General features: G+C 45.5%; 6 protein-coding genes and 1 non-coding gene across 8 annotated transcripts; 5 read left to right on the forward strand and 2 right to left on the reverse strand.

Annotated features, from left to right (window-relative positions):
- The first annotated feature begins 23,498 nt into the window (after window positions 1-23,498).
- fam20cb (FAM20C golgi associated secretory pathway kinase b) lies at window positions 23,499-75,750 on the forward strand. The gene is made up of 11 exons (XM_076034669.1): window positions 23,499-24,966; window positions 25,555-25,730; window positions 29,556-29,634; window positions 65,160-65,252; window positions 70,008-70,123; window positions 70,592-70,772; window positions 71,455-71,564; window positions 72,089-72,170; window positions 72,272-72,331; window positions 72,479-72,629; window positions 73,877-75,750. The coding sequence occupies exons 1-11, from the start codon at window positions 24,398-24,400 to the stop codon at window positions 73,991-73,993; spliced, it is 1,734 nt and encodes a 577-aa protein (XP_075890784.1). The 5' UTR covers window positions 23,499-24,397; the 3' UTR covers window positions 73,994-75,750.
- trnar-ccu (transfer RNA arginine (anticodon CCU)) lies at window positions 69,073-69,145 on the forward strand. The gene has a single exon. It is a non-coding gene; the product is annotated as a tRNA-Arg (tRNA).
- Window positions 75,751-80,019: 4,269 nt separating the features above from the next.
- On the forward strand, window positions 80,020-82,020 carry foxl3 (forkhead box L3). The gene is made up of 3 exons (XM_076034670.1): window positions 80,020-80,280; window positions 81,091-81,259; window positions 81,398-82,020. Exons 1-3 carry the CDS (start codon window positions 80,174-80,176, stop codon window positions 81,845-81,847), a joined length of 726 nt encoding a protein of 241 aa, XP_075890785.1. The 5' UTR covers window positions 80,020-80,173; the 3' UTR covers window positions 81,848-82,020.
- A 6,073-nt stretch (window positions 82,021-88,093) lies between these two features.
- tom1l2b (target of myb1 like 2 membrane trafficking protein b) lies at window positions 88,094-101,928 on the reverse strand. 2 transcript variants are annotated; one of them, XM_076034671.1, is made up of 15 exons: window positions 101,783-101,928; window positions 101,262-101,346; window positions 100,603-100,681; window positions 100,296-100,445; window positions 99,235-99,369; window positions 98,653-98,802; window positions 98,100-98,216; window positions 97,854-97,987; window positions 97,643-97,694; window positions 94,744-94,870; window positions 93,975-94,098; window positions 93,323-93,398; window positions 91,980-92,039; window positions 91,150-91,186; window positions 88,094-91,030 (listed from the first exon to the last, which is right to left on the reverse strand). In XM_076034671.1, exons 1-15 carry the CDS (start codon window positions 101,832-101,834, stop codon window positions 90,897-90,899), a joined length of 1,512 nt encoding a protein of 503 aa, XP_075890786.1. In that variant the 5' UTR covers window positions 101,835-101,928; the 3' UTR covers window positions 88,094-90,896. The 2 variants fall into 2 exon arrangements, with proteins under 2 accessions (XP_075890786.1, XP_075890788.1); XM_076034673.1 differs by lacking the exon at window positions 91,980-92,039.
- A 1,468-nt stretch (window positions 101,929-103,396) lies between these two features.
- Window positions 103,397-106,961, reverse strand: atpaf2 (ATP synthase mitochondrial F1 complex assembly factor 2). The gene is made up of 8 exons (XM_076034675.1): window positions 106,475-106,961; window positions 106,334-106,378; window positions 106,006-106,154; window positions 105,681-105,778; window positions 105,333-105,413; window positions 105,020-105,132; window positions 104,641-104,756; window positions 103,397-104,119 (listed from the first exon to the last, which is right to left on the reverse strand). Exons 1-8 carry the CDS (start codon window positions 106,590-106,592, stop codon window positions 103,982-103,984), a joined length of 858 nt encoding a protein of 285 aa, XP_075890790.1. The 5' UTR covers window positions 106,593-106,961; the 3' UTR covers window positions 103,397-103,981.
- A 109-nt stretch (window positions 106,962-107,070) lies between these two features.
- LOC142893785 (glucose-induced degradation protein 4 homolog) lies at window positions 107,071-112,457 on the forward strand. Its single transcript, XM_076034676.1, has 6 exons — window positions 107,071-107,436; window positions 107,878-107,937; window positions 108,435-108,542; window positions 108,630-108,731; window positions 108,825-108,955; window positions 110,853-112,457. Exons 1-6 carry the CDS (start codon window positions 107,245-107,247, stop codon window positions 110,914-110,916), a joined length of 657 nt encoding a protein of 218 aa, XP_075890791.1. The 5' UTR covers window positions 107,071-107,244; the 3' UTR covers window positions 110,917-112,457.
- A 12,111-nt stretch (window positions 112,458-124,568) lies between these two features.
- Window positions 124,569-127,967, forward strand: noxo1b (NADPH oxidase organizer 1b). The gene is made up of 8 exons (XM_076034674.1): window positions 124,569-124,777; window positions 124,898-124,978; window positions 125,087-125,159; window positions 125,264-125,441; window positions 125,546-125,754; window positions 125,840-125,947; window positions 126,284-126,401; window positions 126,546-127,967. The coding sequence occupies exons 1-8, from the start codon at window positions 124,703-124,705 to the stop codon at window positions 127,180-127,182; spliced, it is 1,479 nt and encodes a 492-aa protein (XP_075890789.1). The 5' UTR covers window positions 124,569-124,702; the 3' UTR covers window positions 127,183-127,967.
- The last annotated feature ends 8,030 nt before the right edge of the window (window positions 127,968-135,997 follow it).

The raw sequence follows: 135,997 nt of genomic DNA on the forward strand, positions 1-135,997 counted from the left end.
AGTCAAATTAAAAAAAAATGCCTCCTTTAAGAAAAAAAAACAAAACAACAGACTTTAATTCATAACGTGGCACTTGGTGCAGTGCTAATCTGGGCCCAGTGGTCCTCAGTCTGACAGCCAATGAAATCAAGCCTGGCACCCACAGCCCAACGTTATTAGCCAACGCTGGAGAAAACGTTGCCTTTTGCCTGCCGGGTGTGTGTGTCTCCTCTTTCATCTTTCTCTCACTCAACACACCTACGCCACGATTGGCCCTGACAGGTCTCCACGACCAGTGTGAGAGTGTGAGAGGGTGTGTGTGGGCACGCACGTGTGTGCACGTGAGATGGAGGAGGAAGGTCTAGGTGTCATCGGAGTCGTGAGAATCGCAGCGGCTCTTTGGCTAATTGCGGCTATTAGGCTTCGACCGGCTGTTTCAGAGTCTATCGCGGCTAATGAGGAGAGCACGCGGCCTGCGAGACACTGTGTGCGATACGTGCTGGAACAATAATGGAGTGATGGTATAGATGCAGTGGGAAGGCAACGTCGACATGTGCAGTTACTTTTCATTGGGCGCTAATTTCAGTGATTAGTGTTATATGCAGAGTTCCCTTACGTATTTGACAATGAAATGGTTGGTCCCGATTTGAATGTGTACGGGATGGTTAATTCCTTTGTGAAAGTCGTCCCTCCTGCACTTTAGTGAAAAAATACATTATGTTGAATTAAAAGATTTCAATACAATTTAAACATTCAGCTTATTTCTAATGTCTATTGGAAACAAAGCAGTTCAAACTAGGTGAACCATATATTTTTTTGATTTGAATACTTTATTTCGATGAGGTAAATTCGAAAAAAAAAAAAAAAGAAAACACACACCACTGCCTCCAACAAGCCCTTCCTCCGGGTGCTGTACAGGACACGCACTGCTGTTTTTGCTAGGGCAAATATATTTTACTCTGAGTAGGACTTACAGGTGTTTATCTGTGCTGTTGTTGTTTTTGTTTTTTTTGTTGTTATTGCTGCTGCTGCTGCTGCTGCTGCAGCTGTCTTTGTGATGCAGGACATTACAAATGAATGTGCCAGTTTCCTCGTGGCTTCACCACATACTGACTGCAATGTGCTCAGAGTCCATTTATAGAAATGCAGGGAAAAGCTATAGCAACAAGCTGTCAACAGGGTGCTTTTAGCACCTAAGTGTCAAATCAAGTACTTCAACGGCCTCTTTTTGTATTTTCCTGTCATTTCCAGTAATTTTTTTGTGAGTTTTCAGGTTGTTTGACAGGTTTGTGTGTGTGTGTGTGTGTGTGTGTGTGTGTGTGTGTGTGTGTGTGTGTGTGTGTAGATTTGCACAACTCTGGCTCTTTCTCTTTGCGGCCTGTTTTGTGGTTTTGGTTGTCTTGTATCTTTTGTGTGAGCATCTATTTTGGTGATTGGTGTGTATTTGCAGCGTCTGTGTCTATAAACCTGTACAGTTACTATTTATGGAGTGTTTACACATGTTGTTGCTCTTTGGTTCTACTTGCAATGGATTATTGTGGGGGGTTTAATTTGTTGTGCTGTGAAAGTGCTGTCTCCTTGATTTGCACTGTGTATTCTCAATTTGCATCCAGTGTCTCAGCATTATAGTTATCAGTCTGTACACGAGAACATATAAGCATTATTCCATTTTTTTTTAACTTATTTTCAATATCTTGAAAAATATCAATGATTATGGTGTTATTATTACTAATATTAAATATCCATATTTATTTATTTAGAAATATTTTATTTTGTCCAAATAAGAACAAAAACTAAGTTTGAATGATATAGTTGTGATGGTAAAGCTCACATTACTGAAAACCCATAATTGTGTCGTTTTAAGCAAAACCAACTTTCCTCACAACTCAGATATCAGCTTGTTAAGAGTATACATTCTTTCCCCACAGTAAATGATTGAATTAATGACACTGTTGATAGTGACTATGGAACTTTTTTAGTCCCTCTAGAAGTTTTTCTGCTCTTGTCAGGATGAAACCCTGACCGTGGCCCCCGACTCTGTTCTGTTCTCCAATTGGTCCTGAATCAGAAGACTTTTGAGGAGATAGGCAACCTTCAGTCTTTACACAGTGAATCCCCGCTTCCTTCCTGGCTTTAGAGCTGTTTGTTGTTTTATTGACAACAAATAAAGGCAAAGCCACTCAATCCTAACAACTGCATACCCTGCTAAAATCACCCAAGTTGCAATTTACAGGACAGTGAAACAGCACAGAGGAAATGCATTTGACTTGCAGCACTATGTTACTTCATCACTTGATGCTGAAACAAAACTGTGATGGCCGCGTCGTGTGTGTTGTTTCAGTGGAGGTTCAGCGCTTGCTACAGCTAAAAACCATGACACGAAGCATGTAGGGTCTATAGGTATAGACCCTATAGGTTGTGAGGTTTTGTGTTGTGTTGTGTTGTGTACAGGTGCTGAGTGTGTAGCTACAGTAGGTGTGGACAACCAGGGCTGTGATACAGGTCGACAGAATTCACAGTTGAGCCCTCAGGATCGACCTGGTTTCTAAATACAGCAGCTGCAGCCTGCAGAGAGACAGAGTACACCGTCATCTGCTTGACAACTTGGCAAATGTTGCCTGAATGAATGCCTTAATTCTAAAATGAAATTCCATAAATGTCCACTTTACGATGCAGGCTCGCCGCACTGCAAATGTCTCGGTGCTGTTTGGCCTGTTTCATTTGCAATGCAGGTTAAAAAAAAAAATGCTTTGCTAGCCAGCAGAGCGGGCTGGCGGGTGTCCGCCTGTAGTTGATTGTTAAGCTGGAATGTTTCAGAGCAGAGCACTGGGATTTATTCAGGGCGGAGCCAGACCAGGCAACAGTAGGGGCGCTGCCACCTGTAGAGGGCGCTGCAAAGAAAAGGAGAAAAAAAAAATCAAACATATCTTTTCCCTCCTCTTTTTTTTTAAACTTTTATAACTACTCTTATTTTGAAATATCAAATGAACAAAAACCAAGAACACTCCATAGCTCTGTTGATAGAGATAATTGTTTTCGATGTAAAAGGAAAGATGATGCTATCAACAAATCTATTTCGTTTTTGAGTATGAAATTTGGTCTTGAAATGGACGGCGGTACAAAGGGAGCGAAACTCTTCTTTACTTTGGCTCCAAATTGTTCAGGGAAAGCACTGGATTTATTTCACATGTGCATCTGGCACTGTGCTAATGGACAACAAACAAAGAAATTAACGCAAAGGCCCTTTAAAAAAAAATAGAGAGAGAGAGAAAAGAAAACTCTTGGAAGAGGGCGGAACTTTTTATCACGTTCAAAGATGTCGAATTTCTCCTCCGCCAGTAGAACAATAATGACGTGGTGCTTCCTGCTGGAGTGCGAGACAACACTCCTGTTAATCCAACGCCAGTGCTGACGGCCCACGGCGCTCAACTCAACTCCTGCCAAGGCTGTCAAGGGAAAAGCCTCTGGTGCCGCTCTTTGCTCTTCTTTCAACGAGCTCCAGCTCAGATAAAAGTGACCACGCTGCAGCATCAACACTGCGGCCACCGGTGCCGACAAACCTGCAGTTGCTTCCTGTTCTCGTCACGATCCAAACCCTCAACACAACTCCTGCCTTGTTTCTGCCTGAAAAAGATCTGATCGGTCTTGACATATTTTGACCAGCTGAAAGTCATTTGAGTGAGGGCCTCCCGACTTGGGCTTGCAAGAAACATTGACTTGCAATTTTAAGTAAATCTTGATAAGGAAGGTAATCCACCAGGCATTAAACCGGGCCTGCATTCTTCAGAATTTATTTCATCTAGTAGTTGTCCGATTCAGTTTTTGTTGTTTGTTTAGTTGCGATAGCCATTTCAGATCTCTAGTCTGCGATGCCAAGACCAGCTGGTCTCACGCTGAACTGGACGTGTATATGTCCTGTGATTGGACGAGCACTGAGAGCCTGAAAGACTGAACTCAACCCGGAGATCCAGTTGCCAGCACGAAAAAACCCACGAGGGTGAAGGTAAAGATTTTGTTGCCAAATCACCTGCAATTTATGATGTAAATAATATGGCACTTTGGTGCCAACATGCTCTGTTGATTTGCTGTTGCATTTTCTGAAACACTTCTTGTTGGTCTCTTATCCAAAACAGCTGCAATGCCATGTTCATTGGACAAACTTATGGAGGACTTCTTAAAACTTTCTTGACAAACGTCTTAAAGTTGCCTTTCAATTGTAAGTCTTGACAACATCCACGATCTTAGTTTCCTGCTCTGAAGTGTGAATGTGAACTTATTAACCTTAAATGCTCTGAAGTGTTGCTCAACCGGCCTATATTAAGGTGATGTCATTCTGTATGGATCCTCGAGTCGTGCTGTCATATTGCTGCTATTATGAGGTGTATTGATTTCAGGTGGACTAAGCATTGAAGTCACCGAAGGCCTCGGTGTGAAATGCACGTCCCGCCACTGGTTATTAGATAAAGTCACGAGAACTAACCGACTGTTGTTTTTCCGTTTGCTAATATGAAGTATTAAAGAGCAACATCTGCAGTTGCTCAGAATGTTGGTCTGCTCTGGGTTTTGGCGATTTTAGCCTGATCATTACAGCTGGTGTAAGAATGATGTCAGATGAAGTGGGACATCTGTGTATGGCTGAAGCTAAAATAGCTACAATTGATAAATAAGCAGGGAGTAATGTGTTTGCAGTGCACTGTCATTCCTCAAAGTTGTTCCACTGAATATCCCAGGGTAATGTATCACTCTATATTGACTCTTTACATCATCCACCCGCTTAGTGTGTAAATGCGTTGTGTATGTTACACTGCCACGCCGTTCTTTACGTTGCCACCACAACCACTGCCAGCAGAGACGCAACAGAAAACACACAAAAGGCTCCTGACTATTTTCGGAAACAACCTGTTAAATTAAAGATTACGACGGCGCAGTGTGAATGTATATGCGAGAGTGGAGGTGCTCGCTCATGTTAATGCAGACTGACGGACGTATAGAAGCACTTGGCTGGCTTCGCTCCATGTGTGTGCGTGTATGTGTTGGAGAGGAGGGCTTTGCCATGACAAATTAGTGTCGGGGGACCAATTTGCAATCAGCTCTCATATTAGCGCTGCTCTCTGGGCGCTTTTTTTCAGGGCCGATGATTGCCACACACTGAGACACGGCGGAATCCATTCATCCCCGCCTCTATTGTCAGTCATAATGAAGTTTTACTCCTCGCTGCCACGGCGGAGACCGAGAAACATCAAAGATGTGGCTTTGCTCTCGTCTCCAGATGAAGTCATTCATCCTCCGCTGCTTCAATCTGACGCTTTTCTGTCTAAATTTCCACTTGTGCTGCGTCCCAGATGTCTTTGCCGTCCCTCACCGCTTGACATTTTGGTTTCCTTGAACAAATGCGTCGCTTTCATCCAAGACTTTTTCCCCCTCCTCCCGTCTCCTTCAAGAGTTGATCGATACCTGGACGCAGCAGGTGGTGATGGACCAATCGCCGGCAGCGACAGACCTCGGCGCCTGTGCCTCCTAATTCAACTAAGAGGTCATCAGACTGGAGGCTTGATTTTTTTCCCCCTCTTCACTCCCTCCCGCATCGTGTGGACAAACAAGCTGATCAGTTTAAAGGCTAGCTTGACGGACAGGGCTGCCGCTGATCAAAAAGGCCTCATTAACATTTCAGTCTGTCACCGGACAGATAAGACAACGGCGGGCGTTTCGAGCGGGGATCCATCTGTCAGGCGTGGCGGCTGGCTTGTAATGACGGCGATATTTCACGTATGTTATCCCCATCTCCACCAGTCTATCTTTGAAAAAGCAGATGTCACGGGCCTGATGTTTTTACTTGCCGCTTTAATGAAAATGAGGGATGCCGGTGCTTCTTGTGACTCGCCGACAGACTCCGGGAGATAAACAGAGGAAAGGCTTCCTTTGAAGTCGCCGTCGAAATGCAGCCAGTTCAGCAGCTGTGTGCCAAACCTTGCACTCTGGTTAGTGTGGCTCATCGCTGTACGTTTCACGTTTGTCCACTCATTTCTAGATGGCTATTGTTCCAAAAAAAAAAAATACTAAACTTATTAGAAGTCAGTGTTTTTCTTCTTCTCCCTCTTTTTATTCTTCTGCTGCTGCTGCTTCCTTTGAAATTGCGAGACACACAGTAAAGACAGCATAAACAAAAAAAGCAAAACATTTTTTCTGACCCAAACGAAACACAGGCCGCGTCATTAACTGAATTAAAGGTGGTGCTATTGCTAGGCTAGCCGTAGCAGATTAGCTAGGTGTGATGTGAGTTGTGTTTGTGTGTAAGAGCGAGCCTTTACCAACCAGGATGCGCCGCATCACATTGCTTCCGACAAACCTGACTTTGGACACAACAGGCATTTAATATCTTAGAAAACCTGCTGCATTGCAACCATGGAAACTATATTGCTTCACTTAGATTTCTAGATACAAATGTGACATCCATCTGAATGTGTAACCAATAAAAAGCGTAATATATATATGAGTGAATGTAGTCCTTGAAACTTGCTGGAATTTTTTGGAAGTTTGATCTGACTTTCAGTTTGCTGAGCTGAACTCACAATTGTGGTGTGAACAAGTGATTTAGCTGTTTGGAACAGACTGGTGATTCTTTTACTTCACAGGTGCCCTAATTGTAGACTGACAATGTTAACATTATTGTGCCACTTTGGCCAGCATCACCAACACACTAATAATTGCTTAATATAAAGTGACCGCTGTTCCACACTCAAAATGATCACTGGACAGCTCACTGCTCATTGTGTGACTGTGCTTTGCACATTTATCTGACCAAGATACACATTTCATCAATTTAGAAAGCTATGTTTGTTTCAGATGTGTGCAATTTGGATAGCAACAGTCGTGTTTTGTTGGTTGACTCTTTAGATTTGTGGCAGTCCTATGGTTTGTGTGTTAGGCTTGAACCGTCTGCCTGGTCATTTCCCCCCAGCTCACTCTTATTCAGGCCTGTCGATCAGACATTCAGAGGGTGCCGAGAGGCGTCGCTTCGGCTGCCAGAGGGGAGGAAACGTTTTGCCAGACAGATCAAATGAGTTATTGAGTTTCTTCAAACGGCGTATGAAAAGCCATAAATTGAGTGGATGCGGAGGAGGCGTGTCATAAATAGCAAGCAGAAAGAGAAGGCGGGAGGTGGAGGAGAGATGAGAGGGAGACAAGACAGAGGCAATTCAGGGAGAGAATTGTTGTTGATGGAGTTTAGAGGGACTGTGCCCGTGTGTGTGCGCGTCTGATCAGTTGGCTCTGCGAGTGCGAAGTCAGGGCAAACTCTGCCTGACGGGAAGCAACATGCTGAAGTTGTCCACTTACTTACTGCCGCCTTCCTGCTGCAACCAAAAACCGAAATGACTGTTGTATGACTGTCAGCATCTTGAACGCCTGTTTAGGAGGGTCAAGGGGTCGACGGCGGTGACTCACACGCTGGGTTTTAATGACACGTTTGCACAAAAGCTTCAGCTTTTTTGTCTCCCACAAATGTTGACAAAAAACAATTGTCAACTGACTGCATTTGAGTCATGTTAATGGAACTGAAAAAGAAAAAGATTTCTCCTCTCGCTGAGTCATTCAAAGATGCTTGGTGCAGATTTTGGGAGTTTGTTAGTGTTCATGTTTGTTTGAGTGATTTTTTTTTTTTGAGTCACCCGAAATACCTATATTTGTTTGTTTTGTGAATAGGGCAGCACTGCTGTGAGCACCTGAATGATTTGTTCGTTCTCAGCTCAGCCTCACTGCAGGCACAGAAAGAGGGAGTTCAGTTGAAACCAGGAACCAGAGCTGCTGCTTTTCCCTGCAGGGCTCCTACAGCCATTAACTCAATGTATTTATGAATGTCGGTACAATAGCAGTTGCACAATAGTGACATGTTGACTCGTGTCTCTTCTTTGCAGTTAGCTAGCTAGCTAGCGGTAGCGGGGACGAGTGAGTGTCAATAGAGACAAGAGTCGTGACTCACGAGTCAGTAGAATGATTCAAGTTTTGATCGATCCGTTCGGGACTCGCACATCACGAACGCCTCTTGATGTAAACCTGTGCCGGCCTTTGGCTTCCGTGCTCTAGTTAATAAATGAAATCCAGCGGGGAACAAAGTTCAGAGGCGACTGCGTCTTTGAGAAGCTTGATGGTGATTGGATGCATCAGCCTAATCAGCTGCTGTCCGTCCCATTTTCCTAATCAATCCAACTTTGGCGAGCGTGGCAGCTCTCCAGATATTCCTCCTGGCAGAGGATCGATAGTAGGATGCAATGATTGAAGACAACTAATCCAATTTCCTTTTTTTTTTTTTTTGCCCCTCTTTGACCACAACCCTTCAGAGGCCCTGAATTATTTCCCCCCTGCTCCGCCCTAATTTAAAGTGGGCTAAATGACAGATAGAGACAGAGGATATTAGTGTCTCGCGGCTTGATTGTGATCGCTGGCAGAAAGCACTTCCACGCTTGGTTAGCATTTGTCATTTTGCACAGACTCTGCCAGTGAGATCCATTAAGGTGAGTGCTGTTACGAATCCACCCCCCTCACCCCCTCCCCCTCTCCCTTTTGTAGCTGCGCGCAGCCTCCGTTTCTTCGAGATTCGCCGGGTGCTTTAGCACTTCCTTTGAATTCCCTTTGAAAGCCCTTGACACGGAACACAGCAGTGGCTCTGACTCAATTATGTCCAACGAGCGGGCGGCAAATATGAGCGCAGCCCAGAACCATTGTAACATCATCTCCATTGAGCTCGACTGTGAGAACCATATCGGCGCCTCGTGAGGACACGGAGCGCCGTGACAACCATCGTGTGCCGCCATTGATATGTAGATGGAGACACAATAAACCAAAGAACATTGGGGTGGGTGATTTTTTTTTTTTTATTATTTCTTTTTGCTGTAGGAACTATGAATAGTCCCCAGAACTATTTCAGAAACAACCCATATTTTTATCCAGAGCAAAGAACCAGGAATCTCTTCCAGTACAACACCCCGAGGATCCTTTTAGCTTCCACTTTGAAGTCGGCGCCGTAAACCATGTGACATGCGTGCATGTTGAGCAGCCACGTTAGTCATGTCACTTACAAAGAGCTTCAGAGTATTGCTTGTGTTTAAATCCCGCTTTTAACAACACCGGAACTGAATAAAACAACATTTTGCTTCCAGGCTCCTGCTCTTTCAACTCTCACGTCTTGCTTTGCGCAGCGTCTCGTGAAACACACAGCGCACACTCTTCTAATTTAGTTTTACGATTGATCACAATCTTCCTGTAGCAGTAACAGTGAAGTCGACTGTCATGCGTCGGCTGAGAGTTCCCACAGGACCCCCTGAAACGTGTGCGGCTTGTGTTTGGTTGTTTGCGTAGTTCCTGCTATAAATAACGATATTCCTTTTACGACCAACGAAAAAAGCTGCCGGAGCACTGCAACGGGGGTTAACTGCGTCCGTCCTGGTGCTCCTACTCCATCTCTGACTCACAGTGGCCCATGTGAGCCACCTTTATGTCAACCTCCACTTCCCCGCTGCTGCGGTCAGTCGCAGGAAATGAGTTTCAGTTGGAGGCTCGAGTCGAAAGCCCTTTTACCAGTCTCTGATCGTCCGCAGGTATTAAGCTGCTCCCTGGGCCTGGCCAAGCTCCGGCAAAAAGGCCGGGCCGGCAGGTGGGAGCTCACGCAACAGGAAACCAGATTGTGGAAAATGGTTGACGCGCTGAAAGCTGGCGAACGCACAACTGGAGGCACAAATTGTTGTTTTCTTTGGGTTTCTGCAGGGAGAAAAATGAATACAAGATGATTTGCTGCTGGACTAAAGGATTTGGAGTTTGGAGGATTTGGAGTTAGTCAACATGCTTTGCTCTCGCTCTAAGAACCCTCAGTCTGGTCTTCCTGCACCTGAATTCCCTATTCAAATTCCTGCGCTATCAATGTTTTTTTCCCCCCATTGAAGAAACCACTGGCGAGCAGGAGAAGCAGAGAAGCAGCTCCCTCCCCTCTACTTCTCCTCCGGCGTTTCGACTTCCTCATCAGTCCAAAGCAATCAAGGCCAACCACCTGACGCCCTCCATCTGCTGCAAAGCGCCGTCTTTTTTACAACAGAGCTTTTGTCTGGACGCACAAAGACACGGAGCTTCTGTTTAAAGCAGCGGAAGGTGGAGGAACAAACCGTGGGTGGGACGGCGCTGCGGCAGAAACTGATTCTGAGAATGAAATTCATGGCTTCTGTGTTGAGAAAAAATTCACGTTTTCAGTGCGAGAAATGTTTGGATTTTTTTTTTTAGTTATTGAACGAGCTTCATATGCCGTTACTCCAAGAAGAAAACAGAATCTGGGTGAAGATTTTCTCGGTGCGTGTGCTCCACCTGACGGATCGTCCTGTGGGTTAATGGGATGAGGCCAAAGGTGTGTGAGTGTGTGTGTGTTGATCTATTAAGGGTAACGGCTCAATATCTACAACATGAGCAAAAAAAAGAAAGAAAGAAAGAAAGAAGGGAGGGGAGGCATTAGTCTTGGCCGTCAGGAGGGAAATAAGACGGGAATGGTTTCGTGTAAAGCTAAATCAATAAGTCCTTTGAATGGCGGGCGTGCGGACGGCAGAGGTCTTGCATGCGCCGGCCGTTTTAATAGCGCCGGCGGCGAGCGTCTGATGTAGGCCTGCATTTTTTATGAAGCAATTACACCTCAAGGTTCGGCTTATTCCAGCTGATCACCTCCGCCGCCGCCTGTGTTACAACGGAAGTCGTAAAGTGAACGAGTGCGAAGCGCAGCGGGAAAAAAAATCGGTGGGGGGAAAAAAAACCCAATAAAATTACGGATGCACAAAAAAGTGGGTGTTTCACGGCTCGTCTGAGCCGCCATGAGGGGGAATTCTTAAAACGCTCGCCGTAGCTAATGCATTTTCTTCGCGGGATTATTTTAGCCCAGGATGGACTGGGGGGTTTTGTGAGGGGGTCGGTTGCCAAGGTTGAGAAAACGATATGGGTCAGACTTTATCGCCATTTTCCCGAAACCCCGATAAGAAAAGTTGACGCCCTTCGTCCCTCTTTCACTCCCCTGTTCAATAAAACGCCCGTCGAGGAAGAGCGGGGAGGAAAAAACAGCAGGCCCGTCTTTTCTTTTTACCCTGGGGGGAAAGTACCTGACATTGAGGCTATCACCGAAAAGGTCACGTCTCTCTGAATCTCGTGGAAACTCCATTCAGGGTAAACACCGCTACTGCTGCTGCTGCCACACCGAGCCGCCCCGTCCAGTCCTCATCTCCGTCGCAGTAACATTTCCATGACTGGGTGGGAGGGCTGCGGCGGGCGTACGAGCCCTGGAGGTGTAGAGAATGTCGGAACAACGCTCTGACCTTTTGACTGCCGCCAACGTAGACGGGCATGCGCTGCTACGCTGATGACAAAAAGGCAACCTGTGTCTTTTTCCATCTGCATCGACATCTGCGGCGCCCTTTTGTCGAGTCGCTCCGCAGACACGCGCAGGTCTGCTCCAGCGAGGAATTATACAGCAGTTATTTTGTGATTTGGACGAGAGGCTTTCCATTAGTGCTGATGGACTCATCAGCCGTTGCATTAACCACTCCGGGACAGTTAGCCTAACGGACTGTTTGATGAAGCTGGAAAACCTGAAGAGGAGCTCCGCAGACACTGAGGGAACGTCCACATTACGCACAGACAGCCGCAGAATCGAACCCTCAACCTTGTTGTTGTGAGGGAACAAGGTAGGTGGAGGTGGAGATGGGCGGAGTCATCGCGCAATTGGTTGATTTCCGTTTGGTTTGGAAAGGGGAAGATTCCATACTTGGATGTGTGGGCGTACCGGAGGTGAGCAATGATTGGAGAGTGAGTGCACCTACAACTACAGTTGGCTACTAATAGCCACCACCACAACTAAATTAGACCAAATTAGACAAAATGGACATCAGTTCCTATTTCCTGATGATTATTTTTTTTGCAAGCAATTTCATCCAGCCAAAAAAACTGAACCAATGTGTAATGGTTTGTAATTATGGAATAAAATATCAACTTTAAACGACCAACTTTGTTCCACTTTTTGATACCCAAATTGAGACAATCCTCCATTTTTTATTTATCTTTTAAATGTTCTTGTTTTGCGGTTTTATGGTTTTAGTAGTTTAGTCGATATTTTCGTAAGGATTTTTATAGGTTGTCCTTTTTCCGGCACGTTTGCTCAAGACACAAACAACATCCTGAAGCGTCAATGTCAAATTGTACTTTATCCATTGAAGCCGCGGCTGGCTTTGTGGTTTCATGCTGAAGGTTGTTTTTGAAGGACACTCACTTTGTGTGTAAATGCAAGTTATGCAGTGTGTGTGTGTGTGTGTGGTTAAGTAGAGTGTCCCTAAAGGCCTTGTGTTAATGCAAACATGTTGTGATGGGGTTTGCTGGACAAACCAAAGTAAACGGATGTTTGAAGAAACTCAGGCATGAGCTACAGAGAGCTGTGTGTGTTTGTGTGTGTTTGTGTGTGTGTGTGTGTGTGTGTGTGTGTCCACTATGAGTAAAGATCCCAGATGGAATAGGTTCATATATCATCCCGTTAATCGTGTTGGCCCTCAGTCAAATCTCCGAGATTTCTCGTTTCTTTTCTTTCTCATTATCACTTAACGACTTTGGGATCCGTCTCCATTTAGAACTGTTTTAGCCTGGCTGTCATAACTGAGATTTACTGCGGAGTGACTTCTTCCACTCCCACTGCATTTAGCAAGCTAAACATGTCTCCGCCAAGCAGACAGCTGGATTAATAGTGAGATTTCTGTGTTTCCAAGCCGTCGGGGTGTTAATAGCCTTCTCAGGTCCCAACGTGGGAGTTTTACTCTGGCGGCACATCCTCCTGTCTGCTGAAGGCTGCCTGCACCCATCCCACAAAATGCTCCAATATAAATGCTGATTACTGAGAGATGATATCTGGTGGGCATGTTAAACAGAGGGTGTAGATACACCCTTTTGTTCGGCAAAAGGCAGGGTGTCTATGATTGCTTTTACTAAAGCAATAACGGCTTCAAATACGTGCATGATACGGGTAGTAAAGAACATAAATGAATAGTGTTTAGCGAGTTATTTTTAATAACATTTTAAAATTACAATTTATGCCTATTTTTAAAATGTGATATTTCTCAGCAAAACATGCATTCATGAAAAAATGACACGCAGTACAAAAACATGTTTTTGAGAGCAGTTTTAAATTGGTTTTCCCATTACAGTTATTTTGGTCAAATTAAGTTGCACATTGATGGATTAAATAATGACTTAAGAGCACATTAAATAAAAAAGAGTGAAGGAAAATGGCATTTTCTGTTGGAAAAAAAATTGAAATAACTGGTCGGAAAATATGAGAAACCTTTCCAAGAAATGCCTCGACCTATTAAGATGATAATAATAAAAAAGCAACTCAATTTTAACTTAACTTTTCTTGATCAATTTAAGTGTCTCCATGTAAAACAATTTGGCTCCTTTTAGCATTTCAGGGTCAAAGAGCTTCTCCAATTCAATTACACATTTGCTTTTTATGAAGTGATGTAGGAAAAATCAATAGTGCTCCTTTCCTCTCCATTAAATATGGAGGTGCAGCCAGGAGATGTTTGACCTCATCCAGCATAACTGGCTGCCAGAATATGCAGTTCATGCCTTCGGGGGGTTAAGCAGGGACAAGTGATGATGTGAAAAACACAGAAAAGACATTTGAAACAGAGACATTTATTTGCTTTCCCGACAAATATGCCCGAGCCGTTTGAAGCTCTAGCCAGGGGCATGTGGACTGTAAACAAACTGCCCCAAGGCAAATAAAATAACCACTGGGCACCCTTTAAAACGCTCTCCTTTACATCCAACGTCTTGTTTGTTTAATCTGGTCAAACTGGAAAAAACTTCAGGGAGTGGCCGGTGCTAGTGCGAAGCCTTGTCCGACGCATAACCTCCAGCAAAAACGGCCCCTTTCTCACTCACAAAAAACAAACAAACCTCAACTGACACAGTGGAGCGCTTCAGAACGTCTGCTTGCAAAAGAGCAAAAGAGTGGCTGATAACTGGACCCACTGGACTCTTCGTCCACGGCGCCGTAAAAAGGTTTTTCCTATGGGGAAAGAGAGTTGGTGGTGGGGGGGGGAAGTCGCAAAACAAAATCGAATAAACACAATAAAAAAAACTACGTTGCGGTTATTTGCAGAGGATCTGGGATCTTGTCGACGGGCCGCCGCTATATGTGGAAGCCGCTGAGAGAGCGGCGCGCTCTGGGAGGCACCGGCTAAAATAAACACACGAGCCGCACAGAAACACTCATCTAGCCAAGGCAGCCTTCATTAAAGTGGTCCAGCGTCCAACCTCTAATTATAGGATTGTGGGGCAACCACAAGGACAAACACAGCAAGGGCTTCTAGGTGGGTGCGGCTCCCCCCACCAACCCCTCCCCCACCAAAAAAAAAAAAAGAAAATTGGATAAACAAAACACTGATCACTGCACCTAGTGACCCAGGTATCTGCAAACACACGCGTGCGCACACACACACACACACACACACACACACACACACACACACACACACACGCTGCATAAACCCCAAACACTCATTTGCAGAGTTCTCAATTCTGTCTCTCGGCACGCTGTTGCTGCATTTGAACAAACACGACACTTGGGGGCACACGGGTGACTGCAGTGCCGACTGTGTGCCTCCCCGTACTGACTTAAATATAACCCCGAGGTGCAGCATCAAGGAGCGCTGCCGCTGATAGCAGAGGGAAGGCAGAGCGGGCCGGGAGAACTCGTCTCAATAGTATCTTATTATGGACACAGACAGTCTGGGCTTTTAAGATGCAGCGAGCGATGACCCAGGAGAGGCAGCGTCGCTGCCTGAAGAGACCGACGGAGGGAGAGGGTGCAGCCATCTTCTGGTTGCCTTAGAACCACATGAGCGTCAGTGAACTGTTTCTGAAGACTGGGTGTCGGGTTTGAAGGGACAGATCACCTGCAGTCGTTGTTCGCTGAAGGATCTTCTGATCAACGTGGCTGCTCTGGGTTTTTACACATGGTAATGATATGGTAATAACATGGTTCAAGGTCACCTCATTAAGTAATATTCTCCATTTTTTGTTATTACCAAAAAAACATGATGGCTTGCTCTGAGTTCGGAATGAGGAGGAAAGAGGATTGACGTGACTCCGGAGGTGTTGAAGATGGTTGTTGGTGGTCTGAGTGTTTCTCAGGCTGCTGCTGATCGACTGGGATTCTCCAGGGTTCCCAGAGGATGGTCCCAGGAAGAGAAAATATCCAGCGAGTGGCCAGTTGTGTGGAGGAAAATGCATTGTCGTGTTTGGGGTCAAAGGTCAGAATGAGCAATGAGTGGTTGGAGACCACAGAAAGGCAACAGGAACCCAAATAACCAACTTAGAATAGCATCTCTGAAGACACAACACCTCCGACCTTGAAGCTCCTGTCGTGACCTCCAAGTGTCCAGAAGATGCAACGGTCCAGTTGGACTCTAAAACGGGTTACGTTAACACCATGTTTTTGGCCAAATTATCACGTGGCCATACCTCGCTCCCTCATTTCCTTAATTTTTAATTATGTCCTACAATGTATGAAATTACGCTGGAGGTCACATAATTTTATCTTTCAGTCTCCTTCTGTCTGATTCTGACTGGGTGGCCCACCCAGGAACACCCAGGCCCACCCACAGATCCGCCCCTGTTCCAGTGACAGAGTACGGTCCAGTCCTGGATCGTCTTCTTTGGCGCTTCCTCAGTATTTAATGGTTGCTGTTCCATGAGTGAGCTGACAAAGCCTCCTGCCCCGAGGCAGCTCCCCTCATGCACCTCAGACTAACTTCCCTTGCCGTGACACCGATCGGCAGATCCAAAATTACAGCACCTGAGCTGCATTCCTTCCCCCTGACAAACGACATTGCGCCAATTTGCTCGACGCAGATGTGAAACACGACAAACACCCTAAGTGGCTCATCATTGGCATGTTTACATTGCCTGTTTTCGTCCCCTGAAGCGCCGCTTACGCACAATTATAGCTCAGACACGCAACACAATGACTGCGTTGCGGTTTTCTTCCCCCTTTTTTCTATAGCGCTCTTGTTGTTGTTGTCGTGTGTATCCATAAAACACTGCCACCAGCTACAGGTACTCATTAACCCACTGATGGTTGGCTAATGAGAACAGATCAGCCCTCTTTAATTGACTGTTTGTAAATGATTATTCATGATGGAATATGTTGTGCACTTTGTTAATGAACTAACACTGATGTAGAGCCGCTGATCTGTGGAGAGCTGCCAAGATGTGTAGCTTTAAACCCTCCGGCGTCATCCCACAACACAATTAATCCTCTATGAATATCACATTTCGCTTAACTGAGACGCCGATTATTCCCGTCGACGGCTTCCGTCCTTCCGCCGGCGAGGCCACCATCGCAGCTGGAGTGCCATTCTCTCACGTGCGCCTCCTTAATGTGCAATTAAGCCCGAAGTCAACTTTGCTTTGTCGCCGGCGCCCGCCAGCGTCGAGTGTGTAAACACACACGCACACATACACACACAAAAAAAACGTCATTTATTCACATTTTACAGATGGGGGACTGACAAGAATGGGTGACAAAGGGATAAAAACCCTCAAGCACAGTCTCTAAGAAAAAAAGAAACAAAAAAAACAAAGCAAGAGCTGCTTAGGCGGAGAGTGTTTCTTCTCAAGTCCTGATTGGGATCCAAAGTCATTATCACGTCGGTTTAAAAATGCACCCCCACATCTGTCTCCCGAGCTGATAAAAGCGCTTTATAAAAATGTGCGAGGAGGAGCTGATGGAGGAGGAGGGCCGAGGAGACGAGGCGGGAGCAGACGGCTTATTGGGGCCAATAGAGGGCATTGTTATCTGTAATATCCATTCAAATGTGCCGTATCAGATGTAGGCAGTGTGGCGCGGCTGGCGGAGGGAAATTAGTCTTGTTCCCCACTCGGCCCTGGTCACGCCAAGGGCAAACGCAGACAAATGAATTTACTCAGACAATGCATATGGAACAATGCGGAGGGACGCACAAAAGGCCGGAGTGGCGCGGAGGAACACGGCTCGCCGCACTTCCAACCTGCCGCCTCCCGCTGCCGCCGCCATAATAAGCGCCTGCCAGCGGCGGGGGCTCACGTGGCTCCGGGGTGAAATTTCCTGATTGATTCAAACTTGTTCTCGCGGAGAGCCTGTCACAACGCGCCCGCCGGACAAAGATGGGAAGATCGCACGGCACCGTCGCCAGTGTGATAACCAGAGTGGCTGACTCCTGCTGTCTCAGAACTGTTGTCGTGTTTGGTTCCTGTCTACAGAAACTTTTTTTTTTTTCATCTGCAAGATACATTTTTATTTATGGAGTTTGACACTGGACAATGGTAGCATTTTTTTTTTTTTTTTTTTCAATGCAGCCGCCTCACTGCCAATCACTTTTAAAGTCTCCAAGCATCATTTGCTTCTGGTACCGTCACCCTCAACCCACACACACATGCGCTGTTCCATCCAGGTCACAACTGGAGGTTTCAGCAAGAGTTTGTGATAATATTTGTGATTGTGTGAAACTCTTCAATTCAACACTTGTCCATGATACTGTCAATATAAAAAGCACTAATAAAACTTTTAAAAAGAACCTTGAATTGTGTAATAATAATAGGACGTAACCACAGAAACCTTTGAACTCATTAAACCTGCACTACGAGAGTGCTACAACACTTCCGGTCCAGTGGTTTTTACATGCACTGTTTCACATATTGTGGATGTTTTTCTCTAAAATCAATGCATTCTCCCTCACTCTCCTCCAGCACTCATGGACAATCAGACCTCTTGTTTATTGTGAATGAAGGACAGACACGTCATGCCAGAAACCATGACTGACATGAAACGTGAAGGTGACGTGCACTTCTTACACATAGCAAAAATTCAAAGCTTGAAAAAACAGTGCCACAAATTGCATTCATTCAGTCCATAAAAAAGAGACATCACTATGCAAAACACCACTTGCAGGAAACGGGCCTTTAATAGATCAGATTAATTCCCTCAGACGTTGAACTGGAAAACTTTTCCTCCCCTAAACTTTGCAGGTGTATTAGTGTGGGCATGGTGATCCCAAAGAAAGCCTCAGTTGCCCGTCTCAAGAAAAACGCACTGCGAGAATTCTAAGTGGACATTAAAAAAAACAAAACAGCAATAAAATAAAGAAATAAATCACTGCTGAGGGACTGAGCCTCCTGCTGGTATTAATAAGCTGTTCTTTCTAACTGCAGACAACAATGTAAACAGTGTTTTGTCGTTAACCCTGTCAGACACCGTGCTTAATTAGTCAACAGCGAGCAGTATGGTGCATAATTAATGCACATTGACCAGGATGCTTCTAATCAGTCTTGCAACATGCAGAGTAAAAGCACAGTAAATGTATAAATACAGTCTGCAAACAATTAGAGACACGTACCGCGAGAGTGACAAAGACAAAGATACAGCGGAATAGTGTCGTTCTCCAGTTGGTTAATTGTGAATGTTCACTTACCATGTGGTATTTACTGTAGATTCAACGGATCCCCATTTAAGTCGGCGGATCATTTTATGCCGCCTGAACTGCTGGCAGGCATCTGCTTTAAGCCTGCGTTTGCTTATGATCAAATTTTAAAAAATAACGTGGCGATAAAACCAATCTGTCTTGATGTTCAATTAAAGAGAGAAATACGACTTGCAGTCTGCTTGAACGCTTTCTTGAATAACAATGTGGCAGGCTGGGCCTCCATAGAACTGCTCCCAAACCATGCAACTGACAACAATGACCTCAAGACACAGAACTGCTCAGGTACATGCTTGCAAGGTCTGCAGTGCACAGGAAAGTTTGGCGTCCTGCAGTAACCCGAGAGCACAGGACTAATCTAAAGGGGAACCGTGGCTGCACCATTCTGCTTTGTCATCCCGGGAGAGCGTGCCAGACCCCCGTGAAAAAGGTTTTATAATTAGTTGAGTCAGGGAAAACTTTATCAACTTTGCAAAACACTTTGGACTACAAATTCTAATTCACTTATTTGGGCAGCTGAAAAGAGAGGACAGTCTGTTGTCGGAAGGTTAGCAAGGAATCATATCCCAATTTGAAGGTAAATATGGTCACAAAGTTCATTGATGCACCAATACCATGTGTTTCAAACCTGCCAATGAGTTGTCACCTTCTAAATGACCAACAAAGCTTCAGAAAGCAAAAGTGGCCATTTCTACAGAATGGCTTTCAACAGAGGGCTAAACATGATGTTTTCTGGAGATCTAGTCCATACTGCCCATTACTTGTGGATTACTGCCAAGAATGAAGTGAAGTGACAACAGCCACATCATGTCCAGATCATGTGCAACATGGTGGCCACTTATTTCTTTACTCTGAGCAACGTGATTGCTCATCGAAGCGCTTTGGCGTTATCTGCGTCAATCAGAATCTACCGCTGTCACCCCGAGTCGATGACATAATGCTCCCATGTGTCAGTGGAGTATTGATTGCCGTGCTATGATCTATTCATAGGACGCAGACCTCATGATGAAGTGGCCAGTGGCACTGGCAACACTGGCAACAAACACTCTTTGCAGTCCTGACTGAGGCAACGGGAGTGGATGAAATGAGTGATGTAATGTTGTCTGTCTAATGAAGGTGTGGATCTAATCTACACAGTATCGATATCAGTTCAATGGCAAAATTTAACTCATAGCTTTACTCTTTATTTACAACTTTATTCTTGTTCTTTTTTTCTGAATGCGTTTTTTAAAATGCTTTTTTTTAATTATAATATCCAAATACTTGATGTTCCTTGCCTAAGGGTAAAAAAAAGTTAATGGGTTGATTCATCGTGGACTCTGTCTATACAATTCTAAAGTGATGCAAGTGGACGTCAAAGAACTCTTGGGACAAATCTTACTTTAAAATGAAGCGCACGGTTTAATTGGTGTCCATTTTGGGTTTCCTAATGTGAAGGTGGACTGAGATAGTTTCCTGACACACAGTTCTGAAGTACAGTCCCATTATCAGTCCCTTGGAGTCCCCACTGGTCAGTCTGGAGGATTGAGGAGGCGAGAAGTCAGTCATCAATGGCGGGGGGGGGGGGAATAATACAAAATAAGACATGAGGCTAATGGTTCCAGTTGTGTGAGCGATTAACTGTGAAAGTACAAACACAAGGACACAAGCAGGCACATGCGCAGGCCCTCAGGGCTCGGACCCGGCAGTGGTAAAGGCAGGAAAAGAATGAAAGATTGCGATTTTGATATAGAAGTGCAAAGACACAACGGCCTGACTTGTGTTTTCCTCTCTGAACACACTGAAGTTACTGCACATTGTTGAATAACAGCAGAGCCAGGAGGGTGTGCGTGGGGAGGAGGGGGTGGGTGGTAAATGTCATTTCTCACACAACTTCAATCACCTCGACCCTAAATCTTAGCGGCAGACTTTGCTTCATGGCAAACCTCTCCCTTTCACCCCCGATAGCACAGATAGAGACAGCAAGACAGCAAGCGCTATCTTGCTTTCCCCGCCCTTTTGCTATCTCACTTAGAGACACTCTGAGGTGTACAGAGCATAAATCGTGTGTGTATTTACGACCTGTGCTGCAGTCAGCTATCTGTCAGGATGCCCTACCTTCCTCCTCCTCCTGATCCCGTCTGGCAAGGTCTGACGGCCTTTAAATACTGATGTCACACACGAGGTATCAGAGGATGGCGTTCCCCCAATCAGCACGAGAGATTACCATCAGGTGGAGGCGGGATTATGAAAGCTCGGTAACAGAAAATATGAGCACCGCAGACAAAAGGGCGAAACGTGAAGCGATCCAGATGGCATTCCTTTTGTGTCTTGGACTTGTTGTTTTCGCTGCGCCATGGTTTGAGTTTCACCCCCGAGTAATAGACTGAGATTATTAATTTGCAGTTGCAAATTGTCATCTCACGACGGTCCGCTCCTATTACCAGATCTGGAGTGCTAATGCCGTCTGACAGCCAGTAAAATGGGAGTTTAAATAAGGATCGTGTGGATCGTGGATCAACAGAACAGCAAAGGCGGAGAATTAAGGATTGTGCTTTGCACGGCAGCTGGAATGCTAAAGATTTTTAGTTCTCTTACACGTCCATCTTGTTAGTCTCAAATAGAAAGTGTTTTTTCAGTCGACGTTGAGAATTTGATAACAAGAGTTGTCCACTCAAAGGCCAAAACAGAAGGCAAAGGAGAAGAAGAAGTACAGGAAGTAACAGCAAGCCTAGCTAGTGCCAAAGGAATTAGCATGGACGACGCTGCAGTGATGGCATCGCTGTTGAACATACCTGCTCGTGACTCGTGCAAAAAGGCTCGGCTATGATCGAACTTGACGTGCCTTGTTTGGGAACCACTGACCCATCAGCCGCTGTGATCCACGGCTGACTGACGGCCGACAGCGGCCGGCGTTCAGCTCATAAAAGCGTTGCTTAGCGCACTCTTAGCACACTCTAAGCACACTCTAAGCACACTCTTGGCGGTATCAGTGACATCAAATGCCGCCGGTGATGATCTGACAGATCTCATTGCTTCGCTGGGAGATAGTCGCTGTTTAAAAGCCCCCAAAATGTCCCCAGTTGGTAAACTCCTAATTAAACAGAGAGGATGGACAATCTCCCTCTGTCATTAGCGCACGACGTGAAGCGCCCCTTCGGTTCATTGTTAGTCACCAGACACCTGCTGCTGACTGTCCCTACACGCATGCTGGCTGCGCCTTTCTGATTAGCGAGCCGTCTCGGCGCTGCTGTTTCAATTTTACCTCCACATCAGCTTCATCAACATTCGCAGCTGATGCTTTGTTCCTCCGGGTAAATCCCTCCTTTGAGTCTATCTTAAGCCATCTCCTCTCCTCTCCTCTCCCATGAATCTTTGTTGTGTTACCCGCGCGCCTTCTTGCCGCTCCTCCACTCTGCGCTGCTTTTCCTTTCCCTTTTTTTTTTTAATTACAAACTAATCTAGGGAGGTAATCGCGCCATGATTAGTTACTCGTGCACGCATGGCATTCTATAGAATGCAAGCATTTTATTATCCCATCTCCTCAAGTCTATTTACAGCCACTCCAAGCGTAGATGCGGCCGTAATGCATGCCAATTGGAGATGTTAAAAAGACAAATATGAATGCGTGGGCAGGATGGGAGAGATTAAAGCGTGCGCAAAGAGGTCAGAAGAGTTTTTAGTCCTCTGCCGCTTGAGTCAGATCTAGCGCTGCTTTGTGGGTTTTCCTGTCAGATTGGTAGCGGTGCCCCATGAGGCGTGGACAGGGGCAGGTTTAGCAAAAAATGCGAGAAATGTTTAAGTGACTGTATGTAACGTTGCCAGTGGCTGTGAACATCATTGCATCTCTGGGTTTTGTTTAAAAAGCACATTTTGTCTGATTTACAAAGATATTCAGCGATCTAGTTTTTAAAGGAAAACAAGATTGGCATTGTCTGCAGGTTAATGGTCCACAGGGAGAGCCTTGGCGTGTTTGAAGTTATTCATGCCAGTTACTGTGAGAGTGCTGATGAGTTGACAGGCACTGAAGAAACGCTTGTGTGCTGTCATTCATTTTTCCCCCCCTTGTCACTATTTTTGTCTACAAGTCCGGCCTCTTAGTTCCTCACTATTTAGCAGCTTAAATTATATATGTGTATATATATATATATATATATATATATATATATATATATATATATATATATATATATATATATATATACATATATATATATATATATAAACAGACTGAAGAGGACTGTTGTGGCGCTTAACATGTAACACACATCAGTCAACAAACGCATTACTGTGTGTGTAACCCCAGCCGTCTGAAGGTGAAGGCGGAGTTTCACCTTGGACCAATTGCCGGTTCACTGCAGGTCCAACGCAGAGAGACAAACAACAATTTGGAGTTGCCTTTTAGCCCTAATGTGTGTTCTGTGTTCTGCTGGTGGGAGGAAGCCGGAGCACCTGGAGCGAAGCCACAGAAGAACATGGAGAACACACATAAACTCCACACGGGACAGGAAATTCCCCCAAATCAGCACCTTCCACCTTCTTGCGGCAAGTTTTTATTTTTTTCTCCATTTTTGGGTGCCACCCTACAATTTTCAGAGCCCACCTCCAAGGAGAAACTCCTGGAAAACAAGGCCGCTGCCTTTTAGAAAACATGGCTGAAGATGTGATCGGGGCAGCAGTGCGATCCAATGTCTAATAAGCGTGGATGCATCTCCTGCTGTCTCGGAGGGTTTTACATTTCTGACTGATTTCAACAGATGCAGATGGTTGGCTTGAAAAAAATAGGCCCGATTTGCTGCTGCTGCTGCTGCTGCTGCTGCTGCTGCACTCTTGTCCTGTGGAGAGACGCCCCCTTCTTGCTGTGCCGGGATGTGCAGGGAGGATTTATTTCGAGCAGAATACACACGGGCAGTTATATTATGCTCCGCATGCACACGCTCTCTCTCTCTCTCTCTCTCTCTCTCTCTCTCTCTCTCTCTCTCCCTCTCCCCTTCGCCCAGCCAATCTGCGCGCAGTGACGCCGCGTTAAAGGCTGGCTCTAGCCGCGGTCTTCTTCTTCATCATCATATTTAACGCACACACCCAGATCCACACATGCCACAAGCGGTGCGATCTGTCTGCCGCTGCCGCTGTCGCCGCCCGGTCCTGCGGGGATGATTTCCGGCTCCTCTCGCCGCCGCTCGTCGCTCTCCTCGGGACTCGACGTGACAGAGTTGCGCGCCGCGGCGCCGCTGATGTGGATGGACGTTCGCGCGTCGGCCAGCCTACTTTTCAGGGACTTTCCATAAGGAAGACAACCTCTTTTTTTTTTTCTTCTTCTTCTTCTACAGCTGCGCTTCTCTCCCTTTCTCCCCCTCCTCAGCCCTGTATCTCCCGGTCTTCTCGGACCGGGGTCCCCATCTGATTCTCCCACTCCGCACAGACTCGGAACCAGCACGCGCTCTGGACCTTCCTGGCTGGACTCGCTCGACTCGAGCCACTCCGTCGCTTTAGCTCATTCCCCGCTCCTGACCGCCTCTGATCTATTTCGTGGCGATTGCGTAAAAATGTGGTTTGCGCAAATGTACGGCTGGTCTTCGCCGACTCGACCTCTGTACCTGGACGCTTGATTTCTGTGTTGTTGCCTTTTCGAGTCCTCGCCAGGCGAGTAAAAAAGAAAGAAAGAAGAAGAAATTATAATCTTATAAATACATGATAAAATAGCAACTCCGATGCCGAGGAGAAACACGCAAGGCTGAACACTGAATCCCTTCCTCAAAACGGCAAGCGAAGATGGCACCTACGTGTTCAATGTATATTTCATCCGGTTGGCGTCCAGTTTAGTCAACATCATCAGCGATGTAGTCAGCCTCTTCATCTGCGTGCTCATCATTTGCAGTAAGTACTCGACTCTGCTCAAGCGGGAGACCATGAAGATGATCCTGCTGCGCAAATTCCGCTTCCTGATCCTCATGGTGTTCCTCATCGCCTGCTCCATGCACATCATGATCGACCTGCTGCCCAAGCTGGAGAGGCACCCCGACGGCGGCGGAGGCGGCTGCTCCTGCTCCCACACGCCGAGCGAGGAGCCCCAGAGCTGGGCCAAGCACACGCTGCGGATCCTGCAGGACTTCAGCAACGAGCCCAGCTCCAACGTGTCTTCACACTCGCTGGAGAGGCTCCAGGGCGGCAGAGACAAGACGCAGGGGGCCCGGAGGACGGACGGGCACCAGGGGCAGAACCAGAACCAGCAGAAGCTGCAGCAGCAGAACCAGCAGCAGCAGCAGCAGCAGCAGCAGCAGCGCGGCGACAGGAAGCGGCAGTTCATCCATGAAGGCTCCGTGGGCAAGAACGGGCCGGTCAGGGGTTCAAGGTTAGCGGCTCTGTACGAGCACCCGCTGTACAAGAGAGCCGTGCCGCCGCTGACGGACGAAGACACGCTGTTCAACGTCAACACTGACATCAGGTTCGACCCCAAAGCTGCGGAAGACCAAGCATGGTAAATTATCTGATGGTCATTTTAGAATCTTTCATCTGTTCCCAAAAAACCAGTAAAATGTCTCATCACATTACATGAATGTGTTCATTTCGTTTTTATTTTTTTATGTTATTCAATATGATGTTATTCAGCGACAATATTCATATTTTTTTGTAGATCTTCATAGTTAGCCCGCTGTTTACAGCCTCCCTCAATAAACATTCTGCTGTTAGGTTTCCATCAAAAGCAACAACTTTGTTGGACCTTCCACAAAAACAAGGTCACAGCGAGTCAGTTTGACAGAGAACACCTCAGAGAACAGTATTATCAGTGAGGTGTCAGCACCCCTTGTGACATCACTGAGGGCAGATTTCCAGATCTGTGAGTTTTCACACACATTTGATGAAACGTGGGGCCGTCAACAGGAGAAAAGGACGGACTTTTGCCAATACGCTCATTAGCAGGGCGGAAGCACATGCTACTGCCAGAACACAGTTCTCATGATATGTGATCTTCAAATGTCATTGGCTACCTGGCAGCATCTTCACCTCAAACCTGTCAGTCTCCATCCCCCGCTGTCTTCACGACGTCCTCTCCGCCTCCCCTCAGGAGCATCGACGGCAATGTGGACGAGTCGGGCCCGACGGGGGAGCTGACAGCCGAGTCCTACCCCAACTGGCTCCGCTTCCACATTGGGATTAATCGCCACGAACTCTACTCCAGGCACAACCCCGTCATCGACGCTCTCCTGAAGGACCTGGTCACCCAGAGGATCACCAGCGTGGGTGAGTCACACAGAGCTGCAAATCACAGGGGGAGGCAGGGGGAGGTGGAGGTGTGGGGGGGGGCGACGGGAGGCCTCCAGTGGCAGAGTCGGGAAGGCGGAGAGTCGGGAGAGTAACGAGCTGGTATCACACAGAGCGTCGAGGGTCCGTCTCTGCACTGGCTGTGATTAACGTCTCTGGCTGCGTGTTGAAGGTGTAAGAGTCCAGGCGAGGGGGAGGAGAGGACGATCCACATTGTTAATGCCACTCACACACACACACACACACACACACACAGACGGGCACAGATCCTCGACTATCAGCAGGTAGAGGACGAGGAAACAATAAATCCTGATAAAAATGTGTTGAAGTTGATAGCGGGACACCAGTGTGTTGGCTTTACAGCAGAGGAGTGACTGTGAGTTTGTCGGAATCGTACGTTGCTAATCTGTGAGGGTAAAGCTGTAAAGGAAATGGGAAATAATAATGATATTAACAGGAAATAGGACAGGCGGCCGATGTCAGCCTGGTACATCAGGGTTTGCTGATGTCTGCCGGCCAATCAGAGAAGTGTTGACGCCCCCGCACAGTGCCACGCAGAGCGGGACCCATTTTCACTCCTGCCACTGGAGTTTCGTGCCCGAGTCCGGCCCACTGTGCTCCGCGACTTATTATATTATAGTAATGTAATTACAGGCTTACGCAAGTCCGCGGTGGCGCGCTGCTTCCATTTGCAATTGGGCTCGTTTTTCGGAAATATAATTCGGCCGTTCTGCGCGAATAGAGGCGGCTTCACGTTACAGCGTCATCGACTTGATTCCTAAACTTGGGCAGTATTTTACAGGCAACATCCTTTTGTTGTTGTTGTTGTTGTTGCTGTTGTTGTTTTTTACACCCACTAGCCTCTCGCCTTTATCCGCCTCATCTGGCTAGTTTACAAAAGCCTTGGCAGCTTTGGCTGCGTCGGTTCGTAGAGCTTCCTTTTTTTTTCAATACACTATTTATTTTCAATATATATATCCTGGCCTGAGCAGCAACCGCCCCTGTGCCTTTGCTCTGTCTAAAATCCATTCTGTAGCTTACTCTCCCCAACACCACTGACTTAAGTGCACAACTGGGCGAAGTGGTGCTGTCGGCCGGAGCCAGAATGTAATTACATCATCAAGCAGCTGCACACAGTGAGAGGGCTGCTGGCTGGTCGTGGGGGGTGGGAGGAGGTGGTGCTGGTGGTGGTGGTGGTGTGGGGGGCGTTGGGCAGGAACCTTGATAAATTTCAGCCCAGAGACACGACCCACGGCGCAGCAGGGCTTCTACCAGTGCGCCTGATTACCTGAAAGAGAGGGGAGTCCAACCTGGAGAGCGAAGCCGGTCTCCACTGCACAACCAACAGCAGCGCAGGTTCATGTTAACCAACAGCGAGTTGTTCTGCCGGTGTTTGTCTCTGCTCAAGCCTCCCCGTGAAGTGCAACAGCAGGATCCAGCGAGAGCTGCACCACATTCACATCAGATTCATTTTTTAAAAAATTCTTTTTCAAATATAATTGACAAGCCTGCAGCAACTCTGGCTCTCTAGGAAAAAAAAGTTTAAAATCTACAAAGGCTTCCCTGCAAGTGCAAGCGGATACCTGACACACTGGGACACCTTTGTAGGTTATTTCCCTGCCTTTTTTTTTTTGGCGGGTTGTCTTTCTTCCTCGCTTGGTCCGGGTTCCGCATTCCAGTAGAGCTAGTCGACGCAAGGTCTGTGCACACTGCGAGCAAAAAAATAAAAAAAATAAATAAAAAAAAGATCGCAGATTCCAGGTTGCTCTGCCAATGACAACACTGTAACAAGCCCACAGCGAAGATTAAATACTTATCTGCCAGTCGGATTAGCCGCCTATAAAACTGGCATCCCTGCACGGCCACTAAAAGAAGAATTTGGTCTTTTCTGTTTCTGTCTCTCTCCTCCAGATGTCGATTTTTGCCTTTTATTTTCTCCCTCCTCCCAGTTTTGTGTCGCTCAGCCTGGGTGGATGGAGAAAAGCGCCCTCAGCGTCTCCAGCGAGCTAAATACACGGTGGCTCGGTAATTACAGAGCCGTAACACAGGCCCCGGGGCAGAGTACCGATAGAGGCCAATAGCAGTCGCTTATTATCTAAACTTAAAGATAGGACTGCTTGGATGTATTATATATTTGACTTGTCTGAGAGGTATTCATCAATGAAGACAAGGCAGGCAAGAGTTGAAAACATGATTAAGGATAATGAGAGTTTGTGACTGCGACGGCTGCTGTGCACAGCTCGCATGTAGGCCAAGGTTAACATTTTCACAACACCAAGTCTGCAGCCCTGCTTCTCAGCTCTCATTGGGGTGTGTCGAAACAGGTTAAATGGCTCATGGGTGCATTTCCTTGTCTGTTTCCTTTATTGTAGCTGCCAGATTACACGGCTTGCGTTGTCGCGGGATGACGTGGGTCAGGGTGAACGACACAGCTGTCCTTCTGTCGCCAGCTGTGGGATTTTTATCGGCTAAAACCCGGAGTGTCGGTCGGGAGCCGATCGTGCAGAGAGAGAACAGTCAACTTTCAGTTGGAATATTCAGGTCGCTGAGCCAGAGCTGCATTGATTCTTTCCTCGGTAGAAGTGCGTGTTTCTGTAATTCCCGTATGTGAAGCATAAATGAGAGCATTGATTGAGTAGGTTGTTTCTTTTCCCAAAAAAAAGCAGAAAGCAAAAAAATAACAAAAGAAAAAAACCTAGCTACAGCTCAGGGCTGATCAATAGAACAACAAAAGTGCACAGGCAGACACACACACTTGCACACACACGTCGAGTGGCTGTTTTGGCTCTTTTGTCGGGGCTGAATATTGTTTGTGTGCTGTTCCCTCGTAGAGCGGCACCGAGTCCTGTCCCCCAAGGTTCTTTCGGCTGTATTGTCATGTACAAAAGCACAGAAACATGAAGGATATGAGGGTGAATGGAAGCGCGGAGATGCCGAGAGGGCGGAGGCGCTGCAGGGGAGACGGAGCATCCGGAGAGGGCCGACAGAGTAAACAGCCTAGCGGCACGCTGTCCTTCAGCGCCCCTCACTCCGCCTCCCTATCAGACAAACCCTGTGACATCAGCAGCACTCACACACACACACACACACACACACACACACACACACACACACACACACACACACACCGAGCAACACAAGTGTGCCCTTCCCTTAGATAACTCTGCAGTGAGTGAATGAATCATCGGCTCTCGTAACCAACTGATTGGCAGATAAGCAGCTTGTAGCGCCGTTGACAACCAGCGTCTGAACCTTCACCAGGACACCAAAGTGTTTGTCACTGGTCAATATGGAGCTTTCTTTTTTAAGCCGTGCAAACTAGCAAACCCCTCACCCTCAGTCAGGTGTGGGAGGGGGGCAAGTCCGGCCCGTCAGGTCAATTACCCCCCCGAGACTCTTGCCCAAACAGTCATTAGTGTTTAGTTGGTCAGTTAGTCATTAGTGTTTACTTGGTCATTAGTTTACACCTGGAACATCTGAGAGAGTCTATTTTTAGAATGGAGTTTTATTACCCACAACTTCATGCGCAATTTGCGCAATTTATGTATTGGTCATAGTGCGCACCTTTCAAAAAAATCTGCTCATACCAATAAAAACACCAACGCTCAAAGTGGTCCAGCAGCTCTTTGTGAATTTCTCTTCTCCTTATTAAGACTTCAGGTTCTGTTCACGTCCCATAATTCTTGTGCAGGCCTCAGGTGCCGGCCGCTCCAGCTGTTTGCCAGATGTTGGTTTTTCTCTGCCAATCTGACGCTGTCTGACGCTTTTTTTTTTTTGTTGTTGTTGTCTGTTTTGCCTCGACAGCGATGAAGTCTGGAGGAACTCAGCTGAAGCTCATCATGACCTTCCAGAACTACGGCCAGGCTCTCTTCAAGCCCATGAAGTAAGTGGCCTCGCCGGCTCCTCTCCGTTCCGCTCCGAAAAAAAAAGGTTTTCCGCGTCAGGCTGAGGCCGCGTCAGACTGAGGCAACAAAACAAAACTGCGGGACGTCTCTTTGTGTTTTACCTGGAGCGACTTCCTCTTGGCGTCGTCCTGCCTACTCATTCTCCTCACGCCGTCAAGTCGCATCTCCTCGCACGCCTCCGCCAGCTGCGTCAATTACTCTCTGCACAACCTCGATATTCTTCTTGAAGGCCGCAGTAATTCTGCCTCGTAAGCCCGCCGCCGCATCCATTAACGACGGTCGGCGGCTGATTCACCTCAGCTGTTCGGCCTGTCTGGTCGTCATGTTAAACTGTTTGGTCAAAACGCGGCTCTCACCCCTGTTTTACACCAGAAGCATCTGCAGAGCGTCAGCAGAGCGTCCGCGTCGACGCAGTGAAACGCGGCCACTAAAGTCAATGAGCAGGTTCACGCCAGGCGCACAGCGGCCGCGTCCCAGAAGCGTCCCAGAAGCAGTAAAACGCGAGCCGCTGGAAAAGAACGCCAGAATTTATTCTTTGACGCTTGCCGCGTCCCTCCTGCGTCAATCGCAGCAGGTGGGATCGTTCCGACAGGAAGTCAATGGTGTAAAAACACGGTGGATCCGGTTGATTTTCATCATAACGCACAATGTGCTGGATTTTGTATTTATATGTGCTGTACTTTACTGTGAAACATCAGCGTGACACATCGGCTTCAACGCTGTTCAGGTCGGCCGTCAAACAAAAACAGATTTCACTTTGAATCTCAAACTATGATGAACAAAATGCATCTATACTTTAAATACCTGCATTTTGCATGATGCCAGCAGTTCGCTTTATTATTATTTTTCTTTTTTACACGCATCGATACTTCGAGACACTGTCCCAACAGTGTCTCGAAGTATCGATGTTTTGTTTCATTGTTGTTTTCTTTAAAAACACGCAAAACTACCCGGGTTGTCGCGCGATCTTGCGATCTTCGCGTGAACCGATCGAGCTGCTGCGTGAGACGCTCTGCTCGTAAAACGCGTCCTTTGTGGGAGGCTGCTGGAGCGTGAGCAGAGCGTCAACGCGGTCGCTCTGCTGACGCTCTGCAGACGCTCTGCTGACGCTTCTGGTGTAAAACAGGGGTCAGCGTACAACTACTGCAGGAGCTTGGCCTAAAGAATGCACTTTTGGATCTAAATCTTCTGATGAGGATGCAACAGGACATTGATTTTGTGCTTTTGCAGTTTCGTACGAACAAGAGTGTGTCAGTGCGTTTGCACTGATGTTGGTTTTGTCATGTTTATATTTTCCACTTCTGCACAACAACTTACAACTTACTTACCTTGAAACAGCCTAAAAATGCACCTCAGTGTTAATTACAATGTTTCTTTTCATTGAAATTGTCAGTTTAACGAGGGCAAACTGTGCTCTTTTTGCAGTTAGAATTCGTGGAGTTTTCAGTTCAGAACTTTTTGAACCATGTTTTTTTTTTAACTCATCTGTGCGCAGACAGATAATTGCCGCAAAACATTCCGAGCCGGGTGCATGTCTAGAGGAATACGTCAGACTTGTTTAGCGCCTTGTTGTCGCTGCAGGGAACGGCCTCTCGCCGACGCCTTGTGCCGACCCCACGGGCAACGTTTTTTTTTAGATATATACATGTATTTTTTTTTCTTTCCGCTTGCCGTGGCTCCTCCTCCTCTGGTGTTCTGTATCAGTGCCAGACATAATTGCAGGGAAAGTTGAAATCCAAGCGCCGAGCCTCTGTTCCTCACCTCGGGTCCTTTGAATCCCATCCCACTGCTGATATGAAAAAGGAGCCCACCGGTGAACTGCAGCGTATCATTAACGACTCACATTAAAAAAAGAAAAAAAAAAAGAAAATGAAAATGGGCAAAAAAAAAGAGTGAAAGCTAAGCTTCCCTTTTTTCTTTTTTAAACCCGAACATGGTGCACCTTGTTATACACTTTGACTTGACTAAAGGAGAAGATAAGTGCACTTGTAACTGCTACGCTGGCAGATACTGCGCAGTATTAAATTAAGCCACATTTCTTTCACTCCCACTGCCATATTTAGACGATAAGGCGTCGCAGGGGAGGGACTCCTAATCCCCCTCAGACGGGATTTTAACGTCACCGAGTCTTTGTTATTCCGTGTGGACTTTCGTTGTTTGTTGCCCTGTTCGCGCGAGTCAGCGTGGAAAGCCGGTGTTCAGCCAGTGTGTGAGAGGTAGAGAGCTTTGCAGCGAGAATCGGAATTACCGCTGCGTTCGCGAGACACTTCGGATTCCGGAAGTAACAGGCCTGAAAATGGGGTTCCGCAGGTTGAGGAAGAAGAGGAAGAGATGAGGGTGAAGCGGGGGATGGGGTGAGAAGCTGGAGTGGCGAGGCCAAGAGCCAGAGGCGGCAGGGAGGCAAGTAGGAGCGACAGGCGAGAGCAAGAGGACGAGGAGTCAGAAACCTCACAGATTATCTTGTTGCACTGCTCGGAATTTTATTTAATTATTTATTTATTTTTTGACCCAGACGGGAGGAATGTGAATGTGAAACGGCGATTTTTCTCAGAAAATTCACAGAGCAATGCGGCGGAATGTAAATCTGCCGTCTGACGGCGGTGTTTGCCGGAGCCGCCTTGATGTTCGATAGCCGTGATGAAGAGCGAAGCGGGAGTTTCAGCTTTTCCACTCCTGCACGGCTCAAGTTGACTTTGAAATATAGGGCACCGGTTCGTTTGTGTGTGTGTGTGTGTGTGTGTATGTGTGTGTGTGTGTGTGTGTGTGTGTGTGAGAGAGAATTTTGCAAAAAATCAAGCTGTCAGTGTCGTCATCTCCTGGTTCCTGAGATTCCGCCCTGTTGTTTCCACAGCGTTTTAGAAGCCTCACCTGCTGCTTCTCCCAGCACCTCCACCTTCCTGGTACTGAGAACTTAATAGTGTGGCCAGTGAGTGAGGAAACATAGGACGTAGACGTCAACATATGACAGCATAGACTACTCTAAGGTTGGAGGTGACGTGCGATCAGAGACCCCAGTGGTTATTTACGTTCCTGTTGCCTTTCCGTGGTGTCCAACCAGTTTGACCTCTGACCTCTGACATCACAAGGTCGTAGCTTTACGTTAGTTTTTCAGCAAACCCGCCTTCACCCTTTTGTACTGAGCCCATATTGGAGATGCAGGTGATATTTGGTGGTGGTACATCAAGTCGGAAGTCCCGCCCACTGCCGTCAGGGGATTCCTCCCGTCCAATCAGAACGCTTGCTGGACTAGAACAAACCGTTCCGGGACATCTCATCCTCGTCCTCCCCCTTTGTTCAGTGCCAGTGTGTCTCTGCGTGTAAACAGAGTTTTTCAGTTTATACAACTTGTTTTGAAGGCCGGGTGCAATCCCCGCCCACTATGACGTCACACGGATGATGATTCAGCCCACGGAGCCGCAGTCTGCGGTGCACTTTTCCAGACGTGGGATAAACCTGCTCTTAACTAGTCTAATCTAACCCCAGACTTATTTTGCAACTTTTGCTTAGACTGCAGGTCCCGCCGGATAAAGTGGGCTTTGGTGGAACGCAACAACACCATAGTTACATGCGTTGCCCAACCCTAATAAAGCTGCGGTTGGTGACCACACCCAATTATCCTCTTCGTCACCTGGGGACTTCTGTTGAGCCTGGACTAAATTCACTCCTGCTTGTTTTGTGGCTTTTGCACAATTTATGCTTTTGTCTCCATTTAAAACATAAACACTTTTTGCGCAAACTGGAACCAGCTGCCAAACGCGACGGAGAAAAACAGGTATTGCACAAAAAAACTCCACTCTTTTCACCCCTTTGTTGGCGAGAAATGCGGCTGTATTCCACATCATCGCCGATCATTTCAGTGAGGGAAAGAATCCATTGCAATGCCAATACAGCAGAAACCGATGTTGACTTTACTCTCAAATGTATTAAATGGCATAAAAAATATAGCGTGTCTCCACACTGTTTGCGTGGCATCTCCTAAGTGTCCTGAAGACTCCGCAGTTCAACTCAACTCTAACTGTATATAACTGACGTCATCGCCTTGTTTTTAGCCAGAATGTCTCTGCTGTAGCCCCACTGGTTGAGAACAAACTCAGCATATTCACCTGAAACACATGGACGCTGCTCCAGCGAGGTGGCTGTAGTGGAGATTTTGGTTACATTGGAGTGTCTTACAGTTTGATTATCCATCTGCCTGTTTATTTCTTTACATTTACGTACATCAAATGTAAAGAAATGTTTGGGTTGAATGTCTTCCAGTTCTGTCTCCAGAAATCCAAGAGTGTCTTTCTTTCAGAAGTGGAGGCTCTTTTAATAAGAGTGTAGTGAAACCATAATATTACCATAGAATTAAAAGACCTTTAAAAAAACAAAACTATGATGGTCTTCTTCCATACATTTACGTCAGCAGTTGGAGATCTTATCGCTCGCAGATACAGGAAGTGTTGTCTCATGGGCGTCAGGTGGAGAGTCGACAGTGAAAGAGGAGGAGAAAGGCTGGGCTTGAAAGGGAGCCGTCTCTCTGGGAGGATTTCTCAGCTGATGGAACATTTGGCACCTGCACAAATGCATTTTAGTGTTTTTTAGCAACAGGATTATGCATGACTGCACGCTAAAAACCCCAAGGACCCCTGGGATATTTGTTGCAGGCACTTAAGCCTGAATGGGACCCGCTGATGTTTTTTGTTTTTTTTTTTCTAACGTCCCAGATGCAGCAGCGTGCACGCGACGCAGGACTTTGTACCGCGGTGTTTAGACCGTGTCTTTCTTTTTTTTTTTTTGGTCATTTCGTGACCTTCCCGTCATCACCTGACCTTTGGGAGATTCACCGGCGCCGTCGTCTTGGACCGGGCCGAGCTCGCCGGGTCATGAGCGGAACGGATGGACAAAAAACGCGGAGAACCGGGAGAGGAGCGCGTGACTGATGTAATGACGCTCCTCCTTTCCTTCTCACTTCCGCTTAATTGTGCCACCTGTCAATCAGGCCGCCGCCGTCTCTGCGGTGCGCATCAGTCCCAGAGCTCCGTGGAAGAGACGTCTCCTCCTTTTTCTCCCCGCCGACGAGCGATCTATATCTGCGCCGAGTCCGATCCCTGAGTCACTTTTGATTGACGCATCGGAGGAGACGGGGAGACGGAAGCCACATAATGTCACCGCCGCCGGTGCCAGGAACATATTGACGGCGGCCCCAAACTGCCCTCCAGGTTGGTGGGGGAAGGGAGGAGGGGAAGGTTGTCCGATATAATATAAATTGAGACATTTAGCGGAGGAGCAGCTGCAGCCGTGGGAGGGAACACGGACGCAGCGAGCCGACGTCTTTGTTTTAGCCGCTTTTGTTTGTTTCCTGCACATCGGCTCTGTCGGGACGTGGGCTTTATTATTGTTCGCAGTAAACACGAGGTCCTCGGCGCCTCTCTCTGACTTTGAGTCGGGGTAACAAAAGGACAGACGAGCCTCAGGACAAGTGGTTGAGGCCGCCGCGGATGACCTGAGGAAGCCACGTGCACAGCGCCTGGCCACCCCCCCCGCCCCAATTCCCCCCCAACTCCCAGCCCACCATGTCCAGGTAGCAATAAAACTTAATGTGCTCGCAGCCATTACATGGTTTTTAATTTGAGTGTGTTTTGTCTGCGTGTCGGAACTCTGCGCTGTGTGCAGGCTCACATGCCTGGAACATAATGAAAATGAATCCTTGTGTCTCCCAGCTATCACATTAAGATTCTTCATCATCACAGTGCGGGTCCGTTGGGGGTTGCATACGCTCCGCAATTTAAATGGTGCATCAGGGGCTGGCGCTGTTGTGATCGCTGGCACGACCCGCAGGCCGACCTCAGGCCTCGTCTCCACTCTGCGACCGCAGCCGGAGGAAACATCCATCCATCCATCCATCCGTCCATCCATCCATCCGTCCATCCATCCATCCATCCATCCATCCATCTATCCGTCCATCTATCCGTCCATCCATCCATCTATCCGTCCATCCATCCATCCATCCATCCATCCATCCATCTATCCGTCCATCCATCCATCCGTCCATCTATCCGTCCATCCATCCATCCATCCATCCATCCATCCGTCCATCCATCCGTCCATCCATCCATCCATCCATCCATCCATCCGTCCATCCATCCATCCATCCATCCATCCATCCATCTATCCGTCCATCCATCCATCCATCCATCTATCCGTCCATCCATCCATCCATCCATCCATCCATCCATCCATCTATCCGTCCATCCATCCATCCATCCATCTATCCGTCCATCCATCCATCCATCCATCCATCCATCCATCCATCCATCCATCCATCCATTTTCAGTTGCTGCTTCTTCCTTAACTCAGGGTCTCAGGGGTCTGCTGGAACATGCAAAGGTCCCAGGCCTGGAATCGAACCCACAACCTTCTTGTTGTGAGGCGACAGTGGAGGAAACAGTGGCCTGATAATGAATCCAGTCTAGTTTGGCTCCTCGCGCTGCAGGATGCCGGCTGTTGCTCTGGAATAACCATCGGGCGATGCTGTGAGGGACAGTTTTGTCCGGGCACTCGGGTGAAACAGAACACAAACGCCTCGTGAAACATCCCGAGCGCTGCAAATAAAATGTACAGTGTGGCTGTTTTTTTGTTTTGTTTTGTTTTTTGTTTTTCCCAGGGTGCAGCAGAACAGCGTGCGATGGAACGGGGCCTTCGGGGTCCTCGCTGATTTGCCTGACGCTCTCGCAGCGCAGACTGTGAACGCGCTCTGCTGCTCTGTGCGATGGCACTGTGTGCGTCCACGACCTGCCAGAGTGACTCTGCCAGCACTTCCTGACAGTGACGCGTGTTTCCGTTCCAACACTGAACTCGCTAAGAGAGAGAAAAGCCCGACTTTTATCCATGTCGGGGCTTTGCCAAGTGTGTTGTTCTGGAAAAGAGCCCCTTGTGACATCATAAAGGGCACACATAACCCTTCCCTGGATTGGGACAGCCAACACTGCATCAGCTTCAGCAGGAAGCTGAAATGGAGTCATTTATTTTGCAGGAGGCTGTAAACGGAGGGCTAAGACGGCTATTTCCAGGGGATTTTTTGACTCCCTTTTGAAATCCAGACTTTTTTGGGAGGGGCTTAAATTATGCAGCGCTACTTGTCTTGGGTCCGGGATGAGAAATAAATGGCTAAAAATACTCAGAGTGTGGAAAATTTATGGAAATGCGGGAAAGAAGAAACATCCACTCTGCTCGGCTGATCTGTACACTTTGTGCTAATGGCTCGATGAATAACACATTGTTGCTAGGTTGGCGTGAAGAAGGAAGTCTCTGCTAGGAGAACAGCACTCGACCAAAAAAGACTTCTTAGCCCAGAATCAGCAGCGGCTAAACATGACAAAATGAAACACTGTGTGTGTGTGTGTGTGTGTGTGTGTGTGTGCGCGCGCACCGAGCCAGGCATTCCAGTGAAGTCACTGGATGATACCCTAAGGATGGCACCACCTGGTGGCCCCTCGGTGGAGGAAACACTGCTGCTGGTGCAGCTGATGTGCGGCTGCTGGGCTGCGACGCTCCACAGTCACACAACACACACAACACACACAACTAGCTGCTGTAATAATCTGCTAACGTGCCGCCGGTGCTCCTGCACCCGCACGGTGGTGGCGGCGGCGGCCGTCTATGATTTATGGAGATGGCGGCGATTATTAAGTCAGCCAAGGTTTTTTTTCCCCCTCTGTAATTTGCTCCAACACACGCTGCCAGTTTTAATAACAGCGGTGGATCAGCGCAATCCTTGATTTTATGACAAGCCAGTTAGATGCTCCACTGTTTTCCCCTCTCCCACCACTGAAAATTTCCGCCTCGTGGTCGGCTGCAGTGATTGAGATCCTGGCACGTGTGTGTGTGTGTGTGTGTGTGTGTGTGTGTGTGTGTGGGTGTGTGTGTGTGTGTGTAAATGAAAAGCTAGTGTCGCCCTTCACGCTTCTTCACGTCGTCGCAGCTCGTTTTTTCTCTCTATCATTGTGCCAACCTGCTTTTGCACGTGAGGGCGACTGTATCATCATCGCAGGGCCCTTCCTACCTTCCCTCCTTCCTTCCCTTCCTCCCTCCCTCTTTCCTTCCCTCCCTCCCTCCTTCCTTCCTTCCTTCCCTTCCATCCCTCCTTCCTTCCTTCCTTCCCTCCCTCCTTCCTTCCTTCCCTTCCATCCCTCCCTCCTTCCTTCCCTTTCTCCCTCCCTCCTTCCTTCCCTCCCTCCCTCCTTCCTTCCTTCCTTCCCTTCCATCCCTCCTTCCTTCCTTCCTTCCCTCCCTCATTCCTTCCTTCCTTCCCTCCATCCCTCCTTCTTTCCTTCCTTCCCTCCCTCATTCCTTCCTTCCTTCCTTCCCTTCCATCCCTCCTTCCTTCCTTCCTTCCTTCCCTCCCTCATTCCTTCCTTCCTTCCCTCCATCCCTCCTTCTTTCCTTCCATCCCTCCCTCATTCCTTCCTTCCTTCCCTCCCTCACTCCTTCCTTCCTTCCCTTCCATCCCTCCTTCCTTCCTTCCTTCCTTCCTTCCTTCCCAGCCACAGCAGGAGTGTCTCCGTGATGCTATCGGTGGGGCCGGCCCCCCTTCAGGTGAACGTTATCAGTGCTAATGTGGCGCTGAGGGAAAGATAAACGTCGCGCTGCAGCCAGCGGCAAAGACGAGCCAGCGTTCAATCTGCACATCAAAGGCTTTGCTCAAATTCCTCCGACGTCGGCGTGCGTGAGCCGCGCCCCTTGTGGACGCTCACCCCAGCGTTCCGAGCTCCTCTCGTCACTCACTCATTGTTTCTTGGAAAAAAGAATGATGAATAATAATTAAAAACAAGCAGGGGAAGAGGGGAAGAGGCTCAGTTTAACATTCCGGGTGAAAGTGCCTCCGCTGGGAGTTTCGGCAGTGACGGCGTCCGTCACGGTGTCTCTCGGCCTTGAAGGAGGCGTCAGTCAGCGGTGGAGCTGGGCTCTCTGTCTGGCCGCTGCACCTCCAGAGCTGATTTGACAGTCATGGCAGACGCTCCTCCAGCGCCGCAGCACTTAGTGGGCAGCGGAATGCTGCGAGCAGAGGCACGGCTGGAGCTTCGTGATGAGGAAAAAGGAGCCTTTTAATGTGCGTGACTCCTGGAGCGCCGGCTGGTCGGCCCGCTGGCTGGACGTCCCCCCGTTCGAAGTGGCGTTTGTGTGTTTTTAGCTTTCAAATGTAACATTCACCAGGTTATAAAAAGAAACCCGATGCTTGTTTGCTCTTTGGCAGCTTTCACAGTGCGATGGCGCTAAAAGCTGCAGCCCTGCGAGGCCGTTCCGGGCCAAATCGGCTGCATTTCGTATACAGCGTATCTTAATTTTTCATCTTCTCCTTCATCTGGTTTATTTAGTCTCCGGGCTGCGTGATCGCACCAGAGCCAGAGCCCATAAACAAAAGTCAGGCTGACTCACACGGAGCTTGTTGACTGGACAGAGTTTTTGGAAAAGCTGTCATGTCCTGAAGTTCTGGCCGCGTTTCAAAGGCTTCCACTCGAGCCAACAAGTCGTTTTACTTTCCGCGCGGTGCCGAGCGAACGTCGCTCCCCCGATGCTCCTCGCAAACTCCCCCTTTTTCCAACAAAGCGTGTTTTTTTTTTTCTTCCTTTGGTTGGCGTCCCTGCGATTTGGCTCGAGCACGTCCACTCGCTATCCAGAGAGCTGCGCAGCTTCACATTTTTCTTGGAGCGAGCGTCTCCACCTGTCTCTCGCTGGTTATTTGAGACGGAACGTTCCGGCCAAGAGAAACTTGTCAGCGCTCCGACATTGGGATGAAGCCGCTCCAGAATGTGTTGTCGGCTGGAAACGCAATTAGTCCCATAAATGAAGTGAGAGGGAGTCGTGCTTTGATTCAGATGGAGATGTTACGAAACAAGGGGGGGTAGGAATATAGCCAGAGATCAGGGTTGATTTTTTTTTTCTTTCTTCTCATTTTTGCACCTCTTTGGTGTGAGTGCCTGAAGAGCCTCCAGTGAAACAGCCTCCATCTGATCTGCTGCCACGGGGAGAGACAGCTGCAGGTTTTTCTCTTTTTTTACTGGAGTTTGAAGATTTTTTATGGCGTAACAAAGCTTTATTACGAAGTCTCTCTCGCTCTCTCGCTCTCTCTCTCTCCCCCTCTCTCTCTCCTATCTGCGATGTTCCTTCCGTGCTTTCCGGCCCTCACCTCTGCTCGTCATTAAAAGCTTTCCACCTCTGTCCCGCCGGCGGTAAGTGATCCCTTTTATAAGCCGTGGTTAGTGTCAGGGAAAACACCTCGGGGGGGATCATTAGACTGCCGTAATGAAGCAGCAGGACAAACAGTGCGCTGGCTCCTCGCTCCCTGTCGGCCCTGATTGTCAGGGATAAATTACCGACCTGCGAGGGTCTTTTCTTTTTGTCGTTTTTCTTTTCGTTTTTACATTTATCTCACTTCCCTACGGAAGCGTATTTCTGCCAGACTAAAAAAAAAAGGGGGGGGCTCGGTATCACGTAATTGGGTTAAAGTTTCACGTCTTTACGTGGAACTATGACGCTATTTTGTGAAAGTTATTTCGTGAAAGTTTCACTTTTTCGCGTGATGGTATTCACCTTATTTCATAACGTATCGAAACTAATAATGTGAAATAACGTGATCGTTTCATGTCAAATGGGAGGGTGGGGTTGTCTGGGAATGGCAGCTGTCCACTCTCTGGTACCGACCCGAATGAAACATCTGTGTGCTTCGCTGGCCCGGTGCCTCCTCCCCTCCCTGTGAGCTCCGGAGCTTGAGGGGGAGGAGGAGGAAGTTGAGGAGGATGAAGAGGAAGGGGGAGGTCGCCTCAGTCAAAACAAAGTGATGCAACCTGCCTGATCGGTGGACAGATAATAAAAAATAAATTAAAAAAAAAGCCCCCATAACATCCAAGTTGCAGCATGAACGGCTGCCTCACATTGAAAACAAGCGCTGGTGGAAGGTTGCTGCTCCTCTCTCTCTCTCTCTCTCTCTCTCTCTCTCCCTCAGTCAAATTTCAAGCAGGCTTGTTTGCAGCCGAGGATAATTTGCAACGGCGGCGCCATGGTGTAATTTGTCTCGTTCGATAATGTCTTCTTCTTACCCCCATGTTTTAATATTAACTGCGTTTTCATCTTCACTGACTCAACAATCAGACGTCGTTACAGTTTATAGGTGATCCGTCTGCACGAGACGCAACGGAACAGCTGCAGGAAACGTCCTCACCGCTCGGCATCGTCTTCTCAGCAGGAAGAGAGAAAATAGAGACAGAGAATATGAGTCCATGTTATTTCTCACCTTGAATCTCATCCAATACTCTCCAATCTCGTTGCACACTGCTCAATGATAAGAAAGGCTTTTCAATTCCATTCCGTTCTATTCTTTTCATCTCGTTCTTCTCTGTACCACAATCAATTTCAGAAATTTCAGAAAGCAGTGCGTTCAAGGCTTCTAAAACGGCGGTTCCGTGTGTGATGAAACGCCGCAATAACACAATAATAACACAACTTTGTGCGCGGACGGCCTGCGGGCCTCGTCTCAGTGAGCCAACCTGCAATATTGACCAGTGCTCTGTGGGCAAACAGCCGGCAGCCAGTCAGTGGGAGCCCCGCTGTCAGAGTGCTCAGGGCTGTTGGAGAAGCTTAAACAACAAACCATCGACCGTTTCCAGCCCGAGCCACAACATCCCAGAGTCGACGTCGTTAGCAAACAGTCGCTTGTTTGCATGTACGGAGGAGACAGAACATCCGCTCCGCTCCTCTTTCCTTCGAGTTCATCGCTACACGTGTTTCCTGTTAACACCGCACAGCGCATCGCTTTCCCTTCGACCGAGCCAGTCGGTGGCGGCGCGACATGACGGGCCTGCGTCGAATCGGGACTGCAGTTATTTTCGCTCCGCCGTGCTGAATTTCCGCCAGACTTGGTGACAGAAGCAGCTTCGTTAGCGCCGTCACCTCTGGCACCTCAGCGCATTCTAATTCAAATGACTGTTTTTTCGCGTCGGGAAGGAAGCACAGAAAAAACGGCTGCAGCCTTCGTTTTGTTTCGCGCTTTTCTTTTTCGATGCATTTTTTGGGCGCCGCCGCCGCTGTACAGATTATTAATGTCAGCCGAGTCGGGATAAAGGAAGGATAAAGAAAAGACCATATGGTCGGACTCACCAAAGGATTATGATTTGTTGTTATTTGCGAAATAAAAAAAGGAGGGGGGTGGGGAGGGGGGGTGAGGGAGGAAAAGAAGTGACTTGGGCTTTGTCAGTCGGCGGAGAGCAGAAAGCAGCTCGGCGAACTGGCGGGGATTAGCGGGGCTGGGGGGGGGGGCAGCCATCCCGCCAACTCTAATGCCGTGTTTCCAGTCAACTCAGCACAGCGCCAGGGTGGGGGGAGACGGGGGGGGGGGGGGATGTGTAGGCGGGTGGGTGTTTATGGTGTTTGTCCAGCGCTTATTCAAATATGAGCTTTGGAGTCTCACTTCATGCTCGAGCACGAGCCAAAGGGAGGGAGGGAGAGGGGGCGGGGCTTCTGTCAGTGGGAGGGGCTCCACTCGGGGTGTCTGTGTGCCTGGCTGCTAACCCACTTTGCAACTGTTGGCTGATATTAAGGTTTCGTGCGAGACTGAAGAGCAGCGGGAGTCACGTGACTCAACAAAAGTCCACAGCTGCATCTGGACGAGCGCAGTGAAGAGCCTGGTCTCTTTTATTAGACACATCTTCATTCATTTCTTTCATCCTGGACACCAGCGAAGCGCCCGTTCATAGATAAACCCAACACTCTACATATCCAATGCCAAAGACAACTTGTTTTAGGTTATAAAACTGTTTGTATCTTATTGTCAATATTTGTCTTTCAAACCTCTGATGACGTGTTGTTGTTGTCGACCTCCTGGCCAGGTCGCCCTGACAAAATGAGATGTTGATCTCAATGGGTGTTTTTCCTGGTTAAATAACGTATGAATGAATGAATTAAGGAGTGAATGAATCACTTTATGAAAGAATTGAACTTTAGCCTCCGTAGCCACCCTTCACGCGTTTAGAGGGTGACAGTAAACAAAGCTGGAGACACGTCAGCAAGGTCTCGGTGCCCTCTGTGACATCACAACTGGCTGAATCGCGAACGTGATTTTTGCACAATAAGCGCCCTTTAAGAAGACAAAAGACAGAAAGCGCTTCTGCAAATGTGTGAGAGCAATTATTCATCAGTTAGTCCAGTGTGTGTGTGTGTGTGTGTGTGTGTGTGTGTGTGTGTGTCTGGCTCGCTGCATTAAAAGCTGTGTGTTTGAGCTCTCAGCCAATATTGGCTGCCGTGTTCCGCAGCGTCGCCATGGAAAAGGCGCCGTTAAGTGCGACGGACAAGATAAGGCTCCGACTTTAATATGCAAATGCACTTCTTCTTCTTCTTCTTCTTCTTCTTCTTCTTCTCCCTTTTATTTATTATGCACTCCATCCCAAAGTGAATGTGCATGTATCTGGCCCCCTCGCCCCCTCTACCTGGCGGGAGGCTTGTTCTTAATGCAGCAGAAGACCTGGCTGGGCTTTTTGTCACGCCGGTCGGGGGGGAAAATGCTCTCAAAGAGAACAAAGCAGCAGTTTTTCTGTCTCAGTTGCTGCTTTTTTCCCCACTGATGTCGGAGATCCAGGGTCGGGCTGCAGCACCGGGGCCACTTTCACAATTTCCTTCCGCCGTGTTAGTGTGTTTTCTTCAGAGGCAGAGCCGACCCGACTGATGTTTGGGGAATGCGAGAGGCGTTGCGGTTCCGTGTAACGCTGTTACAAACCAGCTCCCTTCAAAGTCCTTCTTTCTTTCTTTTTATCTCATCTTTGGTCTCATTTTTTCATTTTCTTTTTTCCTCCCCCACCTGTTTACCTCCTCATTCACGTCCTCTTTTTTTCTAATCCTCTCAGGGTCATTTGTTATTTTCTGTCATCTTCATTTTTTTCCCCCTCCCTGCCACTCCGGCTTACCGTCCTCTCAGCCTCAGCCTCCAACAACCTCTCTTCTCATTTTCCCCTCCATATCATGTGAGCCATCCTTTTTTCCTCCCCCCAACTGCTCCTCCCTTGCGAGTCCCGCTCTTCATCTCCGCTCGCACGGCCCATCGTCGCCTGCAAAAAAAAAAGAAAAAAGAAAAATCTAAATCTGCCGTTTATTGCTCCTCCTCTGGCGAGAACTTGTTTTCCACTGCTCGTAAAGCCTCCCAGGCGCTCCGTATAAATGCTTAACAAGGTCATTTTTGAATTGTACTTTTTCTCAGCGGCGCCCATCCTTTTTGTTTTCCCTCGTGTTTGCCGGGTTATTACGGGGGCGATAAACACGAGGCAAGTTTCCCCGGGTTCCAAGGAGCAGGGCGGCCTCGCCTCCCTGCCTTCACTGCTGTTACGTAACACAAGAAGTGACTCACGGCGTTAGTACCCCCCCCCCCCCCCCCCCCACACACCCCCTTGCGTTCGCCTCGTCATTGAGTCTCCAGGACACTTTGCTCACTCTGGGGGATTTGCATGCTGTTTGCGTTCACACTGTCCTTCTTCCTTTTTATACCCACCTGAGGAATGCACACTATTTCAAAGAACATCTCCTTCTGTGCCACAATAAAAGGCTGTTTGCTCCTTGCAGGAGGCGGTGCTTGGGGGAATTTGAAACACAGCCCTGAAAATACTTCACGTTCATTGACAATTAGTCACATGGCATGTTGGTATGGCAGAATGGAAATGTAATTCTATCTCTTATTGTGTCATATTTGCAATGTGATCGTGTGACCTTTATCTTACCAACTTGAATACAAATGAATATATTAGTAATATGTTCTTTACAGCTAAATTGTGTTAGAATGTGTGTATCAAATTTGGCACTGCAGGTAAACAAGGTGCTTTTCCCCTGAATGGTCATGCAACATTTTGTGTGATCTCCATCATGCCTGCTGCAGTACAACACACACTTTCTGGTGACTAAGTTAAACAAATTAATGACATTATTTAGATTTTTATGGACATACTATTTTCTGTGTCTAAAACTTATATTTTGAGCAAAGACTTACAAAATACCAAATGTGCAAAAATGCAAAAAAAATATAAAAAATGGCAGAGAAGTTGCACATAATGTTGCATATCATATATTGTTGCATATATTGTTGTATATCAAGAAATCCAAGCAGAAATGAGAGTTTTCCAGAGGCAATCAATCAATCAATCAATCAATCAATAATTCTTTCATTCTTTCATTATATTTTGTTTACTGTATAAAGTGCTAAATCCCATGCATAGGAGAACTGATCCTTGATAAACATGATGCTCAGTATAATGGAAAAACTTTTAGACAGACACATCTGAGAAGTGATGCCAGTTTAATGGCCGCAAGCAAATAAAACTGGTGCCACATCCAGAATCCAATGAAAAAAAAATCTTTTTAGCAGCATCACATTCATGTATTCAAACTCAAACTAAATTTTTGCAATTTTGGGTCGTGTTTCAAGGACGTTTCCAAATCAATAATTAAGCTCTGTAACCTGTAATAGGAATCTGGCAGCGCTGACTTCCTCCCTCAACACCCTCACCAGCGCCGGTCCCGGTGGCTCCAGAGTTTTCCTCTGTGTATTTATAGGTGCTGGGCCCTGTTTTCTATCTGCTTATCAGCAACCACCGCCTACCCCACCCACCAATTTACTAGACACCACAGAGCCTGGCTGCTCTCACCGACGGCTAACCAGACCTTCAGGCCTCTCCTGTGCTTCTATCATTTGTGTCTTTTTACTCAGCAATTCCCAAATCCCAAGATTCCTGCCCCCCTTTTTTAGGCTCAACCACCCATTTTTTTTTCATTTGTCCACTATTTTCTTAAATTCTATTTTTCATGGCTAACCCACTTTCCCTTTCTGATCTCCGCTAAGATTCCTCCAATCAGCAACACCAGCTTAGAGGCGCCTCCACTCTGTTTCACATTTTGTGCGTGTTACTCTGAGGCATGGACTGTGATCCGCCGAGATTTGCGTCCCATAAATCCCTCGCCTGCCACAGCACATTGCCGAAATCACATCAGCGCACGTTCTCCTCCCTTTGCCACACCTCAGTGTTGGTGCTTTTAGCAATAACAAGTCAGCCGACAAGTTTCTTCCTGCTCTATCCTGCACGTTGCTGCTGCCGCCGCTGCTGCTGGCCAGCAAAGAGTATAATAAGATGAATTGTCCCGGCAATAAATTTTCAATCCCAACATGAAAGAATTTTGGAAGTCTGAGCTCCTAATTACTCGCATAGTTTGCGAGCCACGTTCAGAAGCGCCGGGACGAGACAAATCAGAGGGCAGCAGAGGTGGATGCTGGGTAATTTTGAAGCCCGGCTTGATTAAAGCTTATCCGACAGGTCAAGGCGCAGTTTAAATAGGAAATTGCATGGCAACCCACAAAGAAAAATAAAGTGAAGCTGCGTGAATTGGATTAGAGGTGTGCAGAAGGCCGGACACCATGTGGGAGGCTGCCCCAACTGGTTTTAACGGGACAGCGCAAGTATTTATCATCTTGCGTCTAAATGAGCTATGCTCCATCCCCGCTGTCAGTCATTTCTCGAATGAAGTGAAGCACTGCAGGCAAATACAGGGAGGGAGGGAGGGAGGGAGGGAGGGGGAGGGAGTGTCCTTTCATCCCGTCCAAATGATGTTGCAGGCTAAATCTAGTATGAAACGTTAGACTTCAAACCCTCAGGTTAGAGACATTCTTTTGGGTTTGAAGTGCTGCGGTTGGAAAATTTATTTCGTAGCACCGGAGCTTCATTTTAATCACATCAGTCATTGGGTATACCAATATTTGCGTCATATAAATGTAGATTACTTTGCAAAATTACATTTGTGTGGGTTCTCTTCCCCTGAGCCTGACTGTTTGAATCTGACCCAGTGACGTGGAACGTGGCCTCAAGACAGCGATGGCGTGACAGAAACGGACTTGCCGTCTCTGTGATTCAGCGCGTTGTCTTTGGCTGCCGTTCTGAAGCTTGCGTGGCCTGAAATATATCATGATGAAGGTTGAAAAACAACACTAAGTTACATGTGAAAATGCAAAATTGATCGTAGAGGTAGAGTGTGAGCCACCAGAAGTTTTTTGCCTTTTATGAAAAGAAGGAACTGACGATATACTCAAACACATTAAAATAAGGGAAAACAATAGAGTGTCTTCATAAATGCAATGTTAATATTTCCTTGTTTTGAGCATAATTCATGAAAATGTAGCCCAAGGAGGTTTGGCAGTTGCGTGTAACACTTTAGGCTGAATTTTATTGGGATTAAAAGAAAGGCTACCTGGTCTCTAATTTATCACTTTTAACAAATCGCCAGTCTCTCCCATCGTGGCTGCATCTTTCAAATCCAAAATGCCTCAACAGAAACAGAGAAGGATCCATTAGCAGGGGCTCGTTTCAGCCACCTCTGCCAAGATGCACGCACACGCGGGGGGAAAAAACCCATACACACACACGCACACGCACAGTTCTTCGATAACTCGGGAGTGCAGTCCTGCCCCGCGGGCCTTCGCGACAAAGGCAGTGGAAATGGCGAGACATTACTGGCAGCTTTGATTACTCTCCTGTCACTAATGTAGCCCCACATGAAAGACAAGATGAGGAGCAGCGATGACTTCAGACCCAATCAGGGGCCAATCTGATGACATCGTCACTCACCCGGGGCCATTTGTAGCCCACTGGAAGTGTGTTTGGGAGGTTGGGGGAGGGAGGTGGGTTGGGGGGGCGGGGGGGGGGGGGGGGGGGCGTGTACATTACCGCACACACTGTCCTCTGGAAATGTAGGCGACGATTTCCTCGAACCCTCTGCAGGCACTGGGTGTGGCAGAACCACAGTGTGAGGTGACAGAATTGGCAGTGCAAAAAAAAATTGTTAAATGAAAAGAAGTCGCGTGCATCCCTGTTCAGTAGCAACCCCTCATTTTTAACCTCCTGTTTCAATGTGTTTTAATGCTTTATTGTGTCATTGTCTCTTTCTGCCTGTTTCATCATTAGAGGGTGTGTGAAACATGGGGTCTTCCATGTTGTTGTTTTTTTCATGGACTTCAGACTGCAGGTGGTCTTTGCACGTATCGAGAGGTTTTTGGTAAGCTTCCTGTTGTCAGATTTTTCTGACATCAAAGCTGTTGCAAAATTGCTCGGTTCTCTAATTTCAGCTAAGTAATGAGTTTTTCTCTTGGTGACTTTGACGGCTGCTTGGCTGGCCGCTTGATATGCTCGAGTTGTCACATTTGATGCGCAGCGGTGGTCCCGCCAATTTGTGACCATCCGGTGAAGTCGTCCCCAAACCAAAATTCTCTAATTTCTTTCCATAAAACTGGATTTCAGCCAAATTACTGTCTTGGTATTTGGTGTTTGACAACAGATTCTAGTTTCACTCAAAGTCTGCTTGACGGCGTGACGGCTGAACGATGTTGCAGCACTGAGCAGCGACTCTGTTTCATAAGTTCTCTCCTCCGCCAGTCTGTCGCTTGTTCTTTTCAAATGTCTTTGTTCAAGAGAGAGAAATAAAGCACTAGCAGGGAGCCACCAATACCAGTAAAATGGACTGCACTTATATAGCGCTTTTCCAGCACCTTCACAGTCCCCCAAAGTGCTTTACAAAGGCCTCTCATTCACCCATTCACACACATTCGTACACCAATGGGCAATGACAGTGACCACCTGCCTGTCGCGTCACAAAGACGATTCAAGTCAATATATTTTTAAAGGTCTAGTGTGTAAAATCCATCCCTATTTATGATGTTTATGTTGGTAAAAGCTTAATATACTGCCTGTAAATATGGTAATAAACGTGTGCACTCCTAGTACAATAGAAGTAATTTGGTTCTTATTTATATATAAGAATATATGTAGAATATACATAGCAATATGGGTCTTAGCTACCATCTCGCACCACCATTTTTCTAAGGAAGCCTGGTGTGGACAATTCAGCTGCGTTTCTTAATGATTGTGAATGCTTGCGTCCAACGAAACCAACGAAAAAGAAGGTGGACGAGGATCCAGGTTTGCAGGCCACTGTACTTCACTGGCAAGCTTGGGAGAGGGAGGGTGGGCAAATGAATAAAGTCTGACCACTGGATGGCAGAATTTTACACACTGTACCTTTAACTCATACCTTTAAATACATCAATCCCTTTTCTACTGCCGCCTCTGCAGCTGGGTCAGGTGATGATCATCTTCCAAAGTCCACTCGTCAGGTGACGCACTGTTTTGCAAACTGTGTAAAGGAAACACCACACGTGGTCTGAGAACTTGGGAAAAACAACTGGCAATAATAAAAAACAAAGAAAGAGAGAGTGGGGGTGGGGGAGGGGGGGCGTGGGAAAAAAAATCAAGCAGACTTCATTGGGTCCAACCCTTGAGCATCATTAAGCCCTATTGTGTTGCACTGTAGAGCTCACTGACCCTGTGTCTGTGTCTGGTTCTCTGGCTTGTTTCGGTTGCTTGGCCCCATCCAGCTGTTTCCACATTGTCAGGCTGCTCTGGCCTCCGTCCCTCTCCCAGGGAAACACACACACACACACAGACGCACACACGCTTGCCAAGCATGTGTGCGTCTGTGTGTGTGTGTGTGTGTGTGTGTGTGTGTGTGTATCCCTGCATGGATTTCCACTCTTCCAGCCCTGCAAGCCTCCTCGGCCTCGGCAGATGTGTCGAGGTCTCTCACAGCTGCGCCTGCGAGTTCGTTTAGCGTCAGCGGCGGCCGCGTCCTGGCCGCTGGGACCCATGGGCACAATGGCAACAACACGTGTCTGCAAGAACAAGCGAGACCGAGAGAGAGAGAGAGAGAGAGAGAGAGCGAGGGGGCAGAAACGTCGTCGCCTTTCTCATCCCCTCTCTTCATAATTCTATTAGCGCGTCCCATTCAGGGACGGCCCCGATAAGTCGGCGCCACAATGAGCGCCGCGATGGAGGGCTTCTTCTGGGGGTTTCTGCGCTGCGCCGGCCCCCGTGTGGTGTACCGGAGCGCCGCCGTCTTTGTTCTCGGCAGTGTGGCCTCTCGCAGTGGCAGCGGCGGCAGCTGCTGTGGTAAGCCGCCGCCTATCAGCGGCGAGAGGAGCCCGATAAGACGAGCAAAGGCCCGTCCTCACTGGCCACTTTCATTCTCCTCTCCAGACAACCGCAGACGGCACGATGGAGCATCTTAAGTGCTCACACGTATCTGTGTGTGTGTGTGTGTGCGCGTGTGTGTGTGTGTGTGTGTGTGTGAGAAAGACAGAGAGAGAGAGAGAGAGTGAGGGAGAGAGAGAGAGAGAGAGAGATATGCAGAGTGTCTCCCTGTCAGAGGAAGGAAGATTAATACTGCCGGTGTCCCGCTGCAGTGTGTTTGTGCCTTTTTAACCGTGTCGAACATGGAGGCCTAATCTGGATTGAACAGTCTGTGACATGGAGATAATCTGACTGGGTCATCATTAATTCTGGTTATTTTTACAATAGTCAGTGCTGCCAGGGGGGCGTGAATCCTGAAAGTGTGTTATCGTGTGTGTGTGCGCGTGTGTGTGCAGGCTTCTTTTGAGGTCGATGATGGCGATGATGATGATGATGATGAAGATGATGACGATGACGATGATGATGATAGTGACAGAGATGGTGATGGTGATGACGATGATGACGATGGTGACAGAGATGGTGATGGTGATGATGACGATGGTGGTGATGATGATGATGATGATAGTGATGGTGATGGTGATGATGATGATGATGATGATGGTGATGGTGACAGAGATGGTGATGATGACGATGATAGTGACGATGATGATGATAGTGATGATGATGATAGTGATGATGATGATAGCGATGATGATGATGATGATGATGATGATGATGATGATGATGATGATGATGACGGTGACGGTGACAAAGATGGTGATGATGATGATGATGATGATGGTGATGATGATGATGATGATGATGATGATGATGATAGTGATGGTGATGATGATGATGATGATGATGGTGATGGTGACAGAGATGGTGATGATGATGATGACGATGATAGTGATGATGGTGGTGATGATGATGATGATAGTGATGGTGATGATGATGATGATGATGATGATGATGGTGATGGTGACAGAGATGGTGATGATGATGATGACGATGATAGTGACGATGATGATGATAGTGATGGTGATGGTGACAGAGATGGTGATGATGATGATGATAGGGATGATGGTGGTGATGATGATGACGATGATAGTGACGATGGTGGTGATGATGATGATAGTGATGATGGTGGTGGTGGTGATGATGATGATGATAGTGATGGTGATGATGATGATGATGATGATGATGGTGACAGAGATGGTGATGATGATGATGACGATGATAGTGACGATGATGATGATAGTGATGGTGATGGTGATGGTGATGATGATGATCTGACAGATACAAGGATTGGCCAATTGCCAAATTCCAGTCCCAAAGTTACTAGAGTCTGCATAAATACAATTAGAATTATTAATTTCTGTCATTTCACAATATTTTTTTAAAATAAATGTGGCCGTGTGGCATTTCTTCCAACCCCAAGCCATCCACCGCCACGTCGCCACAACAGACAATACAAATCATTTCCCAGCCGCTCGCAACACAGTTTTTCCAGTGAGGGGTGTGTGTGAGGTCGGGATGTTTGGGTTTGAATTCTCAATGTGCGTCTCGCTCCTCGCGAGGCGGCGAGAGCGGAGTTTTAATTCATCAATTGTTGTTCGGCCGGCGCTGACAAACCCTCCCGCTAATAGCTTCTCATAACTCCGCTGCACAGCAGCGCAGGCGTCAGGGCGAGAGGGAGGGTGGAAGATCGTGCGGGAGTAATGAAAAGTGCCTCGCGACGTCCCCCCCCCCCGAGCCCTCGTGGGACACGGAGCCGCAGAGCTGAAGGCGGCCGGAGCGAGATAGGAGCGGAGAAGTATGGCGGCAGGGGTGAGCAGATGGATACGCGCTACGTGCTGCGAGTGCTGAGAGGGGAGGGGGAGAGAGAGTGTGTGTGTGTGTGGAAGGGGGGGGGGGGGCAGGGCAGCTGATAATTAGCGGTGAATGTCGGTCAGGGAGCGGGAAAAACAGCCACCGCTTCCGGGTTTCATCACTGGCCGTTTGCTGGAATGTGTGTTGACGTGATGCTTCTCTTCAGTGCCGGATGTAAAAAAAAAACAAATGACTTCTTTTATGTCTAACAGCAGCCCGTCACAAAGCTGCTAATATAGTGTCAAACTAGACCGCAGAATAACTCCTGGCTGCACTGAGCGACCGTGAACAACGCTGCCGATGGTGGCCACTCTTTGAGCATTTCATTTCAAATTCTCTCTGCAGCTGCAGTACGTCACAGCAAATTAAGCACAAGTAGCATAAAAATGTGTTAGAAAATGTCCTAATATTTAATTTCCTTGGTCAAATTGGGTCAATACTGTGGAGGTCCTGCTGAAAAAGGCCCTAAATGATTCCCCGTATTTAGAGTCACAATCAGAATGGCCTTAATTGTCGGTGCACCCCCTCCAGCGAAGAAGGGTCCAGGAGAGCCCTCTGTTTACAACCTCCTGCTAAATGGCTCTAGTCTGGCGTTGTTGGACCTGCCGTGTCTTTGAAAGGGTACCAAAATGGGGACGTCTGAGGGAGAGGAACCAACACCTGTCACTGACCAAGGAAAGCAGTGCCCTTTGTGACATCACAGAGGGCTAGCCTCTAGAACTGCCTTTTTTGTTGTTGTTGTTACTAAACACCTTCTGAAAAGGTGGAGCAAGGATTGAGGTTCATCATCGGCAGGCTGGAGAGGCAAATTACACGGATGGCTTGTTACATAAATACAATCCTCAGAATGTGATTGGCTAGAGAGAGAGAGGGAGAGAAAGAGAGGGAGAGAGAGAGCTGTCTCTCTGTTTTCAATATTTGTTTGGCTTTTCTAGATTTTAATGACACGGTTCTTCCCTTTCCTATTCTACGGCTTTGCGTCATAAAAGAAAACCACGGCAGTGAGCAGCAACATCCTCGGGCAGGCAAAGTCCATCCAGTCTGTCAGTCAAACTGCCTCGCAGTGAACTTTGACACTTTTTCTCCCCTGCAAAGGCGGTGATTACCTGAAGATGTGAGCGCCTCTGCAGGTCAGGAGCAGTGGTAGAAATCCTCTTAAATCACATCCTGTCACACTCAAACCGTCCCAGTGCAATAAAGACTGCGCCCTCCCGAGCACACGTGCACGGTGAATACCGCCAACGTAAAAACAAGCTCCCTCCTCTCCTTTCGCTCAGCCGCCTGCCCTGCAGCGGGAGGAGCAGGAGCAGGAGGAGGGGGAGGAGCAGGAGTGCCGCATGTGCCACTCACACAGTCGGACCGGTTGCTGCTCGCTGGAGGAAATTCACCCACATTTGAATTGACGGATTCAAGCTCCTGTCCTGTCCTTTTCAAACACACACGGTATATGAGGAGAGAATCAAATAGACGTGTGAAACTCTGCTGCCAGGTTCCTCCCCTTCTTCTTCTTCTTCTTCTTCTTCTTCTTCTTCTTCTTCTTCTTCTTCTTCTCATTATGTAATTTTATGCATATTACAATTGATATATTTTTTTTCTGAAAACACAGTTACGTGAGCTTTTCCCTGCCGCAAAACCGTTGCCGCTTTTCTCTTTTCTTCTTCTTTTCAATACGCGCCGCAATGCCTCCCCGCAGATAACCTTTGACCCCGAGGCATCAGCCGCATCTCGTTACGGCCGACAGCAGTAATTGTTTCCCCGGCGCTCGCTTGCAAGTTACATGGATGAGCTGCTCAATTCCAATTACACTGCTGTGATTGCAACACTCTCCAAGAGCTCACAGAGGCCGCTGCTGGATGGCGCGCAGATGTTCGCGCTCGCGCACGTAGCATCCCCCCCACCTTTCCTACACCATCACCACCACCACCACTGCCAGTACACACACACACACACACACACACACACACACACACAGGAGCGCACACCTATTGTCAAGGCAGGGAGATCTCAGAGCGGCTACATCAATCTTGTCATCAAAAATCAACATGCTTGTTAGTGTGTGCGCATCTGTGTGTGTGTGTGTGTGTGTGTGTGTGTGTGTGTGCGCCTGCGTGTGTGTGCACGTGTTTAGAAATGAGATTCACCTTTTGGTCAGAGCTGAGGTTTTACTGGAGCGTGGGTCGATAGATCAATGTTGAGTGGAAGACACACACTCAGCAGAGGCAGAATAGCTCCGGAAAGGCCACAGCAATCAGTCTTGGCCGGCCCCGTCTCCCAGCCATCCAGCAGACATTCTCCGTCTGAATGGAGGCCGTTACCACAAACCTACACTTGAGCCTCTTCCAATTCAGTTCCGACACGCAGCGAACTGCGCGTACGGATGATTCTTTTTTTCTATTTTTTCTTCTTTTTTTTTCTCGCTGCGTCGCCGCCGCTGGAGGCTGCTTACGGCTTGAAGGTTGACATATTTTCTCGAGGCTTCAAGTGCGGCAGTACGTTCATTTGATTAAAGTCAGCGGTCAGTGACATTAGAAGCAGCCGCCGTGCTTGAGTCGATCCTAAACTGGCAGAGTTTGGCCGCTGGCCGGCAAGCCGAAATGGTAAATAAATGAAAACCAAAAAAAAAAAAAAAAAGCTGCTTAGCAGGAGCTATGTCAGATTTTAGCTATGTCACAAGGTTTTATAACGTTACATTTGCCCTAAATCGCATTTCTCTGGACTAAACGCTGAATTTTTGAGAGGTTTGTGAAACGCGAAAGCACTAAACACAGAATCAAGCAGGGGGGTGGGACTTTGGATGCACTCCACACACTGAATGAACGCCCCACTGGTGCAAGGAGTAAAAGTGCCGAGCCATTAGCATGCTAGCCAAATGTTGGTGTTTGCTAGCTTTCGCTAACTAGCTCCTAGCTATAAAACTTTGGTTAACAAGCTATTATTTTCTAATGGCAGCTGTTAAAATACTAATTATTTTTTCGTATAATGTATATTATGTAATGTTAAAAATAAGACAGTAGATTATGTCCATGATTAAACGATTCCTTTCTCCCATTTAGCAATTCTGAGCGTGAGAGCAGAAAAAAAAACAACACAAAACTGGTAAATTTAAATGTCACACCAGGTTTAATTTTAAACCCTTGTTAAGTGCACAATTTCTAAGCCGCTTCAGGAGACTAATCACACCTACTTAATCCCTAAATTCCTTCTAGCGTTGTAAAATTTATGTTGCATTCAACAGAAAATAAATAGAATGATTTGATAAATTCATCCAAGATCAACGGTAATTTTAAAATGCTATGCCCGCAGCGTTGACCCCGTTGACCTGCCCTACAAAATTGAAATCACAGAGGCAATGTGATAAAGCGGAGCAAATCACAAGTGCTCTATTTTCGTCCTGCCGCACCCGTGTATCACAATACGCATATTAAAGGCGGCAAGGCTTTACATTTATAGCCCTTGGCATTGTGTAGCATAATATGATTATTTGGTCAACATGCAGCTGAACGGCTGTGCGCGAGCCGACCCGCGGTGCCACCGCTTCATTGATGTCGCCTGTGTGAAAACTGAATGAAGGCTGCAGATTAAGGAGCATCTTTTATGCCATACGGAGGGGGAGAGTAAAAAAAAATCATCATCTTCCCTTCCCACTCACACATGTGTAATCTAGCTCCCCTTTAGAAATGGAGATTAGAGAACCATTTCTGATTTTATTCTTTTTACAGCTTATGCGGGAATTCGAGGCTTCATGAGTGCGGGAAAAGAATGTAAAAAAGATAAAAATGCACGCATGCATCATGAAAGATTCCTCCGCAGCTTTTGTGTGTCGTTGTTGTTGTCGGGTTTTTTCTCTCTCTTCATGCCTTCCATCCATCCATCCATCCATCCATCCATCCATCCATCCATCCATCCCCGTGCCTACCCCAGCGCTGCAGCCCTCAGTGGGGAAAGAAATGGCATCAGGCATTTCACCGTAATTGCATTCCCACACTGAATTTTTAATCCAAAGCAATTTAATTAATTTGGAAGCCCATTCTCCCTCCCTCGCCCCTCCCTCCCCTCCATCTTTCCTCCCTTCCCTTTTCTGTTCTTTCCAGCTTTAAGGCATTTGAAACGAGACGCAAACTGAATATTGGATGTTTCCTGGAATATTGGATACGTCCCTGGGATTTCCCGCGCTCGCTCAGTCAGATCACATCTCCCAAAAAGAAAGAGGAGGGCACCAGCGATTCTATTTTCCTCTAAGTGGTCGATCCAGATGGCGGGGAGCGCAGAGCCGGCGGTCGGAAGCAGCGGGGAAAAGACAGAGGGTGCGGTGCGGCGGCGTGATGAGATGAGAGCCGGCGCTGCATCGGGCCGGGAGGACGCATCCCGCTGTCAGTACACGGCCGTATATCTGCCGCAGATTATGTCGAAATAATGTCTTCATCTTTATGGCCTGTTTATCTGTTTGGGATATTTACGGGCTGACGTGATAAGAGCTCCGCGGAGCAGCGGCGGAGGAAGAGGAGGGAGAGGAGGAAGAGGAGGCAGAGCCAGCGCTGTGCCGCAACGTTTCAACATCTTTATGTTTGGCTTTGAGCGGTGGATTAATACACAAGCAGCATTTTACATTCAGGCCTTGTCCTAGAATATACCTTCTGTTATAACCATCTGGCCTATGCAGGAAACCCTCCAAGTGGGGAAACCCCTCTTTGCATAGTGAAGCACTTTTCCTGCTTTGTCCCTTTGACTCGCCATCATTGTTTTGTTTTTTTCACAATCGTATCTCCGAAGGTAGACTTGGGCAAAGCGGCGCCGGTTTTAACCTTGCTGGCTGGACTTGAATACTTGATGTTAGATTCTTTTGAGATTCTGCTCCGCTACACTGAAGGCAAGAGGCCTCCCGCAACTTTGATTTGTTTGATTTTTGTTTGGTTATTTGATTTTTCTTTGCATTTGTTGTCAACTTTATATTCTAATGTAACGTTCGTCAAACCAGTTCACTCTCACGTTCAGTGCGGTCACATGGACCGTAAGAAATCAGATGAAATGCAGATCATCAAAGTCATTTTCTCTTCTTGTTTTAATTCTTCCATTCCAAAACAAACCACCAAAGAGAAGCGTGTCTCCGTCCCTGCGTCTCTTTGCCTCATCCTACCTCCCAATGAGATTCAATCTGAGCGTCCGTCTTCACCCTCGTCCTCTCTAGCTGTGTTCACGGTGCTTGGCTGCTCATCAGAGCCGTTTCCTCCAAACCAAGACCTCTTTAAAGAGGCCACACATCCAGCGGTAAATAAATAAAGAGAGCTGTTTTGTTTCGCAGAAGATGATGGGAATCGATTGCATGCCGTCAGCTCCGGAGCGCCCAGAGGTTAAAGCGGGAACAGGATGGAGTCCCTCCTCGTTAAGGAAACCATTATCCATGAGTCACACGCATCAGGCTGCGTGTGAATCATGTTTGTTTATGAGTTGGTCTCAGGTGGAGGAAGTGCACGACGAGAGAGCCGCTCCCCCCGGTGGATGACGGCTCGTTTCTGGAGGCGCTCACCATTTTCATTTATTAAACTGTTTCAGCGAGATGCAGGCAAGTTGTTAATATGCGCTCTGTACCTTCGTCTCTCGCCTGTGCGTGTGTGTACGTGTGTGTCCTTCTCTGCAAGGCAACATACGTGCCCGTGTGCGGTTCCCTTCTGCTCCCTCTGTCGGTCCTAATTTGCCTTTTTTAAATGAAATAAAGTGTCCGTGTGAGTAGGTTTGCATGTGTGTGTCTGCGTGTGCGCGTCCGTGCGCACGTACCTGCGTGGGTCAGAGGAGAATAGAGAGAGAGAGAGAGAGAGAGAGAGAGAGAGAGAGAGCGTAGCTGGAAGGAAACAGCTGTCTCTCTGTGTGTGTCGAGCCAGGATCTGAGGGGAGTGGAGGAGTGAAGGAGGAGGGAGAGGAGTGCAGCGCCTGCGGAGTGATGCCAGCCATCACACACCTAGAAGAGGGTGACACACACACAGAGCTCAGGAAGCATTCAAACGCGCACACACACACACACACACACACACACACACACACACACACACACACACGCGCGTACCGAGGATCACAGTCTGAATGTCGTTTTTAGAGCGTTTAGGAGTTGGTGTTGAAAAAAGAAAAAGGAGTTTTCGAGTGAGAACTTCAGGCCTTTGCGCTTTGTCATTTTCAGTATTTAGGCTTTTCTCTTTCATTTCTTCTTCTTTTATTCTCCTTCTGTTTCAAAGGAAACTGAGCCGATATAATTATTTCAAGAAATCAGATAAAAACCCTTCGATTGAAAATACAGAAGAAGAGAAATGAAAGCTGGCTGAAACAAAACAGGCTTTTCCTGTTTCTGTCTCTGTTTTTTGGGGTTTTTTGTTTTTTTTACAACACAGCCTTCCAGAGTCGACGTTTTCTAAGTCGTTTTGATTTATTGCACGTAGCAGCCCGGTTAAGATGCCACAGAGAGTGTTAGCAAACTTTGAAGGTGACTGAATAGCCCCTCTACCTGTTTGTCACCGTGAAGTAGAACCAGTCAGTCAGACTTCAGCGAAACCTTGTGGCTGCAACTCAACAAGCGTTTGTGGAACAAGGCAAAAAAAGAAAATTCATCCACCTTTAGATGCAGTTGGTTCTTCGTTCATGCCCTGCTGCTACTCTTAGCTAGTTTTAGCAGCTACAGCTACAACTCGAGCCCCCACAAATGTTATCAGCGCTACTTTTAGCGCCACTGCTGTGTGGCTAGTATTGCTAGTCAAGTGCTACAAGTCAATTTATGTTGCAGTCAGTCAGGGGAAAAAAATTAAGCAAAACTGTCCAAGCTTTCCATGGTGTTCTTTGTTTTGAAAGAAATTATTTGTTAGCGAATTTGTTACCGTATCTCTGCCGTCTATCACAAGTTGCCAAGATGGATGGGCCAGATTTCAGAGTTGAAAGGCAGCTGATTTTTGCTCCCCCCTCTTTTTGTCTTCCTTCCGCCGAGCACTCGGCCGTGAAAACTATTTTCCGCGGCCTCTCGTGTGAGCCCCGCTCACTGTGCGTCCCTGACACGCTCGTGGCAGTGAGTCCTAGTAAACAGTAGCGCGCATCGCCGCCGCACTTGATGCTACAGGTGCGGCGGTCTCATTTGCCGGAGAAAAACCTCTTTCCTCGATTTATCGAATGCGATCGCTGGAAAGGTCAACCTTCGCAGGCGCCACGCCGGAGGTAAAACAACGTTCCGCCTCCTCTCGTCTCCGCCGTCTCTCAGGCGGCTGGAGCGGCTTTTTTTCCCTCTGCCTCCCCTCCTCGCTGTCTTACCTTCTGATCCGTTTAAAACTCACCTGTCTCCACGCAGCTCTGCAACCCCCCTCCTGAGGTTTGAACAAGCTCTTTATTTAAATGTGCACGGCTGTACAGCCGGATTTGAGTTGTGGTGTGTGTGTGTGTGTGTGTGTGTGTGTGTGTGTGTGTGTGTGCTGCAGCCGGTGCGTCTGACGGATGATTTGTGACAAGAGTGTGGAGTCAGCCCTTTGGTGCGGGACCGCTGGGGCTCTACGATGCCCTTGTTCTTTGCTTTATTTTTTTATTTTTTTCACAGCAAAATCTTTCCGCCCGCCTCCTCCTCGCTGTGGCCCGCAACCATCGCCGCGGGCTCCCGCTGATCGATTGCCTGCCTCGACTTTGAAAGAATTCAAAACGTCCTCTCCTGACACGCTCCGATGCTTTGTGACACGGGGATATTTTGAGCGCGATACATCACCTTGTGGGCTAATATTTACTGTCCTTTTAAAGCCAAAGAAACCGCCTCGACACTCAGACACCAATCGGATTTTGAGAGAAAATATAGTAGTTTGCTGTAGTACGCTGCCGCACAGACTTTAGACTTTTCAAAATAAGTCGGTTGGAGCCTGCAGGAGCCGACATACAAACTGTGGAATGTGAACAGGAGTTTTGGAAGTATTTTTTTCTTAATGTAAATTAGGTATATAACATTTTGTGATGTTTCATTTAATATTTTGTACATAGCTTGGTCGTAGCCTATACTATACTATACTATACTATACTATACTATACTATATGCATATATATGCATACTATAGATTGCTAGCATTCTTTGTAGCAGCCCATGAAGCAGGGTTTGCGTGACGTCACACAGGTTTTGAGATTATTATGTATTTTCAAGAACTTTTATTTTGAAATCGCACTGATTCACTGAGGTACTTTAGGGCTCTTCGGCGTACTTGCCGTTGTAAAGTAGAGGCAGAATTGCAGCTGGGCCAACAAGGTTGTTTAATGAGAGCATTTTTCTGACTTGATGTCAACAGCAGGACAAGATGAAATGTCTCCTGTTCCATTTCCCTCCCTCCCTCCCTCCTGCCTCTCCCCTGCTGCTGTTGAGCTCTGCTTGTCTCGCGCAGGTGGATTTTTCCAGATGCAGCTCTCTCCGTTTCTCATTTTCATTCTCACGCTGATGTGTGGTTTGTTTTGGTTTTTTTTGTTGTTTTTTGTACTGCTGAACCTGGACTGACCCACTGGCTGCTCCAAGCCCCCTTCCTGAGTGCGGAGTGCAGCCAAAAAGCTGTCTGACCACCCAGTGTGGACCCTGTGTTTACAGCGAGGCTCGGGGTCACTGGACGCACTCGGCTCAGCGCCGCCTCACCTGTCGCCGATGATAAATATTCTCTGGCGGCGCCACAGAAGGGAGGAACCTCTGAATGCTGCTCCTGTTGCATTTAAAGGACCAGTGTGTCAAGTTTAAGGGCATCTACTGGTTTTGTAATAAACATCTGATCTAAAATGGGACCATATTGTGCCATCTTGTTGCTCCAGTAGGTCAGAGCATGGATCTGATTGAGTTGCTGCTGATTTTACTCTGGCCTTACAACTGTAAGTTGAGTGAGTAAGGACTCATCAAAAAAAAACACAATTAACGTCGTTTGCGAGCTGCTGTCCGACCACCGGATGGGGCTAAATCTTCCACAGTGGGCCTTTTCCAAGAGCTTTTTCCAAGATCGCCGCCGCGTTGCCTGGTAACTTTTCATCATTCCGCATAAACGCACTTAGTTCCCTGAATATTTCAAAAGTTTTGCTCAACCAGGCGAGTCCTAAGCGAGAGCGACCAGCAGCGCGGGAGCGAGCGACCTGTCTGCCCTCCGCTGCCTCCTATCTGAGCCTGGTGCATACTGTGCTCTCAAACATTTATGGGCCTCATGCATTTATGCATGCCTCGTCTGCCCTCGCCTGCGCCGCGACACGCCCCTAATGCTCTCCTTGATCAGTAAACTCGCAGATTTGCCCGAACACAGGTGCTGCTGTTCAAGGCTTCCCGTGCCGTGTTACGCAACCAGCGCGCAAACAGCTGCTGCGTTTGTTTCCGTCAAAGAGACGTCTTGTTTGTCCGCCCGCGCATTGTTCCTCCCCCCCCCCACCTTCTCATTAATCTCCTCTTGATCTCTTCCCTTTTCACTTCCCCACTCATCTGTCCTCTCTGCCGGGCCAGCGGGGAGGCCAGCAGTGCCATGCTCTAAATAACTTTATTGACATTTGAATTGGATGTGGATCACGGTAATTATCCAGCCTTCCTGCTTCCTGTGGCTGGCAGTCGGTCTGAGGAGAGCGCCTGTGCAGCCTGTGCGTCTCCCGCTGAGGCCACAGGCAGAGGAACGGCTCTCCGATTCGGAGGGCGGGTGGAGAAAAATAAAACCATGTCGGGATATTTGCATGCTTGTCACTCGTACGTTGCGTTCACGTATGCGTAGAAAAGCGCCGACCTGTTAGACGCGCGCCCCCTCCAGAGCGCTGAGATCTCTATAAGTAAAGCAGCCGGCGGTGGCGTCTGACCCTATGGAGACGGAAATGTGGCAGGTCGGCGTGAAAAATGCTTGTGGATTTCTATAAGGGCGTCAGTCGCTGCGCCCCTCTGTTTGCTCAAGCAAGGAATTCTCAAGGACTGCTGAGCGGTCTGCACAGACATTAAACACCTAGACATCTCCACCGTTACACACAGTCATTTGTGGCGCTTAAACACAACAGTGAGTTATTAATCGAGCGAACAGACCGGCTGTTTGTTTCGTACATGCGTGTTTTCTCTGTACATGTTTTTGTCCCAGTGAAAATGAGGAAAGGAAATCAATGCATCATTTTCAGTAAATAGTTTTTTGTGGGGTCATAATTAATTATTGTTTCAATCTGTTCAAAGACTCGCAGAGAAACTGGATGGCTCAGTTTTCAACTCTGAAATCTAAAAAAAAATCTGAATAAACATGTCTCATATTTTACAATCAAAATTTGAATTAGCCTAAAATCTCAATTGGATTCCACAATCAGTCAGCGTCCTTTACAGATGAAGACACAGGAGGTGGAAGAAGTGACTGCGTTGAAAGACTGAGGAGTACCAGGAACAGGAAGCTATCGCTAATTGTAAAAGATAGCCACTGTTGCTGTAGGAACCTTTAAAAAAGAACATAAGCATTGCTCTGAAGGCTAAGAACCTCGCGGCTAGCTGCGGTGCCCAGTGATGCACAGCGACTGTTGCAGGGCATCAAATCTCATCAATCCATCAAAATCACGATCTAATTTCCGTCTGTTTGCCAACAGTTCCTATTGGATCTTTGCCAGCTGGGTACGTTAAAGTGATTTAGCAAACCTTCAACCCCCCACCACCAGCCACTTTATTAGGAACACTTGGCTTGTAGCAGTTACCTAATAAAGTGGCAGGAAGTGCCCCGGATGTTTTCTCTTGCTGGGATCCAACTCGTCGTGATCAGGTGGTGAAACCCTCAGACCGCCAACAACCACGTTCACCATGTTCGGAGTCACTTTAGTGACTCCCATCATGAAGTTTGCTGGGAACAAGAGTCTGGGTCTTTGCCACCTGATTGGCTGACTAGCTAGTTGTTTTAAAAAGCAATTGAACTTTGTACTTGATAAAGTGGTCGGTGAGGTGTGCCAGGTTTGTTAAAAAAAAAAAAAAAAAAAAAACTCAAGTGATGGCTAATTATGGGCCGATGCCACAGGCCGCTTTCCCGTACAGAATGATGCAAAAGTGAGCACAGGCTCCTCACTTGGGAGACAAAAACAAGGCCGCCGCCGCTCTAACTAACTTCATTGATCCACTGTCGCGACCTCCTGGAGTCGCTGTCGTCAAGGTGGCTGGAGGCACAAGAGTCGCTGCGCTCGGCACAGCAACAGTCTGAAAGCACGCCCCCCTCTCTCCCTCCTCCCCACACACACAACACTAGTAAATCTGGAGCTCCACTAAATACGTGCTGCGCTAATGCTTTAGTCACCTGCTCGACCAGTTAAATTAGCCCTGTGTCAGTGGGGCACTCGCTTTGACAAAAAAAAAACATCCGCTTTAAAGTTGAAATTGAATTAAAAGAGGAAAACAAAACAGAAGAGAACACTGGTTAATCTTGCAGTCTGGTCGTAAAAAGCTCAGACTTCCTGGTGTTTCGGGGATTGAAGGGGAGAAATAAATCTGCGGCCCGACTTGGCACAAGTGTCCCCATCGATAAAACAGCTGTAGTCGGGTCGGACCATCCCGATTGAGTGATACTGCCGCGTCGCAGAAACCCAGCTGCCCTGAAGTAAATAGACGGTGCTTTCCACTTTTTTTCTTCTCTACATCACAATGGGTTTTTTTTTCTCCCCTCGGCAAAGAGCGAGAGCCGTGTCCCTGAGACCGAGACTGCGTTGCAAAAGAAGAAGAAGATGAAGAAGTGAGGCATGAGGAAGAGCGAGGTGGAGAGAGAGGAAGGACGGCGTGTATATTTTAATACATCACACTAGACTGCTGCAGTCTGATTTTGAATCAGACGGGATAAAAAGGAAAAACCAGTGTGTTTCTTTTGCTTCTTTTGCCCCTCTGTGGCGGGTTTTTGCTGCAAGCTCGTATTTCGGGGTGCAACGCTCCACGGCAAGAAGCAGGATGCGGAGAGACGACAAAGACAGAATGAGATCAAGGAGGGAAGGAGGGAGGAGGGAACAGGAGAAAAAATGAGGCGTTTTCAGTGGATGAGTGAGTTCCTGGGCTGCACGTCGGGTGAGTTAATGACTGGTGCGTATGTCAGAGACACGCAGCTGCAGAGTCACAACCAGCCAGCGGAGGAGGGATAAAAAAAAGTGTTAAGCCAGGGAAGAGACGGAGGGTGGGGGAGAGGTGAGGCGGAGGAGGAAATGGAGATCCTACCTCCCTCCTCTTCCTCGTCCTCCTTCGGCCTGCAGAAGCGGCAGCGGCGCCCGCCACAGTCCAAATCATTGCGCTCTCATCCCGTTGTGGAAAGTCTCCGCTGATGTTAGAGACAGAGAAAAAAAGGAGAAAAAAAGAAGAAGGTGACGCGTGTACAAAGAGGGATGGGGGGGCAGACAGCATTCTGATAGCACTCACCTCCTTTTCTGAAAATCTTTCCTCTGGCTAACGCCCCTCTTTCACTTCCTGTCACCCTTTTTTTCAGTTTTTTTCTTCTTCTTTTTTTCTTAACCCCGGGCCATACGGTCCGTCCTGCCCCGTCCTGGCCTCGTATTCCATCAGCTCTGGGGATTTAAGCCTCTTTTCCCTCCAATAAGAGCTTTAAGGCAGAATGTGTGTGGAAAGCAGTTTTTTTGGGGCGGAGGACCAGAGGGATGAGCGCCGGACAGAAGTAGGTAGCGGAGCAGGAGAGGCTGCTTCAGGAGGAAGTCTTTGACCTTCACTCGTCCCGCCAGCTTTCTCTGTGTTGTAGCAGTTGTTGTTGTTGTTGTTGCTGCCCAACAAAAGGCCCAAAGTCTTTTGGCGCTAACAAGGGCCTCCTTTTACTTTGAACTGCGAGTCAGTCGGTGAGGAACACAGGTGGAATGGCTAAGCGGGCCGTGCCTTTGGAAGCTGTTGTCCTGTTGATTCCCAATTCAAATCCTTCTTGAAAAGCTTCCATCCCTGCATCGTTTTGAGCCGCCGGACAAAAGCAGCGTCTTTCAAGGTGAACGAAGCGGCGGCAAAGTAACAAAAACAGGAAGTTTCGATAAAAACAACAAAAAAAACAATGAAAAAAACAACTTTTGCAGAGAATCTTCACACAAATAACAGTAAACAACTCTATCTATCTATCCATCACCAGAATGTGTAAAATAAAGTGTATTTTAAAAGTCAAAAGTCTATCTATCTATCTATCTATCTATCTATCCAAACACTGTCTGTGCTGGGTTCATTCCCAGATGGCTGTGTGACATAAATCTCATGGATTTGTGAAACATTCCATCTGGTGTAGCAGGTTACAAACTTGGCCGAGCAGTGCGGCGGCCGTCATCAATGTGTTGCGTTGTTTAAGCATTTGAGCCACATGCCAAACTGGTGTGTGTTCAGGAGGAAACAGCCCTCCAGTATTCACATTTCTCGGTTGGTAACGACTAAACATAAAGGTTTAGCAGGGACTCTGGCTACGTGTGTGTGCGAGCTTGTATTGAAAAGGCTGCTTTTGGTTTTGTGTGTGTAAAAAAGGCCATTAGTGCAATAATCTTGCAGCAGCTTAATGGGTTTTATTCCTGCTCGTTGGGGTGTCGGGACTTCCAGCTCTCCCCGCGGCCGAGCCAAAACACGCTGTCTGACCTCTGTGTCTGCTTTTCCTCCGCAGGCAGACCCGGGAGCAGGAGACCCCACCGGACTTCTTCTATTTCTCGGACTTCGAGCGACACAACGCAGAGATCGCTGCCTTTCATCTGGACAGGTGAGCCAAGATGAGCCCGTGTGTGTGTGTGTGTGTGTGTGTGTGTGTGTGTGTGTGTGTGTGTTTATGCTTCTTTGAATTAATTTGACTGCACAGTAGAACCAATGAAACTTGAGCCAAGGGATATAGTGGCAAACTTTAGGTTTTTCTAACTGATGACATGCGGTTGCTTTGAATGAATGATTGTGTTGTCATTTGTGACGTCACCCATTGGTTTTCAAACACCCATTCTGAAGCGTAGAGATTGCTTTCATAGTCAGTGTCATCTTGTGCTTCTGGTCCATTTTGAAACTGGAAGATTCCATATTCGGTTGTGGGGGTGGCACCAGAGGTGAGCAATGATTGGAGTGTGAATTCAGCCTGTGCCCTGCCCACAACTTTATGGCCATTTTTACCCACACTTGCACCAAATTGGACAACATGGACACCAGGGCCTATTTAACTATGTGTTTTGCCATTTGCCACTTTGAACCAGTTTGTAAGAGAATAGATTTAATGCTCCTTTCCGTCAGCCATGTTTAGCTTTTTGCAACCATTTTTGGCGACCTCTGCTGGCCAAAGAATAGAATGCAGGATTTTGGCTCTTCCTCAATTGCTTCCTTGTGGATACCAGAAGCTCCGTCCATCTCTGTATACTTAATACCCAAAATAACTTTACAATGTAAAACCATGATGGGATTAACTTTCCCAACGCAGTCCACATGGGTTCAGCCTGCTGAGTCTGCACTCGCTGTCCAGCCTCGACGGCTACATAATAAGTAGTCAGTCAGCCCGGGTTTCCCACAGCACATGCATGTTTCAGATGGGCTCAAGCATGAAGAGTGGCGTAACCGCTGGTCCCACAGGTGTTGCGCATGCAAACTTTAAGCTGCACTCGCGCAGGACCAGGCTGATGACACAGCAACAACAAGCTGGTTCATCACAAGTGCACAAGAGGAAGCTGAAAGGTCATTTTATCTGTTTGTCCTTTGATAGGCAAGAATAGTTTCTGTTGCTCCTCCTTGCGTCTCCGTTCAGTGAAGGCACCAGTGAATCCGTCGGAGGGATGAATGGAGGCACGTTCTGCCTTTCCCCCCCGCACTTATCTGTGAGCTTTACAGTACAAACAGTAATTGCCGTGCCACTCAAACGCCGCGGGCAGCAGAATTCTCAGGTAGACTGTCCTTGTTGTGGGTCGCTCAGCATGTTGACGCTACGCATACCTCACATGTCGACTCTGACAGCTGATTTGCTTTCACTAGCTCGCTTTACGTAGTCTTGAATTAGTCAACAAAGGGATCAGGTGTATTCACACACTGGTGTAGGCGTGCAGGTCATGACACTACACCTTTCCTTGAGGACACCATAATAGTAACAAGTGGACTGTGGTATATTGTAGAAGTAAAAAAAGAATCCTTTCTTCATGAATGAAATGACCGGGATGGCACTGGATGCTGCTGTGGACCTGCAGGGCACCGGTTTGGTTTTGATGAACGTGCAGGGCAAAACTACGACATCAAAAAAATTGCATCTCAGTTAATGATGCGCCGCTGGAAAGTGCAAAAAAGAGAGGATATGAAAAGAAGAGCACTTAGCTCAGTACCAGCAGTATGTTGCAAAACTGGACAGGCCAACCTAGAACCAGCTCTTCCTGTAGCTGCTTTCTTGGCTGAAACACACCTACCGTGTCAACTCACTCGTCACCTGGGGGTTAAAAAACTCAGCTGAACACCATTCTTGAATAACTCCAATAGACTTTTCCTCTTATTTTCGACAACAAAGCTTAGAGACACACCCTCCTGGTCAGAGAAGGCCATTCTTGCACGTTCCTTCCTTGTTCTCCTTCCTAAAGCGTCTCAATCCCTCGGAAGCTTTCACATCACCTCCCTCTCAGCGAGCGCTGTTAGCCGAGCCCTTGCCTCAGAGGCTCAGAGAGGCCGTGAGTCACACACAACGAATGCCGTGCTCCTGCAGCCAGCGTCCGGCTGAGCGCTCGCCGGCTCCACCGCCTTGACAAGGTTAACGCTTTACAGTCGGCCCGGCTGGAGACGCTGCGGTGGCGAATGGACACCTCGAGTGGCCACAGAGCCGCCGCTGTTCAGCGTCCTTGTTGTCGTGACCGTGGCCGATTGTCACTGCGAGCGGAGGGATTACGCTCTCTGCGGATACGCAACGAGACAGAGGTCGCACGCACACACAATAGGGGCCGTGGCAGCCGAGTGCGCAGCCGTGTCTGTTTCCCCTCGCCGTGCGGTGACGCAGCGGAGCGGCGGTTGTGCACGAGCAGCAGCTTTGCTCTCCAGTCTGCTGCACATCTGGTTCGCTTTTCGTCATGACGCTCTCGCACCCACCCACTCCTGGCATATGTGCGGGTTCGAGGCGAAAGGAGGAAACCAAAGGCAAGGAAAGGCCCTGTGTCTGTTCTAAATAAAACTCGGGCAGGGTGTGCCAAAAAGCAGACGCATTTATTTTCTTCCACTTATTTTATCTGTTCTAAATTAACAACCAGCTGTAAAGCAACTGCTGCTGCTGCTGCGTCTGCTGCTAATTCTGCTGCTGCTGCCGCTGCTGCCGCAGAGACTCTATTCTTCCTCCCAGGGGGTCCACAGACACACGCAGGCTTTTTTTTTATTTAAGGCACTCACAAAAGCATGCACACACGCACTCACTCTAGCGCGGCCACACTAGTCTTTTCTTAGATAGCGACTCCGCTGCTGCAAGCGTCGTTAGTCATTTGAACGGATGCGCGCCGCAAAGGAGCTCGACGTGGCTCCATTAGTCGAAGCAAAAAGAAAGGAGAGCGAGCCATGAGCTAGCAGGTACCGGGAGCCGCTAAAACACCGAGGCGGCCTTGAAAAATACTAAACCGCGCGGCTTAAATTCGCAGCCCCTCCACCCCCCCATGGCGTCTTCCGTTTTCCACCGGGGCACTCGGTGAAATGATGATTCCCGCTCTGTTGTTGGGGAGCAGCTCCAGCCGGCCTCTTAATCCCATCCTGGAAATAACACAAAATGAAAATGGCCACTAAGGGAATAAGGTTTATCCCCAACCCCACCCCCTTTAAAGAGAAAAAAAGAAAGGCAAAAAAAGAGAGGGATGAGCAATGAACAGTGCTGGAGTCAGCTCTCGCCGCTGCCCTTCAATACGGCCAGCCGGCCCAGCTTGGCTCTGCTCGGCCCGTCCCGGCCTGGAGGCCAGGCAACGCTTCATCCCGTGACGGAGGACGGAGACGTGACTGTGCACGTCAAGCTCCCGCCATGGTGTGTGTGTGTGTGTGTGTGTGTGACGAGCACGCGGTCAACCACCTCCGCTCAGCGCTGCGTTTCCTCTGCTCCTCCAGTGCTTCTCTGCCCTCGGGCTCCTGGCCATTAGGTGTTGTCAGGGGTATCAATTTTTAAACAGTCGGCGCTGATGTTGCAGCCGAGGTGAGGGTTTTTGTTTTTTTTTCCTTTTTTGCCAACGGTGGCCTCCACATGCAGAAAATGGGAGCGAGCGTGGCACGCCATCTTCAAAGGAGCCGGCCTCTCTCCTCACCTGACACGGAGGCCGGTGAGATGGCCGGGGTGGGGGTGGGGGTGGGGAGGTGTTGGTGGTGGGGGATGTCGATGATGGCCTCCCGTAGTGGGCTGTCTGCGTGCAGAATCACTTGAAGGATTTTAGGTTATGCTTTAATAGCCTCAACCCTGTGGAGGTTAAAGATGTTTGGATGGCAAATTACTGCCTTTAAAAACCTGAAATTGTTAAACCCCGTGTGGCCGTTAATCATACATGATGTCACAGTGCCCCCTGCTGGACTGAAGTATGGGTGAAAAAATACTTTTCCGGCCAGGGAGAACCACAGCCCCAGTGGCCTAATGGATAAGGCACTGGCCTCCTAAGCCAGGGATTGTGGGTTCGAGTCCCATCTGGGGTGGAAACCTTTTGACTGTAACAATAATAATGATTTCATGGGCTGTTGTCTAAATTAACAACAGAAAGACCTTCATATAAATCGACTAAAATAGGAAGTAGAAAACAAGTGCATATGTTGAAATGTGTTTTCTGATCTCTCTTGTACCAGCTGTGTGTCAGGGTGAAATCCCAAACCTGGAACAGATGGTCGAGCGACTGTGGACACATGGTGGCGCAATATGGTGGCCTCCTTACGTACGGATCCACCCTTTAAGTGATGTCTGCTGTAGTGTTGGAGTGCTCAAGATTGGTCTTGGTCTCCAAACCACTTTTAAGGGTCTCAGCCTCGTCTGGGACTCTGAGGCATTTTCACTGGGTCTTGTCTCGGTCTCACAGACCAGAATCAGCCAACGCTACAATGACAGATGATAACTGGAAAGAATCCAGCTGCTACTGTTATACGCTGCGTTTGTGACACCCAGAGTGACCTCTTCATGTATTTATCTCTTTATTTGGTGGTGATGCTTTTCAAGATCTGTTTGGAGCCATTGCCAACCTGCAGTGCATTTCTTTTGCATAAATACATCCTCACATTTGTCCCTTTGTTTTTTGTTCTTTTGTTTTGGATGACACACTTTCAGTTTCTCTTGCTGTCCAGGATGTTGTTCAAGATTTTGTGTGATTTATTTTTTTTTTCAACAAACTGTCATCAGTTTATCCGCAAAAAGCAAACATCTTGTCTCCTGCCTCGGCAGCTGTGGATTACATTGTTCGCAGTAACTGTGCACACGCATCTGTCCCATTTATGTCATGTTTTGATTCACATCCGTGCTGCGTTCTGAAGGCAGAATTCTAACCGTTCTGCTTGTGTCTCCATCTCTAAGGATCCTGGACTTTCGCCGCGTCCCCCCCGTGGCTGGCAGGCTTGTCAACATGACGAAGGAGATCCGAGACGTCACCCGAGATAAAAAGCTCTGGAGGACCTTCTTCATTTCGCCAGGTAGAGACGCTGTGAAGAAGCAGAGGTATTGATTGTCTGTAGGGAGGCTAGAAAATTAGCGAGATATTAAGAGATTGATTTTGCTGCATCCCCACAATTCATAAAAGTGATTTGAGTTAAAGTTCTCTTCAGTTGCCGCTGTGCCAAAAAACTGTCCGAGCAGCATATTTTGCAGCCATCAGTCAAGCTTATGCGGTCATCTCGACCTTCATTCTTGCAGGGGGGAAAAAAGACAAAAATTGAGGTCCGGGAAAACTGAAGTTTCATTCGCCCTAATGTGAGGCAAAGCTGAATTAGTGGGCCGTTGACTGGCATGAGCTCAGCATTATCGCAGCACTTTAGTTTGTGACACGACCGGAGTTGGTAATGCAGCCTTTAAACTTCCTGGGTGATTTACAGCGAGCCGCGCTCACACTCACACTCAGGCAGAGCACTCTGATCACACGCCGTCTTTTGCCCCACTCTCAGCCAACAACGTGTGCTTCTACGGCGAGTGCTCGTACTACTGCTCCACCGAGCACGCTCTGTGCGGCAAACCGGACCAGATCGAGGGATCCCTGGCCGCCTTCCTCCCGGACCTGGCCCTGGCCAAGCGCAAGACCTGGAGGAACCCGTGGAGACGCTCCTATCACAAGCGCAAGAAGGCAGAGTGAGTGGAGCCAGCAAATAAACAAGCCAAACCAAAAAAAAAAATCTTGTTATGATTTGTTAAAAAGTCGTGATGTCCGATATTGACTTTTTTACCGATATCAGATATCCCGATTGTCCAACTCCTAATTTCCGATGCTGATATCAACAGATACCGATATATGCAGTCGTGGAATTAACACGTTATGGCTAATTTGTAATGTGATGTCCCGCTGGATGCAGACATAATGATAAAAGTAACAACTTCAAGGTTTTCCAAGTAAAAATAAACATTCCGGTCAAAATAATAATCGTTATTTACAAACAAGCTATTTTGTCAGCAGCCAGTCACCACTGAAACCACTCTGATGAAACACGTGCGTCGCTTGCTGTTTTGCTTCGTGCGGTTTGATGATGTCATCAAACGTAGTAGAAGGGAGTGAAGTAAAGAATTGTTATTTTCTATTTAGTGATACCAGGAAATTTGACAAATTCATTCTTTGGCATGACTACTGAATTCGGGAGAAATTTTAAAAGAGTCATATTTTTATAATATTTTTTCCCGATGCCAATATTTTCTGATATTCATTTTTTTGTCTTCATTGGCCGTTAATATCGGGAGGCCGATAATGTCGGACTTCCCTATTAAAACGTTTTCTCAGGAGATTAGGAGAACATTTTTAAGAGTGTCTGAAACTCCTCAGGTGGGAGGTGGATCCCGACTACTGCGAGGAAGTCAAGCAGACTCCGCCCTATGACAGCGGAACGCGACTGCTGGACATTATGGACATGACCATCTTTGACTTCCTCATGGGTGAGCTGGATCAACACGAACAACAACAGCAGCTTCCAGAATTCAGAAGCCGCAGTCGTGCCAACGCTTATTTGTTGCCCATCCAACCACACTGTGTATAGTAGCCGGCTGAAGTTGAAGGTCCAATGTGATGTGAAGCCTCATTTTACGGTATACTGTATTCGTCCCAGCTTCTAGTGGAGCAGTATTACATGATCTCATTATCAAAAAAAATATTTTTTTTTTTGAGAAAGCAGTTTAGTTAGCCCTCTGTTTACAGCCTCCAGCAATAACACTTTCTCTATAAACTGGGGGTGGGGTTCTTGGGTTACTGAGGCCCTTGGAGACAGTGGTTTTCAGAAGTGACTTTCTTCCAAGTCAAGCAGGCAAAATAACTAAACAATGGACCAACCTGACAGAGATACATTAATGTTGGAACAGACTGCTCAGGTGCTTTAGGACCTTTAAAAATGATGTATTGGGATCAGCATCTGACTTTTTAATCGGCTCTCCTGACTCGGCTGTTTATTTCTGTTCCAATCCAGGGAATATGGATCGCCACCATTATGAGACCTTTGAGAAGTTTGGAAACGAGACTTTCATCATCCACCTCGACAACGGCAGAGGGTGGGTGTCATCTCTCATGTTTTTGTTTTTTTAAGGAAACACAGTGTCAACCACACAAGTGAATTGAGTGTTTTCTTTCCTTTTTTTTTTATCCTGTGTAGTTTTGGAAAGCATTCCCATGATGAGCTGTCCATCCTGGTTCCACTCACCCAGTGCTGCAGGTCAGAGCTGTTTTCTAGCTTCGAGGGACGACTGTAAAATTTCTAATCGGCCCCATTTTTAAAAATGTGCAGGTTGTAAAATATCAAGAGTTCCTCAGATACAGGAGCAAATTTTCACTTTTCCCCCCCGGCCCTCTCCTCCTGCAGGGTGAGAAGGTCGACCCACTTACGTTTGATGCTGCTGGCGAAGGAGGAGTACAAGCTGTCTGTGCTCATGGCTGAATCCCTGGTGAGGGACCGCCTCAGTCCCATCCTCATCCAGCCTCACCTGGAGGCCATGGACAGACGACTGCGCCAGGTTGGTGCCTCCAGCTGTGCTGCAAGCATTTTACAGACCCACATCCACAGGGAGGCAGTGGTAGCTCCGCAAAGTGCAACAGAAACCTCATCGTGTTTCTTTGTAGAGTTTAACCAGTGGGATACTTAGAGAGGCTGTGTCCAGATTTAATACATTCATTTTGGTGTTCTACTTCCGACAATACACAAGGCTTGTTTGCTTTAAAAAATCCTAGTTTGAGCTGTATAGGCCTCTGAAGATCAGTGTTATGGCCAATTCCAATTCCTCCCTTAACTCCTCAATCTCAACCCTCGCCCTTAACCCTCAATCTTTGGCCCTCAATCTTGGCCCTCAAAAATAAGTGTAAGGGCTTAGAAATGGGACACCCCTTAAGTGCAGTTACGTCTTCAGACTGTGGGGGGCTGCCTTACGCCAAAGCTAAGTCCAGTCTGTCAAGAAGACGACAACGACGAAGAAGAAGGAGAAAAAGAAAAAGACGGCGAAAAAGGAAGAAGTCCTCCTTCGCTACACAACGAGGTATACAAGTAATGTGAAGCCGGGACCGCCGGTCCGGTTGACAAACCTCGTAAAGTAAAAAAAAAAATGTTACGAAACAACGGTGTCAATAATCCATAAAAAAGTCTTAAACTAAGACAATACAATGGTTTCGTAATATTTATATCTTTATTAACTAAGAAAATACTTCCATTTGTAGCTCGCTTTAGCTCATCACCATCTTTTTCGAAGATGTCTTGGCGAAAATACGCAATGTCTTCTGGGTAGCCCTTACTGCCAAGGGTGGTGCCGGAGAATCTCAATATTGAGGGCGATACAGCCCTTAAACTCGTCCCTCAACTTGACGTTCTTAGAATCGGGACTGCACTTGCACCTCGCGGGAGCGCGCATTTTTGAGATTGAGGGTTGAGATTGAGGGTTAAGGGAGGAATTGGAATTCACCCGTTCTCTTACTCAGCCTGAAGAGGCTGTTTTGTCTCTCTCCACTACCTGCTCCATCTGTGGCAGCACCTTGGAGCAGTTCACTGCCCTGTGATTGGCCAGCGGTTCACTGCTAGCACGAGCTAATGATTGGTCCACCTGACTGTGACAGACAGATGGTTCCAAGTTATAGTTTTCTCCCTTTTCCCGACACACTTCCTTTTGACTCTCTTTAGACCAAATGGATCAACTCATGAAACGACCCAGCAGCAGGTGGAGGAGACTTTAACCAATGACAAGATGTTCTCTTCCCCCGTGGTGTTTGTCGCCAGGTGCTGAACGCTCTGTCGGAGTGCATCGAGAAGGAGGGCTACAGCTACGTGGTGGAGGACGACCTCCATGGCCAGCAGGGTGCCGACCACGTCCACACCAGCCCGCGCAGGAGGTAGCTCCCTGGAGGCTGCTGCAGCTGAAGCCCCAGGGACGTTGAGACCGCAGCCCTTTGGCCCCTCTGTCGCCCTGCGACAACAGACAGCAGAGCTGCGTCTCGGCAGAACTTCTCAGAGGGGTCGGTGTCTGTTCAGCGAACTCACAAAGACCTCCCTGACCGACCGAGGGTTACGGAAGCGGCGCATGCGATCCAGACGGGACTGGACTCAAAGGTGCAACGGCTCCTCCGGTGGCCGTTTGGCGTCGCTGTGGGACGGACTGAAGCGAAACCCGCCTCCACGTCACTCGGAGTCACTCTCACAGAGGGAGCCGTTCCCTGGAAGAGCACACACACACACACACACACACAATATCACACACACACACAATCACACACACAATCTCACACACACACACACGCACACACACACAGCAGCAGCAGCAGCACCAAAACCACGGAAGTCTTGCTGGAGGGGCCTTCTCTCCGTCTCCGTCAGGACCCTCCTTTTTGAATTCAATGAATTCTGAGGGACTCGCTTGTGAAGAGCTTCCTGGTCACAAGTCCAGTCGTGTGTTTATACGTATTGTTTGTATCGCAAGTGTTTCAGCGGAGGAGGAGGAGGAGAACGACGAGGAGGGGAACTTTCACTGAAAAGATGTTTTATTGATTAGGAAAAAATGTTTTATTTGCATTTTGTGTCTTTTGTTTGTTTGTTTGTTTTGCAAAATAATTGGGGCTGTGTTGTTCAGCCTATGTTGTCGCTATCAGAGTAAAGAGACATGTGATTGGAGTGCAGGTTTACTCCTGGCTTTGTCAATTCATGTTGCCCATCAATCTTACTTGCACTTGAGAGTATTTATTGAAGAAAAAAAACATATTTATTGTTTTTCGACCAAATCTAAACAATGGCATTGACTTTCTGTTTTGTTTTTTTGTTTTTTAATGAACGTTGAAGCGCCACCAGCAGTGGTGTAATATCTTATTTGTCCAATAGAGGGCGGGCTGGGCTTGTGTCAAAGCTCGGGTAAAAAAAAGAAAAAAAGAAAAAAACGTCCCTTGTATTTGAAACTGTTCTGAAGTCGAGGCTTTGCTTTAAAATCGGTCAATGGCTCCTGAGTCAAGAACAATTCATGCCCGTGTTTTTTTCATCTAATCCGACTACTGTTTTTTTTTTTTTTTTTTTTTTTTTATTAATTTCAGTGTGACACACACAAGGTTAGAGTTGAGGTACCTAAAGCCAAAATGTGACACGAAAGAATTTTCTATTTTTTTCTATGTATTTGGTGTCCAGATGTTGCTGTTGTGGAGGGTTTTTTTTTTCCAGGATGTATATTTTCTTCATAACCAACGGCTTATATTTCAACGTGCTGGTGTCAGCCTCTCAGTCACCAGCTGAAAGTTAATATATACTGTAGGAAAATCTAGTGCCTGTGCAATGATAGAAAATACTTGAATGTCTGGTCAAATAGGAGAAAGGGTTTTTTTTTTTTTCTGAACTCCTGGATTCGAACTATAGATTCAGAGGTCTACTGCATATGTTTGTGAGCAAGAGAGAGAGAGAGTGCTGAACATCCATCTGCTCCTTAAAAGGTTCTTGTTTCAGTTCCAAGTTCCCCTGGTCCTATGTTACAGAGCGTGTGGGTGGATGTGGGAGAACCTTACGGTGACGTGTTTAACAAGTGAAAAGCTTATTTTTTTCTAATTCGACTCATCGTGTCTGTGACTTTTTTTTTGCATCATGGTAAAAGTGCAATAAAAGAAAAAAAGCGGAATATACAGCAATTGTGTTTTCTTCACATTAATCACAGAGTTTTCATGTTATTTGTAATGGAAAAACAGCTTTTTTTATGTACCCGGCTTAATTTTCTAAATTAGTATGAAGGAAATTGATTAGTCATGAATATAAATTCTCCATATTTAAAGGGTTGGAGAGAGTTTGACACCCTGTGTAATGGAAGTAATTGCGAGATTAAATGAAACACACGTGAGAACAAGCGTCGTGAGAACAAGCGTCGTGTGAACGGCTGCATAGTTTTAACAAATGAAACCTTGAATTAATTAACGTGAATTAATCAGAAATATTGCGTAAACTGATTTTACATGCAAGCAACGGTTTCCTTTGCATTCAATGGGGAATGGATGACAAAAAATACGAGTCAGCAGAAGGAAACAAAATCATTCACAAAGTGAGTTTAAACGTTGTTTCTGATTTCTTTTTGTGTAATATTCTCTAGCTATTTTTTTTCCGTCCAATTTTATGAAACTTAAATCAAATGTCAATTTCGAGAAACAGAATTCAAATATGATGTCAGAACAATGACTTGAAATTATGTTTCGAAGTTTGTTTAAATTTTCAAAAGGTTCAACCTTGGCATTGTGGCCTGGACCACATTTAGATGATTAGCGTTTCAATAATTACAGTTTTTGATTTTTCTTTTCTCGAAATCTAAATAAATAAAATCCTTAACTAACAGATAAAGATGGGACTTGTTGCTGCCACATAGTGAACATGTCAGGGGGAACGGCTTCTCCTCTCTGGACCTCTTATCTGTGGCTGCTGTGATTTGCTGGAGGTTGCTGGCTGTGAGGACGAGTGCACAACAGCGCAGGGCGAAAGCAAAATGGCCCTCAGCCGCAGCTCCCGTTTGTGTGCATGTTTACAGTTCCCACTGCGCTGTTGTGTTTTGATAACCTTTCCTCGCAGAACAGCCGCCGGAAAAGCTACTTGGCTGGTTTACATAAATGCATGGACACACGCGCACACACACACACACACACACACACACACACACACACACACACACACACACACACACACACACACACACACACACACACACACACACACACACACACACACACACACACGGGCAGACAGAGCGATGGATGGATGGAGGAAGTCCCAGACAACCATCAGAGGGGCTGAGAGCGGCCAGAGAAGAACTGAGGGCTGTAATGGCTGCGGCCCTCCGCAGACAGGACACCAAAGGAAGCCTCGTCATGGGAGTGAACCACGAGCTGCTTATCAGATCTGACCTCAGACCAGCCTGAGACGCTGGCCTCCCCCTCTCTCTCTCCCTGGGCCCAGCGCCAGCTCTCTATGAATTAATCCATCTTTTAGATGGACTGAGGCGGAGCCAGATGGGTGTCTGAGGTGGCACTGGTTACCACTGGAATCTGATTGGACACCACAAGTGCCAAACCTAAAATTGAATTTGCTTACGGCGATAGTTTGATTGATGACAGATTGATTTCAGCTTTTTCTAAATCTGATTTTGTTGCAAAAGGTACATTGGTAAAGTTAGGCAGCTATCACAATTTGGTCAAAAAATGACTTAAGCAATTATGCTATTAGGCTAACGATTTGCATTATGCTCTGACCTTTGACCTTTGACAAACCTGAGGTGAGCAACATTCACATGTCCAAAAAAAAATCCAACCAAAAATCAACCCCTTTTTAAAACAGCAAAAGTCAAAAACTGTGGGTGTTACACGCACACACACACACACACACACATATATATATATATATATATATATATATATATATATATATATATATATATATATATATATATATATATATATATATATACATATATACATATACATATATATATATATACATATATATATACATATATACATATACATATACATATATATATATACATATATATATATATATACACATATATATACATATACATATATATATATATATACATATATATATGTGTATATATGTATATATATATATATATACATATATATATATATACATATATATACACATACATATATATACATATATATACATACATATATATATACACATATATATATATGTATATAACTAGTTCTTCTACTTCTTTTCACTGCTTTAAGCCACATACATTGCTCTGGTGCCCCCTATCTGCTGAGTCAAGTCAAAGCGTGATAAAAATAAAACCTCACACCATGTTATGTTAAAAACTGCCACCTATGTTTTGTTTTTTTTTAAATAGAATCAGTTAAATGCCTGCACAGCTAAATAATGACAGTTTGGGTTTACTTGCAAAGTTTGGAATTAATAATCTGAAAATGAGTCATTAATTGTAGTAAATCCATCGGCCACAGCTAAAACAACCAATTTTTGTTGTCGGAAAGTGTGTTTTTTTTTTTGTTTTTTTTCTCCCAACAGAGGGAGAAATGAATTGCGGGGACCGAGGCCAGCGTGTTCTCTTCGAGATTTTTACATAGTCTGAAAATGATAATGGGCCACAGCTTGGAGCTTTTTCCTGCTTCATTAGCCCGTCAGATAGGAGCAGAAAAGGCTTTCATGTCTCTGAGGCATCTGATAGGGTGGCTGCAGGCCTCTGCTGCACCAGCAGGGCCACACACAGAGGCCTGGCAGACCCCGGGCTGTTTTACCGGCCTCCGCTGCCCCACGGGAGACCCCCAATTGGCCCGTTAAGAACCCTTCAAAATACACATCCCCCTGTTTTATAGACGCGGAAACAATTTATGGCCATTACAGAGCATTATAGATAGCATCTATAATACTTCCCGTTGTTGGCTAAATGTCTGCCAGAATAGACACATGCACACACACAGACACACATGCACGCACGCACACACACACACACACACAAGCATACGCAAACACACAAGTTACTGGAGAGAAAAAGAAAACAAAGATGCAAAGGATCTTGTTTGTTGATTTGGGGTGAGCTGTTTAAAGTACACTCAGGGTGATTAGGCTATAAAAAGAGGCAAAATAAAACAAGGGGGCGGTGCCAGAGTTTTGGCGGACCACCCAGAATTTGTCCAGCGCTGACGCTGAGGGTTCAGCTGACTGGACTGCTACTGTGGGGCGAAGACAGGGCGATAAATGCACTGAGTGTCACATGTTGAAGAGAAGAGAGGTCGCTAAAAAAAAAGTTTCAAAATCATCGAACTAAAGAGAGGGAGAGGAAAAGGAGCAGCTTAGCTGATCAGCTGACACCTGAACAACACCATCTCATTGCAGCCCTGGCTGTTCCCTGTGTGTTGCGGGCAGCGCGGGAGGCTCATTTGATAAGCAAATTGCAGGAAATGGGAGAAAAACACAACAGCTGCACAAAGTATCAACTTTTGCCACAATACTGTCTTACAACTGCTGCAATATTTCCAGCAAAATCGCTTGAGCCCCATTCTTATCATAAATTTGAAACCTTTGTTTCCACCTGAATGTTGTCTAATTTACTTCTCTGCATCACAATATGCTTGGTGTAGATGCAATCCCCACAAAATAAAAGCAAAAGCTGGCAGCAGGTGATTTCATAGAGAATTCACAATCACAATTGTTAAAAGGTTCATTTTGCTGGACCATCATTGAAAATCCAAATGTGTTTTCTAATTTTGCAAGTCCTTGTTGAGGAGAGTACAGCTCTTAATCTAAGCATCACCAATGCCATCTTCAGGAGCCAGTAAGTTGCTAAATTGTTGAAATTTCCAAGTTGAACCCTTTAAAAATAGTTCATACACTGTTGCCTGTAAATACAAAATATGAAATGTTTTTCAGTCTCATTTTTGTCACTTTTCAAACTCATTTAACCTGGGGAATTCAGGCACATGCTGTAGTCATTGCATCTGGTCAAAAATAAATACTGAGGTACTTAAGAATAAACAGCGGATCTGGGTCTGAAAACAAAACTACATCATTCCAAGATTATGGGCAACAGTGGATTTTCAGCAGACGTGCTGTAAATTAAATGAAATGTAATGGAAAAAATAAAATAAAGATAAATGCTCTGTGGAGCCTGTCAGATCTACAAAATAAACAGGACAAGGCGGAAGTTCATTTTCAGTGCCTTTCAAACAGTAGAACTGAGGCCCTCCGCCAAAAACCTATGTTGTAGGTAAAACAAAATATGCATAAAAAAAGTCATAATTGAGGAGCACTGAGCATTCCTGCGACCTGCAGCAGGGTCCTGGATGGCAGCTGGGACTGTGTGGGGGAGACGGAGGGGGTGTTGGCGGGGGAGGTGGGGGTGTTGCCGCCAGAGTGTGTGTGTGTGTGTGTGTGTGTGTGTGTGTGTGTGTGTGTGTGTCAGTCAGTCAGTCAGCTGGCTGAGCAGAGCTCGGCGGCGGAGCACGGCAGCAGGACGGGCTGTTGCTGCTGGGCTTGGTCCAGGGTCACACGGCTGGATCCCCTCTCGTCGGTCCAGGCGCAGACATGTTCGACAACGGCAACTACCCCTTCAACTGCTTCAACTACGATGGCGACGGATACCCTTCCTCCAGCACGGACGAGGAGAAGAAGATGTGTCGCCCCGCGTACAGGTAGGGACCCTTTTCTAGATGTGCAGATGATTCATATATTTATATATAAATGTAGATTGTTTTATTTTCTTTCCCAAATACTTTTATTTTACTTTCACAATGTTTAGAATGAAATTAGAATTTAGTTTGGGTTTTTTTGTTGTTGTAAAAAAATAATTCTTTAATTCAAGTTTTTAAGATTTTAAGAGTCACAAAAATATTATTTTTTTTAAAGATTGAGATTATACAAACAAGCAAAACTACGGACAAACTACCCAACAATATTTAATCAGTTTGATAGTTGTTAATGTTTCCTTGATCATCCAGAATTTCTCAAGATCCCGTGAGACGATATATCCTCTCCAAGATGTGGTGGTCTTACTATTTTTGATTGGACTGTTGGACTAACATCTAAAAAAAAAAAAAAAAAAAAAAAAAACTTAATACAAGTCCTAGTCCAAGTCAGTCTATATACTAAGATTTTTCCTGAAGTTTTTGTTGATATATATACTGAAGTGCATCTATAACTCAATGAGAGAAAAAATATATATCATCATATCTAAACTGATCAACGACAGTCATTAATTATGCTGTGACTCAAAGCCTTTGCTGTGATTTGAGTTACTGATGAAAAAAGTTGAATTTTATTGTCCTTGGTGTCAGAAAGATCGTGTTATGTTTACAAATCGTTTGATTTTTTATTTTTTTTCTTGAATTCCAAAAGTCCAGTCACAAGTTTTTTTTTTCTCTCTCCGTGTTTTTCGGAAATAAATAAATGGTCAGACGATGTAGCTTGACTGAACTGTGTGTGTGTACGTGTGTGTCCGTCAGCTACATCGCTCTGATAGCCATGGCCATCCAGCAGAGCCCCGAGCAGCGGGTCACCCTGTCGGGCATCTACGAGTTCATCATGAAGAGGTTCCCCTACTACCGCTCCAACCAGAGAGCCTGGCAGAACTCCATCAGACACAACCTGTCACTCAACAGCTGCTTCATCAAGGTGCAGCCACACACACAACTCCGCTATAGTTGTCCGACGCAACACTTAAAAAAAAAAAAAAAAAATCGATGAAGTAAATAAACGAATCAAAATCACGTTCTTCTACTCACTGCAGAGGACGTGTTCTCCCTCCTGCAGGTCCCTCGGACGGAGGGCAACGAGAAGGGGAAGGGGAACTTCTGGACTTTCGCCACCGGCTGCGAGTCCATGCTCGACCTGTTCGAAAACGGCAACTTCCGCCGCCGCCGCCGCAGGAGGAATATGAAAATCGGCTTCCGGGACGCCGGCGAGACGTCCTTCCAGCCGCCGGAGGTCGAGCAGCGCCGGCCCGACTGCGACTCCGCCCTCTGCCCCCTGAACCCCGACAGGCCGAGCCCCCGGCGCGGTCACCCCGCGGCCCCCGAGCCCAGCCCGCAGGGCAAACCAGAGTCCGAGATCAAGTTCAGCATCGACTACATCCTCTCCACGCCGGACCCGCCCCTTCCTGGGACCAGGTCCGCCCACACCAGCGTCCACATTGGCCCCACGGCTCCTCCCATACACGTCCTGGAACCGCAGCACCTGAACCTGCACTTCTGGACTCTGTAGAGAGGAGAGCAGGGCGCCATAGATGTGAATAAACAAACCAACACAAACCACTAGGGAGTGTGCGGATGACGACAGGCAGCAGAAAAAAAGCTCAGGCGGTGGAATTTCAGTGACTTGAAAGTGTAAATAAGGATAGAAGACTGGAGGTACAGTATCACTTGATGGGTGGTATGGCAATGGTGTAAATCATGCCAGAGGAAGCTGATGAAAAAACAGGGGGAAGAGAAAATGTTCAAAATCTATTATACTGTATGTACGTATTTGTGGAGTGTGAGGGCAGAGGAAGAGTTTGAAATCAGATTAAAACAACCTGATTTATTTCTGCGATCAACTGATGGGAAGTTGAGTTGTCTCTTTAAACATTTCTATTTCAGAGCTTTTGCTGATGATTCCTGATGTGCCAGCCTGACAGTACAGGCTGTGCAATTCAGTATTGAATTATTTAAATTAGCACATAATCCTGGTTATTGGGAGAAATCACCGTGTACAATATCCTGCCTCGCAGTTGCAGTCTGAACAAACTGAGACATTATTAAAGACCATGTTGACTGATTGCATTTAGTCTCAGCGGTCTAATCATGAACGGAAGCCTGATTTTTCTTGATCTATTTGCATTTCAGCTCTCTAAGTAAAGTGTTTAAGCATAATTAGATTCAGAACCGCTGTCTCCACATGTTTCTGTGCTGTAAATTAACTCAAGTCAGTGAACTCATGAGATTATTTAAGTGCTTCATTTTGCAAGCACATCCTTTCGCACATCCAAACAAATAAAAAAACATTTACTTTGGTTATTGCAGACAAGCTTTAGGTTTTACCCTTAAAGGCAAAAAGAATGATCAACGTCAACACTTCTTTAAAATACCTACAAAATAAGAGTTTTTGTCAAAGCTGCCAGTGGTGAATTTTTGTTGAGGAAATACAAAAAGGAATGATTTCAACATTCTAATTCAGTAAAGCTTGAAATTGCACAAAGGTGCTGTCACTGACAAAATCAACCGTTACTTGATCAATTCTTTATTGCATTGGGTGAGTCGCTCTGACTCTGCAGTGTATATATTTAAAGGCCCATCATGTAGCATTTAAAGAGCGTCGGTATACAAACAGACAATTTAAATGTATGTTTTCAGCGTGTCAGAGGGCTTTCTTACCCGTCAGTGCTACTAAATGTTACACACTGGACCTTTACTAGTTGAGCGTTAATATCCCACATCCAAGCCACATGCATTCTTGGAGTTATAGGAACATCACAGTCACAGTCACACACAGTTTTGTGGTCTAGAATTTTATGCTGGTAATTTGTATCCTGTTTTAAATTTTTCCACGTTGCACTGAACAGAACATTGCTAAAACAAGTCAAACTAAAGAAAGGGACCTCTAAAGATGTCAGTTTGTCACAATGTAAGCTTGTTAACCTTGTGACTTTATGTATCTTTTGGGTGTCATACCTTCTGTTCTGACGTTTGAAAATATTTCAAAACAAATTCATTATCATTTTCCTTGTTGCATGTCCTTGGTCCATGGCAATTTGAGCAGAAGAAGCGTAATTGTCTGTTTTTATTCCACACAGAAGGAATTTAATCAAGTATTTCTTCAGCTAAATTTCTCCCTTTTTTTTTTAAAGTCTTTTTTTAAATTGATCGGCCAATGCTTGAATTCAACTCCAGTCCCTCCTCGTTAGAAACGGCAGTGTTGGCCCGCTGGAAAGAGGCTCAGTCAAACAGGGGTCTGGCCAACCTTCCTTGTCTGTACACGAGAGATCAATCACGCCACGCCGCCGCGGCGTTGGAGGGACATTTTTCAATTTAACCTTTATATTATGTCTTGACTACATCAGAGGAGGCTTTCAACACACTTAACATGAGTGGCATTTAATATAGCATAACACTTGCAAGGTGAGGCCTGAGATGTGACCCTATTTAAATACAAAAGGTGGGGTGGGGGGGTTGCGTGTGCGACGGCGGCTGCCGGCGCCCGAGCAGCGGCGCCTCCCCCGAACAAACATGCACGTAAACAGTGATGCAATTATAATTAAACACACCTTCACGCCTCCTTTTGCAAATGCCCCTCATCGATTGCCGCCTTTCCCCGGCGCTCAGATGTGAACTGCCCCCCAGCAAACGTCTGCAGCGGCACCTGCGTTTATGGATCAGCAAGTTTCCATTAACAAAGTTGTTGATGTTGGGCGGCGGGGGCTGCCGCCGCGATGGCCGTGGATATATTTGGGTAAATTAACTTAGCATAAAGTGCTGCGAGGCTACTTGCGTCTTCCTAGGCAGCTAAAGAGAAAGCAAGGCAGCAGTCAGGCCCAAAAAGTCAGTGCACACATGACGTCGTCACGCGACCAGGCGACTGCTGCTGCTGCTGCTGGAAAGGCGTCTTTTCCTGCCGCTGCCCGCTCATGCCGCTCACATCTCGAGTTGCTTGTTCATAATTACCCGGGACATTTTTTTTTTTTTTTTTCGTCATCATCTAATTTTTCAGAGAGTGTGTACATTTGTCTGAGAGTTCATTATGCGCAGGCCGAGCTGCTTAGGGGCAAAGGAGCGGCAGGATTGTTGGTTTTTGAGAAATTGGCAAAGCACTGATGTGTAACGTTCATAGAAAATAAATCATAAACACAAAGAGGTCATTTAATGTAAAGTGCATGTTTGGCTCTTTGGATTCTCGCCGGGGATTGTAGAGTTCTTGGTAAATGTGGGTGTGTTGTTTTCTCCCTACATAAGCACATTATTTTAACGCACAGGATAAAATCATTTACATCCTTCAGCTGTGGTTGATCCACAGAAAGACACTGATGTGAGCAGGAGCCACCAGCTAATATGGATCAGTGAAACAGCCTCAAGGCGTGCGCGCGCGCACACACACACACACGCATAAAAAACACACACTGATCGCTGACCTTTGCCATTGCATATATAAAACATCAGGTACTTTAAGGCCACATTATTCGTTTATTAGGGTTCAACGCTCCAAATGGCAGAACTCCTTAAAAGCGTGCACTCATTTTCTTGAGGTAGTGTGACGATGATCAAGATCAGGGGTGAGCACATTTTCTGACTCGTGGGCCACAATGGGTTCTAAAATGTGACAGAGGGGCCGGAGCAGGAGCAGATGGATGGAGTGTTTTGGTGACCCATCTCATTGGAGAGAAAAATATATCATGGCATATGTAGAAAACATGTGCTTTAATGTCTATTGAAAATGAACAAAGGTTGAAATCCATCTATTTTATTACTTACTTACTATTAATATAGTAGCTTCAAGTTCGGTAGGCCGGATAAAAAAGCTTAACGGGCCGCATATGGCCCCCAGGCCATAGTTTGTCCAGGCCAGATCTAGAGTGTGACACAAATTGCAAAAACAATAGCACACAAATATGTTAAGTCTAAAACATGTACTAGTAGATATTAAGTGCATTCTCAAATGTTACATAAAATTTTGCGTGGTGCAAAATAAAACAGTAAACAGCAAGAGTAGCTCGCACCACATGAGGATCTAGGAAAAACAAACACACAAGCAAGCAAACAAATAAACGTCTGTGACAGTGAAAGTAGTGCAATCCTGTCAGCACGCCAGCTAAGGTTATTAGCCGATAGCTTGTTGGGTCCACTCCAAGCTACCGCAGCCTGTTTTAGTGAGGTGTGTTTTTGGTTTGTGCATGAACAAATGATTAACATCTGGTTACTAGCTGTTCCTGTTAAAAATGTGACTTAAAAAAAAGTAGAAAAGTGAAAAATAGAATGATCTAGAGAGTACAAATAGCACAGTGTTTAACTTTGGACAACACTGTCAATGCCAAAGTTAGAGCCAACAGAGGCTGGACGTTACAGACACTGCTCCTCATAAAACTTGACCTCCAGGACACTTGGCTGATGGCAGAGCTTGGCAGGAAAAACCCCACAACCCACTGACTCTGTGTTCAACTGAGATGTTGCCTAATCTGTGTTTGAATTTGATATGTGCAACATATTTTTAGCTTGACTGACGGACAGAAGCCAAAAATTCTTCATCTCAATAACGGCTGAACTGCATGAGACTTGGCTGTGTGAGGTGCGGCATCATAAATGCACCAAAATCCAAACTGGTGTGTCCGATCATGTTGTTATTGAACTGCAGAACTTTTTCACAAACGCTGGTGAACTCTCTGGAGACGGCTGTCTGTCTCCACCTCCTTGGTAAACACACCGCAAGTTGAGTTCACATCAAGCAAAGTCTGAACAAATATCTGAAATTGCAGTGCCAATGTACCGCAATGCTGCCAGGACTTTAATTTAAAAATAAATAAATATGTTTGATGGCTTCATTCCTTTCTTGAACGGAATCAAACAGGCTGAAGTCACTTTGACTTTGAGGAGCATGAAAAAGCTGCTGGCGGCGGCGCTTTTGGCCGACGCCATTGCTTCTTGCCTCCGCCGAGCGCACGAGGGCCTGAAGCAGCGTCCGGCTGCTTGTGGCTATATACTTTAAATGGCTCCAAGTATGCGGGTGTGTGTCAGTAATGATAAAAAACAAACAAACACCCAGCAAGTCAGTCAAAGGCGTAGGGGAGACGTGTTTACATTTGGACTTGTTGAAGGGACGTCCCTGCCAGGGATTCCAAATAATAACGTCGGCTAAAGGTGACCGGGAGGTTTTCGTTTTGTTGTGGGAAGAGGAAGAAAGAAAAAACAAGTGGAAAAGGGCGATTTTGCATAAAGATTTGACATTTAAATTAAAATATGACGTTCCAGCGCCATGTTTCTGTGATTTGGTCTTTTGGCTTCAGCTGCGGTAGAAGCGATCAAGGCTCTTTAAATTATGGAAGTTTGAATTGCGGATAACAGAGTAAAGTAATCAAATTATTCAGGATGCATAAAGCAAGACTTCTGAAAAAGCCATTTTAATACATGTTGCTGAAGACATTGAAAGAAAAGAAAGAACAAACACCACAAAGTATCATAAAAAGTAATCTCATTCACTCTCACTCAAACTGTATTTAATAGGAAACAGGCAAAATGTACAAATAATGATATTGACACTACATTGCAGAAAGTTCAATGGCAGCTGGAGAATATGAGGATATTTGAAAACTGATATCCAGAAACACCGTGTTGTGTTTGTTGTGAGACAAATCGCGCTGAGCTCACAGCCGCGCGTGAAACAACAAGTGTGAATAACCAGACAGCAGCGGGGATGTGGGGAAGGAAACAGTGTGTGTGCCGGAGCCGATTTCTGACCTCAGGTCTGTACTGCAGAGCAGATCCATTGCACCGTGTTTTCTCATGCGTTACATGCAATGCAACTACAATGCACCACAGCTCTGGGCAACGCTGGAAGCTGTTCCCGCTCTCCCCCACACAATGGTTCCAGTGTGCAGCCTCGGGCTTGTTTAGCGTCCTATGACCAGCAGGGGGCGCTGTGAGCGGGGTTTGGTCACAGAGCACGAAACAGCAGAAGGCTCCTCATGTTAATGGTCTCCCCATCACTGAAGTTCAGCAGTTCCAGTCCACTCCAGCCTCTGAGAGATCAGCGGTGGCGTTAACCTGGTGTTTACACACATACAAGCAAAATGTCTCCGTACTGTACGTTCTTGTTCTAGTCTTTAGTGCAGCTTTTCCTCTTTTAAGAGAAAAAGGGTGAGCTATTTGCGCAATTGCAAAAAACTAACTAAGTAAATAAATACATAAATAAATAAAATTAAAAAAAAATTCAGACCTGTTTTCTATCTCACTCTGCCTCCTCATCTCCTCACCGGCACTTTTAACTTCAAACCTCGTGCTGTTTTCCAACGATGCTCCTGTAGAGAAAAGAAATCCAATACATGGATGGAGGACTGGAGCTTCCCCTCAACCCAGCAGCTCCTGGAGCAGCGCTTGAATTCTGGTCGACTCCTCCAGCAGCAGCAGCAGTAGCAGCAGCACGTCGAGGTGGTCGTGGCTCCCCAACGCTCTCGCTGCTGCCTTCCCCCCCGGCGCTCTCGCTGCGGACACACCCCTCTTTTCTCTCTTTTTGACCGGGAAAAAAAAACGCTCCAGTGACTAAGGCAGAATGCTCGGGGGCCATGTTTAGGGATGAGGCGATTCTTGGCGGCCAATAGGGAAGCCCCTGGTGTGGGGCCCGCTGGCCTCCAGGGAGGGGAGGGCGGTTGATGGAGGGGTGGGGGGCTGAGGTAAATGGACAGGGTTTACTAAAGGTCACTTTCTGCTCTCATCACAAGTGGAGCGCAGCGACGGGGAAGAAAAAAGACAAGAGACGGGGACGCAGACACACGTTGCTAGATCTTTTATTCGAGTTCATGCACAAGTCAAATAACACAAAGAGAAAGAAAAAAAAACAAAAATAATAATAAGGAGGGAAGGAGGCAAGTCGGGGAAGTAGCAGCCACACAGCAACGACCTCCCTCGTCAGCATCCAACCGCTTCTTCCACATCGTCCACAAAGAAACAACAGCCTCGCATGTCGCTCGCACACACCGGCGCCATCACACAGGACAAAAAAATAATAAAAGTGTTTCTCCAAAGTGCACACGCTCAGGGCGTTTTCCCTTTGAAACGCTCGACGGGCCGAGAGAAGAACTCAGGCGGACACAAAGGATGAAGTTTCCCTTTGAGACGAGCAAACGTTGCACCGCTGAAAGTGTCGTCGCGTCTGTGTTTGTCGGCAACAGCGAGCTGATCCAGACCTGGATCCCTCTCCAAAGAAAGAAAAAAAAGAGAGACTGTTTGTGTTTGTGTGCTGCTATTTTAAGATTCGGAAAAATACAGGAAGAGCACGGACACATCGAGCTGAGAAAGACAACTCCGTTACCTGCGACACACAAGTTACATCAGCCAACTTGGGAAAACTAATCTGAACTCAAAAAAAGAAGAAAATAGGCAGCAAAAACAAACACTATCATGAATGTGTCACCCTTTCAACCAAAACATGGATAAACTTCCTTGAAAAACAACAAAACAAAAAAAACAGGATTTAAAACTCCAATCTGAAATACGGGATCCCTTCACCAAAGCAGTTCAAGCTGCGTTAATCACAGCAGGTCAAAGGTCAAGTGATTTACAGCACATGCTCACTGTGGCTGAGTAACGCCGCGTCTGTTACACTCTGAGGGCTCTTTTTTTCCCCTCTCCTTTTTTCAATTGTGGCACAGCTGCGTCTGCAGCAGCAGCAGCAGCAGCAGCAGCAGCAGCAGCAGCAGCCGGCTCATTTCTGAAAACAAATGTCACGTTGAAAAGGTCGGGCCTTTAAAGATGTCAGCGCGCAGAAACACAGGCCTGGGGAGGAAGGGGGCGCACAGCGCCGATGTGCAAACGGCGTCATCGTTGCAGTGCAATGTTTTCATTACATCCCATTACATCATTACAGTGGTGGATTTTGAAGTATGGAATTTAAACAAATAATAAGAAAAATAGTAATATATAATAATAACGTCCACCCTGGATTTGGTCATCTGGATTGTATTAGGAATTAAACAGCACAAGTGACTTTAAAAAGGTTCAACATTTCCAGCATCAATTTAACTGACAGTAACAACATGAATCAAATTAAAGGTCCCATATTATGCAAAACTCAATGTAGTGTTTTCTGACATGAACCAGTGTCTCCAGTCAGTCAGTCAACTCCCTACAAATGAGAATTCATTCTGTTTGCTCCACTCTTCATTAACGGTTCAGGCGTTCAGCCCTTTGTGATGTCACAAAGTGTCCTGCCATCATGCACACACCCCCTCCCAGATCAGTGACACCATCTCAAGTCTGGTATTTATTCCCTTTCTGATGTTTTCGTCTCCTTCTGAACATGCAGAGGGTTGAACAAGGAGGAGGCTAAAAACTCTCTGCAGGAGGCTGCAAACAGAGGGCTAAATATGCTGGTTTCTAGAGATTTGCGGGAGTTTTTCTTAGAAAATGAATTGTGCCACTCCACCAGTGTTTGGGAGGAGGAATAAAGATGTGAAAATGTGCATAATATGGGACCATGAAAGAAAAACTTAAGAGAAGAACCCGTGTAATTTTGAAACACAGCAATAAACTGATAACACAAACAAGAATAATTAGTCATTTCCTCAGTCAATTAAAAAAAGAAAAGAAAATCCAGACAGCAGCTCGAGGCTAATCTCAGCATCTCATCTCAAACAACACGTGATTAAATAACTGCAACTAGATGTGTCTAGATATCTATGACACATGATCATGGAACTTAAAAGAACACAGTTGACAGTGCAGTGTGCAATTTACGCCCATCTAAATAACATAACATCCCTTCCCTTATCTTTCTGAATGTCTGTCTGACTTGTCCCATTTTTTTTTGTAGTGAACCACCTACTGAGGTACAAACCTGTTGTCAAAGCAGCTGGAAGATAAAATCCCTTTTTTTTTCTTCTCTGAAATCTCTCAAATATATCAATATACAGATAGTACGCGGCTTAAATATACACACCACTGATAAACTTGACATTTGTCATATACAAATTTACAATTCAACTCAAGACCGACTTGCAAAAAGGACTAAAAATTAACACCAAGAACACTTAAAGTTGGCTCACTGCCTCCCCGGTTCATCTTCCTCCAGGGCCTTCTTGATCTGATAACAACTAAGCGGTGGGTCTGGTGGTCTTCATGCATGCTCGGGCTTTTCTGGCGAGAAACTCAAGTTCTGACAAACTGACAAAAAAACGCTGGACGCTTCTTTTTTCTTTTTTTTGGTTTAGACAAATGGAACACAAAGCTGGGTTATAGCTGCAACATGATGCTGTGGTGTCACCCCGGGGCCCATCACAACTAAAAAGGTGAGAAATAGTGGGAGGAATTTCATCTCTGGTGGCACTCGTAAAACAGATCACTAGCTCGTTTTTCCCTTTTCTCAGACAGATTAAAAGATTCATCAATATATTCTCTTCCACTATTTTCTCTCTTTTTTTTTTTTTTTTTCTTTTTTTTTACAAAGGAGATTGTGTATAAATCTCTGCAGTGTGAAAATAAATAGTGTTGTGATGTTTCAGAAAGGTGGAGGATGTTTTGGGGTCACGTCAGTTCGTCCTCAGTGATGCTTCACAGGCTGCTGCGGCTCTGCAGCTCTACATGGCCAGCAGCGACTCGTCCGGCCTCTCTGCCTTCTTGCGTTTCGGGGTTCCCTGCACCGCGCCCGGCTCACCACTGGGGGGCGACATCTCGGCGGCTTTGGCTCTCTCCTCCAGGAACTTGTCAAACTCTGGCAGGAGACGGATGGAACAGGAGCGATTAAAACGAGGCAGAGGAGCAAATTCAGAGGTGGGCGTGGCTAAAGGGAGGACAGGCAGGAAAATGAAAGCAAGAGGTTTGTCACCGTACCTTCACTGGTCACGCCTTCCTCGCCGTCATCTCCCTGCTGTGGAACAACAGAGAACAGTTTCACCAGCAGGAACAACGCGCGTCAGAAAACTTCCTAGCCAAAAACGATCATTTCTCCTGAATTATGTGGAAATTGTGACAACATACATTTCTTCATTCCTCCTAACAGCTAAATGTCAGAATGAAACCCCGCAACACTTGGTATATCACAGCACGCACATTAAATGGGTAATTTCCCCATTTCCATGTAAAAGGAATTGATTGAATGCTTCGTTTATTTTAGTAATAAACAGCTTTCTATGGGATTTGGTCGAGAAAAATCCAACTGAATTGACTTTTTAGTCCACTAGATGGAGACACCTGCTCACTGTCTGGCACTGTCAGACCGGCAGGTAAAAAAATATAATATCTATCAAACACTGATGGTGTGATTCAATATTTCAACACCTACTTTTTTTTAATGCTGACTATTAAACACCAGATAATGTAATATTATATGGAGCGTCGCAATATCAGCCATACTGCAATAATGTTAAATGCAATTCAAAGGAAATGATGATAAAAAGCATCATCTGATGTACTAGCATTCAAAGTGTCATGTTCATTTCAGTAAATATCACCACAACACAAGATTTCTGCTGCAGACTGTGAGTGCTTTGAGTTGAACTGTTGTTATGTGACAGACCCAGAAGGTGTGGAAATGTGAGGGGGAAACGTCGGTTACATCCAGGACAGAGTTTTGATGTGAGGCGGAAACACAAAGAGAAAAAGGCAAAGGGAGAACAAAAGAGAGAAGTTCAGGCAGGAGTAAAAAATGATGATGGGCTCACCACGTCGGTACTCAGCCACTCCTCTATGTCATCCATGACAGAGGGCTGGGCTCCAACACTCTAGGGGGAGCACCACAGGTGGCCAGATGGGGGCAGCAATGCCAAAAACAAAAAAATACCAAACCAAAACACAACAAAAAATAAGGCTTAAATGAACTTCAAGTGCACAACACAAAGCATTTTGTGAAGAAAATGATAAATAAGTGGAGCTGAGTGATTGTGGATGGACCGGCAGTGGAGAACACTGAACAAACATCAGCGGAGCTGCATGGACAAGCTGGTGATCATTAATGTTGCAAGCAATCGTGCATGGAAGAACTCGGCAGGGCGCGTCGCTCCGTAACCTGGCGACTACACTCACATGGTCCCTGAGAAGTGTGAGTCATCATCATCACACACGGGTGTTCAGCAGCAGCCCTGAGATTTCCCCCACCCCGTCATTAAGCCCAGAGCCTGACAGCAGCTGTAACAGAGCTGTGCCCCTGCTAAAATGCAGGTTAACAGCAGCCATTTAACCTGGAGCTGTTAAACTGGAGTCACACAGTCAGCAAAAATCACAACTAGGGAGGCAAATCAATGAATGAAAGAATCATGTGAATCATGAATCAGGTGATTCCTTTGTAGCACGCTGAGACCAGGTTTTATGTTTGATTTGTGCTTTTTCTTAGGAGCAGAAAGTGAAAATTCCTCAGCTTTCTGCCAGCTGCCTTCACAGAAACTGGCTCTGTCCCAGGTGCAACGTTTATATCAACAGCCCAAGTTCTCATAAACTTTGCAACTAAAGGTCTGAGAACCAAAACACTGCAGCTCTGGTGCAAGGACTCTGCTGTGAAGGTAGTCGACAGCGTGCCAGAAGAGCTTTCATTCATTTCCTCAGTGGTTCTCCCACACATAGATTCATTTATTCATCAAGTCTGCAAAAGTTTAGTCTTCGTACTTCATTTTTTTTAGCTGAAGTTTAAAGATTTTGCATAAAGCAGATAAAGATGGATCATATATTATTTATAGATTTTTTTTTTTTATTTGATTAGATTTGTTGCGCTAGGATCAACATTTGCCTTCTCACCTTAAGTTTGGGAGATTTTTTCTTTTGGGTCTTTTTCTGGAATAAAAACAAAACAAAACTATGATAACTAGTTGATAATTGCTGAACTCAGTATTCGCCCATGTGCCAATCTTGCACTTTTCTCGGTCGCTCGAAGCAGTTGGGCCAATCATCAGTGTGATGGGGGCGGGACTTAGCGAAGGGCCCCGATCCAGAACGTGCTTTGAACGGATATGAAAACGCAGAGCGACAGCTGTGAGCGTCACTGGATGTAGAGGCCAGAGTGGTTCGCACTCACCGCGACGGCAGCAGGCTGCATGACATCCAGGGTGGGAGGGGGGTCGTCGGGGAAGCCTCTGCTTTCTGCCGAGGAGCTGACAACAGAGGCAGGTGTGAGATGACACAGCGACACTGGCGGTTCACTGGTAACCTCCCTGCAGAACTGGCTCCTCACACACATGATGTGTTTTCACACAGAACTGGGAAGGCCACTATGACATCCTGAGGTACTTAGTATTAGGAATGGCAGTGATGATGGACAGATGCAAGACAGAAGACAGATGAGGAGGCAGGCTGGGGGCATTTTAGGCTGTGCCATGCAAGTGAGGTTTGGATAAATCAAAAGTTCCTAGAGAATAATCTTTGACTCTAAAAAAAACATCTTCTTCCATATCCCATTGACAATCCTGGATATACATCTAAAATTTCTAAGTTAGTTAAAAAATTAAGCATTTATCATAAATACTGAGGAGCTTATTCACCGATTCTCCCTACGTCAACAGTATGTTGGTTAAGTTTAACTGTTATGCAAAAACACTTATTAAAAACCAAATAGCATTGACTTTAATCAATATCTCCAAGACTGGTAGATAAAGAATTCTGGCCCAAAAAACAGGAGGATGTACAAAATAATCAACAGATGGATTTAGAAGCGTATTTTTTCTTCTCACCTGTTTTGTGCAGGAGCAGCCAGAACTCCGGTCCTGGTCTGAGCAAACACATCAAAGTCGTCCTGGCCGGCAGGCGGCTTGGACAGCGAACTCAAGGTGCTGCTCACACTGTCTGCACCCACGTCTGCAGGTTCACAAGCAAACTACAGTTAACAGCAACACACAAGACATGCAAGACTAATGGAACAAGACAACAGGTAAAGACATTCTAGTTTTAATTTAAGCTCCACTCGAGCTACTGGAGTTGAAGCAAAGCAGTTTTCCAGTGAAGTGTTCTCACACCTTTTATTATAGATCTCTGGAAGACGCATTTAACCCTCTGTTTATAGCCTCCATGAAGAACGCCCCTATTTAGCTTCTTGCTAAGCCTGATCATTTTTTGCACCTTTCTCATGTCAAGTGCAACAAGTGCAGCAGCTGGTTCAGATATTTAGGCTCACCTCCAAAAATACCTCCAAGCATGGGCACAGCCTTAACATTAAAGCTAGATTTAAAGATGAAGCAAAATCTGCTTTTGTTGTTATTTCAAACACGTGCATCAATCCAGTGATGAACAGTGGGATCAGTAATACACATATGTTCAAAATGCTTAAGCAGATTCAGTTATTAAGCTTTGCTCTTGAAGCAGGTGAGTGAGTTTCCCAAACATTGATCAGATGTTGGTGTGAAATATTTGATTGAAAACAGCTGGTGTAGAAAACTGTGAACATGTTGAGTCAGAGGAGGATTGCGGAGGCTGGCTTTGAAGTCTGGAGAGGAGCGTGCGTACCGAGGCCAGCGAGGCGAGACGCCAGCGTGGCTGGGGAGCCCGGGGCCACGCTGGACGTGTTGCTGAGCACGGCCGGGGAGCCGGGGCCCAGGTCGATCAGGTTGTCCTCTGTGGCCTCGTTCAGCACCTGCAGGGCAAGAAAGACGGAAACTGTCAGAGCTGTGGAGCGACATCTTTATGGCTCACGAGCAGAAGAAAAAAATATATTTAGCACGGGGGGGGGGGAGGAAAAGGAGGAAAATAAGAGTTACTCTATTGTTTCTGTAAACGTAAGAAAAACTGGTCGAATTCAAGGAAGACACAGGTTAAATAAAGCACGTTAGTAGCTTTAAGGAAGGAAGGAAAATGTCTGCAACTAAAATGGTGGGAAATAAAGATTATATTCTTCTGAAAAGTTTCTTCAGGGGATTCAAAAATGCACCATTGAGTGAAATACTGAATGGTTAAATGTGCTGGCAATTAGGCTGAAAGTGCTGTAAATGACTAAGATCAAAACAATCCCCTGAAGAAGCTGGAAGTAAGAGCAGAGATGGAGGAGGGGCAAGACGAGTCATTAGGCTCTGGAGGATTTCCGAAATGTATCTTAAACTGCCAAATCCTGCATGTGTGAATACATGTGAACACAATATGAGTCGTCACCGTCAGATGGACCTCAGGCTTTAACTTTTTGCTGCGGCAGTCAGTCAGGGGTGCTGCAGTCAAAACATGCTGCAGAAGGTGCCGTACAAGGCCCTGGTGTAGCCATGTTTTAACTACGTGTGCAGTGCGGTGACACAAATCACTGAAGGAGAATGTTTTTGTTTGGTTTGTTGTTGTTGTTTTTCCATACTTGCCTGTCTCAGCTAGCCACAGACACAGAAGGATCGAAAAGAACAGAAAAGGAAGAGACAGTGAATACCGTTAGCATGCCAGTGCAGGGACACAGTCATGGCATGGTAACAATGGAAGAGACGTCATGCCCTGGATAACACTGGAGCAGGGACAGGGAGGTGAGTGAGCACCGACAGGACGTCTTGTTCATCTATGAGGTCGGTTTGTGTAAGACTGAAGGTGTGAATCAGCGAAAGCAGCAACGAGGTGGAGAAAAACTGATCCAAGCAGGGATGCAAATTATCGATTCATTCATTAATCGTTAGTTGATTGACCTTATCGATCGATTAACGATTCACTGATAAGAGCTGATTTTTCCTGAGAACCTAGATTTCACAATGAAAAATGGGTAAGGAACAAATTATTTAAACCTTAAATAATGTTGAGGGTCCAATGTGACCCATTTCTACATTAGAGAACAGTAAAAACACCCTCAACATTTATCCTCTGACTTTAAGTTGATTTCTAATGGGTCACATTTCAACTTTTTTTTTTTTTTTTTTAATAATAATTTTATTAGGTAAAGGTTTTACTTTCTTAGGTATATTATGACCATTACAGTATCTACAGACGAATTGCTCTTTACTGTCACTACACTGTTATAATCATATTAACTACCCATGTGAAAAATTTTCAATTAATTGCAACAAATTTAATTAATCGATTAAATTCTTAATCGACGATTAATCAATATTTGATTATTTGTGAACATCCCTAGATACAAGTCTAAACACTTTGCCTCCGTTTAGACAGAAAGACAAAAATAAAGTGGATTAGTAAAACAGTTGCCAAGTAGGAAAATGGAGGCTGATCTCAGCGCACTGGGAGGATAAGGAAGTAAAAGAAAATGACAAAGAATTCCTGCAACAATCGACTGCGGTGCCAAAATAAAAGCTGCCACTCCTTCAGAATAAAGGTTTTCCTGTTTATAAACTTCTGATGTCAGAACATGGGGGCATATTGTATGAAAGATGTGAAACATGTGTACATTATGAGTGTACATCTATATATCACACACATATGCAACGATCACAATCACAGTTTGAAATGATGAGTTCAATGTCATGAAACGTCACACAAAGGCTTAAAAAAAATCAAGTGTGAGCAGGATGTTGTTTTACGAGTGTGGAGACAGAGGGCAGCGAGAAGGTCATCCAGCAGCAGCTGCTCAGAGACTTAGTTTCTACATCTGGCTTCTCTCCACCAGCACCGTTGGCATTGTTGAGAGAATTTGTGCCACAGCACGAGATTTTAGCAGCAAAGTGACATGAAGGCGCGTTACAGTTCATGTCCTTAACAAGTGAGTGGAGACTGCAAGGCAAATGATGAAAAAAGCAAATGAGCCCAGCTAATGACACCTAATGATGTCAACAGAAGCAGTGTCAGAAAATCCAAGAGGAAATGCTGCAGACCTTTCTTTCTTTACATTTTTGAATGGGACAACTTTTGGCACTAAGCTGTTTGCAAGTTTCTTTTTTTCCTCATTGCAAACTTCTGCCACACTTCCTTCCCTCATTTCCAGGCCTCCATCAGAACTTATTGTTTTCCAAGGTTGTTATTTTTGCAGCTGATGAAGGGTCATCTTAAAACGAATATAAACCATCAGCAAAATTACAGTTTCACCAAAGCCTGAACCTTGTGGAAACAGAGAGTAATAAACAGATGAGGGATTCAACTACTACAGACCACAGTTAGACTTCACAAGGGCTCCCTCTAGGGGGATAATTTATACAGCTTTTAGTTGTTTCAACAAAAAAAAATTGAGACACCTTGTGAATAAACAGTAACAACAAATAAACAAATCTGCTGTGCTTTTATGATGACAGTGCCTCCGTCTTCGATCATTTTCCAATTATTTCGGCGCTCGCTAGGTGTGTCATTTCTTTGGAATTGTGGGACGCTGCAAAGTTTGACAACAGTGTCGACATGCAAATGCACGCAGTTGCACCGAGAGGTAAAAATACTGGCAAATGAAAAGCCATGGGCCGTCATGTAAATATTGAGCCTTTGAAGGCAACCTCTGACTCACCCCATTGTTGACACTCTGAGCTGTGGACCTCCCAGACCTGAACCTCTCGTACCTGTGGCAGAGGCAAACAAAAGGGTGGAGGACTTTGAGTTCTGACAACAAACTCCTGATGAATAAAGATTAACTTCAAACAAAGAGGTAAACATTAATTCCTATGCACATAATATTTCAGTTCAAAAAATGACTTTGCCCTTGGAAGTTTCCTCCTCACCTGTCGTAGCGCAGGAAAATGTTGTTGAGGTCGTCGTTGACGTGCAGCAGCTCCTCAGTCACGGCCTCGTTTGAAATGCAGGAGATGAGCTCCACTATTCTCTGCTGCATGGATCTGCAGGTCCTGTTCAGCTCCTGTACAAACGCAAAAGTGAAGAAAAAAGGTCCACATGCCTCCATCAAAGCAAAGTGTCTTTAATGTGTCTGTTTATTCCCACATGCTTCGAATAGACGCCACAGTGCTGACCTGTAGTAAGTCATAGTCAGAAGCATCTTCCTGCCCTGGCACCATCTCGGTCAGCATCTCCGACATCACTTTAGTGTTTCCACGAACGACGTCCAGTTCGCTGCGCAGCCGGCAAATCTGTGAGGCAGACATTTAAGAGGTGAGGACGAGAAACTCTGTGAAACCTACGGGGACTCAGCAGCCAAACAGCATCACATACTGTTCCGCGCTCAAGTACAAATTTTAAATAATGATCCCATAATCAAAGGCTGCCACACAGCTTTCCATGTTTACAGCAAACACTGGCTTGTTTACTTGATGATTAAGTTGAGGCAACTGGGATTTTGGCATCTTGCAGGCGTTCCGCCTCTTACCCAAATGGTTTCTTCAGTTCTCAAATGTCTTAAAGACACCAAAAACCAGTTCAGCTGCCTCAATTTACTCTTTACTCTTTTCACACTGGCTTGTTTTGTTATTTACATATAAACATGACAGGGAAAAAAAAAGTCCAAGTGTAGGGTTTTATTCTAATTAACCCGCTAGTTTCAGAGTGTTTGGGAGACTGAAGTCGGACCTGTTCGGACGTTGGGTTGATGGCTCCGGAGGCGAGGATGTTGGGGACCTGCGGGCTGGTGTAGGACGGCGGCACCGTCTGTGGTGTGGGCTGAGGTGTGGTGCTGCCGAACCTGTGCAGAGCGGAGTCGCCCTCGGGAGCAGAACCCACCTAACAGCAGCGGACACGGAGATAACGTGAATAAAGGAATATTAAACATTCTTCAAAGTTACATTCTGTTTTTCAGCGAACCGAGCTATGCAGCTCTTCACACATCCAGACTGTGCTGCCTGGGTTGATCAGTTAAGGAAACAATGGTCACGTTGTGGAGTGACCATTTTAAACAGTGCCCCTGTATCGAGCTGCACCAAAGGCCAAATTGTATTTGTGTACCAGAAGCTCAAACTTGATACAGGAAGAAGTGCAAACATTAGGAGTGTAATTGCTGTCACAATGGCACGTACAGGTTAAACTCAGCTTTCAAAATAAAAGTGATAAGAATACAAGTAAGTATTGTAACATTTTGCAAAATGTGCACGACAGGGGAATGTGTGAACAAGTCGGACAGACAAAAACTGAGGTGAGCGCTGCGAAGCCTCGTACCCGCTGAGGTGTGTGTATGGGCGACAGCGTCTCCAGCTCTGACGTGGGGAAGTCGATGCCTTTCCTTTTAAGTTCCTCAAAGACTTGGACCACACCTGTGAGGTCCGGACTGCTCCTGAACGCATCGGCCCATGCCTGTGAAAGGCAGAATTAGTTACTCATTATGTCACGAATGAAAAAGGGGATTGTTCTGTGATGGGTGTTGTGTTGAATATTGCCAGTCTGCAAACTACAAAGCCCCCCCTCCCTGATATCTCTCCCTTCCAGCAGTTGACAGGCCCCGGGGAAAAAAATAAAAAAGCTCAAACAGTTGAGCTGAAAGTCTTTGAGAAGCACTTAAAACCTTAAATCACAAGTAAGTTTGACCTAAAAATGACTTTTTTCCCAGAAACACTTATTTTTAGAAATGTGCTCAGATTTAGAGCAGCTGAAACTCCTCCTGCTCAAAACAAGCTGAATTTTACCCACTCTAAAGTGTACGTACTAGCATCTCCAAGGTGAAGCAGATGGCTAGCGAGCAAAACAACTGCCCGAACACGGCTTCCCACAAGAAAAGCTGACAATGACTGGGTTGAGCGTAATGTGAGTCTATTTTACCCACACATATTTATCCAGTCAAAAACATGTCTGACCAGTGAGGATAAAGGGAACTGCGGTCTATTCTCCTCTCTGCCATACGGCTGAGTACAGGTCTCCCTCCTGCACGCATGCTGTCAGCTTTGGTCACATGGTGTCCCTGGTGGTAACAGGAGTGTCCCACATGATCACTCCGGGGCTACCTGAGCTGTTGCAGGTAACCAGAGAAGCTGCAGGACAAAAAAAACCCTGGAGGCACTGCGCTATCGCTGCAGTGCCGACTGGGGACATCTTCTAATCTGCAGCGCAGCACAATAAACATCTATGCAACCGCCCTCCCACTATCTCCACCAGACGCTAGATTTTATGCAATTTTATGAAGATGTTGACGTGATGTATAACTAGGAAATAGGCTAACGAGCTTTATGATACCAGGGCAATGCCCTGAGATGACAAAGGGTGCAGGCAGATTCACGTTATCTTACCTGAATCAGGGCGAGTACTTTATCCTGAACGATCGTAGGTGGGTTGTTTTTCGGTGAGATGACTTTAACAAGCACGCCGTCGACAAAGTCCCTGCTGGTGACCAAAGCGTGAAAACGATGGCCGCAGTTCTTCACACACGTCTCCAGGACCTGCAGGATGCAGAAAATGCATTAATTCTAGAGAGAAATGGAGTGGTTTTTAATTTTAACGGTCAAGGACATCCAAGCAAGTGGATGTGGCTAAAAGGAGGACCGAGGCCATGAGATTAATTATCTTAGCATCGCACCAAGCCCCTTTTGTACTCACTGTTAAAACCAGCATCACTTCCCTATAGTTCCTGTTGCCATTCAGCCTTTTCTTCATGGCTCTAATGGCATCCTTTGGTCTGCACATGAACACAGAAGTGCAAAATATGACAGCAAATAATGGCTTTTAAGAATGGACAGGTAAACCACTTCAACACGCAAGAGGTAGAGGGAACAACAGGTGCGGACACATTGTGGGAAATTCTTTGGCTTTACGCAATGGCTGCCCTGAGAAACGTACGTAATAATTAACTTGCTGAAATCTTTGACCACTGTTGTGACTGATAAAGCTTGCAGCACTGGGCATATGGCAACGCCCTCATTACCTGAGGAGATAATGTACGGTAGAAAGCAAAGTGACCTCTTTAAAAAGAAGGTTCACTCTCAGCTCTAAGCACCAGTCAGACCTAAGCGAGCCAGTTTACAACTACACAAACAAGAGCTGAACATCAGATACCAGTTTAAACATGGACCAGAGGGTTATAGGGGAGACGAGATAAGCCTTGCATAATGCCAAACACACAGCAAGGGCAAGGCTTCTTCTACCAGTATTTAGCCTGGCCAGCACATTATGTAAACAGTGACAAGGCTTTCTGCGGGAATTAGATCAAGACACACAAAAGAGTTCACGGCACACGGATATTTCCTGGTGTCATTTACCCATCCTCTGTCTCGTTGATGATGTCACATATTTCCATGTTGAGGGTCCAGTCCTCACTTTGCAGAGAGCCATCGGTGGCTCTCTCTGGAAACAAGAGGAGGGGAAGAAAACGTACTTTAACAGGACGGTTAAAGCAAAAAAAAAAAAAAAAACACACCTCTATGATTCACGAGCCGCTCGTTAGCGAACTATCAGCTAACTTGGACGTTAATCATTTAAAACAACTGCCTTAACGATATCCGTCAGTGTTTACCACACTGTCAGGACTAGGTAGCAGATTAAATAACCGTCTGCGTGGTAAACAACATTTCAAGAGCAATGACAGCTGACGATACCGTTACTACTAATTAGCTCGGCGGCTAACGCTTGGTGTTCCAGCTGTAGCGACACAACTCATTCAGAGCCGTTAGCATGCTAATGGTAGCAAGCCCGCAAATGACAGTCGCACCAAATAGACACATTCATACGGCACGAGTATTATTTGCCCACATGCAGCGTTACCAAACGGTTGTTTGCTTACCAATGCAATGACCCACAGGGGTACTGAAAGGATTTCCCAGAAGGAACTCCATCTTGCTCGACAACAAACAAGTCAGTCCATGGGACGATAATGATGATACATAAGAAACGTCGGCCTAGTTCCGCCCACGACCAACCTGATTGGTTAGGATACTCGGTCCTGCAGCTCCATTGGACTGTGAGGATGTCCGTCGCGGAAGTAGGGCGGTCAAAAGTAAAAGGTACCAAAGGTTGCGTCGATAAAAACCAAATCGCAATTTTATGACAGTATGTGGTAAGCCTATACAGGTAGCATGATAACGCTGGGTTACAAAAAAAAAAAACATTTTATAAGTTGTCTATGTTTTGTTTTTTGTTTTTCAGCTGAATTAGGACCATTTTGCACCACTGAATCCAAAAATGACATCAATTTTTCTCAATCAGGTCAGGTTTATGCTAATTTGATTTATAAGAATCTGATCTTCTGGCAAAATTGGTTACATTTTACATTGGTTACAAGGTTTTAGGAGGTTTTCTAACAGAATGTATGAAATGTTACAACAATCAATTTCTATAAATTGAATAATAGACATTGATCAAGGTAAGTACATGTAAATTGAACGTTACATCGTCATTGTGCAAATACATTGTGCAAATTCTGTGGCTCAGTTGGTAGAGCAGGCTACGACTTGATGATCAAAATCCCGGCTCCAACTGTCCACATGCTGAAGTGTCCTTGGGCAACACACTGAACCCTAATTGTTCCCAATGGGGCGAGGCAGCGTCTTGCATGGCAGCAGCCACTCATTGGTGTATGAATGTGTGTGTGAATGGGTGAATGAGAGGCCAATGTAAAGTGCTTTGGGGTACCGTGAAAGTGCTGGAAAAAGCGCTATATAAGTGCAGTCCATTTACCATTTCTTCTGGAACAGTGAAGGAATCTTTGTCACTGATGTTAGGAAGAACATAGACAGGTACTGGAATTTCATCACAGTGAGCTACAGGACGATTCAAGATCAGGATTGTTGAGGCTGCTTCGGTTCTTTCTGGTGATCCCAGTCACATCAATAGTGCACAAGTAGCAGTCAGTGACATGGTTTGTCGGCTCTCTCCAAACCATGGGAATTCCAAACTTCAGACAGACTTCATGACTTGTACATTATGTGTGGCACCCAAGTTTTATCCTGGTCACCCAGTTTAATACCAAAATAAGCATGGTAAGCACGCTTTATGAAACTTGTGACTAGATTCCTGTTAGGAACAATGGTGCATTCACTGCAGATGTATCAGAATATGTCAGGCTTATTTATATCAAGATCTTCTAATTAGTCATACTTTACTAATTGTTTTTTAATATTATATTGCAAAATCTTCAGATTTCGTTGATTGCAAGAAATATCAAAGAATTTTGCATCATATGACGTGAAAATACCTATACATGTAAACAAACACGTCAAAAACAAATACGTAGCTTAGTTCAGAAAGTTGACCTGACTGAGCAAAACCAATGTGATTTTTGGATTCAGCACATCAAAATTATCCTGAATCAGCTAAAAAAAACCAAAACAACTTACAACAATAAATTTGGTGTTGACCAGTGTAATTATTACAGATGGATGAAAATGTCCCCCCCCCCCCCCCCCAAACAGTTTAAAACGGTATTACCGGAAGCAATGTAATGATGCCAAATAAATAAGAAGGGGGTGAAAGGAAAAGAAGATGTCAATTGTTGTACTCATTTGCTCATTTTAATTGGTAAAGTAAAACCAAATTCTTTTGGACATGTAATAATGATTGAGGGTGTCTTTAACCCAAATTAAACCTTATGTAGAAATAGAACTTTGCATTGAGGACTTTGGGATGCAATACTAAGGATTTCAAAACAAGAAAATATATAAAAATAACATTGCATTAACAGGAAACTAAACTGATATTATTAGTCACGACTTTCTGCAACAAGCATGTCAAAAGCACTACAGATGATCCAGGGATGACTGTAAACTTATGGGAAGTCAAAGCAGCTGACATCTTAAAAAAGAAAATAAATTACAGTCATTGTTTTGCAAGAGGAGTACCATCACACCAGATCTCACTGTCACACTGAGTGTAATGTATTTATTGAGAGTTATTGTTCTTTTTTTTATTATTACTTCATTGACAAACAGTAGCGCTTTGAAAATATATAAAGAATATTTTCACCATTAAGACATTTAAAACCTCCTTAGTCCCGCATAAGTTTATGTTTGACCGTGGAACTTTCAGATGTCAGGTGAACAAAAAGAGCCCCAGCAGCAGTGCGCGCTCTCAACTCATACATGTCGTAGTCATGGGCCCACTCCACGTTTCCCCAGCATCGAATCTGTGAGGACAGAAAAAATGAAAGGGGAAAAAAAGTGTCAGCAAGAGAAACTGGATTGCAACCTTTATCAATACCATAAACATCCAAAAGTTAAGTTTGGAAAACATCGTCTCTATATATTATGAGCAACTTCACATGAACAGGAAAACAGTCAGTCAAGACACAACTTTGAACAGTTTGGCTCCATGGAAAAGGCAACGAGAACAGAAGATGGTGCCGTTTGTCAACTGCACCCTGCCTGCACTAAGGCTTACAGACTTCTAGCTTTTGTGCTCACTAAGGCAGAGTGACGGCTGAGGAAACAACAACAAAAAAAATCATCAACATTTTTACGCATTCTTTTTAATTACTTTTTTTTTTTTTAACAACCTCAAATTTGGTTTAAAAGAACAATAATTTAAAAGCTGCAAGTTTATGAGCAACACCTGTGCAAAATAATGTTACCGAACAGAGGCAATGACACTACATACATTCTATACTGTAATTAAGACGTTGCCAAAACAACTGTGCCATCTCTCTACCTGATATTCCTCCTCCAGTCTTGAGAGCAGCACAGCCTGCTCCACACCCAGATGTCTGTCGATAACACCAAGTGAAAGCACAACAGACTTCAGTTGGGTAATCACATACTCCAGCCCTGGTGATAAAAAAAACAAAACAAAACAAAAAATACATGATTGACATGATATAGTACAGCATTGTAATTATGTGTTAATATTTGTCAATAATTTAGTCAATCAATCAGTTAACTTTTATTTACAGAGTGTCAAATCAAAGCCAAAGGCATCTCAAAGTGCTTTGCACAATCAAAGATAAAGACATCATTGCCATGGTATCAAATTTATATTAGCCTATTAAAACTATGACGTGTGTAATATTTCATTCAGTGTTTATTCTGACCTGTCATGGACCAGAAGTTGTAAGAATTCAGATGTTGCTTGAAAGTTTCTTTGGTGGCCTCTGGGATCTCAGGGCCCAGAATGTTGGAGGATGAGCCAATGGTGACATTATACCTGCAATGAAGTCACAGCATGTGACAGTCATAGAATGGCAGTCAGAAAAAAAGTTTTTGATGATGTTAAAAAAAAAGCTTAGGGTAAAATAAGAAATCAAACATTTAGATGATCATTTTATGAGGAGCTTTAAGTGTGTGGACTCCATCTTCTAAGTTAACTGTTGTGTAAGTGTACCATCCAAGAGACCATCAAGTCACCTGTTTTCAATCCACTGCAGCACTGGGTCCCATTCATTCTTCTGTAGCTCCACCAAGCCATAAGGCTCATCTACTCTGTAACTGCAGAACACACACACATTCAAAGCTGTGCCTGAAAGCAACAATGTTTGGATAAATAATTTGAAAAATGTATTACATAAACAAATTTGATTATCATTTACAATGATTTTGTTTCACTGTAGAAGCTTAGATATAGACAAAATAGAAAAAAAAAACTAAACAAATTAGCTTTAAAATGTAACTAATTTCAGGCTATTTTACACAGAAAAATGAAAGTATTGAAAGCAGAAAATCCACGGTCATATAGTAATAAGCTTTGCTTTTTACCAAACTGTGTCAGTTTCAAGAAACTTGAGGGCTGCATTAATCATCTGGTCAGTGGTACGTTGTGTGGGATTGTCCAGAGCTGTGTTGCATAGGGTTGTCTGCAGGAGTGGATCAGCATTAGTTTTTTAATCTAGTTTCTTTTTAAATGCTCTAATCTTTGTAATAAATGCAAACAGAGAGAGGAGAAAAAAATAGCATAAGAAAGAAATTATTTGGAATTATTGCTTTGGCAATAAACTAGTAAAAGCCACAACTACAATTACATATGCAAACACTATTTGCTGCGTGATATTGAAAAGCAATAAAGCACTAAGAACACACTCACCAGATGCATTGTGTAGGACTTGAGAGTGTCCCTTTGAGCATCCCACTCTGTTGCCACAGCGATGGCAAGAGCTTCATTTGGCACAGTGAACAGCTTCCCTCCAGGTGTTTTCAGTTTCCTTCGGTCTAAGTTAACCTCATACAAGCCATCTACAGAAAACACAAGTATAAATGTAAATAGAAGCTGTGAAAATTGTATCTTTAATTAGAAAACGAGAGAAAAAGCACACACTTGATCTAATACTTGTGCATGATCATCAAGAACAACAGCAAAAAATGAAGTTCCTGATCCAAAGTTAGGTTCTTTCTTAGAGAAACTTAACACTTACTTTCACCTTGGGATATACTGACGTCTTGATAAAACCTCCTCCTTTCTGGAAGACAGAAATCGTGTAGGTTTGAAATATACAACATAAAATGAATTATTAAAAAAAAAGAAGAAGCTTAATTCCAGCCGGTTTTAGTCTTACCTACTGTGGCTGTGGAGTATCTCAAAACGGACTGACAGTTCTGACCCCCCGGCTGCACTGCGCTAATAGAAATGCTGTTTCCGAATAGAGATCGTAGTCGCACCAAGTTCCTTAACATAGTGGCTGAAGGATAAACGTGACTAAGAGAAAAGGAAATGTGCAGCTTGCGACCCGTTTTAGCTAGACTGCTCTATATAAGGCCCCCTTTAACGTTAACTGGCGCGCAGCATTTCTAGCAGACTTAGCATAATGTTTTACCTCAACAACAACGCTCTTAAAACATAAAGACGCTGTCTCACGTATTAATCTCCCATTCCTTTTCCTACATAGCCTTCACGTTGTAGCTTCTTGGTTCAAAAACACGCTGTGACCTTCCCTGCTTGACAAATCGTGTTGAAACACCTTTCGAAGATGGGATATGTAGTTTTTTGAGTGAGTCGCTACACGGGTTACACAACGGGAAGAAACTACATCCGTGCACTTCCATAAAGCCTTCCGCAAGAACAGCCAATGAGCTTTGAAAACCTTGGAAATGTCGAATCACCGAACCAATGAAAAGGGCGGACTTTCCTATCTACATCGCCGCGTCGAAGTCCACATACTTTCTGAGCGCTTGTTGACCAGTATATTAAGTCGTAGAGGATTCAGGGGGGGGATTGAATGGTGGTACGCCACACTTGTCCTCCCCTAACTCTTTGTGGACGCCGACCAAGCTCGGCTCTCAGACAGCTATCGCCCGCGTTCGGTGTCCGGCCAGCGAAGCGGGAACCATGCCTGTCCCCGCTGGATACCTCAGCGACTCCCCCGCCGCGGCCTCCGCATCCTCGGCCTCGCTTATCCCGCCGCCTCCGATAAACACCCAGCAGCCCGGTGTTGTCACCTCGCTGCTATACAGCGGCTCCAAGTTCCGGGGCCACCAGAAAAGCAAAGGCAACTCTTACGACGTGGAAGTTGTCTTGCAGGTAAGGCTGCGGAGCTGACATTTTGGTACTTTGGACGAGCTGTCAGAGGGAGGCTGGGTGATCTGTCAAAATGATTGACAGCTGGAAAATCAATGAGCTCTGGCCTGTGTGGGGACTAGGCTAGCTAGCCGTGTGTTCAGCGATGCCTGCGACAGTTTGCAACCCGTTTCAGCCAAGAGCAGACAGTGCAGTGGAGTGCTAGCATCAATCTGAACGCGGCTGTACAGATGCTTGCAAACCAGTACCTTATTTGTTGTGTTCTTTGGGACGGTGTCTACCACAACACACAGCACTGTAGTGTATCCCAGCGTTCCCTCTCTGCCACTGTGGGAAGAGTATGCATAACATCATTAAAGTGTGTGTGTGTGTGTGTGTGTGTGTGTGTGTGTGTGTGTGTGTGTGTGTGTGTGTGTGTGTGTGTGTGTGTGTGTTTTCCTTTAGCATGTCACAATGGAGGACTCTTACTTGTGCGGCTACCTGAAAATCAAAGGGCTGACCGAGGTAAGAATCCCCCTATTTATTAAGAATTGCACCACATATACACGGTCAAATTTAAATGGAGCTAATGCTGTTTGCAGTTGCACGATTTGTGCAGGTCAGGGTATGTCATGTTATACTCTTCTCAGATTTCTAGTGCCGTGCAAGTGACTCACAAACCGAGAACATGATTTGGTGACCAGGTTTGCAAAACCTGAGTCCGCCTCTGCACGTATGACACTGAGCATTTTTTTTCTCCCCAAAACCAAACAGAGGCATTTTTAATATTTAAAAGCCCCATTTGGATTGCAAGGGATTCATCTTTTAATTCCACATGTGCAAATCTGTGTCCTCTCCAAATCTATCATAGCTTTACGCATTCTACAGTCCAGTCTGTTTTTGTGCTGTATTCTATTGTCATAGGATGTTAAAAGGATACATGTTACCTTGTAGCTTGCAATGACAAGGCGGCTCAGACTGGCTGCTCCACAGTCAATGCCATGTTTCTCCTGTTTTTGCAGGAATACCCGACACTAACCACGTTCTTCGCTGGAGAGATCATCAGCAGGAAGCGGCCGTTCCTCACGCGGAAATGGGATGCAGATGAGGACGTAGATCGCAAGCACTGGGTAAGCCAGATCAGTCACAACGAGGTGAACACTGGTGCACAACTGCAGTCTGCTTCACCTTCATCTCGTCAATGTCTTTACGCGAAGGGCAAGTTCCAGGCCTTCTACCAGTATGCAAAGACGTTCAACTCAGATGATTTTGACTACGAGGATCTGAAGAATTCTGACTACATTTTCATGAGGTGGAAGGTAAGGGTTCTCCCTCAGTTCTCGGAACGCTGCAATTTTTCCCCCACCTGAAAATGCTTAATTTGCAATTGGCCCCCTCGTCTGCGCCTCCAGGAGCAGTTCCTCGTCCCAGACCACACGATCAAGGACATCAGCGGTGCATCGTTCGCTGGATTCTACTACATCTGCTTCCAGAAATCCACAGCGACCATTGAGGGCTACTACTACCACAGGAGCTCTGAATGGTAATAACACCAATTACTATCGAGGGAAGTTGAGGCATTTACACAAAGGGCACATTTTTGAGGAAAAGGCAGCTGGATTGTTTCCCAGACCTGCAAAACTATTTGGTAGGGGAGAGCAAGTAGAGACAAATTTATTTTGAGTTTAGAGGAATATAGCTTTCTTTCCTTTTTTTTTGTTTTCTTTTTTCAACAGCTTCAGCTTTGGATGTTTTAACTGAAACTGGCGCAAAACAATCAAACCTAAATTCACAGCAAACAAGCAGCTTCTTAGAGAGAAGGATCTTAAAAAGCATTTTGCCAGTTTCTTGATCCATATCTGCTACGTAGTTGGCAGGAGTCACTTTAGAGACCGAGCGGGCAATATCAAGGCAGCAGGGTTGTATTTAGGTGGTGGCAGTGTCGCCTCATGCTGAAGCGTTTAGCAGCAGATACAAGCTGTATTTGCGGATGTTCAGGGCAGCCAACACAAGCTGTCGGATCATTTGCCACCGCGCATGAAGCTGTTTACAAGTCGCACACGCTGCCAAACGCCACGGTGTTAGCGTTGAGCCTGCTGTCTTCCTAGCGGGGAAATAAGGTGGCTAACGCTAATTTGGGTAAGTGGGACGTTCAGGTTCAATGCTGCACGTGCATTTCACGAGGAAATCATTTTTCAGTGTGAAATGGGCGTCATGCGACATCCTCCGCTTCTCACGGCTGATGCAAATTGCACCAGGCCGGTTCTTTTCCTTCTCTCTTCCTTTTCACGTGTCGGGAAAACAAAACTTGAGGTGCTGACAGATCAGCGTCTGTGCAGCCTGTGCACACTGAGTGAGCAGGTCAGTGAAAAGAAAAATCGAGACGCACCAATGACACAGAACTTGCATTATTGGTAACCGCAGATGTTAGCTGACTGCTGATTAACTTCCATTACTAATGAATCATTACGGCCTATGGCATCAACCGACGTGAAGACGCCCTGTTTAACTAACCAAATGACTGACTGACTACCGAAACTGTGCTTACCTGATGGATTAGCATGCTACTCTGTCTGCACAGTTCACTGCTGAGCTTTTCTCCATACATCTTGCCTTTGTGTCTTCAAGTCAATTTTGTCTGATGGATGAGGTTGAAAATGAATCTGCACGAATAGCAGCAAAAACATAGTGTTGCTACATGTTGGGCAGCATTTGCACAACATTCCCCAAATGTTGACAGGTCTTTAGAACTTTATGCAGAGTTGCTGTCTTGCTGGAGAGAGAAGGGATGGACCCGACTTTGACTGCCGCGTGTTGCTTAAAATGCAGAGTCTTTCAGTGGAAATGGTGTTGCTGGTCCTGCAGATGTGCAGGCTGCTTGATAAAACACCCCCGTCGGTCCAAACTGTAAAAAGCTGAACGCTTAAGTTGCAGTCTATGTTGTACAACTACGAGAAATGACACGAGAGCAAACAAACAAAAGTTGATTGATCTGTTCTCTCGTTGCAAAAGCTTGTAGGTGTTTTTCTCAAACAGCAGGGGGCAGTCAAAGCCAGCCGATACTGGCCTTGCCCTGCTGCCGATGGTACAGCAGTGAGATGGAGTCGGCCAAGGAAATGATGTTGATGAACGTTGAAGCGTTGAAATAACATTTTTGAAAATTTGAAAGCTTGTCAGTGCACGTCACCCTGTGACTGCCAGTCACTCGGTGGCTTTCAGTCACTCGCTGGCTTTCAGTCATGTGTCCCAGCATTGCGACGACAACCACACACACCTCAACTTCCACCAGCAGGTTGTGTCAGTTCAGTCAGCCAGACCCTGGCCAGATTTCGACTCGACACCAGCCTTGATGTGAACGCAGCCTCATGCCTTTTTTCATTTTCATGATGGCGTCAGCTTGTGATATTATTCCAACATTGTCCGTGTTGCTCACTGTGCAGGTACCAGTCTTTAAACCTCACCCACGTTCCCGAGCGCAGTCCAGCCATCTACGAGTTCCGGTGACATCGGCCAGGGCGGTGGAGAACATCGGACATCTATTTTTCTTTCTTTTCTTTTTTTTACGTTTGTCTTTTTTTTAATTTTTAAGAACAGAGACTCCAACTTCAATGTTGAGTTGAGATCTATGGATGCTACTGAGGAGGTAAAGGAGTTCTGGGATTAACACTCTCATTAATCCCTCGGACGTTCCCGGGACGAAGAGTCTCGGACGATGGACGGGATACGTAACAAGTGAATGTACATGGCAGAGAGATGGAAAGAAAGGAAGGAAGGAAGGAGGAGGGCGGAGCCACGGCCAGAGCAGCAGCAGCAGCAGCAGCAGCAGCAGCGGCAGCAGAGACTGAGATCGTTGCTCCCACTGCATCCTCGTTTCTTTCTTCTGCTTAAATGCAAACTATTTGACGCAGCGTCCCGAGACACTTTATAAGATGACTTTTTTTTTCTTCCCCTCTTTCCCCCCGCCTTCCCCACTCGTCTTGTCCTGCGACTCTGAACTTCATCCGGCTTTTGTCCATCGGTGTGGAAAAAGCAGCATTGACTCGCGTGACTTTGTGTCGGACGAGGACTTCCTGCGAGCTAGGGGTCGGCTCTCGCAAACACCCGTCACGGTCAAATCACCGAGTCAGCGCGCCAGGCATCCAAAGGGACAAGATCCAGACCAGTGGAGCTTTAAGCAGCCCTTAAGCTAGGAAAAAAAACAGTATTTGTTTGTTTGTTTTTTAACATTGGTGATTTGATTGCTCAGACAGAAGATATTTTGTTATTTTACTCTAAATATTGGATGCAGAGTGGCACTTTAAAAGATGAGCGACACACAGAATCAGCTCCCCCACCCCCCTCCCCCTCTCCGAGTATTATTATTATCACATGTGATTGCTGTGGATCTTGTTCTGTTGATTGACATTTGCACAAAGATGAACCTATTGTTACTAATGACTGCATTCAGGACTCGTGAGCCCCCTGTGTGCACGGTGGCAAACTTTTTACAAAGATTTTTACGGGCGGTACTGTTGGGGGAGGGGAGGGTCCAAACCATTATGTCGTAGTATTAAAAGGAGATTATTTTTAACCGCGCACTCTGCATCAAATAATGATAATAATTAAAAAAAAGCATTTTGCGTTCTTTTTAAATTTGAATGCCCTCCGCTCGTGCATTCACGTCTCCTCGACTATGCAACACGTTGAACATGGAGCACTCTCCAAACACGCAACCAGTTTCTAGAGACAGAGTATATAATTTTATCCTTGATGTGTGTGCTTGCGTGCGCGTGTATATATCTATATTATAAAGAATCTATGTTCATGAAAGGAAATATTTTTAAACTTCAGATGGATCCACTCCCTCCCCTCCCCCCCCCCCGATCATGTCCCCGCCCTTCTCCATGTGATGGTGCCATGTTTCTAATGCTTATCAGAGTTGTACTATTACACTTCAGTGTGTTTGAACAGTGAAAACTAAAAGCAAAGCCTGGATGATGGGTTGATGGTATGGCTGCAAATGATGGGTTGGAAAAAAAAAAAAGAAATCATATCAAAACACCTTTCACTGCGTCTTGTTTGCTTGTTTATTTTTCATATAATTATTATATTGATACATATATATACACACATAATTCTTCAAACCATTGCTTTTCTAGCACATTATTTCCGTAAATGAAAACAAAAACCTGGACTAAAGTCGCGAGGAAACTCCGCACCCTCTGGTGGGCATACACAGTCACTGCAGCCTGCCTGGGTCATGGAGCGAGGCCAGGACATGTTGAGAATCAAAGCCAATGAACTTAAACGAGAGCTGCGAGCTTCAACTGAGAAGTTCAGGTCCACTGCTCAGGGCCTTTAACTCTAACTGTGTGTGCGTGTGTGTGGCTTTTGGACCACTATGTACATTGGACTAACTGGTAACTCAACTTGTCAGACTCCAGACACACAGACTCCAGTAGTGTCCCCGAGTACAGAAGAAGCAGTGAGAAAATAGATGGATGGATGTTTGATACATATCAAAAGATAAATCATAAATCATAAACTAATCTTATTCACTTTGTTATGTGATCACATGACTGCTTTTTTTTTGGACACTAATCAGATTGAATAGAGCTGGGGGGGGAGAAAGGTCACCCAGTTTAAACACCTAAATATGAGTCATTTTAAAACCAAGGTGACATTGACCTCCAAGGCAATGACTTTGCTGCTTTTTTTTTTTTTTTTTTTTTTTTTTTTGTCTAATCCTTTGTTGAAATTTAGTTGACTCAAGTCAACAGGATTTAAATTCAGAAGATTCGGATCAGGATCACAAAAGTGAACCGAGCGACTTTTTAGAAAATCTCACAAATTCCAAGTTAAGCCCTGTTTGACCCAGCGTTCCATTTCAAGTCTGACTGATACCCGAAACTGGTCTTCCTGGTGACGTTGGCCACACAGTTACTCGTAAACGCAACAAAACACTTCCTTGCAGCATGGGAAACAATACAGGGCATACAGTAAGCACATACGTGACCTTACAGTAAAGATGATCCTCCCCTGTTTGCTCACCATCACCACGCCCTCCCTTCTCACTTTCTTTTGGATTCCAGTGGCGTCGCCTCCCACGCTCAGCTCAGCGGGGTGTTCGGTTCAAGCGCCAGCCTGTCCGGAGGCTGTGGTTCCTCCTCACCGCTGCACCGTCACTGGAGAGGCTTTCTCTAGGGGAGGCAGCCAGCTTGTGAAAGTTTGCTCTGGACCTGCCACAACAGAACGGACAAGACTTCACTGCCATCGAACCGTCAAGTGCAATAAAATATAAAATTAGGGTGTTCAGACCAATATGCCAAATGCATGTAAATATTTTGTAAAGATGATTTTATTTTCTTCTTCTTCTTCGTCTTATCATTATTATTATTATTATTATTACAATAATAATAATAATAATAATAATAATAAATAATAATCTGTTTATTTGTTTTGTTTTATCTTTCTAAGATCTTTGAAGATCCCTGCATTACTTTTATGAGCAGATACTAACTCTAACTCTCGAACACTGTAAAATAAACATATGTATCTCACAGTCGCAAAGAATATATGGGGCAGAGCTATAAGATTTATTTAACTTAGTTTCGGAGGTTGAAATAATCCAACTTTCCAAACCACGAGGCAGACAAGCCGTGACTATAGGAGATTGCATGCAGCCGTAAACAGCTTTATGGGAAGATGAAAGGGCACAACATGGATGCCTAAGAAATTCATTTATTGATCCTCACCCCAATAAGGATGCAAGGATGCAAGGTTTGAAGATAAGATTATAAAAAACCAAAGAGGGCAGTGTAAATGTGCACATTTAAAGGATCAGGTTTCCCAGAAACATGAACTTTTTGTTATTTTATTTCAAATCTGCAAATTTGACAAGGTTTCTTAACTGTTATTAAACAATTTCTTAACATAAAATAACGTTGAAAGAAAATTTAAGAAAGCAATATTAAGAAAACACGGACATGGATTACAATGTGATCACTAACCTGATCACGACAACAACCAGAAGGAGATTAATGCTTTGATTAGGAAAATCTGCAAAGACGTTTGGTAGAACCATGCAGAGACTCTGAGAAAATTATTGTTGCATTAACAGAAGGAATGTTCTGAAGGCACAGTGGGTGTGGGTGTCGGTGCTTGCGTGAGAAAGAATCACCTGCAGGTCTAATGCAACAAAGTGAAATGACAGCCCACCCCCCACCCCCCCACACACACACACAGTTTGCCAGTACACTCACCCAAACCAGCTGGTGGAGATACCATGTAGGGGAGAAGGTCACTGAAAGAAACACATATTCTAAAGAGTCTGTTTAAATAAATAGTAAGAGGCGTGCAGACACGTCTCTGGGCAACGTTGCCTGAAGTATGTCATGTCAAAGTGATACGATTCGTACGATTCGAAATGTAAGTTTGCAGGTCAAGGAGCAAGTTGATCCTGGGTCAGTGACCTCAAACTCAAAATATTAAGGTCCAAAGTCCCTCCAGATGGGAGTAAATGTGGTCTTTTTGGGAAAGAGCCAACAGAAATACTTCATAAAAGGGAGGTAAAACTTGGAAAGTGACTGGACAAACCAATCACATTTGGAGCTAATCAGATTTTTGCATTGCAGGTTTGGCTGGGTATCTGCAGCTAATTATCCTCATACTGGTCATGCAGCACCTTTAAACATAGCATGTCAAACATTTTTGAGGGCCACTCACGAGATGTATGAAGTCAGTGTATCAAATCCTTTCCTGGCCCGGTACGCACAATCAACTCCAGCGGACTTGAGAGGAGTTGAAGAAGCAGCAACCACAGACATGTGGAGCTGCACCGGCTTTTAGAGGGTTTGCACAGGTAAGTCCTGATTAAAAGGGGCTGGGAGTGTGGCAGATGTCCCTCCAATCAGACGGTCCTACCAGTCAGGTGTCAGCCAAGGAGAAAAGGCTGCACTTTCCAGGGCATGCTGTTCTAAAACAACACAGTCTAAACAAATATAACGTAGTTTAAAACATTAAAAAAAAAAAAAAAAAAAAAAACAGTCACCGTGCTCATTTTGAGATGCACCCATGAGCGGAGACACACACTGGCACACAGTGTGAGTCTGTACCCTTTACCTGGGACAAGTGACAACACTCTTCTTTTGACCTGAAACCGGGACTGTTGGCAAACCTGGCAGGAGATGAACCATCAACTCAAATCCCGAGATTAGCTCAGTGTGCTCAGTGTGGATGAATGTGACACGGAAATACATAAACAAAAAAAACAAAAAAGAAAATTACTCATCTTCATTTTATGACGTCTGTCTCCAGTTTGTGAGTCCTGACCAAGTCAGCAGCTCATGACTGAAGTTGTGGACTCGGACCCTGGAGAAAACATCCTCTCCCACAAGAAAAGACGTCCTCAAGCTGATGATGATACATATGTGCATGTAAACGTAAAATACGTATGTTTATTTAGACCTAAATCTTTAAAATAATTGACTGACTTTTTAAAATAACATGTGCAATAGATAAAACACTGAACTGACCAGCTCAACCGGTTCGGTGGACTTTGCTTTGAAATGGAGCTGGCAGCAGCAGCTTCCTGTTCTCAATTGAGTCTGATTTGTTATGAAATGCATTTTTAAGACTGATTAAATGTGTTTTTTTTTTTGGGGGGGGGGGGGTCAGGGGGCTTTGTCGACTAACAAAATAAACAATTTACATTTATACATTTTCATTAAATTAATCAGTCTCCCGCAACCGTGACTGCAGGAGGAAACAGGTATTGCAGATGGATGGATGGATGGATGGATAATCAGTCTTTTTTAAGTTACTGAATGCTCGTTTTGCAAACTAATGTGGTTCCAGCTGTGAAATGCTTCTGAGCAGCGCAGTTTCTGAGGACATTTCACTTTCTCTAGACACTTTTCTTTGCTCAAGGTGGAAGGTGAAACCGGCCAAGGTCACGCTATTGAAGTGTGAACATTAATAGCGCACTATTGAAATGTATGGAAGTAGAGTGAGGGTCAAATCGTCTCATGCTAACCACAGCCTTTCATTGTTTGACTCAGATTAGCTGACTGAAGTCGAGCTGAACGTTTGCTCAAAACATACCTTCTGCGGCATTAACACACATAAAGGCAACCTTTTGCACAACACACCGGCTTATGTAAGACGTGCCACTGTCACATGAGTGGGCTCAGCCGCCAGTTGGAGGAAGCAGTTTGCCCGTTCTTACATTATGTCATGAGTCACCGCGTCAAGTTTTAACGAGGGCTCGCTTCTTTCGCCTCCATCCATCCATCCAGCCAGCCATCCACACCTATGAGTTCAGTTTAGAGTTGCCAGTTTGCCACATGCACTTGTTTTTGGACTGAGGGAAGAAGAGTGCACACTCGAGATGGGAATTGATTCAATATCAATGCCATTGTCGATTCTGCGAGTAGTTTCCAGAGTAGTTTTTTGACGGGGAAAAGGTACTTCTACACAGTCTTCAGCACCAAAAGCAGCCATTCTATTTTTTCCCCAGAATGTCTGCACAAGACAACATGAACACTGGGCACTATTAAAAATGCTTTAGAAAGTTCCAACTTCAATCATGATCATCCCATCTCGTAAAAAAGGAACTGGTCAGGGAACTCCAGCCTCAGTTGGCTGAATGGAAAATGAACTTAATCAGACCATAAACTTCTATATAAACTTTTATACAAATATAGAAAATAAAAACTGTAACAAATATTCTAACTTTAAATTTGTTCAGACGTCACCAGAATAATACAACTAATTCAACAAGTGTTTTTTTTTATTCCACAGACGTATTTGAAGACTTTTCAATGTGCCAAACTCAAGGATTCAAGGATTCAAATCACTGTATTGCCATTCCATGTGAACATGATAGCTTGGGCGTTGTCATGTGCAGTGCAATCAAACAAACAAATAAACACCCATCGAGATCTAAATAGACAAATAAACAAATGCACACTTAACATACAAGTGTCTTTTCCTAAAGTGTGTCGTCGTTTGGCTCACTGCCCATATCAGTCTCATATCCCTCAGAAAACGACGTGCTGAGCGACGAATCCACTGGGCGTTGTCCTTCATTTCAAGTCACTCAAGATGAGCCACGTCAGATAAAAGAATGTTTGTGGATGGAAGCACAACAGGCTCGTCCGCTTACACAACAGACTGTCTGCGGCAGCGTGTGCATCGGTTTCAGTCGATCAGCCAACAGTGTCTATGATTGTTGCTGTTGGCAGCAGCGCAAAGCTTCCCTGCCAGGTCAGAGCAGATCCCTGCTTCTTGAGTGCTGTCATACAAATATGTGTCTTACAAAACTTTAAAGGTTTTAATTGGGTCATATTTGTTTGGCACTCAGCAAGTGGGAAACAATTGAGGAAAATCGGCAGGGCAGCAATGAGTCAGAAAATAAACCAATAAAGAAATCGATTCCCAGATTGTGTGGTGACATTTACAGATTGGACGCAATAATCATCAGTTGTTGCAGACCTTCGACCTTCTTTATATGTTAAGTGTTTGGTTTTATTCATGCTTATTTCTTTTCTTTTCTTTTCTTTTTTTCTCTGAACAATGGGACTGTCTCGAAGCAACTTGTCTCTGAGAGTCACCAAAATAAACTTCTAAAGTCTAAGTCTAAAATCTGGGTATGATTCAGTTGACGTTGTGAACATTAATACTCACAAAAACTCTGAGTATCTTACATTCAAGAACATGACAGTGAAAGCAATCATACAAATCATGACAAACAAGCAAACACGCACCAATACTGCACACACACATACACACACACACACATACATACATACACGCATAAATGCACAACCATGTAAATGAGTCATCACATTTCATTGACTTGTAGTCGAGTGAAGGTGTGCCTCCATGGTCAGAAGCACTTTGCTATTTAATCTTTTTGTGTTTTAAATCTGTCGTACAACATCCTCACTTTCAAACTAGTCGCACAACAATTGCTGCTTAAGTTCCTAAAAACTTGAGCATCTTTAATTGCTGCGAGGTTGAAGGAAAGGTCACACACCCCGCTGGGTTTGGTGCGTGGAGACGGAACTCAATGCCGATTGCTTCCGCGGCGTCCAGCGTCCAAAAACAAGGTGTCATCCCGCTAATTTTAGTGGAACAGAGGCTTTAATGTGACTTAATTGCCGGCAAGCTTCTTCCCGGCAATCACCTCCAGTCCCATGTCATGCAAAATCCATTCATGAGGCCTAATGTCAGCTGTCTAGTTTTTGTCCCTTTCCAGACACGTAGAAGGTCTGACGAAGTGCCAAGTACACCATTTTTGCAGGAGGCTACAAAACAGAGGGCTAAATATTCTCTTTTCCTAAGAGCTATAAATAGATAATTAGTACAGTTGCTCTAAGCCAAGACTAAAAGTAGAAAAAAATGCCAAATATCTTGTGCATTTATTGTGCATTCATGAATGAATGAATGATGATTTAAAATACACAGAAGATATAATTGCATTTCAGTCTCAGAAAACATTACACACTGACTAATAAATTGAACCGTTCAAATGTTTTTTAAGTCTGAAATGAAATGTGAAGTGAAGTGGAGGGAAAGGAAAACCAAACAATCCAGAAAATTACTGAAAATGAGGAAGTGTGTCAATCACCATCATGTGAAGTCACCTGAGGGCTGGTGGTGGTTGGAAAGGTTTTCTCCCTCACAGACATGATGGACGTGACCAGAGAAATGCAGACGACAAGGGAAGGATAAGACTTGCCAGCAGGGTCACGGTAGAGCCACAGCACCCGAAAGCAGGGTGACACAACTGCTTTTGGCCCTATCGGTGACTAATACTCGTGTTACAGCAAATGCAGCTGAGTACTGTGTCATTGACTGTTGCATCGTTTCTCACTTCGTGGTTCATCATAGTAACGGGTACAATGATCCATTTTGTGATGCAGCTCTTCCTTCTTCTGGCTGGCGTCCAACCACGTCATCTGATACAAGCCTTCGATCTGCCCGAGGGCCAGATTGCTGTTTGCTATCGGTTCTCATAAAAGCACACGCTTCCTCAACCGTTATCAGAAAAATCACACTGCCGTAAAGTTAAAAAACTCCTGACCTGTTTTCATATACCCCATTAGTAGAGCCTTGGCCCATGGCCAGCGTCGCAGCGCCGTACAAAGCTAAGCCTGTGTGTGTTTCACCATAGTTACAGGGTTACATAAAACCACATCCGTATTCTTTGAAGGTGTAACTTGGTCAGGTCCATTGAAGCTAGTTTGCCAATTCAAGAAGCAAATTGTAAGCGCCAAAGAATTTACCATTGATTGTTTGGGGATTGGCCAGAGGTCATGGAGAGTGTTTGTTGTCATGTCCTCACACGTCTGGCTCGTTTCCAATAACTCCCAATGAACAAATGACCTCCAGTAGTTTGGTCAATTTCATTTTGTCTTCAAATATTCAATAGTTGTTTTTTTCTCTTTTCTCTTTCCTACTTCGACGCTGAGGAAAGCCGAAGACATAAAACACTGTTGAAGAAAAGCCTTAGCAACAAAGACCACATTCTCAATTTATAATTACCATATTTGCAGGGTGGCGTGGTGGTGCTGTGGTGGTGCAGCCTCACAAAAGGAAAGCTGTGAGTTGGAGTTTGCGTGTTCTCTCCAGGTGCCCCTGTAAGACAAGCACATTGGGCTAATGGATCCCTCCAAACTGTTCAGGTGTCAATGGATGATTGTTTGTCTCTGTTTGTGATATTTTCTTACTTTAACTGCTGCCTCTCTTCAAAATGGAGGAGCAGTTACAGACTATACACTATTTTGAACGCTGATGGAATTTGTGGCTGAGATGCGTAAAAAAATACCTGCAAAAGTTACAGGAGACAAGGATGTATGTATGTCACATAATGGAATGCAGGTGGACCTGGGTTTCCCCAGTTCAGGTTCCAACCTGTTCTAGTTAAACCGTCACCAGTGGGTATAAAAAGGTTTTTTTTAGGCTGGAGCATAAGACATTTGCTTAAAGTCACTCAAAAAATGTAATTGCAATGACCACAAAATTAAAACAATGAGAATGAGAAAAATACTGAGTCATGAGTCATGCACCTTGGCGATTCCTCTACTGTCACTTTCAAGGAAGGAACCCGAACAAAGAAGCCTCAGTGGAGCAGCCAAAGTCAACTAAAAACGATGCTGCTGTAATCCTGGTGCAATTACATTTTTTCATTTCTAAGGCCTGGCGACGGTCATTAATCCCTGCTTTCTCTCGACTGGCCATCGGAGCCAAACATCCAACTGCTCGTCTCAAAGCCCACAAAGCATCCTCCAGAGTCTTTCATGCTGCTGCCAACAGGAATGCAGAAATGAATAACTCAAAAGCCTCCCACTGTTCACCAGTGTAATAATCTTTCATAACCACAATGGTTCCACAAATTGTTGTTTTTCTTAGTGGCTCTTTGGGGACTCCCTTTTTCATTACAGGTATGATGTGACAAGTGCAGGCACCATGCTCAGACTGTCTCTTGTGACTCAACCTGGGAAATAACATTTGTTTAAACATTATCTCGCCATTCTGCTTTGTGTGGTAAAACACAGTGCTGTCATGGTGTGTCTTTACAGGACTTGAAACCTCTATAAATGTTTGTTTTTGAGAATGTGCCATTGTTTACGAGTTGCTGCATTCACCCTGAATATATGCTCAGTCAAATATAAAGATTTGGTGTTCTTATCTTGTCTTCTACTTAAATTGTCACTGTGATATTTTAGTAGATCTTAAGCAAGCGACGAGGAGGAAACGCTGTACCTGCCTGTACCAAACAAGTCTTCCTGCCATTGTCCTCCACCGATTGTGACAGTCACTCCTGTATGAACACAACTGCCTTTTGTTTTAGCAGATTCACTGGCAGGCACTCCAGCATCGAGTCTCATGTAACCGCCTGGCAAAGCACCCAAAGAAGACATTATAAAGTATTACAATAAACACATGACTTTTGTTTCTTGATGCAGGGCTGCAGGAGTTAATTTCATTCATTGACGTGCACTGTTTGGACGACACAGTGGTCAGCACTGTAGTCGCACAGCAAAAAAGGTTGTGGGTTTGATTCCCAAGTCTGGGGCTGCAATATTTTTCCCTGCATGCACACTAGGCTATTTGACAGCTCTAAATAGTGTGGGAGTGTGGTTGTCTTTGTGGTCCAGTGTAACAAAGGGTATAATCCAGCCTATAAAACAGCAGGGATGGACTCTGAGTGTAGGATAAACAGGGTCCATATGCATGGATGGATGGCTGGCTGGCTGGCTGGATGGCTGGTTGGCTGGACGGATGGATGGATGGATGGATGGATGGATGGATGGATGGATGGATGGATGGATGGATGGATGGATGAATGTGCACATTTGTTTCACTGCAATCGAATGGAATAAACAGCAGCTTCTCCTTGATACGTAAGAAGCGTCTTGAATCAAGAAAACATCAATCATCAAGAGCTGCTAAACAACAGAGTAACATTGATCTCTGTGTCCTATCCTCTTACTCTCTGAAACGGCAGGCTCGGTAAACAGATTTCAATCCAGCCTGGAGGAATCCGAAACGTGTACCGTCACGTGTACCGGTAACTATTTCTCATCGTTATGTCAACAGATCCTCCCAAAACTTCAAATTAAATGTTCCCCTGTGTGCTGTGGGGCAGCCTGCAGGGAATCTTTACACTCGGGTGTTGACATGTTGTCAGCTAGCGCGACAGGGCCGGACAGTGCTGAACTTTGACACACAAATACGCGCTTGTGTGTGTCCGCGCTGCACTGGCAACACTTCAGACGGGGGCTCCACGCCCATGTAGGTGTCTGGGGTATTCCCGGGACCATTCTGGACCCCCTCTTCTGCAACACGCTCTTTGAAGTCACACCTGCTCCACCCACACACAATGAGTCATGTGCAATTCAGCACAGCGCGTTGCACAGAGGCACAGACAACCCAGCTGCACTGGTCACGTCTGATAAGGTATATTGCCCTCAGATGACAAGTGTGAAGTGGGTGCACGTGCGGTGAAGATTTAACAATTTCTCTGGAGATGAGGAACAGGGAAATAGGAATGAGGGAGGGGTTATTCCTGGAGATGGCATAAGGGGGAAAACAACACAGCTGGATAACAACGTGTTGGACCTGAAGATATAATTTGCAGCATGAGTAACTTTATATGATGGTAAATGTGCGAGTGTCTTAGATGTGAATAAAAATTGACAGCCAGTTTCTCTGTTGCGCCTAATCACCTCGCAATGTCTTGAAAAAATCTTGTTGAGGTTCACAGTAAGCAGCAGAACGGTGGAAGAAAGGGGACTGGAGTGAGCGGGAGCTTGGGATTGTCAGCATGCCTCGTTGATCTCAGGAGTCAGACGAGAATAGCAGGTTAGAGGTGAACACGAAGGAGGTTTGCAGAAAAACATCTATGAACTCATCAAACCTCGAAGAACAGGAAAATATGAAGCCGCAATTCAAACCGGAGCGGCTCCTGTCCATTCTGTTTTTGCAACTGATTAATCAACCGATTACTTCCTTCAATTCAAGAAAACAATCTTCAATTAATTGTTTTATTGAATGTCCTACAGTTCAATAAAACAATAAATTCAATGTGCGGGAAAGAAATTGCACAACAAAAAGGCAAGTTTGAAAATGACGAGCAACTTGTCCTTGAGGTTGGCAAACTTTTTGACTGGTGGGCCACAATGGGTTTTACAATTTGACAGAGGGGCCGTGGCAGGAGTAGATGGATGGAGAGTTTTGGTGACCCACCCCATAGGTGAAAAAAATGTATCATGGGATATATAGAAAACACGTTCTTTACTGTTTATTGAAAATAAACATGTGTGACAACAAGGGTGGGGGAGGGGGAGTCAAGGGATGGGGAAACTTCCTGACTTCAGGGTGGTGGGAACATAATAGCCGCGTTCAGACTGCTAGTCAAAATCCGATTTATAGCCCATCCAGATTGAAACCGGATTGCTCTTTTGTAGTCTGAACAGTCACAAATCACATTAAATCCAATTTTTGCAAAATGGATTCAAATCACATTTGAACAGATGCGTCTCAGTGTGAACAGCTCGGTCATAATGTGGCCCAGTCTGAACAGAGCCAGATCCCATTTGGACACTTGCTAAAAACAAGTGTGGACAGTCAGCCCTAATAATCGGATTTGAGAAGGAATCTGATTTGATTTGGATTCGCCTGCAGTCTGAACGCAGCCAATTTGGCATAAGCAACATGAGATCAGAGGGTTGGTGTCTATCTGCATGTGTCTCTAACATGATGGCTCGTGCATCAACAGAGCGCACGAGTGGCTGGCACCCGGCCGGCAAACGAGAAGCAGGAGAAGAACGCAGTGACGTCTCTGCATGCCATCCACACCGCCAGCTCCAGCCACAGCCCCATTTGTTTTTCCATGAAGCGGAACAGAATGACTTTAGGTAACAGGGCAAGACTTTATGAAACTTCCCTTATTATGAAACTATGTTAACCAGGGCGACCGGTTCTGCTGGAGGAAGGGATGGAAACAGCATCCTGTGCTGTGCCGTGAGAGATGCTGCGCTCGTCTCTCGGCTTCAGATGGTTGTGCCAAGAGTGAGGAATGAGGGAGCGAGAGGCTTAACACTTTAGCCATGCGGGAGGTTGGACTCAGTCCTTGTTACAGATATCAAATATCAATGGAGATTATACAGAATGAATAGAAAAGGGAAGATATTTACTTCCCTATACATATTCATTTCATTGAACCTTGAAGCTTTCTTGTTTGTTTGTTTTTGTGTTGCTGACAGAATCGTCAATTTACAGGAGGATTTTGGAGTTGCACAGCTGCTGATGTCCTGAATCAAAGCTACCTTGAAGAAATTCTTCTTTTTTTTTCAGGATGAGCAAATAAGATGTGCACAAATGTCAAGGCGCCAGGGCTGCCGACAAGATAAGTGATGATCGAGTTCACCATCTTTCCCACTGTCAGAGTAATAACAAGAAGTGTTTGTTGATTTAAGGGTTTCTCTTGGAAATCCTTAAACGTGTGCAGAAATGTGATGTGTCCAGGTCTGCGGGCATCAGACTCATTCCCTCCTCCCCCCACCACTCAAGATAGTTTTCTTCTAGTTCTTCTACATTCTGGGCTTGTCCTGCCGGTTTGCTCCGCCCCCCTCTCGTCACTACATTACGCAGCAGTGACGCCCTGGCCCTCTCAGAGCCACTTAGAGGCAGGTCAGGTTGCCCCAACCACCACCACAACCACCACACGCAGCAGCAGCAGCAGCAGCAGCAGCAGCTCTTTCCATCCCGCCCGCAGCAGAGACACCGAACCGATCGCGTGATGGTCGGACAACAGCGCCACGTGGTCAGCGCCCGCATCCTCGGAGCTCTCCACAGGGACTCTCCGAAACTTAAAGTGAGTGCGCGAGCTCCAGTCACTCAGTTTTGGTAGTTTCAAAGTGTTCGATATGACGTGATAACATTTAAAAAAAATAAAATAAAAAATAAAATAATAATGTTAATTTCCGTTTCTCAGGTGTTCATGGTCTTAGTGTCGTGGTCTGATGAGACTGACGTCATCGTCAACAGATCATTTCACGATTTCAAGAAATTCCATGTAAGTCCGTCCTGATTGTCCTCACTGAGGATGAAAAAAAAAAAAAAAAAATAGCGTATGCAGATTCAAAATAATAATAACAATACATTCATTCTATTTCCTATTCAGAGGCTGCTGAAGAAGAGGTTTCCATTCCTGAACCCTTTTCGGAAGAACAGTAGAGTCATCCCCAAATTTAGAGGTGAGCTTCTTGTCAGCTTGATTTTTTTTTTTTTTTTTTTTTTTCACATTGTACTGTTTGTTGACGGTCATCCACTGACGTTTAAACCCATATCTCCCGTCCAGAGGGTGCCAGGAGTAGCAAGCAGAAAGGTTCCAGCCGCTCCCTGAGGCGCATGAAAATGCTGGACAGCTACCTGGATCGACTGCTCAGGTGCGAGGCGGCCGTGACCCAGAGCACCGTGGTCATGCAGTTCTTCACGCCCAGAGATCAGGAGCTGCATCCGGACTACACCAAGAACAGGTTGGGAACATCACCTCAGTATTGCGTGTGTGTGTGTGTGCTGTTGGCAAACCATTCGGGTGGTTCTGAAGTCTCAAACGCTGCTGCCACCTCGTCCCGTGCAGCACCACGCTCCTGCTGTCTGACGACTTCCCTGAAGAGAGCTTCGGCGGGGGGATTGGCGGCATTCGCCAGCCGGGCGGCAGCATCACCAGCCCGTTTGTCACTCACTCCTACCGCTGCGTCGACGCCTACGAGACCAAGGACACCAAGAACCGTCCCTTCAAGGTGGAAGTGGACGAGAAGCTGGACGTCCTGATCAAAGACCCTTCAGGTGAGACTCCAAACCCCGACTTTGTGTCCCGGTGATGCACGTTTCTTTATTTATATGTCAAATATTTGTTCCATTTCCTCCTCAGGGTGGTGGCTGGTGGAGAATGAGAACAAGTCTTTGGCCTGGTTTCCTGCTCCATACCTGGAATTGTGGGATGGAGAGGAAGATGACTTTGCAGGGAGCCACCTGGGAGGTATGGCACTTACTAGATTGCATTCATTTTTTTTTTTTTTTCAGCGTGTAACAATAGATTGGTTTTGTCAAGCTCAGTCAGCCGTAGTTAGAGAATTAATAGCTTGTGGAACTGAGGATCCCGCTGGACTTCATTCAGATGCTTCACGCTGCAGGAGATGCACATACCTGCCATACTTCTACAAATCCAGTTTTAAGGAACCACCACTAGGGTGCACTATTTAGCCACGAGGAAATAACAGTCTAGTTTTTTTTTTTAAAACCGGGTTAATAATTTTTTTCCCCTTTACTGCGGCAACAGACAGAGACGTTTGAGCGTGTTTCCTCTGATCTCCAGGCTCCCTGTACTGCGCCGTGAGGAGCTACACCCGGCAGAAGGAGGACGAGTTGTCAGTTCCCATTGGCTCTGCCGTGGATGTGCTGAGGAAGACTGACAACGGCTGGTGGTTCATCAGGTATGACTGTTTTTTCATTCTTGGCTTCAGGTGATTTTAGCTTGTTCCCTTTAAATCTTAAACCTCACCATCATCACATTGTGTTTTTGTAAAAAAAAAAAATCAACGTTTTGAAATCAACGTTTGGCTCCATCTTCTCTCCAGATTCAATGGCAAAACAGGATACATCCCCTCCATGTACCTGCAGCCGTCCAACAACCCACGCGCAAACCTCTATAGCCGGCAGATCAACGTGTACAGCTCCACCCTGAACCTGTCCAACCGCAGGCAGTCGAATCCGGCCGGCCTCGCTGAGGACCAGAGCCTGCAGCTCCGTTTAGCAGCTGCTTCTGGCATCGCGGCAGGGCGCCTCCACAAGGCCCGGTCCCTGGACGTCCTCTCAGAGCCGCTGACCCAGTCGGAGGCCAGCACTTCGCCCAGGGTGGGCGGCGGCCACAGCCCGAACTTGAGCCGCGAGTTCAGCCTGTCCTCCTCCGACAGCGAGTCGACTTCCAGTCTGACGGGGGTGGCGCTGGAGGGGCGGCCTGTGGCCACCTCCAGCGGCAGGAGCAGCCCTGAGCGCAACATCCCGGCCCGCCACGACTCCAGCCGGAGCTCCCTGAGCTCCCTGACCTCCGGGTCAACCAGCTCCAAAGACAGCAGCACGGTCACTCCCAGGGTGCCCAACAGGCCCAAGACAGAGGAGATCCTGAACCGCTGCAGCACCATGACCCGCAAGGCAGCCATGGCCACCAAGAGCCGGCTCCAGGTCTATCCGGCCGAGTCCATCTACAGCCGCTAGAAGCTCACACAGCCCGAAAAGAAACTCTTCCTGCAGCCTGTCACTTTTTTACTGCACACATCACAAATCACTGTCGGTCCAGAATGATTTGGTTTCGCTTTGAACACGCAAGAACAATGTTATCCGAATGTCACTGGGCTATGTCTTCCTCTGGTTCGCTTGTGACCAGATTTTATTTCATTTGAAGTATATTGTATCAAGTATATATCATTTTCTTTCTAAATAAATGTAGCTTCTGTGAAGCATAAGAAGAAGCAGGATCAAAACGTGGGCCGTTCTTTGTTGTAGATTTTGTTTTGTCCCCATTTAAAATCTTTATAAAGGAAAATTTGGGCAGCCATTAAATATCTGCTTTGAACGTTGAGGTTCTTCACAGTTCAGCGACCAAAAGTTTTTGTTTTACTATTATTATTATTATTACTCCTACTACTACCCTGCTGCTGTACTTATAAACTCATGTGTCACTGTAATATTTTATCACTTTGTTTACTGTCCATGTAAAGACGTTCATGGAAATGAAAGTATGGCCCTCGGTGGTCAGCCTCAGCTCAAGAGCAGTGAAGAACACGCTGACAAACAGCCTGGCATGAGACACTTTTGACTGGCTGTCAGAACAGAGCACTGGAGCCTGGTGGCTGTGATGAAACACGAGACGTGCCCCGCAGCAGCCTGTCGTATTAATCTGTAGCTTATGCCTTTGCAACGTTATTTACACTATGTATTGACTGCTTGCCTTTTGGGATCAAGTTTTATGTGAAAAGTCAAATAAAATGAACAAAAATGAAGTGAATCAGTATCATGTGTCTTTTTGAAAACAAAAAAGTACAGAAAAAAATTAAAACGTTTCAAAGTAGCAGTACAGCGATTTGTGTGTCAGTGAACAGATGAGACAAACAGACCACAATGAACATCAGTGATACCAACACTAACCTCAGCTACATGCACTCAGCGGCCACTTTAACAGGTCAAATGTTCAACTGTTTGTTAACCAAAATATGTTATCTGCCAATCGGATGGCAGCAACTCAATGCATTCAACCATGTAGACGTGGTGAAGAACACAAAGGGAAGAAAGTACAGGGTGTCCTATCCTAAAAAGTTTGACATCATTTCACAGGCCAATCATTTTGGCAATTCTTATTGAAATAATATCAGATTTTCACAGAATATATGGAAACAGATCAAGATTTTACATTTAATTTGTTCTGTTTTCAGGCTGAACCATGCCATTCTCTCCCTAAGAGAAGTCCTTTTGCATCTTGGAACATGTTCGCACACCTCGTCACCCAGTTGTGACACGGCACACCCAGTTGATCGATGCCATGTCACAGGCGGGTGACATGGCATCGGTCCCATGATAAACTTATGATGTTCATACACCTAAACAACACCTAAAACAGGTATGGGCAAACTACAACCTGCGGGCCATATGTGGCCCGTTAAGCTTTTTAATCCGGCCTGTCGAACTTGAACAAAGGATGTTAATAGTGAGCCATAAAGTGGCTGCATTTCATCCATTTTCTCAGTGTTTTAAGAGTCATTTCAATAAAGAGCTAAATACCATGGGGTTTCAAAGACACTGATTTTATTGCAACACTTTTGTTCATTTTCAATTGACATTAACCCTTGTGTTGTCTTGCGGGTCAAAAGTGACCCATTACCATGTTGAGCTGCAGAAAAAATACCTTAAACTATCTTTTTGCAACTTGAAATTTTATGACTTTTCCTAAAGGGACCCCATCATTAGAAAAAGTGATACTTTGTTTTAGTTTATGTTTCTATGTGGGCTGTACACCACGAGGGTACTGGGATTGTCTTATGGGTCATTTTTGACCCGTGAATTATAAAAGCATTTAAACACCAGAAAAAAGTTCAAAGGCCACACACAAACTCTCTCTAATACACACACACACACACACACACACACACACACACACACACACACACACACACACACACACACATATCAAAGAAATCAAAGAAACTGGATTGATATACGAATTGAACTTGAAAACTAATTCAGTATAGAGGATATAAAGCAGACCTGGGAAAAGTACGGCCCATGGGCCACATTCGGCCCGCTGCGTGTCTCTGTCTGGTCCGCATGAGACCTGTCATGAATTACATGATATACCGGTCGATCGCGAAGATAGTTTAGCTCGATCACATGGAGAGAGAGAGAGTCGCAATGATACTTCCACGGGACTTTAGCACGATCCACCACCAACCCCGTCAATGAAACTTTCCCGGGACCCCCCCCGGACCCGCAACCCACCTCCACCCCCTGTCAATGAAACTGTCTCAGGACTTTAGCACAAAAATTGTTCGCAGAGTCAAGCAACATTTTGTTGTTTTGTTGTGTTATGAGTGAAATATTTTTATAATTCACTTCCTAAAAAATATAGAATAGAAGATAAACTGTTGACAAAAAAGTTCCAGATTGCTGACTGTTTTTTTCCCTTTGTAGATAATTAATTCAGAAGTAATTACTTCACATTTATATAATAGCAATAATAAAAATTCACTGTGTAAAAAAAACTGTTATAACAGTTGGTTTGTGGTTAAAAAAAAAGTATAATGTTCACTGGTGGATCGTCTTTTTGTATTGAGAAGAATACAAAGAATACATGATAAAAAATGAATTCAATTGAGTTCAATTGATAAATAACAGGTTGTTTCATCATGCAAAATAGATTTTGGATTTAAAATTCAATTAAATTGCTTTATTTTGGGGATTTGGTAGAGCGGGTCATTTTTGACCCGTAGAACAAGGGGAGTAAACAGAATGTTAAGATCGCACAAGGGTTAAAGCACATGTTTTCTACATATGCCATGATATATTTTTTTGTCCTATGAGGTGGGTCACCAAAATTCTCCATCCATCTGCTCCTGCTCCGGCCCCTCTGTCACATTTTAGGAGCCGCTGCGGCCCACCAGTCAAAAAATTTGCCCACCCCTGACGTAAACTGTTCAATTTCATTGAGCTACACTTGGTAGTTTTCTAGATAATTGCTTTTAAAATGATGTCAAATTTTTTGGGACACCCTGTAGATTGAAGTGACTCTGAACATGGTCGTTGGTGGTCAAACTGCTGCTGACCACATCTCAGCCATTTCCAGGGTTCACAGAGGATATGGTCCCAAGAAGAGAAAACATCCTGCGAGCAGTTGTGTGGCAGTTGTGTGGTGGAAAATGCCTCATTGAAGTCAGGGGTCAGAGGTCAGGAGACCACTACGAACTAGGAAAATCACCAAAAAAAAGGTCTGTAGATGTTTTAGGAGCAGCAGAAAATCATACCAGCAACAGGGGCACCGAGGCTACAAGGCACAGGCGGGTTCGAGGTCGCACAGCACCAATCGTGTTGCGCTTGGGTGGTTTCTTAAACACGGCGAAGACTTCACTCCAGTCTCATGGCCGCTGCAAGCTCCAGAATGTGGAGCAGCCGGAGCTCTGCAACATGGATGTGCAGCCCCCAAACCCGCAGTTTCTGTGTGATGCCGTCATGGGAACATGGACCAAAAACCTCTCGGGATTGTTTCCAGCACCACCGTGTTGAAGCCAGAGGCCAGTCAGAGGGTTCAGGATAAACACAACCTGGCGCTTGTGCCGAGAAAAGGTGGGGCACAGAAAAGTTCCAGTCAAACAAACCACCACAAAAAAGGAGTTCAAACACGAGCGTGTCAGGACTGTGGTGCCGTGTTTGACTTGTGAAATGATTGATGAGCAGGACTCAGCAGACAACCACGAATGATTGCACAGGATCGCCTAATTTAGCGGGAAACGTGGGTCGAAACGTGCAAGCACATTTATCAAAACAGATTCGTTGTATCCTTAAAGTGTGACATGGGATCACAGGTGAGCTTTTAAAGTGTGACTGAGTGCTTGAGGATTTCCCTGCTTTGAGCAGCGGGAAACACGTGCAGTCACTGAATTCCTATGTTTCAAATAACTGATGTGCCCTGAAGCACAAACACACATTCATTTCTGAATTGCCAGCGCCATGAAATAGGCCTGATCAAAATATATAGAATGTTTGACCTTTATGAACTTTCTTTGTAAGTGCCGTGTTTTATAAACAAGAACTACCGCAGCCTCTGTGATTACCTTTTGACGGGCGACAGGGCTTTATTGCTTTCAATGTGGAAAACAAGGAAATGTGATGTGAATAATCTGGCAAAAATGACCTTTGGTTAAACACTTACAGCTGGGATTTTTTTTTTGGAACAAACCCTTTGGCCAATTAGTTTTATGACACGAGAGTCATCGGTGCGTACGTGTGTATTTATATTTACCTTTACCAGAAGCTTGCAGGAAGTAGAGAGGAAAATGTTTTTATTGAGTCATTCCGGGAGGACGGAGGGGAGGAGACAAGAAACGCACTATGAATACAGATACATATGGAGATAATGATGTTTGCAATTGCTAAGAGGGACATGACAAAACGCTATGCAGTCTTTTATGACACAAGCCACATTTAAAAAAAAAAAAAAAAGCCAACCATGCGTGTCGCCTTAATAAAAAGTGCTCTCTGGAAACCTGAGGAGGAAGTGTTTTTGAAAGGGAGATAAGCAAATTATATTGTGTATTGTGTATTGTGCCAAAAGTTCTAAGCAGCAGCAGCAACAACAACAACAACAACAACGACAACAACAACAACAACCAAACACTGATTTGATTCTACTAATTAAAGTGGTTAAAATAGTTATTAATAAATTAATATATATGTATATATATATATATATATATATATATATATATATATATATATATATATATATATATATATATATATATATATATATATACATGTATGACTAAAGAATTTTCAAGCACAATTAAGCTCTTATCAAAACATATGTGTCATTGTTAATTTTCCAGACGACTTAAATGAAACATACATTGCTGAGGTCTAATTCAATAACCAGACAGGGTAGATAAATATTGAGATCCTTGGGGTTCCGCGCCACAGTAAATTTGCTTAATCCATGTCTGCTCCGGAAGTTTCCCTCCTTTATCAGTGGGTAAACACTGCCTAAACAATATGGAAGCGGCGGGCAGGATTAATAATTACCATGCAGCCACCGTGTGAACCTATGGTTACCTGCATTTCTAGACACTGTTCTTGTGTTGATGCTCTGTCCCATTAATCACTCGCCTGACCTTGAGGACTTGTACACAGGGGCTGTCAGGCTTCTTTATCAAAACATATAAGCAGACTAGGACCAAGGTCTGTTGATACAATCATCATTTCTTTGTCAGAGGAACCTTGTCACTGCATGAACAGCTTTAGTCTAGTCTATTTGATTCAGCTTTGACAGTTTCATCTTTTGCTCATATGCATGTTGACAGGGTGTTTAAAATTGTTTATGGTGTCTTACTAATAAAACCATAAAAGGTAACAAGGGTATCTGTTCTTTGTCACTATAGAGATATGTAGTGAACACAAATAATGTGTCAACTCATTAATTTGCACATTAGAATGCACATTTTGTTTTTTATATACATTGTGGAAAAAAAGGGGAAAAATAATAATAAGTGGAACCTTTGAGGCTGGAACTGCTGCCGCCTGGGTGGTCAAAGGTGTGGACTTCCTGCCACCTTCCAGACGTGACTTGGACAACACTTGCACCACTTTGTGTCCTCAGTATTATGCCACTTTGTCTGTTTCCACAGACACAATTGTATTTGTCACGTGGTACCGCATCCGGGACCAGTAACAGATACCTGAAAGTGGGTCAAATGTGGGTCCATTAAAAAAAAACAAAAAAAAAACACTAATGTGTGTTTTCATTTGCAAATAATTTGCATTTACATTTAGGATGAGAGCGGGTCCATTTGTAAGAAGGCGGTCACATGGTGCCATAAAATCTCAGAGCATGGATCTGTGCAGGGTTTGGTGATGTTGCCTTGACATCACAGCTGGAAAAAAAAAAAGCTGTGGGTTGAATATGAACATCAGAGGGCTCTCCACTGGGAAGCAAATCACCGATGGGGGAAAAATGTTTGCAGAGTGACCCTGAAGTCCCCAACATGAGATTCTTCAGAGAGAATTATTTTAGCAACTCTACAAATAGGAGTATTTGTTCATTATAACATGTGGTTTATACTGCCAAGTATTTCAATTGGAGCAAAAACTATACAAAAGGAGGAGGATTTCTTACATTCCTACTTTACCAGGAGAGGCTGAAGCAACTTTGAATAAATGAAGGTGATTCAGCGTCGTGACTAATCTCAAATAGGTTTATTTGCACGTTTAAATCCATTGTGGAGTTCAAACTTGCCTTTTTGTTCCCTTGGTCCCTTGTGTGGAACAAGTGGCTTGACAAACTTAATCCAGATAAAAGACAGACTGACATGCTGCACGTTTTCATGCTGACATTTATCACAGTTTCAGTGAGCAGGAGTTTTTTTGGAAGAAAACACCCTGCTGGTGTTCCAGAGGACAATGACCTGACTGAGTAAAGAGGACAGGATGGCAACAGCAAGTCTACAGCTACAGGCTACAGCAGCAAAACGGCACAATCACAGACAAATGAAAGCTGTTTTTTTTTTGTTGTTGTTGTTGTTGTTGTTGTTTTTTTACCAAGTCTGATGAGTCGTGATTTCTGTTGTGACTTCTGGATGGCAGAATTATAATTTGGTGTACGCAAAACAAAAGCAGGTATACATCAGGGTTTGCAGCGTAGAACTACACCCTCTTCTAACAGTCAATAAAAAAATCTTTTAAAAAGCATTTGTGCGACCCTACATTTCGCATCTGGAATGACAGGGGTATTGCATCTATCAAAGACCTGTACGAGAATGGTATCTTCATGTCTTTTACCGGCTTGGCTTCTAAATTTAACCTTCCGGCTTCCCACCTCTTTCGAGTCTTTCAAGTAAGGCACTATGTTCAGGCTGAGTTCCCTGAGTTCCCGAATCTTCCCCAACAGACGTTAATTGGCACCCTTCTTTTATTGAACCCCAGGCTGTAAGGGTCAGTTTCTCACATCTACAATGCCCTGGACTCCTCCACTTCACTCTTTCCCCCAACAAACGAGAGATCAATGGGAACGTGACTTGGGACCCATCAGAGATGATAAATGGGACAATATTTTGGATTTAGTCCATAATTCCTCCATTTGTGCCCGACATGGGCTGATACAATCCAAACTTCTACATAGGATATATTATGCAAATCACAGACTATCTAGGTTTTATCCCAATATTACTGCTTGTCCTAGGTGCAGACAGTCCCCTGCAGACCTTGTTCACATGTTCTGGTCATGTACAAAACTATTCAATACTCTTGGTGCGGCCTATTGTCTTGACCCACACCCTCTTTCTGCCCTTTTTGGCGTCCCCAGTCTGAAAACATCAACGCCTAAAGTGGGCCACTCTATGGCTTTTTGCACCCTGATTGCCAGACGTCTAATTCTGCTTTGCTGGAAACAGGCCTCTCCCCCTTCTCATATGATAGGTGGATCAGGGAAGTCTTACAAAATTTAAAACTGGAGAGGCTGAAATTTTCCTTTAAGGGCTCCCTCAGAAATTCACCTGCACCTGGAACCCGCTGCTGTCCATTATTGACTCACTGGACATTAGGCCAGATGATGTAGAGGCCTGATGCGTTTTCACTAATATTTAAATTTGCAACGGATCATCTGTTTTTTTTTTGTTTGTCTGTTTTTGTGTGTGTGTGTGTGTGTGTGTTGTTGTTTTTTTTTTTATGTGTGTGCGTGTGTCATATCTTTTTTTTCTTTTCTCTCCTTTGTTTTTATCATTCATTTCCTTATTGCCAGTCTGTTTATGTTTTTATGCTTTTCTTAAATTCCTTTGCAATGTTTTTTTTTCTCTGTTTATTTTTTTGTTGTTCTCCCACATAACACGGGCAACCTCAGGGAATAGTGGGTGGGGGGATGGGGGGTGGGAGGGACGGTGAGTGGGAAATTTGAAGAAAAAAAAACAAGGGAAGCACCGGATTGTATCCTGCACGTGTCTTTCATGTATGTAATTTTTTTCTTCTGTTGCCGATGCTCAATAAATATATTTGAAAAAACAAACAAACAAAAAAACAAACATTTGTGCTGTAACTTCTTTTTTCTGAGAATGTTCCATTGCTGTTTTCTTCTTTAGACTTAGTCACCTCTTATATTCTTTGCTCTCTTACTTGAAAGTAGTTGAAAGGAGTGCATTAATGTGTAATGAGCAAATTTAAACTGATGTTCACTCATTTACAGAGAAACATCATACGGATGGATGGATGGACAAATCCTTTAGCCATCTTTAGAAGTCAAATGGTGTACAGGAATGACAACAAAAGTGGCATGGCCTGAAATGAAGCCAGAGATTTGAGGAAACACACCTGAACCCAATTTTAGTTTGCTTAATAGTCTAGTTTGAAAGACTGACAACATGAGGGCGGACACTGTTTTTCATCTGGAGACATTATATTGTTTTATATGGTTAATTCTTAACTTATTACTTGATCACAGCTCTAAAGAAATGGACAGACGTGCTGAGTGTAATGAAACTTAGGTAAATCCCAGAGCAATTTCTTTTTTTACATAAGAAAGTAAAATACTTAAAAGGAACAAGCTGTAAAACAAAAACAAATACAAATAAAAATGACTTTACTGCATAAAAAGCAGCATGTTCAACACTGCATTTATATTGCATCAATCCCTTTGGAGAGCACCCTCGACCTGGCAGGTCACCATCATCTAACCGCACTAATTTGTTTCTTTTTCGTTTTGTTTTGGTTTTTTTTAAAGAAAAACATACAGCATGATCTATTTCCCAGCTAGTGGTTCACTGGTTTATCTCAATGTTCATTT

The sequence above is a fragment of the Nelusetta ayraudi genome, unplaced genomic scaffold, assembly GCF_046127955.1.
Source record: "Nelusetta ayraudi isolate G7.1 ecotype Tasmania unplaced genomic scaffold, CSIRO-AGI_Nayr_v1 ptg000042l, whole genome shotgun sequence".
NCBI classification, from domain to species: Eukaryota; Metazoa; Chordata; class Actinopteri; order Tetraodontiformes; family Monacanthidae; genus Nelusetta; species Nelusetta ayraudi.

Coding starts and splice junctions, on each gene's coding strand:
- atpaf2 (XM_076034675.1), bottom strand. CDS start 106,592: ATGTTAAGGAACTTGGTGCGACTACGATCTCTATTCGGAAACAGCATT. Junction 106,379..106,474: donor ATACTCCACAGCCACAGTAG/GTAAGACTAAAA, acceptor TCTGTCTTCCAG/AAAGGAGGAGGTTTTATCAA. Junction 105,414..105,680: donor CTTGAAACTGACACAGTTTG/GTAAAAAGCAAA, acceptor TGTGTTCTGCAG/TTACAGAGTAGATGAGCCTT.
- tom1l2b (XM_076034671.1), bottom strand. CDS start 101,834: ATGGAGTTCCTTCTGGGAAATCCTTTCAGTACCCCTGTGGGTCATTGC. Junction 101,347..101,782: donor CCCTGTGGGTCATTGCATTG/GTAAGCAAACAA, acceptor TCTTGTTTCCAG/AGAGAGCCACCGATGGCTCT. Junction 94,099..94,743: donor GTCTCGCCTCGCTGGCCTCG/GTACGCACGCTC, acceptor GTGAACCTGCAG/ACGTGGGTGCAGACAGTGTG.
- fam20cb (XM_076034669.1), top strand. CDS start 24,398: ATGAAGATGATCCTGCTGCGCAAATTCCGCTTCCTGATCCTCATGGTG. Junction 24,967..25,554: donor GCTGCGGAAGACCAAGCATG/GTAAATTATCTG, acceptor GCCTCCCCTCAG/GAGCATCGACGGCAATGTGG. Junction 72,171..72,271: donor CACCTCGACAACGGCAGAGG/GTGGGTGTCATC, acceptor TATCCTGTGTAG/TTTTGGAAAGCATTCCCATG.
- LOC142893785 (XM_076034676.1), top strand. CDS start 107,245: ATGCCTGTCCCCGCTGGATACCTCAGCGACTCCCCCGCCGCGGCCTCC. Junction 107,437..107,877: donor ACGTGGAAGTTGTCTTGCAG/GTAAGGCTGCGG, acceptor GTTTTCCTTTAG/CATGTCACAATGGAGGACTC. Junction 108,732..108,824: donor ACATTTTCATGAGGTGGAAG/GTAAGGGTTCTC, acceptor CTGCGCCTCCAG/GAGCAGTTCCTCGTCCCAGA.
- noxo1b (XM_076034674.1), top strand. CDS start 124,703: ATGGTCGGACAACAGCGCCACGTGGTCAGCGCCCGCATCCTCGGAGCT. Junction 125,160..125,263: donor AGTCATCCCCAAATTTAGAG/GTGAGCTTCTTG, acceptor TCTCCCGTCCAG/AGGGTGCCAGGAGTAGCAAG. Junction 126,402..126,545: donor AACGGCTGGTGGTTCATCAG/GTATGACTGTTT, acceptor TCTTCTCTCCAG/ATTCAATGGCAAAACAGGAT.
- foxl3 (XM_076034670.1), top strand. CDS start 80,174: ATGTTCGACAACGGCAACTACCCCTTCAACTGCTTCAACTACGATGGC. Junction 80,281..81,090: donor ATGTGTCGCCCCGCGTACAG/GTAGGGACCCTT, acceptor TGTGTCCGTCAG/CTACATCGCTCTGATAGCCA. Junction 81,260..81,397: donor TCAACAGCTGCTTCATCAAG/GTGCAGCCACAC, acceptor TCCCTCCTGCAG/GTCCCTCGGACGGAGGGCAA.